Here is a 144,179-nt window from a genome sequence, read left to right as displayed (position 1 = left end):
TGTTGTTTAATTGTTGATATATTTATGGTCCACGTCACGTATTCAGTTTTGGCGGCATCTCTTCCAGTTTGTCAAAAGGTCTTCTGATCAGGGCTCTATAAATACATATCTAGGGCAGATATGTAATATTTAATGCAGCCGAACCGTGTATTGCAATGCCGTTATGTGATGACTTTCAAAGAGAAAAGCAAGAACACTTTTTTTAATGTTTTCCGATTTCATATCACATAAACACCATATCCCAACGTGCATTGCGGCGTGATTTTAGCCTATCAAAACCTCTGAAAAAAGAAATGTGTCTCTCAGAATCGAAAGAGAAAAACCTATGGGAAAAACACAAAAGCATTGTACACAATTTAAACCAATTAATGTCGTATAATTAACTAGGATAAACTGATGTTTTTTTAGTGGATGAGTAGTGCAGATATCATTGTTAAATCATTTGATCATTGGTTTTATTATGAAAACGGCGAGACCGGAAATACTGTTTTCAACCCGTAACTGTACATGGAAGCTTGCCGCATATACACGTTCTCCTGACGAAATCTCAAATCATCTTCGTAATATCTATCAAACTATAGATCCTACATATCGACTGGACGTGGATTCTAAAAGTACAATATATACTTCTCGCTAGAAATCTAATCATAAAGCATTTTAATGGCCAAACTATCCTACAATTTAGGATTTTACAGAGAGGGTTATTTGTGAATAAACAACCCTCTGTAACGTTTGCATTCAACGGGAGCACTCGAGGCCGACAATTTTCAAACGTAATTATAGGTCGTATTAAGCGCTTGAACAAACGACATATTTGGTCGTAATAAGGGCTTAAACAATCGACCCATTTGGTCGTATGAGTTGGAGGACTTGTTGCAGAATACATATGTGCATGTTTTCCTCAGTTTCTGCAAGGTTTAGCTGTTCTAAACAATGTACAGGGGCAGAGGCAGGCAGGCAGAGGAGCCTGTGTGGTTTTTACATTTTCCCTTTCTGCTGCTCTATTCTCAGAAAATTATGGACACATGATGACAGCAGCCAAGGGTGTAACTTTGGTTTGAGAAGTGGGGGGGACACAAAACAGGGGTTCCTCCGCAATGAAACATTTTCTCAATTGAATTCCATTTCCTGCCTTTCTACAAATATATTAGGGACTATGTTAACAAATCCAAGAAAAATGTGTAGTGTATATAATGAGTGTGCACACTTATCTAGTATTCTATCCATGTGAACATGTTTTATTTGTGACAACCTCACATCCTCTAGGGGGGTCCCGGGGCATGCACCTCCGGGAACATTTTTTTCTTTAAACTGAAGTTGAACTTTGAGGGCAACATTAAGAGATTTATGGATACAGTTCTCAGAATATGAAACAGAACTGTATATATTTCAATAATCAAAAAAACATTAGAATATGCTCACAACCAATAACAAATCATTGATAAACTCCTCTATATCTTTATCTTACCTAGTCTGCATTCTTTCTTTTTATTTATGCATATTTGACTAATCACTCCCCTTTCAAACTGTATTTTTTATGTTTGTACTGACCTATAGTACACATTGGAAGGGTTTATTAACTTATTTTATATACAACTAATATTACATAGATGGAAATATGTGTTTACATGACCAAACCGTTTGAGACCAACTGAGATAACTTAGACTAAAGTTTACAATCTAATCACTCAGAGTCCTTTGAGCTGACGTTATCTCTCTCAGCCCGACAGGAGAGGACTCTCCCTCTCCTTATTGCCAAAAGTTGTATTTACAAGTATTAAAAGTAAGCCGAGGACACCAAACCAACTGAGACCCGTCTGTCCGCCGTACACACTGTACCACACACACAACTACACACTGTACCACACACACACTGTACCACACACACCTACTACAGCTCGTAAAGCATAATCAGGCTACAGCCGTTGTGTATTTTATTATGTGAAGCACTAAATGGTCTTAGAAAAATATTTACTCTTTGTTTGTAGATATCTACTAAACTAAAGCAAACAAAGAGAGTAGGCCTGTTATACTGAGTGATATATATTATACACACTGCTCTGCTTTCTGCATGGACCTGACAGCTGTTCTATCTGGAAAGCAGTTTCTAAAATAATATCCAGGGGATGCATGCAGAGCTGTCATTGGCTGAGATAAGTCCGGCCGTGCGTCACGCCTCCACCGTTCCCGGAAATGCATCCGCGGAGGAGCCGTGGAGAAACCATCAGTGTATCCTCGGTTAGAGCTCCTCCAGAGAGCCTCCTCGACGCTCGATCCTTGGTCCTCGATGTGCATTTAGAGAAATTAGATCAGTCAGTCACTACCCGATCCGTCCCCCTGCCCGATCGGTACTGCGCATGTGTGAGATTGTACGCCATATTGGACAACTCCGGACGGCAACCCAAGATGGACATTTGACACAGTGCTTTTAGCAAAGCTCAAAAAGAAAACTCGAGAGAGATGAGTTATTTTTATTACAACGTGACTTCACTATTATTTAACAACTCTTTTTATCGGGTTATTTTATTTGGGGTTAAGTACATTGTCAGAATAAGTGAGGAATGAATTTAACTTCTGTTAGACAGCCATACGCCATACACTTTTGCATACATTCACAGTAAATATTTATTCAGTATGATAGCTGTCTAACAGAAGTTAAATCCATTTCTCACTTATTCTGACATTGTACTTAACCTCAAATAAAAGAACCCAATAAAAATAGTTGTTAAATAATAGTGAAGTCACGTTGTAATAAAAATAACTCATCTCTCTCGAGTTTTCTTTTTGAGCTGTACCGATCGGGCAGGGGGACGGATCGGGTAGTGACATGTCCTTCAAAATGGCGCGCTGAAATTCATTTCAGGGTCACTACCGGAGGACCGAGGAGTCGAGGAGGGGAAATTTGAGTATTGAGAAACCTCTACAGACGCTCCTCCGTGACGATGACCGCTTAGGTAAAAAAATAATAATAAACATATTTAAAAAGTGGGGGGGGCACAAATGGGATTTTGAAAAGTGGGGGGGACATGTTCCCAGGGTTGCCAACTCTCACGCATCTGGCGTGTGACACACGCTTTCACTCTCAATCTCACGCTCTCACGCTGCCCAAACTATTCTCACGCGAAAAACAAGAATACCGAAGACTAGAAACGGTTTTGAAAACTTTTGTCACGTAGTGATCGTCTTCTCAATAGAACATCTTTGATAATGTATTCTGGCCAATCAGAATCAAGATAACGGCGTGGTGTTGTTGCAGGAAGTCCCGACGGAGAATACTTTTGCTGTAGTACATCTCTATATACATCGATACAACACGTAATGAAATAAGACTTCTTTTTTTTCACGGTTTGATGATTGATAGGTGTGTGGGCTGTCTTTCATTTTGGCACACAGAACAATGTGGGCTATCCACCCTTATCCACAATGGAAAGTAATTCACCGCCTCTTCCCTCTTCTCTCTGTGAGGAGCAGCAGGTTCAACTTTCAGAACAAAGTAACACAAAATTAAAATGGCATTCATTTTTTTTTTTAAATATGTCGGGTAGTAATAGATTTATTTATTTTTCTTCTCAAGAGAGTACCAGAATGTGTATTTTATGTTAGTATTTCAAAAAATCTCCTGGGGGACAATCCCCCCAGACCCCCCTGCAGGGGTTGGGTTTTCAGCATCAACTCTTTCACTTGTGGGGAAATTGCAGGATTGGCTCCAGGTCGCCCTTTTTATTTACTACAAGACAAATGTGCCTTTTTATTTCATACAGTTCAATTTGGATTGAGACAGGGAAATAATTTAACCTTCACGTGTAGCGTTTCACTGTCAAGGGGAGTGTGTAATTACATTGCAAATACTGATTCTTATTGTTCTAGGCCAAAATAGAGTCAGAGTGTGTTAATTAATATATTTGGCAGTTTGGAGTAAGTCTGTAAATGTGTTTGTGTGTGTGTTTCATAGGCCTTACGATAATTTATTTTGTTGGATACATTTTCCCGAAAATTATTGTCGGCACCGTTGTATGACCATTTTAGACCACTGACATAATAATATATAATAATAATTCAAGTAGGCTACATCCTTTCAAACTGCTAGTCACATCCTCATGTAAATGGCAATTTATCGAGTTCATTTTTATTTATCGTACGATAAGTCAATTAATTGCTTATCGCGACAGGCATATAATAAAACGGTGGAAACAAACATGTGTTTGACTTTCATTAGTGAATGAAACTGTGTGTCCTTTATAGTCTGTGTCCAATATTGTGTATTTGTATATATTGTATATATATGCTAAGGTCCCGCTACTGACACGATAGCAGTCATGTTGTGCGTATGTGTAATTAAACCCATGATATCAAAATCTCACTCCAGCCAGGTACCCAAAGTTGGCAACCCTGATGTTCCCCCTGTCCCCAGTGGAAATTACGCCCACAGCAGCACAACATCATTCAGAAAATAGAAAAGTAGCTTAGCGCTAGTTATAGGCTTGACAGGGACACTGTGTGGCCTACTGTGCTCGACAATACAACGAACATATACTACTGCATTAGTTTCAAACACAATAACACAGTAATCTGTGTGTCATAGTGTGCTATTTTTCACTTTTATAAAGGTAAATATATCTGCAGGGTTCTCTAAAATAGTCGAAATGTGGTTGTGAAAATGAGCTGCCATTGACAGATTGACAGGATGTGGGTGCCTTATCTCGAGGTATACATGCAAAAACAAGAAATGCTACAGTTCCTAGGTGTTGCTCGAGGGAGTACATCACCACAAATGTAACAGTAGCTGATTTGACTCGAAGATAAGTTGATTTATCTGAGCGTTGTATGCCGTTATGTTGACAGTGCCAGAAGAATAATTTACCTAGTAGCAATATGCACACATTTTATAAATACATCCGCAGCACTCAACAAATGTTCCACATGAAAGTTAGCTTACTCGTCATAAGAGGCAAAAATCTGCCTGAGAAAACAGATAGATACATGAGTCAATGGTTAAAAAAAGCAGCTTCATATGGTACATTTAAAAATTTAAATTAAAAACATAACCCTGATAATGTCATCAAAGGGCTAGTGAGTTGAGTTATGGGAATCTAGTGACATTTAGGAACAAAAATCAGGATATTTGGTGATTCATTCTTTATTATAATTTATTATTATTTGTTTCGTCCACTTAATGTGTTGTTTAAAATAATAGTTCTGCATACAGTATGTGTGACAATGTAGCCTAAGTGTTGCACGGCCAGATACGGCTCGAGAAGCTGACTCAGACGGAAATATTGTTTTTATAATATATAACGGAAATATATGATATATTATGATATTATATGATCGATGATCTGATTGATGATGTGATATGAATGATGAGTGCGACACGTTGGCGTCTTCTCTGCAGGCTACTGCAGTTTAAACTGTAAAAAAAAGTTATTTAGCCTTCCCAAACCTGAGCCTCACGCGCCGCCTATGCGTGGACTGTACTGTTACTTTGATCCGGTTACTTATGTTCATCCATCCATCCATCTTCTCCCGCTTATCCGTGGTCGGGTCGCGGGGGTAAAAGTTCCATCAGAGAGCCCCAAACTTTCTTTTCCCTGGTGACATCAACCAGCTCTGACTGGGGGATCCCAAGGCGCTCCCAGGCCAGCGAAGAGATATAATCCCTCCAACCTGGTCCTAGGTCTACCCCTTGGTCTCTTCCCAGCTGGACGTGCCTGGAGGCGCCCAGGTGGCATCCTAACTAGGTGCCCGAACCACCTCAACTGGCTCCTTTCGACGCGAAGGAGGAGCGGCTCAACTTCGAGTCCCTCCTGGATGACCGAACTTCTCAACTTATCCCTAAGGGAGACACCAGCCACCCTGCGGAGAAAACCCATCTCGGCCGCTTTTGTATCCGCAATCTCGTTCTTTCGGTCATGACCCATCCTTCATGACCATAGGTGAGGGTAGGAACGAAAATGGCCCGGTAGACAGAGAGCTTTGCCTTCTGGCTCAGCTCCCTTTTCGTCACAACGGTGCGGTAAAGCGACTGCAGTACCGCTCCCGCTGCTCTGATTCTCCGGCCCATCTCACGCTCCATAGTTCCATCACTCGAGAACAAGACCCCGAAATACTTGAACTCCTTCACTTGGGGTAAGGACTCATTCCCTACTTGGAGTGGACAGTCCATCGGTTTCCTGCTGAGAACCATGGCCTCAGATTTGGAGGTACTGATCCTCATCCCAGCCGCGTCACACTCGGTTGCAAACCGATCCAGTGAGTGCTGAAGGTCGCAGACCGATGAAGCCATTAGAACCACATCATCTGCAAAAAGCAGTGGTGCAATCCTTAGTCCGCCGAACTGCAGACCCCTTCCCCCATGACTACGCCTCGAAATCCGATCCATGTGCCCTGGCGGAGGCCAACCCTCACCGGAAATGGGTCCGACTTACTGCCGAGGACCCGGACACAGCTCTCTCTTTGGGAGTACAGAGATTGGATGGCCCTGAGTAGAGACCCCCTCACCCCATACTCCCGCAGCACCTCCCACAGTAACTCCCTGTGAACTCGGTCATACGCCTTCTCCAAGTCTACAAAACACATGTAGACCGGATAAGCGTACTCCCAAGCCCCCTCCAGGATCCTTGCGAGAGTAAAAAGCTGATCCGTCGTTCCACGACCAGGACGGAATCCGCATTGTTCCTCCTCAATCTGAGGTTCGACAATCTGCCTGACCCTCCTTTCGAGTACCTTAGAGTAAACTTTCCCGGGGAGGCTGAGTAGTGTGATGCCTCTGTAATTGGCACACACCCTCTGATCCCCCTTTTTAAAAAGGGGAACCATCACCCCGGTCTGCCACTCCTTCGGTACTGTTTCCGACTTCCACGCAATGTTGATGAGACGTGTCAACCATGACAGTCCCTCAACACCCAGAGCCTTCAGCATTTCTGGGCGGATCTCATCCACCCCCGGGGCTTTGCCACTGTGGAGTTGTTTGACGACCTCAGTGACCTCCCCCCGGGAGATTGGTGTTGATCCCCCGTCATACTCCAGCTCTGCCTCTAACATAGAGGGCGGAGTTGTCGGGTTCAGGAGTTCCTCAAAGTGTTCTTTCCAACGCCCTAACACTCCATCAGTTGAGGTCAACAACGTCCCATCCTTACTGTACACAGCTTGGATGGTTCCCTGCTTCCCCCTCCTGAGGTGTCGGACAGTTTTCCAGAACAAATTTGGTGCCGCCTGAATGTCCTTCTCCATGTCTTCTCCGAACTTCTCCCACACCCGCTGCTTTGCCTCGGCCACGGATGAGGCTGCTGCCCTTCGGGCCTGTCGGTACCTTGCAACTGCCTCGGGAGTCTCCCGGGATAACAAATCCCTGAAGGCCTCCTTCTTCAGTCGAACGGCTTCCCTAACCACCGGTGTCCACCAGGAGGTTTGAGGGTTACCGCCCCTTGAGGCACCTAGGACCTTGAGACCACAGCTCCCCGCCGCGGCTTCGGCAATAGAGGCTTTGAACACCAACCACTCTGGTTCAATGTCCCCAACCTCCACAGGAATGCCTGAAAAGCTCCGCCGGAGGTGTGAGTTGAAGGCCTCCTGAACTCGGGCCTCCTCCAGACGTTCCCAGTTCACCCGAACTACACATTTGGGCTTACCAGGTCTATCCAGAGGCTTCCCCCGCCACTCGACCCAACTCACCACCAGATGGTGACCAGTTGACAACTCCGCCCCTCTCTTTACCCGAGTGTCCAAAACATACGGCCTCAGGTCCGATGATACGATAACGAAATCGATCATGGACCTTCGGCCTAGGGTGCTCTGGTACCACATACACTTATGAGCATCCTTATGTTCGAATATGGTGTTTGTTATGGCCAATCCATGACTAGCACAGAAGTCCAGTAACAAACCACCACTCCGGTTCAGATCAGGGGGGCCGTTCCTCCCAATCACGCCCCTCCAAGTGTCTCCATCATTGCCCACATGTGCGTTGAAGTCTCCCAGCAAGATTAAAGAGTCCCCTTCAGGAGCCCCATACAGGACTCTTTCCAGGGTCTCCAAGAAGGCTGTATACTCTGAACTGCTGTTGAGTTACTTATGTTGTGACAGATATTTAATTAAGCTTTCTTAACTCTAATGTTATAATAGTCAGATTGCTCTGAAGATGGGAGGTGATATTCTATTAATGTTCACGTTAACACAGTTGGTGATTTTTGCCGGCCGTCTTTCCTGCAACGGCAGTTTTTCTGTATTTCTTTTCTCCTGTAATATGACTTGATTGCTTTAAACTCCGCACACTGAGCTCTGATTGGTCAGCAGGCAGTGCTTTCACTGAGTTGATCTCTTAGTCTGCAACCTAACCAGGGGAGTATACTACAAATCCAGTTCAACATATCCTGGATATGTTTTGAGTTATCCGGTTGACTTAATCCAAAACAAAGCCGCTCTCGCTAAACTGTCCTACACTACAACGCTGGCTATCAACTCGTTCGCTCAAGCCAGCCGTGTCCTATAGGTGCGCGTTCACATAAAGGGGACGTGGTATCTGGAGCATTCGACCAATCACAAACATGGAGAAGCGTACAGTACTGACAGCGCAGCGTCACACTTCCTGAATGAAAACTATAATATTAGTCAGATATGAAGAAGTTAAACTTTAAACATCCATGACTTAAACACTTTATCCAGGATAAAAGCCACATAGCTGCACCTGCAAGGTGAATACAGCTGGTAAAAGAAAAAGTATTTGAATGCGTACATTAACAGGTTTATGATATCACTGCCCCGTCTAAGACACGAGTGGATCTGACTTTAATTACATTTGACTCGAGCGTTTCGTCAACTTAATGTGTTGCTTAAAATAATACTTCTGCATGCAGTATGTGACACTGTAAGCTTTGCACGGCCAGATACGGCTCAGCTGACTCAGATAAGGAAATATATGATAGCCTACATTATGATGTGATATGAATGATAATGGAACACATCGACGTCTGCACTCACAGTGCCGCGGACTATAGGCTACGTAATGTTACTTTGATCCGGTTACTTATGTTGTGGCAGATATTTAAGTAAGCTTTCTTAACACTAATGTTATAATAGTCAGATTGCTCTGAAGATGGGAGATGATATTCTATTAATTTTCACGTTCACACAGTCGGTGATTTGAACTGCAACGGCAGTTTAAACTGTATCCTGTAATATGACTTGATCGCTTTAAACTCTGCACACTGTTGTTATCAGCTGCTCCACCATGGTTTCTACCTCAACCTGTAATAGATTTATCCTTATTGAAACGGTTACATTCAATGAAAAATAAAATCAATGTGCAGGCTTACGTGAACACTGTTCTACATGAACAATAGGAGTTTATACATGAAATCAATCAACAGTAGGCTATAGTGGCGATATGCTCTAAGTGGAAGCGATTCGCCATTAAAGCAAAGAAGAAGAAGAACTCCGCACAGTTGATCTCTTATCCTAGAACCTAGGCTAGCCGTTCAGAATAAGTTAGCCTATCTAACCCGCTAAAAAGTGAACCAGCTTCGTAGGACCGGAAATCCCAGAAGTTAGCTTGCTAAACGAAAATCTTGATTCGTAGTATAGGCCCCTGCTCCGGGGCAGGTTAGCCGCACAGCATAAGTTACCATGGAGATCTAGCCCGCTAAAAAGAGAACCAGCGTCGTAGGACCGGAAAGCCGGAGTTTTCCCTGAAGTTAGCCGGCTAAGCGAAAATCCTGCTTCGTAGTATAGGCCCCTGAGTGCAGGGTTGCCAACTCTCACGCATCTGGCGTGTAACACACGCTTTCACTCTCAATCTCACGCTCTCACGCTGCCCAAACTATTCTCACGCCAAAACAAGAATACCGAAGATTAGAAACGGTTTTGAAAACTGTTGTCACGTAGTGATCGTCTTCTCAATATAACATCTTTGATAATGTCTTCTGGCCAATCAGAATCAAGATAACGGCGTGGTGTTGTTGCAGGAAGTCCCGACGGAGAATACTTTTGCTGTAGTACATCTCTACAGGGACGTGCACAGGTACGGGCTAATGTTGCCCGGGCAACGGCCCTTTTGCCATTTTTGCCTGACCTGCCCCTCTGGAGAGAGCAAGAGTTTTTTTTGTTTTCTATTGTGGCCGAATCAACATGATAAGCCCACAATTAGTATTGTAGCGTCTCGCTGCGGGAAACACACCTTGTCCGCGCTGTCATCTGCCCTCAGCCACGTGACTTTGTTTACAATCTGACGGCTGGAAGCAAAGGAAAGCCCTCAGAGTCCAACCTCATATGGCTATGGTGATCACACCAAATGCCTGCCCTGGCTCCTGCCCGTTAGAGTATAGGGGACAAACCAGGGGACTTTACTTCCTCTTGACACCGTTGGTTACTTACAAAAAAAAAAACCTAAATATACTTGTTATTGTGCTTCTGTCTTTCTGTGTCTTTTACTCCGCTCCGTAAACTCCCTCACCCTCGCTCTCTTTTCTTGATCGCCCTCTCACGGAGAACACTTCACTGTCCCACTTTATTGTAGGATTTCTGCCATGTCTCCACTTTAGCTTGACCATCTCTGTTATTAAGTTATGGAATTCTAAATAAATCAGTAATTAGATACCTTACCGTTACTACGCTCATAAAGAATGATAAGAATAATGCGTATATTGAACTGGTTTAATTAATTAGTGAGTTTATTTAAGGTAATTATAGAAGCCCTATGTTATCAGTAGCCTATGTCTGCACAGCAGTAACAACGGTAAAACTACATTAAAATAGAATTGTCCCCATTGTTTCTTTAATAGTTACTAACATTAGATATTTTAATGAGATATGGACCGCAACAAAAAATGTGCCTGAATAACGAATTTAGCAGTTGGACATAAAAGTCAACTGAGTGTCACTTGCAATGACGGAGTTGTGTTTTTATTTTATGAGTTTATGTTAGAATTTTCAAAAGGTCTTGTGTTATTTTTCGGGGGGGGGCTTTTTCCAGTTTAGAGCAATAGCCCCTCCAAATGTCTGTGCACGTCCCTGCATCTCTATATAGGCCTACATCGATACAACATTACGTGTTGATAGAAATCAACACGTAATGAAATAAGACCCCACGCCGGCCACGGTTTGATGATTGATAGGTGTGTGGGCTGTCTTTCATTTTAACACACAGAACAATGGGGGCTATCCACCCTTCTCCACAATGTAAAGTAATTCACACAGCCTCTTCCCTCTTCTCTCTGTGAGGAGCAGCAGGTTCAGCTTTCAGAACAAAGTAACACAAAACTAAAATGGCATTCATTTTTTTAAATATGTCGTGTAGTAATAGATTTATTTATTTTTCTTCTCAAGAGAGTACCAGAATGTGTGCAGGGGTTGGGTTTTCAGCATGTCAACTCTTTCACCTGTGGGGAAGTTGCAGGATTGGCTCCAGGTCGCCCTTTTTATTTACGACAAGACAAATGTGCCTTTTTGTTTCATACAGTTCAATTTGGATTGAGACAGGGAAATAATCTACAGTAAACCTCACGCGTGGCGTTTCACTGTCAAGGGGGCGATATAGCGTGTATGTAATTACATTGCAAATACTGACTTGAGCCCTACCACTGTATGGGTTAGCCCTACCATAGATTACCCAACAAAAATACTCCGGAGCCGATAAATCAATGAATTGCTTATCGCGACAGGCACACAATAAAACAGTGGAAACAAACATGTGTTTGACTTTCATTAGTGAAGGAAACTGTGTGCCCTTTATAGTCTGTGTCCAATATTGTGTATTTGTATATATTGTATATCCTATATATATGCTAAGGTCCCGCTACTGACACGATAGCAGCCATTTCGTGCGCATATGTGTAATTAAACCCATGATATCAAAATCTCACTCCAGCCAGGTACCCAAAGTTGGCAACCCTGCCTGAGTGTCACTATAATCTTGGCTTGGTTGGTGTTCTTCCTTTCACAATTTTCTCCTTCATGCTATGCTTGTTACGTTAATCTACCATGAGAGGATTGACAATAGCTTCAAAACACTTTCGTTTACCTGACACTTCTATCACATGTGAGTGAGATGGTGCGTTCAAACACCTGCCGACCTCCCTGCTGCTGTGGGAGGAGCTTGTTGTTTGCAAACCTCAAGTAACACCTGCATGAAAGAATACCTGATGCAGTGTGGACTCTTCTTATTTCTGAGCTACATTCAGCTTACAGGAGATGTTTTCTGTTCCCTGCATGGCTTGATCATCGAGTGATGGGCTGTGGGAACACTAAGGTGCTGCCTGAGGCATCCAAGAAGGGCTATGTAAGTGTGGTGCAGTCTCTCGTGGCCTTTAGTAAAGCTCACGGTGATGATGAATCGAACAAGCATGCAAAGAAGAGAAGAGCTCCATGGTTTTACACCGGTGCTAAAAATCTCCAACCTGCATCAAGCGGACAGCAGCAGATACTCAGAGAGGGACGACAGCAGGCAAGAGTCGCAAAGTATAAGGACAAGTTTGATCCACGTGTGACAGCAAGGTGAGCGGATCTACTTTTTGACAACCCTATTATTGAAGTAATCCTTCATTTCATTTAATTTCAAACCTTTATTTATACAGATAAAATCCCATTGAGATCATTGATCTCTTTTCCAAGGGAGACCTGAACATTGCAATATGACACATTTTGTTTTTGTAGTGCAACTGGCATTAAATTATATTATTTGCCAACATCAATAATGTTAAACTATTCTGCCAAAAAACAAATAAATAATACTAATATTTTGAAGATCTTTTTAATCATACTCGACAATTGACCTGCTTCTTAGTCTCTTATTTCTCATTTGAAAGATATAAATGCTGCACTGTAAACAAGTACTACTATCTCAGCCCTGTGAGAAGACAATTTTTCATTAAAAAAATGATCTTTCACAGCACGACACAAGGTGAAGTGACTTATTAAAGGCATTCACAGTGCTCATGAAAGACTGCTAATGTCACTGGCTTCTTTCATTAACTCAGCCTGCCAACGCCAACCTTCATGCAACACAATTTATTAGCAGTAACAGTTTTCATTTGAGAGGCCTTATTATACCTGAAGACTGGCTTCCTGTTGTCAGATGAGAGAGCGGAGACAATTAAAGCTCGGAAACTGATGTCAGTGCACATATCCCTCTACATCTGATTAGTGGAGGCTTATATATTGCCTTGTTGGGGATCTAAATCATAGTGTATTCTTATATGAATTTGTCTCATCGACTTCACTGTACAACATGCAGATATATCCCCATACATCACAGCTGCATCTTCAGTGAGGGACATTCAGCGCTGAGTAACATGTATCATGAGATACTAATGCTGTAATGACTCATCTTTCCCCTCTTGTCCTGTCAGATACGATATCAAGGCTCTGATCGGTCGGGGGAGCTTCAGCCGCGTTGTGCGCGTGGAGCACAGGGCGACTCGCCAGCCCTTCGCCATTAAAATGATGGAGGTGGAGGGCCCCGAGGGCCGCGAAGTGTGCGCCTCGGAGCTGGCGGTGCTGCAGCGGGTGAGCCACTCTCACGTGATCCAGCTGATGGAGGTGTTTCAGTTCCCGCAGAGGGTCTACATGGTGCTGGAGCTGGCCACAGGGGGCGAGCTACTGGACCGCGTGGTCAGCAGGGGTCACTTCACGGAGAGGGACGCCACCCAGGCCCTCAGGATGGTGCTGGCTGGGGTGGCGTACCTCCACAATCTGGGCATCACCCACAGAGACCTGAAGCCTGAGAACCTGCTGTACTACCATCCAGGGGCTGACTCCAGGCTGCTCGTCACAGACTTTGGACTGGCCACTTTTGGCGGCGCAGGGTCCGAGGTCTCATCCGGAGATCACTCAGGAGCAGAAACTTGGTCCCTCAGAACCACCTGTGGGACCCCTGAGTACATGGCCCCTGAGGTGTTGCTAAGTAGACCCTACTCCTGTGCTGTGGACATGTGGGCCCTGGGGGTGATCGCCTACATCGTGCTGAGTGGGTCCATGCCGTTTGAAGATGACAGCCGGACGCGCCTCTACAGGTCCATCGTGAGAGGGAAATACAGCTTCTATGGAGATGTAAGTTTACTTTACCTGTTATTGAGTATTTTAGTTTATATATATATATATATGACATTTTCCAATAATTTTGATGGTATTAAAGATTATTTAGTTAACTAGAAGAAATTGTATTTCTTTGGCTGGTTGTAATTATTTGTGCTTATGGATAAGACTATTTCGTTTTTTATTTCCAGTTCTGCACCGGGTGTATCTCAGCCTTTTAAGTAAATCATCCATCTGGCATTTCCATTTTGACCTTAGACCAGAGGTCACCAACTACATTTGTCCAAGAGCCAAAATTAATCCAAGAGACACTTTCATGGGCCAGAGATTTTTATATATATATATTTATATATAAATCATAATAAATTATATATATATATATATATAATTGATTAATATATATATATTTTTTTATAAGCCTGCATCCGGGCTAATAAAACAGCAGTCCTGATTGGCAGGGAAAGGAGACAACTTTTTTATTAATACCGTGTCCTGATTGGTGGGAAACGGTTGCAGGATATAAGAAAATTGTTTGCCAGGCACGCAAAAATGTCACTGTCAAAGAGCCTCAAGCGTAAAGTTGACGTGGAAAACCGCAGTTTTAATGAGGAATGGGCAGATAAATACGCATTCATCATGCCATCGTTCAATAAGGCTACACCTGTTTGCCTTATCTGCAATGAAACGGTCGCTGTTGCAAAAGAGTACAATCTCAGGCGTCATCACAAAGCATGTAACTTTTTTACGCCACAGTCACCCCCGCCGTGCGGGCCGGATGAGAATGTCTGGCAGGCCTGATGTGGCCGGCTAGGGTTTGCTTTCGGAAATGGGAGAACTGCGGCCTGGCATGTTTTTTTTTATTATTCCCTTTCCTTCATCATACAACTGAAGTGGGTATTTTTAACTCGCCGGCGACTCAGAGCTTGTTCTTTCACACTGATTACACCCAAGGCTGGATTATTCACTGGGCTTTAAGCCGGGCCCGATTCTCAGGGATGCAGCCTGACATTTTAGTCTGGCATACAAGAGGCTCCCTTACATATAGGTCCTGGACTATTATCCATGTGTTTACCGCTGCACTGACCAACAACCCAACAATAGTGGAAAATCCTTGAGTTTATTCAAGGGATTATTTCACGTTTCTCATGGTGGCTTTCGACACGGCTCATATGTGTCCATGGGAGCAGAGCTTAAAAAACATATTTCGTAGGACCTCACATATAGCATCTTACAGTACACTGAGATGCAGTAAAGAAGTCAATGTGTGAATTCACATCATGACATTATGAAGACATCACATGGCTGAGTAGCAGTGCAGGGCTTGATGGGAAGAGCCATCAATCACATTTCCATGTTGACAAGAGACACTTATTCTCCGTCATGTGCAAGTGTCCATCCTCTCTGATAGACTGACAACCCAGACACACACACACACACACACACACACACACACACACACACACACACACACACACACACACACACACACACACACACACACACCACACACACACACACACACACACACACACACACACACACACACACACACACACACACACACACACACACACACACACACACACACACACAGCGTTAATAATGCTGTAATGTGTGATGAAGGTTCACAAGTATGCACAAAATGTGGGCCTCCGTCTTCAGAAGGGTTCTTCATGTCACTCAGAAGGGTGCTTCTCTTCGGGATGAGAACAGTTTCAACGAGCTGAGCAATTCCCATCTCATATTAAACTTGACTTGAAGAGTTTAATCTGAAACGAGCTGTCCACCAGCTCAACAAAGAGAAACAGGGACCTCCTTTCATAGATGTGATGGCTTTTTGGCTCAAGATGACGCTTGTCAACTTAATTGGATGTCAATACAATGGACCTTTTTCACAGCAGACATTTTGAACTGTCATAGTAAGAAAGGCACAGAGCAGTGGGCACTAATATTATTACCAATGGCTCTGTTCTTGTTCTCTTTAAGTCGTGCCAATGAGCACCGTACCAGGACCCTGAAACAAAGGCAGCTAAATGAAGAAAAAAAAAAGCGAAATTCATCCATCATTAATTTGATTACCGATACCCGTGCTTTTCCAACTGTGACATATCGAAATGGAGTCCGTGAAACAGGTCTACGGACCAGAATAGAGCTCACATGAGCAATGACAGTCAAAGTGTCAAGGGAGCTTTTGAAATGATGAAACATACAATAAAACAGGTCATGATCATGAGCCGCTGGAGCCAAACACGCAATGCATAAGAAGCAGGGTACATCTATCCATCTGTTTTTAAATGTATGCTTTGTCAGTTTGCTGCTAATGTGAGCTAAGGGTTAGGCTTTCCTGTGACATGTCTCCATGCTTTAATGTTCAAAAAGCACTTTATTTATTTGTTCATACTGCCTGTGCTGCAGCACCTCTTTTCACCCTCTGTCCGAACCCAGAGCCCAGTCTGCTCTGATTGGTTAGCTGGCCGGCTCTGTTGAGATTGGTCAAACGCTTAGAGATGGAAATGTCAAACCCCTTTTTATATTGTGTACAATGTGTTGGAGCTAGTGCTGCGTACCTGGACTCACATTCAGGTTCAGGTCCGGACTCAAGTCCAGAGGTTCAGGTTCAGGTCCGGACTTATAAGTCCGGACCTGAACCCATGGCTTGTGTCAAGTTGTGTGAGTAACTAAAGTGAACTTATTGTGAGCTAATTATCAATTGAAAATTAACTCATAATCAACTCAAATTCAAACTCATCAGGTTTATTGTGCTCCCTTGCAACTTGTGTCTACATTTCTCTACAAAGTACAAATGTGCCACTTAGTCTACAAATGACTTATGACAGCAACTACAGTGAACTACTACAAAGTTCAAACATTTATTTCATTTACCAAACTAAAGTAACCAAACAGTCCCTGAGCTGACTGAGCCTAAATCCCTAAAACGTTGCTGAAAGGTAGAGTGTAGAGTAGACTATACGCATCACACTGTTACACACCTAATATACAGTATAGGCTACACTCTAGTGACTGTACAGTCAGAGTGTACTGTACTGTCTGTGCACCATGTATTTTCTACAACTCTACAATACATACTGTTAGAAATTAAAATCAATGTTGATATGGCGTAATTTTGAATTAAAAACACTAATTTAAATCACTTTTATTCTGAAAAAACCGAAAGTTCACACTATTAACTTAAAACTTTTATTCTGAAAATTCTTCACTTCCGGTTAGCATTAGCATGTGGCGAAATTCTACGTTTTCAAACCGTAAATCGAAGGTGAAATGACATGTGATGTTGTACACTGAGCACACTGGGATTAGCACTCATTTATTGACGCTGAATAACGTTTATCAGGGAATGTTTAAATAACCACAGACACCAGAATATACGTAAGTGCTAGTTTTTTTGCGAGTCCAAGTACCGGTTCCTGACGTTCCGGTTTTAACCGGACTTGAACCGAAACTTTTTACAAGTCCAGTACCGGTTCGGCGTACCGGTACGCAGCACTAGTTGGAGCACTAGCCAATATAAGCTTCAAATTGCATAGTGATGTCATTATGATACAGAAGTCGTCAAGGGATACAATCGAAGCGTTTCAGGCAGGAGGGGGGAGTGTGTGGGAGATGTTTTTAGGGTTAACCCATACTTGAGGCATTCAGGGTGTTCTTGCAAAAATGGAAAACGCAGTATTGTTTTCATCTTAGTTCAAAGTCTGTGTCATGAACATAAAACTTTTTTTTTTTTAAATATCTTTTCTCTATTCGGACACGCATCAAGCACTATGCATAGGTGATTTGAAGCTTGCAGTGCAGGTGTGTAGAGGCTTATATATATCTATAGCTGGCACAGTTATTTTGAGCATGTGTTTGTGGTCCATCAATAGCAGATTGTAGAATACTGTCATCCATAAACATGCAGCGAGCAACAGAAGTGTAAAAAAGGAATAACTGCAGGTATCATTTTTCCAGATGGACATAAAAAGAAAGTAACTATTGTTCTTTATTATACAAATTAATACTCAGGGGCTGCAATTACAAGCAAACAATCTTACAAAAGTATCAGTAACCTTGGTGTGTTTATCAAAACAAAATAGCGCTGTGTGTGTGTGTGTGTGTGTGTGTGTGTGTGTGTGTGTGTGTGCGTGTGTGTGTGTGTGTGTGTGTGTGTGTGTGTGTGTGTGTGTGTGTGTGTGTGTGTGTGTGTGTGTGTGTGTGTGTGTGTGTGTGTGTGTGTGTGTGTGTGGGTGGGGGGGGGGTTCAGCATTAAAAAGGGGGTAAGACTCACTAAGAAATGCAAATGGGCCCTGGCACCTGCCCATGAAACAGGTCCCTCTGTATCCCCGGCAGCCCCTACACACACACACACACACACACACACACACACACACACACACACACACACACACACACACACACACACACACACACACACACACACACACACACACACACACACACACACACACACACACACACACACACACACACACACACACACACGCCCTGGGTACATTTCCCCCACTGGTGCAACAGCCCCTGAAGACTTGTAGAGCAGACTCACACTGATGTGTTTACTCAACAGTGGGAGGGTGGGGGAGTCAGGGATGGATAGCAGGGTGTGGAAAAGAGAAAGGAGAGGACAGAGGAAGAGCGCCTGTAGCCTCGGGGGCTTTTCACACCTTATCACTCAATCCGCTCCCCGCACGTAGCACGAAGCATTTCCCTCGCTCAGAATAAGGGCATCTCATCTGAGGTGTGTGAGAGTGGGAGGGGGGGGGGGGGGGGGGGGGGTTATGTGCATGTGTGCTCATGTCGTGGCAGTAAAGCACAAATCTGTGCATCAGCTCAGGCCAGAAAAGCAGCCAGCAGGTAACCTCCTCTGCATTCTGCCGTGTGTTATTAAAGACTCCAGGTCGAAGCCAAGCATAACTCAGCAGCAGTGCAGTCTGGGTAATTGTAAGCCCAGCCTGCCCCCTTCTGGGCACCATTTGAACACATCCAGCCTCTGCATGGCCACAGTGTGTTAAACAGGGGAGGGGGAGGGTTACTACTAAAAGAGGAATATTCTGATTATTTACTGTTACCTCTGTATTACCTCACTATCAAATACAATGCAAATAGAGACAAGAGAAAATACATACCTTATTATCTAGTATTCACAGTGTTTTGTTAAACAAATCATACATTAAAAAAAAAGGGAAAAAAATGCTTCTTCAAATTAGATTTTGACTCAGCTGGAAGTCACATGTTGTAACAAAGTGTAATGTTTTTTCCCTTTTTCTCCTAGAAAAGCGATGTAATGAAAACATTATTTTAGCCATGAAAATGAACTGTAAATGAAGCTATAAGCTATTGTCTCAAAGCGTTTCTTCGTTATATCGTTCAGTATATCCAAATGGATTGTAATTCTCATAGTAGTCCATTTTCTTTTTTTACTAAATGCAATACAGTTACCTTTGTTTGTATCCTGATTACCAAATTCCGTTATAAAAGGCTTTCACCTGAAGTAGCAGTGTTTCCCATTTGGACCCATTGTGACGAGGCATATTTAAACTTGGCTTTGTTTCTCAGGAAATGCTGCCAAGTGAATCAGATCTGAGTAAATTGTGAGGCGGGTGAAGTAGTTCATTTCTCAAACTCGTGATCACATTAGCTTAATCCAACCTTCTAGCGTTTTCTTCATTTGTTGCAATTACTGCTCTGTCGGGGAAAGATGTAGCACGCCGCAAACAAATTCAGCTTCTCATTCACTCTAACAAGATGTTGCTAAGCCCAGTAGTTTTCCCCTTGCTTATGCCATATCTGCACTCCCCCCCCTCTCCCTTCTCTTGGTCTAGCTCAACAGTGATGTATAACACCGGCTCTCACCCTCTGCTGCAAAAACAAGCCTTTGTGTATTTTGACGTGAGAAATGTTTGAAATAAGGCAGAGAGATAAACTTCCTGCAGGTGGCTACGTTCCAGGAAACACAGTTATGTCTCTTCTCCTTTAGGTGCACCATGTTGAAAGCAGGAGGAGAGTAAACTTGTTTTTTCCTGCATTATTCCCACTGAGTAAATGCTTCACCATCTTCCAGCAGAGGGGGAATAAGTACTCAGTAGAAATAATATTGGTTAAAAGTAATAATACAAAATATTAGTATCAAGATTAAAGTATAAAAAGGGATTTCATATTACTTCCATTTCTAATTTAAGAGGCCCTTTTATGCTTTATTTTCTCTTTCCTGTAGTGTGTTATGGTTTATTTATGTACATGGTCTGCAAATGCTAGAATCCCAACATAACATAAAGTTTTTTCTACTACTTTTAGTACTTAAAGGTGGGGTAGGTAAGTTTGAGAAACCAGCTCGAGATACACTTTTTGTTATATTCCATGGAATGCTCGATATGACGGATGCGACGGAAATACACCCGAGCAGATATGGTACCCCGAGCAGATATGGTACCTACACCCATAGATATATATAAACACTAGATGGCTCATGGGAGATTTTCCAGCGTAGCTGACCGGCCGCCATCTTGCTACAGTCAACAGTTACTCCGATTCGCGTTATGGTAGCTGTTGTAAGGTGAGTGATCTGCACAAAAATACTCTTAACTCGCTGAAATCTTGACTGATTTACAAACAGTTTGGTTTATTATAAACATTATTAGCATGGCTATGATACAGGATGCTTGGACGTGTTGAAATTGCAGCTTTTCTTTGTGTATGTGGTTGTATTTATTAGCTGGCTAATAACAAGAGGCTGTGAGTGAGACCAGGGCCGAAGTCGAATAGTCCATTTAGCTTAGGAACCTTCCTAAAGGAGTGAAATGACCCGGAAGTCCCTCAGTGGCAGCCATGATAAGTGCCGTTCGAATTCTCTAGAATGATAGGAAAGGAGGTTTCAAACTTCCTTTATAACCTCCTTTAGCTTAGGAACCACTGGACCTCCCTATCCGAAAGGAGAGGAGAAAATGCTGCCCCACAATGCCTTGCAGCCGTGCCATTTAAGGCGAGGGAATATTCGGTCGTTCACGGAAACAACCGATCATGGCAGACAAACGAAGATCATGTAAGTTACCGCTGCTCTCTTAAGCTTTTACATTCTTAAGCCATAACTTGGCAACATGCTTATATGAAATGACTGTTGTGAAATTATCCAGGTAAAGTTAACATCGTACTAAAACCTTTATGCTCAGTTTGCATTAGGCTATTTAATTCTTCGTTTCCTGCGTTGTACCATGCAAGCCTAATATGATGTATTTATTTCAGTCACAGATGCTGAAACCCTTGCCTTAATTAGTGCAAGGGTTAAGCTGGAGCACAAGTTCAGTGGCAAAAGAAATGCTGCCAAATCAGGCTGGGAGTAAGTACATATATTTGTCTGATAAAATGTTTTAATAAATGTGCATGGTGAATTAAGATAATTTGTAACTAAAGGCAGGTTGTTAAAGAGATGGGTCTGGAGGGCCAGGTGACTGGTCCACAGACGTCAAAGAAAAGGGACAACTTGAAAACAAAATACAAGGTACAGCAAATCACATGGCTGGGCACTGTGGTGGGTTATTGTTTGTAGATATTATGCTACAGACTTAAACTGGCGACCCCAGCCTCCTATATTAAAATGTGAATTCGCTTAGTTGTTTACACTTGTTAACATTTAAGGCATAAGCAATTACACATTTAGAATTAGTACAATTTTTCATTTGGTGTGCACTTATATACAAACTAAGCACTTATATACTAATAAAGGACTGGCTTATCTAAAGCCAGTTGAGTAGCACTTGAAATGTTTTGGCTCTATGAAACATGATGTACTTATATGATTCTGTTTTCTTCAAGTTTCTATCTTCTTGGTCGAATGCACTTATTGTAAGTCGCTTTGGATAAAAGCGTCAGCTAAATGCAATGTGATGTAATGTGATGTTGCGCCTCACTGCCCTTTAACTAACAGTCTGTTATCTGTGTTGTCAATAGGAGTTAAAGAATCCCCCAACTGGGACAGGAACAGACGGGGGAGAAGCCTCAGCAGCTACCTGGCCATGGTTTGAGGCTATGCATGAGGCAATTGGGGGAAGGCCATCAGTCCAGCCTCCCACCCTAGTTGCCTCATGCCCGTTGTCAAGCCATGGCCGGACTGCTGCTGAGGCCTCCATCTCTGCTGCTGAGGCCTCCACCTCTGCTGCTGAGGCATCCACCTCTGCTGCTGAGGCATCCACCTCTGCTGGAGAAGGGCCTGCCCAAGTTTCCCGTGCCCTCCACCAGCTCCCAACCACCAACAAAAAGGCCAAGGCGGAGAAGCAGCGTGTTGGCCTTCCTAAAAAAGCAGGCAGAGAAGGACGAGGCCAGTGATGCAACAGAATGAGAGACTTCTGAAAGCGCTCAATGAGCAGAATGAGCGTATTCTTCTTATCATGTCAGAGCTTGTGAAAAATACAAATAAATAAATGTTTAAGTTGATGATTTGGATAACACTCAAACAGTGCTTCAATAAACAAGCACTTTACATAAAAGGGAAAATTACACAAAAGCACCACATGTCATAGCAGCTGTTTCAAATACAATACAACAGTTACTTTCAACAATATTTGTGCTATAAATGCCAAATAATGACTGTTTTGTAATGATAACACTACATGCAAGATGACAGACCCAATCCAGTGAAATATATCAGCCAAATGTTTATTTAACAACCAAAAACTTGCCTCAGGGAGCTTTCTAATGTGTACCTTTTAACAGGGAGAAAACATGGAAGAAACCTCAGGGAGAGCAACAGAGCAGGGATCCCTCTCCCAGGACGGACAGACGTGCAATAGATGTCGTATGTACAAATAAACATGACAAAAATTCAATATAACGGGGTGAACATCAATGAAAAAGATGGAGCTTAGTTGCTTCCAACTGGAACATGCTGCAGCAGGAGTAGCAACAATCCAAGCATGGCAACCTGCACCACAAGAGACACATAACGTGCATTAGTAACATGTATTCATGGGGAATGATTGCATATTAAAAAAAATGAATGATGTAAGAAAGCCATTAATATACTTACTATATAAGGAAATAATCATGTTCATTTAGGTGTGGAGAACGCTCATGTGGGGCTGAGACGTGTGCTGCCAGTCTGTCCCTATAGTGCTGACCAGCATGTTCATCCCTCTGCACAGGTCCCTGTGGAGGTAGCAGCACTGGATCCTCTCCCTCAGTTGGCTCCAGGATGTCTCCAGCAGTGAGGCAGATGTTGTGGAGCAATGCTATCATCTATAGCTCACACACAGTGTCTGAAGGCTGGGCTGTTGGCAAGGCGATGAAAGCCATTGCCAACTTCAGCACACTGTGCCTGTGTGGGGAAATGGATGACCTTCTCCAACAGACATAATATTGCCTCACAAATCCTGTGGACAATATCGAAAACTGTGGTCTTGGGCACATCAAAAACCCTGGAGACAACCGAATAGGACAACCCATGTGCCAGCCAGTAGACCACCAGGAGGACCTCCACATGCAGAACCCAGCCATGGGTCTTCTCCCTCCTGAAAAGGGTCATCAGGGCCTCGATGGATTCCCTCGACAGGCGGTAGTCAAATCTAAGATCTTTGGACTGATCCATATAGATCTGTACCACAGGGACATGGTGGTTGAGGTTGGCGTAGGTGTTGATCCTCTCCTGTAGGAGGAGGAGAGGTGTAAATAGTAAAAGGTTAAAATACATCAATATTGTCTTTTCAATGTACACACGGCATCTATTGCACGTCTGTCCGTCCTGGGAGAGGGATCCCTCCTCTGTGGCTCTCCCTGAGGTTTCTCCCATTTTCCCCTTTAAACTGGGTTTTCTTCGGAAGTTTTTCCTTGTACGATGTGAGGGTCTAAGGACAGAGGGTGTCGTATTGTCATACTGATATTCTGTACACACTGTGAAGACCACTGAGACAAATGTAACATTTGTGATATTGGGCTATATAAATAAACATTGATTGATTGATTGATTGATTGATTGATTGATTGATTGATTGATTGATTGATTGATTGATTGATTGATTGATTGATATTGTGGCTTTCCTTTATTTTTTTAAACAATGATGCATATTTGTTGTGTAAGGCAAGCACATGGGAGGAGATAGCCTTCAAGTTTGCTATAAATAACCAATACTGGAAATATGTTTGTTGGCTAAACCATAAGACAATTTTCTGTCAAGAAGTCCTCAAAGCTAACTTCACACAGGTACACAGAAACACATGAAATATACAGGAACAGTTTCAGCTATACTCTTGATTGTATGTGCAGTTGTAGTTCAGCAGACGCACATTAATGGCGTCCGCTGGCGCATCATAAACACGTCGGATAGTGAAAGTGCATTCGGATTCTCTAAAGCACCACAGTCTCTTCTCCTAAGTCCTTTTGAATTCTCCTATCCACTATCCCTTAACCCCGTGACGTTTCACTCCGAGGTCAAGGAATAGACGATAGGGTTAGAACTTGGGAGCTGATTTTTAAACTATCCGACTGCAGTCCTAGTATTACAAAGTTCACCCAGCAACTTTACACCAGTGGGAGAGGCAGAACTGCTCTTTCTTTTCAATATAACTTAAGCTACACATGATTTCTTCCAAGTGGAAGTGAAGTTGTTCTTCTTAATAATAATAGTACATTTATGTTGGGGGGCCGCCTTTCATAACACCCAAGGACACCTTACAGGGGCATAGGGGCAATATAGGGAACAATTTAAACAGTGGATTTTGTGATATATCAGCCGGGGTGAGACAAACCACAAATGGACTACAGAAGGACACAAAAGGACACATGGTACAGTTTATATTATTCTTGGTCTTTTTTCAATAACATATTTCAAAGGTTCTGGATTTGTTTACAAATCTAGAAACTAAATACAAAACTAGGATGATATGAAGATCTCATGTCAAAAGTAATTGTGATAAATTAGACAGAACTGGCCTGTCTGTGAGCACATTTTATGTTGGTTTGGTTCTTCTGATAAAGGTGTGAATATCTAAATAATATACCAACATGTGCTATTGTCATTAGTTGTGTCCCTGTTCTTCAAGCTAAGGCATTGCTAAATTAACAACTCTTGGCTTACAGAGTGGTAACATGAGACCGATTTTTATATATAAAATATAAATGTATTTTAATTTTATAATTTATTTATAATTTAAAAAAATATTAACAATATAATAAAATAAATGGAAATATATACACCGGCAAATATGTAATAATAAATACCTTGCTATCCATCCCTGACTCCCCCACCCTCCCACTGTTGAGTAAACACATCAGTGTGAGTCTGCTCTACAAGTCTTCAGGGGCTGTTGCACCAGTGGGGGAAATGTACCCAGGGTGTGTGTGTGTGTGTGTGTGTGTGTGTGTGTGTGTGTGTGTGTGTGTGTGTGTGTGTGTGTGTGTGTGTGTGTGTGTGTGTGTGTGTGTGTGTGTGTGTGTGTGTGTGTGTGTGTGTGTGTGTGTGTGTGTGTGTGTGTGTGTGTGTGTGTGTGTGTGTGTGTGTGTGCGTGTGCGTGTGTGTGTAGCTATTGCTTTATCTGATTAATGTTATTTTCATATGAAAGTCCATGATTATAAGTATGCAGTATCATAACTACATCTTTGATGTTTATAAAAAACCAAACCGTTTGAAAATTGGTTGAAAATTGAGCAAGCTATGGTTATTTAAATAGTAAACCATAATGTTATGAATGAGAGCACTGCCTGTAGCAAGATGGCGGCCAAGTGGCAACGTCGGTCTCCATTGGCCAGCAGCGCGGGTGACTCATCTAATGTTTATAAACTTTATACATCTATGCCTACACCGGCCCAGCTAAAATAACTGGATGGCCTACCTGCCTGTCAGCCTTCCATCTGTGCACAAATGTATCTCTTGCCTTCATTGGTCATGTGCACGTTCGTGTGTGTTGGAGGAGGGGCTCTGTAAGGAAGTAGCAGATTTCTTATTGTGTATTTTCAAATTAGAGCGCACTCAAGCTGGTTTCTCCAAAATTACCTACCCCACCTTTAAAGTATCAAAAGTATAGTCATAACGCAGAATTTAGAGTAATATATTACTATAGTTATTGTATCTTCCTGTTTTTTTCTCACCTGCAAATGTTGCAGTTTCTCAACAGGGAGCCAATTTATGAGACTTACAGAGTGGACTAACATATAATTTAAGCATATCATTTCTTTTCATGTATAAAAAGTGACTAGTATCTGATATAACATGTAGTGGAGTAAAGAGAACCATGTTTACCTCTCAAACATAGTGGAGTAAAAGTATGAAGTAGCATAAGAATAACTCAAATAAAGCACAACAATGGCAAAATAACTACTTGGTTACATTCCACCCCGTCTCGAACAGAAGGCAGTTACCCCCGGCTGCCATCACATGTGTTTTCAACACACTCTCACTCCCTAAGCGTCCAGGAGTGACGTTTGGTCAGTGTCCGTGGCGTCCAATTGTGACGCTCCTAGGCTCCTTCAGCGTCATAAAGGGACGCAAATAGCTATCAACTGATTGCAATGTATTCCCATCTGCGTCGGGATTTGATGCTCATGAAAGCACGGCATTCGTTTGTGTCGGCTGCCCTTAAAGGCAATGTGAGCGTCCATTTCCATTGGATAACGGAGAATTGTACACCCGGAAGTAAGTATTCCTCTTACTGTCGATTGATTTTACAGTGATATCTGCACTACTCATCGACTAAAAAACACCAGATTATCCTTGTTAATTACACAACATTGATTGGTTTAAATTGTGTGCAATGCTTTTGTATTTTTCCCCTTCGATTCGGAGAAACAAATATTTTTTCTGAGTAAAGGATGGCAGAAGACACTACACTACCCAGAATCCCCAGCTATCGTTTGGACTACACCATGTGCTCTGTTTGACAAACCCCGTTTTTTTCACCATTCATTCTAATGGCTGGCGTCTATGTCACGTGATCTTCAAATTTCTCCCTGCAGAAAAAGAAAAGATGGCCGAACTTCGTTTTATTCTCGGTGGAAAATGCCTATTTTAAAGTTAGTTTGGCCATTAAAATGCGTTTTGATGTCATTTGATGCGAGAAATATGAGTTGTTATTTCAGATTATGTGTGCAGTGGATGTACATGATCTTTAGTTTGCTAGTTATTACGAAGATTACTTCAGGAAATCGCGACGTTTTCATTGTTACCAAGGTGGTTGCTAGGGACGCTGCTATCGATATTATTTCTGTTATGTTGTGTAACTGTTTAATGGTGTTATCTTTATTGCTACCCCCTTCCCCGTCAAAGTATGGTGTTGGTCCACAGCGCAAACATATTAGTTTAACAAAATCTGCATCTAAAGATAGCCTACGTTATTTTCCCCTGTGCAATTCCAGTCTCACATCTCACAGCACATTGTCATTAACAAATACCGGAAACAGACCGAAAACATTTAAAAAAATAAAATAATACTTTATTCCGAGTGTGCTTGCTTTTCTCTTTGAAAGTCACCACATAACGGCATTGTAATACACGGATCGGCTGCATTAAATATTACATATCTGCCGTAGTTCTAGTTGATTGATTGACAAACATGAGGAACTGAAAATGTGACGTGGATCATAAATATATCAGCCATTAAACAACATCTTACATTTCTTTTCACACAATACGTCTCCTTGCAGTATCAACACTAATTCGGCTCACTTTTATATTTGATCCAATTGGTAGATAGGCTGTATTTACACCATAAAGGTGCACAGCTGAGCTGATATAAAGGGACACCTAGTGGTTAAAGCATGTTATTGAATTTCATTATTTTTATTATTAGATATTAATAGGATCCCTATAAAGTATATTAATTACTCGTTATTCTCTACTAATAGTTAATTAAAGACTGTATATAATGACTATTTTGCACATCCCTTTCAAGATTTCAAGATTTTCTAAGGTTTATTGACATATCATATAGGCCTACACAACTGTGGTGTAGTTCTGCATTGAATGAAAAACTTGGGTCGCAGGCTCCTCAATAGTGCATTACAAGACATCTATCAATATGTGTGCATACCTCCAGCAATGTTAACTATGTTGAAGCACTTATTTTAACTGATATTATACATAATGTATTATACTCTTATAAGATCTATGTAGATATTTCATCTCCGGCCTTGTCAGGTATTGAACAATCAATAAATAAAGAACACAGAATTGTTAAATATAAAACACAGAATTTGTGTGATTATACTAAATGATTTACAAATAAACACCACTGCATATTTAACTGTTACACATGCTGATGCAAATGTTCCAACTTGGGATCAATAAAGTATATCTTATCTTAAGCTGATCGATGGCTATGCCATATTTGCAAAATGTGCCTCTGAACCTTGACAAGTGCATGTTTCAGGCTTATCAATTAATGTAATGTAATGTAATGTTATCAATTAACAACAGGGGTCACAAACATAAGACCAGCTGTTGAATAAAGCTCTTCTGACCTTAGCTGGCATGTGGGTATATATATTAATGCTGCCCATTATGGGCACAAGCAATTTTCACCCATTTATTAATTATATGTTTTAAATGTGAGTGTTTCCTGTCCCCTAAACCTCCAGGGATGTACACAGTTTAATACTGGCAACTTCTTATTATGGGAAATACGAAAACGTCTTTTAAAACTACAACTCCCAATAGAGACGTGCCATATAGAGAACATGTTGCGAAACACAATAGCCAGCATGTGTAGTTCTGGGTGGGGGAGGGGGGACGCGGTGGACCCGTTCAAATCCAGTTTTGGACAGTCTGCCGTGGTTCCATCCCATTTCAAGTGCTGTTCGAGAATCGGCGTAACCCTCAGAGCACACTCTCCAATCACAGAGCTTGAGGACTATCACGGGGTTTGTCAAACAGAGCACATGGTGTAGTCCAAACAATAGCTGGGGATTCTGGGTAGTGTAGTGTCTTCTGCCATCCTTTACTCAGAACAAATATTTGTTTCTCCGAATCGAAGGAGAAAAATACAAAAGCACTGCACACAATTTAAACCAATCAATGTTGTGTAATTAACAAGGATAATCTGGTGTTTTTTAGTCGATGAGTAGTGCAGATATCACTGTAAAATCAATTGACAGTAAGGGGAATACTTACATCCGGGTGTACAATTCTCCGTTATCCAATGGGAATGGACGCTCACATTGCCTTTCAATCAATCAATCAATCAATCAATCAATCAATCAATCAATCAATCAATCAATCAATGTTTATTTATATAGCCCAATATCACAAATGTTACATTTGTCTCAGTGGTCTTCACAGTGTGTACAGAATATCAGTATGACAATACCTTTAAGGGCAGCCAACACAAACGAATGCCGTGCTTCCAGATGGGAATACATTGCAATCAGTTGAAAGCTTTGCGTCCCTTTATGACGCTGAAGGAGCCTAGGAGCGTCACAATTGGACGCCACGGACACACTGACCAAACGTCGCTCCTGGACGCTTAGGGAGTGAGAGTGTGTTGGTTTTTCACAGCAGATAAGGAGCGACATGAAATCACCAACAGCACCGGAGAAGGAGGGAAGTCAGACTTGTTGGTCGTGGGAGCTCAATCGACACTTTCTCTCCTTCCCAGGCTGCCGAGTGTCACTCTGCCTGCCTCTCAGGTGTGAAATAACAACACAATGAGAAGACAGTTTGAGTGAGAAGCATTTCGGCTCCGCACTCTGCGCTGTGCTCGCACACACAGTCCTCTCCAGTCAGTGCACCGTGAGAATAAGCGAGTTCCTGCTTCTTTGAATTCCTATCAGTCCTGCGATTGTCAATTTCATGCTTGATTAATTGTCATTACTCGGCGAGAGACAAAAAAGGGGGAGAGAAATGCATTTCAGGATTAAAATGGAGAGCGAGACCTCCCTAAAGAGAGCGATTTAGTCTGTGCCAGGTTGAGCGAAGAATGAGAGAATTCTGCACACGCAGGTTTTACTGTATTTAGCTTTTATCCTCCTCAGACAGACACAGTGGAGCATAACACGGCTGATTGGTGGAAATATTTGTTCATGATAAAGACAACTGATACAAGCGATAAGTCTCTGATAATTACCTGACATTTACACAAACATCATGTAGAGGAAGTCATCCATGCTTTTTGATAAAGGTTATTGTGTAAAACAATCGGAAAGACACATGAGCAAGACACACATACTTTATAGAAGTTTGGCCTCTTTGTTGTTGTGTTTTCTTCTCTTGGTTGTATCTTTCTGGGGTTTTGAGTCTCATTGTTGTTATTTTACATTACTTTCTAAATATTCTGTTAGTATTTGTAGTTATTTTGTGATCTATTTCCATCTCTTACTTAACATATTTTCCTCTTTGTGGTAATTTTTGTTGCTTTGTGGCTGTCTGTGTCTGTTTTGCCTGTTTTTATTGTCATCACAAGTCTTTTTGTAGTTAATCTGGGCGATGTTGTAATTCAATTATTTTTGTCTTTTGTATTAACTGTTTGCACATAGTTGTATTTTGCCAACTTGTTTTGTATGGTTTTTTTTAATTGATTTGTGTCTCTTGTGTTAATTTTGTGTCTCTTTTGGGTTGTTTTTCACTTTTACCAATTCATTCTCTGTGTCTTTATAATTGTTGTTGGTCTTTCTCAGTTTCTTTGAAATCTTTGAGGTTACTTTTAGTCTTTTACTGTTTGGAATGTGTCTCTTTGAGTGACATCCTGTTTTTTGGTGAAGGCCAGCGGGCATCTGACCCTTTTAGCCCCTGAGCCTTCGAGGCATGTGTAGTAATCAACCCATGGTGTTGTGACCAAATATCCATCTGTTCTTCCTTAATTTAAAATAGGACAGAAGCTCAAAGGTCATCACTTCCTGTGGCAGGCCTCCACAATTGAGTTTTCATGACAGAGAACCAAAATCATGATGAATAATGAAAGAAATTGTGATTTATGATAATAATCCTGATGCCTTCTGTCTCGCTGGAAAGATGGCATGGCAGATTTCAAAGCATTCTTGAATGTCAGCTTCCCTCATGACAAGGGGAATGATTTGCTATTTGAGTAAACAAACAGCAAAAGAACCCAGCGAGGCTCATCTGTGGTGCCTTTATTAAGAAGCTAATGCAGGCTTAGAATAAACATGTGCCCAAATCCCACACATATGTCAGGGCTGTCCTTATTTCCCAGGCTTCAAATGATTTCAGCCAACACTGCTGCTTCCCTTTGACCAGTGACATTCAGCTTTCCTTTGAGGTTAGTTCTGCTTGTTGGGTCTGCACGGCACAGGCATCATAGTTTTACTTTTTGTGTTAGAATTAAATCCTGTCTTTGAATGTGTGCAGGTGCCTCGTCTGGATACAGCAGGCGCTTTGACAGGACAGCAGGTTCCTGAGTGTCTGTGCGTAGGTTGAAATGTGGTGCGAGTGCACATATTCACACTGACGGAAATCACTCTCTTTCCTTTTTCCACAGCCTTGGCCCTCAGTGTCCAACCTAGCCAAGGACTTTATCCATCGCCTTCTGCCGTTGGACCCCGCTTCTCGACTGAGCGCAGACCAAGCTCTCCGTCACCCCTGGGTGTCCACAATGGCAGCCAGTTCCTCCATGAAGAACCTCCATCGCTCTATTTCTCAGAACCTCCGGCAGCGGGCATCCCGAAGCTCCTCCCGGTGCCCGAGTAGCAACGAAAGCTCTGCGGACTCCACCAAGGTTGGCTTGGGAAAACTCATATCACTGGAGGGAAACCAAGAGCAGCAGCAGGGCCGAGCATCTGGACCACATCCAGCCAGAGGAGCTTCAACGCCATCCAACTGAAGCACCAGATTTATAAGAAGGCTAATGGAGGGAACCAGCTGCCCCATGCTCAGTGTGTGTACCAAACCTCAGAGCTGCAAAAGTGCCTGGGACAGGTGTTGTGGCAAAAGAAACTTCAGTCAAGCTTCTCTAATAACCCCCTGAAGGTTTCTTCCTCCAGTAGCTCCTCGTGCTCGGGTTAAGCTGTAAGTGACCATCTTTCAGTTTGGAGGGTCCAGGTTTATATTGAGACAGAGCTGTCCACCTCCACAAGGCCTCCAGCCTCCTTTTATTCACACAGCTCAGACTAATGGCGCTCATCTACTTCATTATGAGTCACCACATCACCTGCCTGAGAGGAGGCTCATACCAGATATGAGAAATAGGAGCTAATCTTAGAAAGGATGACGTAAAAGAAGAAGAAACTTGCTTTTTCTTAGATGTTTTCCCACCAGACAGCAGGATGATTTATCTTTTATAAAGAAAGAAGCAAATAAGGCACGCTGTAGTATTTTCTTTTGTTGTCACTCCTCCTACATAGCATCCCCCACATCACTGTGAAACAACTGCAAGCACAATCCAGATATTTGGTGACAGGCCGCTGAGCCCTTTCTCTCCCCCATGCATTATGCAAGCTGTTAACAGCAGCATTCTCAAAATAACCACTTTTCCAGTGAGAAATTTTAAATTAAAATGCTAATGTTAGTATGAGAAAGGAGTGCTTTAAACAGCGAGTATAATATGCAAAACACAATTACAAGTGAAGTTTAATCATGTTTAGCAACATCACACATCATGTATTATGGATTTCTTTCTCTTTTTATGTTTTAATCTGATGAATGCTTTTGGTTGCAGATGATAAGTCATGTATTAGACTGAACCTACAAGGATTATTGGATACAGATTTGAAAAAGGCATGGAAAGGGTAATTAAAACATCTAAGTAAAAAAGCATTTTTTCATTATGACTACCTTTTATTGTATTGATGTTTTGTGTATTAACACAATTGTTTTCCTTTTTCTGAAGAAAAACTTCACCAACAGTCACTCAATGTTAAATCGATGTTCTTGATTATCTAAAAAGGCAATCAATCAACCCGGTGTTTTGTTGTGCAGCTAAAATAAATATAATAAAACAATTCTAAACTTGGAAAGTGACAAAGTAAAACCAGAAGTCTCTTTCTCTTTTCTTTGGCTTCAAACCAATTTGCTTGGTCTTCGTCATTGCAAGACTGTCAAAAAAGGACAGATAGCTTTGGAAAAATACATGATTTTTTTCTTTAAGTTAGTATATTTAATCTACTGTAACTAAAAAGCAAAATGCTCCTTTTTTTCCACAGTCTCATAACATATATATCTCACTGATTTGCTTTTGTTTTGCTTCAGCTTCAGAAAACTGGAAAATGCCATCAAAATAAAAATAGTCATGCTTGACTTCTGAAATAAAACACTTTGCAACAAAGTTTGCTCAACTGCAATGAGATGTTGAGGAAAAGCAGAAAAAAACTAATCATGGGTTTGGTCATGATGAAGGAAAAACACTTTACTCTCTCTCATTCTCCCCGATTCAACAGGTCTCTGGTTAGTGCCTAACTAAATAGCTAACACTCATGATGTCATTTGGAGGAAGTTCATGCATAATTTCTCTAGAAAAGGTCATTGGAGAGTTGTTAAAGTCTTTCAATGGCTGCCCAAACTCACTGACCTGAGATCAATGTCCCTCTGGGTAGCAGATGAGCACTGACGGTGTATTTTGGAAGTCACGTGTCAGCAAGTAGAAACACAGAAAGGGCACCGAGCTGAGAGTGGGACGTTAGTGGGCAAAGAGGAAATCTCCTTAAAGTGCCGCAGTAAACAGTGCGTGGTGTGCTTCCTTTGATGAGCGCTCCACATTGTGCTTCAGAAACAGAGTCACAGTAACTTCAGAATTCCTTTATTCGTCTCACAGAGGGGAAATGACATTGTTACAGCAAAGAGACGAAAACAATAGAACATTATAAAACAAAAAGGCATGCACATAAATACAAATAATTACAATTTGCAGAACTTTCTAGCATGTTTCATGGCAATTCCTCATATAGCTGTGAAAAAAACATGGAATTGTTTGAAATGCTTTGTGCAATTTTGCTCCATATCTATCTAAATATTCGAGGAAGAGGTGATTCGTTATGCATGTTTATTTTCTGCAAGCAAAATTCCACTCACGGACTGATAAAGACAATTCAATTGGATTAAACCGAAAGAAGTCAGCAATGATTGAAATTGGTCTTTTCTCTGTTATCGTTCCATTCTCAGTGCCATTATCTTTCAAAGGGGAATAACAAACCAACCGTCTGCAAACTGACGAGCTCCATTGTCTCGTGCAGTTGCAGTGGTTTATGGAGTGGGCAGTGAAAGCTGCTCGATCTCAAAGAAATTCCCCACATATTTACTTAAAAGCTCTCACAAAGAATTGTGCATAATCCTTCTATTATTTTAGTCTGATGCTGTGTAATCAATGGGGAGTTTTTATTTCCCCATAGCCCTAAGTGACTCCTCTGAGGGATACAATGCAATCCTAAAATGGATGCAAATATCCCTGCCATTAACTGTGGATCAGCTTCCACATTTACGAATGCATACCTTTGACGCAGAGGTTTAAAAGCCCACGCTCGGCTCGGGTACAGTACGGTGGATTTTGAGTAGCATCCTCAAAACTAATTCAGCGTGTGTGCAGTTGGGTAAATAGCTCTTCGTATAGGCTTTAGTCTCCTGCAGTGGTCAGCAGCGGCAGACAATCGAGGAACCAGAGTGTAGCCAAGATTATAGCCGATATCTCTCACGAGGAAAAGTATGACAGAAGGTCTTTTCTTCAGCTCCTCTCAGCAGAAAACTGAAGGACTTATTTGCTTTATCTTTGGCCTTACTTGGAGAGATCATTTGCTGCTCAAACATAAGCTGCAGATCCACTTGTGGCTAAAATAAAAAGAATAGGAGAGGGATCGGCGGACGGGAGCATCTGTCCCTCCCCCACACGGTTGAATCGTTGCAAGTAATAAGTGCCCTTTTTATTTCTTTTGTATAAACCAAACAGCCAGTAGATCAAATATTGGGCTCTTTTGTGAGCTGCTGGGTGTACAGATTATTTTCCTTAAACAGCAATTACAACTGCACTTCACCTTAATGATTTGAGAGGAAAGAACGGTTCACATTTTCAGTCAGTAAATTGCTTTCCTTTTTTCCCCCCTCCAGATGAGCGTGCTATTTGCCGCCATCCTGTTATTGTGCTGCAGATACAACGCCACAGGAATACAAGGTGGGTCAATACTTTTCTCATTGAGGATGCAATAAAAGTAAACTGTCTCATTATTCTTCCCACTCTGAAATTCTCATTTAGATTGTAGCCTGGATCCCACCAGTTGTTTGCCACTTAAAATGTGCACTTGTCATCTCCTCGGGCTGAGGCTCTGCTTTAAATGCAGTTTAAATCCACACAAGGGGGAGGGGGGGATGTTGATCAAATGAAACCAGTTGGATAAAGTGAGAAAGAGGAGGAATGGCTCTAAAATAGGTAGTTTAGGAGGTATTATGCTTTTAAGTTTACTTGCCGACAGTTGGATAATAAGTTTACACTCTTATTATTTAAAAATATTATATCTCCTGGGATTAATCTACCTTTTGGGGTTGTCTTTTCCTGCTTTGAAGGCTGTAATAAAATCATATAATGTTCTGAACTTCACAGACTGTCCTATTATATACCATTACCCAAATATTGATAATATCCATATTACTGATGATTATTTATGAAAGTCACATTCAGTAATTCTTTTTTGAAAGCGCCAATGATCAACTTTACAATATTGCAGCCATATCGAAGTTATTATTGGTCACAAATATTGGGATGATTGAATTTCTCCATATTGCCTAGCCCTAGCTGGAAAACAAGTGGAAACATCTGTGTCTGTTCCAAGGAAACTATAACTGACCCATACATACACAATTTTTTTAACTAAAACATTTCTTTTTTACAAGATGTCTGCCAGACTTTTTCTTGGCTGGCGAACATTTACTTCCTGAAGTCTCAACTGACTTTCTGGCAACTTGAGGATGAAGGCGAGATGAGGTACTGTGCAGCCAATAAATGGTTTGGCACATAATGTGTTAGATAGCCCACACCTTTTTACTTGTAAAAAGTCTGAGTAAAAACCTTCTATACACATAAATACATACTGAAAATGAAGAAGAATAACCTCTAGTTGTTGTATTTACTTCAAATGTGAGTCCATCATGTGAATAAGGTGGTATATACAGTATGTGTAGATGTGTGTAGATGTGCAGGTAGCCAGCAGCACTCTTCAGATCACAGGCTGCCTTCAAATGGAATATTTAAGGTTCTATTTCTTTGGAAATTCAAGTACAAGACACATATGATTTTTAAAATGGTAAACAGTGAGAACACTGTCGCTAGGCAACTGACACCCAAATTGATAATGATAGGGGATTTTTGGGGCAAATTCAATCACAAGCATAAAGGGACGGTTCACCCCAATATCAAAAATACATATATTTCCCCTTATTTGTAGTGCTATTTATTAGAGTTGATTATTATGGAGGAGTGGGTGTTGGAGATATCAGTGTTGTCTGCATCTCATTAATATATTAATAGAAATCATGACCTGATTAGTAAAGATAATCTGTCAGACTGTGCCATTTCATGTAGGAACTATTTTCTTTCTACACCCGCCAACAGTATCACTGCACAGTTACATTGCATCAGAAAATACTTTGCTGTTGAATATTCCAATAGTATGTTTGAGTGATGGCAGACATCATTAAAGCCCATATTTCCAACAATTGGCCACTTACATCAGAGTTGTTCGAGGAACAATAAGTACATTTCCTTTGCTCCCAAAATACCAACCAAATATGTTAAATGAAAACGTGTACAAGTGTGCATTCATGCAGTGGAAAAGTCCAACTTGCTGCTGCTTTCTGTTCCACTGACAGACCATTCAGATCACGGATATAGTCAGGGGTCAGAGGTCACTGAGGGTCTTCTGCAGGGCCACACTGACTTTGGGGGGGGTGAGTGGCCTTGAAATACACTCTGCACAGGGATCACTGAAAACACAAGCCCTTGGCACTGTTTGAGACCAAGAAGAAACTCCTCCGTGCACAAATTCCTTTTTCAAAAACGATTGTTTTTGTGAAATGATATGAGTTTTTTGTGATTTCATTCTTGGTTTAAAAGCAAAATCAGTATTTGTTTATTTTCTACTGTCGTAGAATTTGACCTGCAGATTCAAATATTTTAAGAGGTTGTCAATGTTTGTTTCCCATTATTGACTAATACTATTTCATAGACTTTTTCTACTATGAGAGGAATAAATGGAGAATTGTTTGTAACTCTTTAAAACTGTTTGAAAATGCATAATCATAATTAATAATATATATTATAACCAATCACACAGTTATAAAGTGATGTTATAGTTATAGAACATGCAACCCCACACCCCCAGTGTGCAAGTATATGCTCGGAATGATTTACATTTGAAACAATATTGTCAACATTTATGTATTTGTTTGTTCACTGCAGTTATAGACTTTCATCTTTAGATTTAAGAATTTTAAGAGTTCAGTGAATTTGCTGTTTTTGTCCAAATCAAAAAAATATGTTTTTTTCACATGTGCTACAATGTAAACGAATGCCTCAGTTTCCATTTACTTCTCACCTAAAATGTAGGCTAACATAATTTTCACTCCTTTTTATGGTTCACCCTTGTGTCACATTCCCTCTCACCCACCTGGGAGCCGCCCTGTACAATGATAATCTCTCCACCAGACTCTGAGCTGCAGCGCAAGTAGCGATTTGGGATTAAGTGCTTTGCTCAAGGACAAATGGTAGCTTTTGAGGCAATTGAGAGCATAAATTATTCACTTTCCACCCTTCAGTCCCCAAAATCACTTCCCAAAACTTCTTACTCAACCTCCATTCATTCCCTCTCCGAGAGCATTTGGTGGATTCTTGGATTAAACGTTGACATGGCACTGCGAGGGAAATGCTCAAAAATCCCCATCTTCATTTACTCAAGAACTGAATTTAAGTAACATTTTGAGGAAGATGTACTTACTGTATGTATCTGACTGCTTCACTTATTTACAAATCGAGATTATTAGCTAATACAAAACGTAAATCAACTAAAAAATAAACATTGAACTTGATTATAGGTCAAGATATCCAACAGCTGTCTATAACGTCATTAAAATAAGCTCCACTTTTACCAGCTGTGATGAACGCTTTAATGCATCGATAATCATAATCCAGCAGTCCAATATATATCAGAATCAGAATAATTTATTCCAGGGGGAATAGGGTTTTGTGAAGAGTTGTTCCATCTAAGAATGAAAAGGAGATACAAAATATGTATATAGAATAAAATAAATATATAAACATAAGGAGTTAAAATGATATGGGCAGTTAAATGGGTACTGATTAGTACTTTTACTTAGATATATTTAGCTGCAAATGCTTTTGTACTTTTACTTAATTGAGATTTTGAGTGCAGGACTTTTACTGGTAACCACACATTTTTGCAATTTAGTATTGATACTTTTAATTCATAAAGAGATCTAAGTACTTCTTTCACCTCCTCTGTGAGACAGGTCATGTGAGGAAGCCCAGCGGGGGGGGCAGTATGCAATACGGAGTCTGTTCTGTTTGGTGGGCGATGTGTGGAGGAAGTGTGAAGACTGCAAACAATAAACAAGAGGGGTTTTTCAGAATACTAAGCCTTCTTTGAGAAAATGCACCAGTCAATGTGGGAGGATTCTAACCTCGTTATGATTTTTTAAAACATGAATATTTCACTTCAATAATTTCACAATGAGAGGTGGTAGATTTCAGCTCTGCAGAGCATGAATGCATAACATATTACTCATCTGCACTCATTTGATAACATGCGAAAGCAGAAAGGTAATTATTTTTTCCCAAAGCCTGTCAGAATCGCTTCTAACAGACACGGTTCTCCATTTGCTGCCAATTGGACGTTCATTGACTTTGATGTCTTTCAGTTGCAGGAACACCATCGTACTTCCGAATGAAGTGTCACCTGTATAACATGTGGCCACCAGAGGAAATTCACAGGTTTGGTATGAAGCTTAAATATTCGTGTTTTTTATTGCAAAGCCCAATTTAGCCCCATTTTAAGGGTAACAAAGCAATGTGAATGGGGCTGTTCTGTAGGAAAAACTTCAGGTACTTCAGAATATTTTACCTTTTTACACTCAGGTTTGTTATTCTTAATGCTTAATATTCCCTTGTTCACTTCTCCCTCCATACAACAAATTGAGGAATATAAAACATTTTGTTCACACTTGAAATAATGTTATGTTCTTGAAAGTAAATAAAAGGATAGACATAATGAAACTTAAACCTAAATAATATATAGTTTGAAATTTGAACCAAAAAAACCTGAAAATGATGATATGTGAAGGACTATCTTAGTGTCACAGTTTGCTTTCTCACTCACCTATTTTCTGCATTAACTTTCCTTAGTCACCTGGTAGTCACACCCTGTGTCTCTCTCACTCTGTTACACCCATCAGCTCCATTAGTATTTAGGCCCACTTCACTTTCACCTCAGTGCCAGATCGTACTTTGCAGCATGCCAGTCTTTCCCGCATTACCCTTCAGATTGCTCTCCCGGTTTCGACCCTGCCTGTCCCTGACCAGCCTGCCTCGCCTGCTCCCTGACCCGTTCTGTACCTGCGACTCCCGTCCTGCTTTCTCCTGGAACCCTCGCCTGTCCCCGACCAGCCCTTTGCCTACTATCTGCCGTTTTGTCTCCTACCAGCCTATTGCCATCAATAAAGCTGGTTACCGACTATCCCTGGTTTCCCGTGTTCTGCATTTTGGTCCTCAGCTCGTTTGTGACAGAACGATCTGGCCAGAAATGGACCAAGCAAACACCGGGTCTCCTAGAGACCGCTTTGAAAGGGTTGAGGATGACATCCAAAGACAGGAGGTCACGATAGCTACCTTAGCTACCGAGACCCACCAGGCAACCTCAACCCAGGGACAAACGCTGGTTTACCTTACCTCCCAGATGCAACAGATGGCCGCCACGGTACAACAGCTAGCTGCTACCATGGCTGCTACCGTCCCTCCGCCCGCAGCTCCGATGCTCGCTCCAGCCCCTGGCCCGACGGGATACGCTCCGGAGCCTCGTGTGGGAATGCCGGAACGCTACGCTGGTGAGCCGGAGGGATGCAGTCCTTTTCTCACAAACTGTTCCATATTGTTTTCACTGCAGCCACACACCTTCGCCTCCGAGGCGGCCCGTGTAGCTTTCACCGTTAATCATCTGACGGGAAGAGCCCGGTTATGGGGAACTGCAGAGTGGGAGCAGCAGACGTCAGCCTGCGCCTCTTTTGTTGCATTTTCCGCGGAGATGCGGAAGGTGTTCGGTTCCGTTCGTCTGGGTCCCGACGCTGCCGGGGGTCTGCTGAGTTTGAGCCAGGGTTCCGGCACGGTGGTGGATTACGCTATTGACTTCCGCACCAGCAGCCGCCGCAGCAGCTGGAACGAGCCGGCGCAGTGTGACGCATATCTGAGAGGATTAGCGGATTATATGAGAGATGAGCTGGTTTCCTATGATCTCCCTGCTTCCTTGGATGGGTTGATTGAGCTCACCTCTCGGATTGACAGACGAATCCAGACCCGGAGAGGAGAGCAACAGACGCGAGCGGTTTCTGGGAGATTTCAACTTCCGGTTTCGGCGGAGAATTCCCATTCCTACTCTGACTCACGGTACGGGGAGGTCGAGCCCATGCAAGTGGGTCGTACCAGTCTTACCTCTGAGCTGAGGGAGTTACGTCGAAGAGGTAATCTTTGCCTTTACTGTGGTCAGGCTGGACATATGGTTTCCCGTTGTCCGGTAAAAGGCAGAGCTCATCAGTAATGGGGAGTATACTGGTGGGCCAAACCTCTGAGCTGATCCCCAATCTAAGACCCTTGTGCCATGCTCAACTCCTCCTGACAGGCAAATCTCAGGCTCTGGCTGTTTTTATCGACTCCGGATCAGATGTTAGCATCATTGACGAGGAGCTCGCACTACAGCTGGGCATCCAACAGGTTCGGTTGCTCCAGCCGGTACCGGCTAATGCTTTGGATGGTCACCTACTGGGAACGGTGACACACCAGACGACGCCGGTACATATGCTCATGTCGGGGAACCACCATGAGACAATCCAGTTTCATGTGCTACGGTCTCCCCAAATCCCTCTGATTTTGGGTTATCCGTGGCTCCGCCGCCACAACCCAAACATTGACTGAGCAACTGGGTCTATCCTAGGTTGGAGTTCCTCCTGTCATCAGGTTTGCCTCAAGCAGGCTTCCACACCTCAAATATCGGTGGATATGAACCTGGTTCCAGATGTCACAGGGGTTCCGGCAGAATATTTGGACTTTAAGGAGGTTTTTAGCAAGGCTAAGGCGACATCTCTCCCACCTCATCGGCCCTATGACTGCGCCATTGAGCTACATCCAGGAGCAGTTCCACCCAAGGCCCGGTTGTACTCGCTTTCGGCACCAGAGAGGAAGTCCATGGAGACTTACATCAATGACTCTCTGGCTGCAGGAATTATTCGTCCTTCCACATCACCTGCAGGAGCAGTGGTTTTTTTTGTGGCGAAGAAGGACAAGACCCTGAGACCCTGCATTGACTATCGGGGCCTGAACGACGTCACGGTGAAGAATCGTTATCCCTTGCCACTCATCTCGTCAGCATTCGAGTTACTACAGGGGGCTACAATCTTCACTAAGCTGGATCTACGAAACGCTTATCACCTGGTACGAATCCGTGAGGGGGACGAATGGAAGACCGCCTTCAACACCTCTTCGGGACATTACGAGTACCTGGTGATGCCATTTGGACTTAACAATGCCCCTGCAGTTTTCCAAGCATTGGTGAACGACGTACTCCGGGACATGTTGGATCGTTATGTTTTTGTTTATCTGGATGACATTTTGATCTTTTCAAAGAACCTCAAGGAACACGTCCATCATGTTCAGACAGTCCTCCAGAGACTTCTTGAGAACTCGCTGTTCGTCAAGACGGAGAAGTGCGAGTTTCACACTTCTTCGGTCGCCTTTCTTGGCTACATCGTGGGTCAAGGAAGTGTGGAGATGGATCCTTCTAAGGTTTCAGCGGTTACTTCGTGGCGGGTCCCTGATTCCCGGAAGGAGCTGCAGCGTTTCCTGGGATTCGCCAACTTTTACAGACGGTTCATCCGTGGCTACAGCACCGTGGCCGCCCCGCTCACCGCCCTGACCTCGTCCAAGGTGACGTTCCGATGGTCCCCTGCAGCCGAGGAGGCTTTTCAGGACCTCAAGGGCCGGTTTACATCGGCTCCTATCCTGCAGGTACCAGATCCCGCTGGTCAGTTGGTGGTGGAGGTGGATGCTTCTGACGTTGGGGTGGGGGCCATCCTGTCGCAACGTTCTGGTGAGAACCAGAAGCTCCACCCCTGTGCTTTCTTTTCGAGGAGATTGAGTCCGGCGGAGAGGAACTATGACGTGGGGAATCGGGAGCTTCTAGCAGTCAAGTTGGCGTTGGAGGAGTGGCGACACTGGCTTGAGGGGACAGAACAACCATTTCAGGTTTGGACCGACCATAAGAACCTGGAATACATCAGGTCGGCCCAAAGACTGAATTCCCGGCAAGCCAGGTGGTCGTTATTTTTTACCCGGTTTAATTTTTTCCTCTCCTACCACCCGGGCTCCCGCAACGTTAAGGCCGACGCTTTGTCCCGGCAGTTCGAGAGGGGGGGAGACAACTGGGGTATTCCGGACACTATTCGTCCTGCTCCTCGGGTGATCGGCGTCCTCACTTGGGAGATTGAGGAGAGGGTTAAGACCGCTTTGGTGGACCAACCCGGTCCTAGTTCTTGTCCTCTCAACCGTTTGTTTGTGCCTCAGGTTTTGAGGGCTGAGGTGCTTCAGTGGGCTCACAGCTCCAGACTTTCCTGCCACCCTGGAATTCAACGTACCAAAGGGAAGGTTCTACAACGGTTCTGGTGGGTCACGCTGGAGGCTGACACCCGGGAGTTTGTGAACACCTGTCCTGTGTGCAATCGGCACAAACCATCTCACCAAGCGCCAGCGGGACTCCTTCATCCATTACCGGTCCCACGTCGCCCTTGGTCACATATTTCATTGGACTTTGTGACTGGTCTACCACCGTCCCACGGACATACTGCCATCTTGACGGTGGTAGATCGGTTTAGTAAGATGGCTCATTTCGTACCCCTGCCTAAGATCCCGTCAGCTAAGGAGACGGCAGAACTGATTCTTATCCACGTTTTTCGCATTCACGGACTGGCGACTGATGTGGCTTCCGACCGGGGGCCCCAGTTCACCTCTGTGTTTTGGAGGGAGTTTTGTGAACTGATCGGGGCGACGGTCAGTCTCACCTCCGGTTTCCACCCACAGGCCAATGGCCAGACCGAACGGAAGAATCAGGAGATGGAGACCACTCTCCGCTGCATGGCTTCCGATCATCCCACAACCTGGTCAAAACAACTCCTGTGGGTGGAGTATGCCCACAACACCCTCATCAGTTCCGCTACTGGTCTTTCCCCTTATCAGTGTGCATACGGTTTTCAACCCCCATTGTTCTCTGCATTGGAGAAGGAGGTTACCTGCCCGTCTGTCCAGGCTTTCATCAGACGTTGTCGGAGGACTTGGAGGCAGGCTCGAACAACTCTGCTTCAGTCTGCTAACCGGTACGCCACATCAGCGAACCGCCGACGCACCAAGGCACCTGTGTACCAGGTAGGCCAGAGGGTGTGGCTTTCCACTCAGAACATTCCCCTTCGGGTGGAGTCTAAGAAGTTAGCGCCCAGGTTTATTGGACCCTTCAAGATTGTCAAGGTCATTAACCCTGCAGCAGTTCGACTGAGTTTGCCCCGGAACATGAAGATCCATCCCACCTTCCACGTTTCTAGGATTAAACCTGTCCGGGAGAGTCCTATGATTCCCGCCGCCCCTCCACCACCACCCCCTAGGATGATCGATGGGGGTCCTACCTACACCCTTCGTCGTCTACTCCGTTCCCGTCGCAGAGGAAGAGGGGTTCAATATTTGGTGGACTGGGAGGGCTATGGTCCCGAGGAAAGGCAGTGGATTCCTGCTCGTCATATCCTCAACCCTCAACTCATCCGAGACTTCCACCTGCGTTACCCGGAGCAGCCTTCTAGGACCCACGCTCAACCAGGCGTTAAGCCAGGGGGCACTCGTCCACTACAGACCAGAGGCTTCGTCGAGGGGGAGGGGGAAGTGTCATCAGTCGAGGGGGACGAGGATTTCCAGGAGGGAGAAACCGAGAGAGCATTCTCAGATGAATATTAGCCTTTCCCCATACCTCCACCTTCCACCCTTTGTCTGTAGGGTTTTTGTTGATTCTTCTTATATATATATATTTTTTTTTTTTCTCTCCTAGAATTTTCTTAGACGTCAGGAGCCATCCATTAAGGGGGGGGTTCTGTCACAGTTTGCTTTCTCACTCACCTATTTTCTGCATTAACTTTCCTTAGTCACCTGGTAGTCACACCCTGTCTCTCTCTCACTCTGTTACACCCATCAGCTCCATTAGTATTTAGGCCCACTTCACTTTCACCTCAGTGCCAGATCGTACTTTGCAGCATGCCAGTCTTTCCCGCATTACCCTTCAGATTGCTCTCCCGGTTTCGACCCTGCCTGTCCCTGACCAGCCTGCCTCGCCTGCTCCCTGACCCGTTCTGTACCTGCGACTCCCGTCCTGCTTTCTCCTGGAGCCCTCGCCTGTCCCCGACCATCCCTTTGCCTACTATCTGCCGTTTTGTCTCCTACCAGCCTATTGCCATCAATAAAGCTGGTTACCGACTATCCCTGGTTTCCCGTGTTCTGCATTTTGGTCCTCAGCTCGTTTGTGACACTTGTCCATGTACAATATGTGTGGAAACGATTTCATGGTAAGTATCTAGTACAATATTGTCAACATTTTTTTTTTATTTAAAGAAAGGAATGTGTGAAGAATAAGTATCAAATATAATACTAGTAATTAGGTGTTATTTACGTTGGGGACATGTCGTCATCACTTTCTGAAATGGCCAATTTTATCCCCACCACTTTTTAAAAGTATAACTTGAAATACATTTTCTGCAAAATAACTTGCGCAAAGAAATGTATTAAAACACAACAACGGTTTATTTTTGCATAACATAAAATGTGCATCTTGGTGGGTGTATTTCTGGAGACCCAAGATGTGCAATTTGGACATGTTGTAGTAAACCTTAAATAGAAAATGTAAAAACAAACATTGGTCCTGCTTTGCAGCAGCAGAGCGCAGGCACTAAGCAAGTAATGTAATGTGTTTTTGCTAAAGTAGTACCTGAATAGGTACATACTGTAGTTCCCCCCAGACCCCCCTACAGGGTTTTGGTTTACAATCATTTATGCAGGTATGTGTCTCACCGTGGAGAACAGGCGTGTGCAAGTCTAAAAAAAGATGGAGATTATTGGCTTCCTCAATAATTTTCCCCACGCCACACATATAATGGTTCCTACCAAAATAGTCACCCGAACCAGTTTGTACAAAAAAAAGAGCGCAATCCAGATTTATTTTTGTCTGAAAAAAGTGTCCCCACCACTTTTCAAAACAAAGTGTTCTAGTTAATATATAATACAACATTTTCAAATCTGTTCATGTCATGTTATCCTCTCATGAACCTGCCTGGGTTACTAATGACATTGTAAGTTCATCGTGATATCGTTTTTCTGTTTTTCAACTGACTTTTCAAAAATGTTACCCTCCCAGAACTCCACTGCAATCAAATGTTTTGGCAGAGATTCAGAGAACAAGTCATCTGAAGAGAGACTCTGAGAGAGGACAAGAGGAACAACTTCAGATTAAAAATAATTGAAGTGTGAAATCACCCGAGGTGAGGCATTAATATTGTAAGACTTAACACTCACAGTTTAATTTGCAAGACATGCTGTGATTCCACTTTAAATATTTCATCTATAAGTATAGTTTCATTAATATTCCAAGACACATTTGATCATTTTCTTAGGAAACGTTATGAACATTTAATTTGGGGAATTATGTAAATTAGCTAATTCAATTATGTTTTGTTTTTTCAATGAAAAGTTTTCTTTAACACATTTAGAACAAATCTATGTGGTAAATATGTGTCAATAAAGAAGAAGCATACAGTACTGTGGTTTCTTTTTGTAATTAATTAGTGAAGTTAATCAACATTATTTCAATCAAGAAAAATCTATCAAAAATTAAATCCCAGGCATCCTCTTAGATAACGACTGATGAATTGATTCAATTTGGTTTTATGTCAGGCATCAGTATTGATTCAATTTAACTCATCAAATATTGCTATTAAGGCTGTCAGGGGCCAAAAACAGACAAACTAAATCAGCAACTACTGTAGGTTAAAAAAAACTTTAAGCATTAAGCTTTTTATTATTAAGATCATTTTCCGAGGACTTGAATGTTGTACTTCTTTCCAAACTTGAACACAAAAAATGTAATGACTTTAATAACAATGGACTCAGGACTGCTTGTTTTCCAATTCTTCTCCTTTTGTGGAAGAAAAAAAAGATTGATGCAGCTTTATGATATATCATTCTTATGAAAACCAAAGCTTTAGCTCAGCAGAAAGCCACCACAGCAGTGTGTGTGTGTGTGTGTGTGTGTGTGTGTGTGTGTGTGTGTGTGTGTGTGTGTGTGTGTGTGTGTGTGTGTGTGTGTGTGTGTGTGTGTGTGTGTGTGTGTGTGTGTGTGTGTGTGTGTGTGTGTGTGTGTGTGTGTGTGTGTGTGTGTGTGTGTGTGTGTGTGTGTGTGTGTGTGTGTGTGTGTGAAAATGCAACGGTTGGAAGTTAACGTGGAAGTGAATGGACTATGTTGTGGGAATGACACCACTTTACCAGTGTTGCAAAATAATGGAAAAGGGTATGCTAACTCACAGCTAGTTAGCAGCTACAAGGATTCCAAGGAACAGGAGGGCTGTGTACCGGGTAATAAATCTACAAGTGGTAGTCCTCCCTGGAACTCTCTGGGTGCAAGGCCGAAGAGTAAATCATTTCCATGGGATTTGGGAGGACGGATAACAGGCAGAGCCCAACACTCTGAAATATGTGATGCGACCGGCTGGCCTGCATTGTTATCACCCAGGAAGAGCGCCTCTTCAACCCCTAAACAGCAGTGGACAGTTGCTAAAGGAAGAATTACAAAAAATCCTCCTAAACCACCAAGTGTGCCAATCCAGAACAGATACGCTCCGCTGACCGAGAGCCGGAGATCTCTTTCTGATTACCTGGATAGCCCGTCCTCTTCACACAGCAGGGTAAGGACCAATAGCTACTCCAAAAGTAAAAGGCTAGAGGGAAAGCTAACGACTGGGCCTGAAACTCTGATTGTGGGTGACTCTGCTGTAAGAGATGTAAAAGGTCTATGTAGTAAGAACAACACCAAAGTACTCTGTTTTCCCAAGGATACGGTCTCTGACTTGGCTGAGAAGATCCTGCATATTGGGGCTGAACATCCGACTGTGAAGAATGTGGTACTGCACATTGGAACAAATGATGTTGTGAAACAACAGTCAGAAGTGCTGAAAGAAGACTTTAAATGTTTGTTGGAAACTGTCAGCTCTCTAAATGTAGAGGTGTTCATCAGTGGCCCTCTACCGCCAGTCAGAAGAGGAGTGGAGAGATTCAGCAGATTGTTTGCACTGAACACGTGGCTTTCAACTGTCTGTACTGACCATTCTGTGCATTTTATTGACAATTTTAACTTTTTCTGGGACCGCAGACATCTTTTAAAGGCAAATGGAGTTTGCCTGAACAAGTCAGGAGTGAAATTGTTTATCTAACATATTCAACTGCCTGCATCATCAATCTGTTCCCTCTGCCAAGGACAAGCGGCAAGAGGAATCAAAACAGGAGATAGACACAACACATCGCGCAGAAAACCCTGAAGAAGTATCACTGCACCCGCCTGAGGAATGTTCTCATTATGGGAGACCTATGAAACACACGGAGGAGTCCCCACCGCCCGTCACCCCCCCCCCCCCCCCTGTCAACGCCTTTGAGGATACTCCGTTCACCCTTTCACCCTCGCCCACCATCCTGGAGATCGTTGAACACATGAAGGAGATACAGAGGGCTGGCACCGATTCCTTCCTGGATTTCAAAGACCAAACTAAGGCGATACGCAGGGCTGGCAGCATGTCCTTTACCCCCGCCCCTCAACGACGCCCACCAAAATCACCGAAGCAGAGATGCGCACCATCTCCCCCGGCTTCATCACCATGCCTACCACAATCATCCAAACCAAAACAATACAAGGAAGATGGAAGCAGATTTCCAAACCCCCCTTCCTACAGTGTAACCCTCACCCTGCCCTCCTATGATGAGAGGAGCAGGGTGGTGGGTCCTCCCTCCCCTTCAAAGCCTGATAGGGATGTGTGTGTACAAAATGCTGCAAACTGATATCTGCTGGGTCCAGGCTCAAGGGCGTATGGCACTCTCAACTCTTTCCAGGACATGCCGGGGCCCTGCCTGCCAGTAGCTTTGCCGATATCTGTGTTGATAGGTAATAGATTAAGAGCGTGAATCATCTTAGATACAGGAAGTGCTCAAACGTTTGTGTGAGTTTATCTAATTTAGCAGTGATTCCATGTCAGCCACAGCTTGTTACAAAAAACATGACTGATAGTGTGTTTAACGAACTTAAACTAGCTTTATTAAATGTCAGGTCTTTGGCAGGAAAAACATTTTTAATCAATGATTTTATCACTGAGCACAATCTTGATTTTATGTTTTTAACAGAAACTTGGATTGAACAAAATAACAGTGCAGCTGTTCTTATCAAATCAACCCCTCCCAACTTTAGTTTTATGAGTCAGGAAAGAATGCATAGGAAAAGGGGTGGAGTTGCTATTCTGTTCAATGATTCCCTTCAATGCAGGAAGACATCGTATGGAAACTTTGATTCTTTTGAATATGTGGCCCTTCAGCTGAAATGCTCCTCTCGAGCTCTGTTCCTGAATATCTACAGGCCACCCAAATACTGTGCAAGCTTTTTTGATGACTTTACTGAACTGCTGTCTATAGTGTCTATTGACTTTGACCGTCTAGTCATTGTTGGTGATTTTAACATCCATGTTGACAACCCCCAGGACAGAGGGGCTAAAGAACTGTTTTGTGTTCTTGATAGCTATGGACTGACTCAGCATGTGACGGAACCCACGCACAATAAGGGGCACACTCTGGACTTAATTATCTCAAAGGGTCTGAATATCTCTAAGGTTGTGGTGACTGATGTTGCACTGTCTGACCATTCCTGTGTTTTCTTTGAGAGCTCTATTTCTGTTCACACAAGTGTTCAAAAATAGGTAACCACAAAGCGATATTTAACTGAAAATACTAGGGAAATGTTTACTCAGAATGTTTCTTCCACACTTGCCCCTGCTAACACCTCAGTAAATGAGCTAGTAGATCATTTTAATTCAAAAATTAAAAATGTTATAGATGCCATTGCTCCAATTAAGGTAAAGGAAGTGACTGGGAATAAAATATCTCCATGGAGAAAGGCCATGACCGTTAAAACAGAAAAAAGAGAATGTCGAAAAGCTGAACGCAGGTGGCGAAAAACAAATCTCCAGGTTCACTTTGACATTTATAAAGAGAGACTTGGCCTTTATAATTTGGAATTGAAAAACGCACGACAATCATTCTTCTCTGACATCATTACCAAAAACAAAAACAACGCACGTGCCTTGTTTGCTACCGTCGACAGACTAACTAACCCCCCAGTGTCAGTAGCCTCTGAATTTCTAACCACCAGGGCGTGCAATGATTTTGCCTCCTTTTTCACTGACAAAATTCAGAAAATCAGACAAGCAGTCAGTGCCTCTGCATCAGGTACAGCAAATGTGTTGTCTCTGTGCCCACTTAATATCAATTCAGACATCATGACACAATTCCATCAGATTAATGATAAAAACCTAGAGGACATTATACAACTTCTGAAATCCTCCTCCTGCTGCCTTGATATTATTCCAACAGGATTTTTCAAAGATGTTTTGCCCTGCATGGCCTCAGAACTACTTCATATAGTAAACAAATCTCTTCACTCAGGTATTTTTACACAGGCCCTGAAAACTGCAGTCATTAAACCGCTCTTAAAAAAGAATAATCTAGATGCTTCAGTAATGAACAATTACAGGCCCATATCAAACCATTTCTAGGTAAAATCATTGAAAAAGTTGTTTTTCAACAGTTGAGTAATTTCTTGCATTTAAATAGTTGTTTTGATGTGTTCCAGTCGGGCTTTCGTCCAAACCACAGCACTGAGACTGCTCTTGTAAAGGTCTTTAACGACATCCACTTAAACACAGACAGTGGCAGAACTTCAGTGTTAGTATTATTAGATCTCAGTGCTGCGTTTGACACTGTTGACCACAGCATATTACTAGACCGACTGGAAAACTGGGTGGGACTTTCGGAAACAGTTCTAAATTGGTTTAAATCCTACTTAAAGGATAGAAACAACTTTGTTTCTATAGGTAAATACACATCTGAGTTGACAAATATGACATGTGGGTAGGGTTGGGTATCGTTTGAATTTCCACGATTCCGATTCCGATTCCGATTCTACTTTTCGATTCCGGTTCTTAACGGTTCTCGATTCCGATTCTTTGAGGGGCAGGGTAAAAAAATGATACATGCTTCTTCCACCAAAAAAATTACATTTATTCGAGAAACTTTTACACAGGTTAGTTTAAAGTAATATTCACATGAATCAGTCTGTTTATATTCACTGCTATGTAACTTTAACCTGAGAACCACTGAAGCTACAACAGTGCAACAGTCCAACTTTTAAAAACAGTTCTTGTTGAGAAAAACAAGCATATCTGCCTTCTCAGGCATACCGGGAAGAAATGTTTGAACATTTTGAAGTAAAATGCTTCAATCTGGTGAACACACGCAGAATTACTAGAGACTAGATCTAGGGGGTACAACTCTAAACATCCATATGAAAAAGATCGGTTTACATTTTAATAATTAAATAACAAATAGCCTACATGTAACGCATTTTATTTTTGTTGTTCATTCATATCTTATTTTACTATTTTATTTATGCATATTTTTTTATCTCTCCAGTTTAAAACGATATGTCTGATTTCAAACCTGTTTTATCCCAATAATTATAAAAGAGTGCCTTGGAAATATGTGTTTACATAAATTGTGATCAAAACGTTTGAGACCCACTGAGATAACTTAGACTAAAGTGAACTATCTAAACACTCAGAGTCCTTTACCTCACTGAGCTGAAGTTATCAGCCTCAGTCTGACTGGAGAGGACTCTCCCTCCACATCATTGTAGAAACATCTTCTTCTTCCGTTAGAGCAGCTAGCACCAGATGCTAATAACAACAGCGCCCTCCCTTTCTCCCTAGCTCACTCACTTTGGCTGTGAGCTGCGGTTGCCAGATAAGCCAACATCCCCCATGTTCATCACTTGCAGCGCCCATCATACAGGGCAAATGAGAAGTGTAACCGGGATGAAAAGGATGTTACATTTACTTAATTATGAATATTGTTACATCAAGGCCGAAAATTGGGATGAGCACCAACGGTCAAAACATTTGTTTTCCCTCCCAGAGCTGTCAGCGCAGCGCCTCCACAGATCTGGCGCCCTAGGCGAACATTTATAATGCCAGTGCGACGGGCCGGCCCTGGTCTCAGGTTACACTGTAGGAAATGTAGATACAACGCTACATTTCCCGCCCCGCTGCAGTCATGCAGTAGGCTACGGAGAGCGGCGAGAAACATTTCCTCAGGAATCGAAAAGCGGAACCGAAATTCACATTTCTAAATGATGCTGTTGGAATCGAAATGTTGGAACCGGTTCCGAACCGGAACCGGTTCTCGGTACCCAACCCTACATGTGGGGTTCCTCAAGGCTCCATCTTGGGGCCTCTTCTCTTTAACATCTACATGCTACCACTGGCTCAGATAATGAAGAACAACAAAATAAGTTACCATAGCTATGCAGATGACACACAAATTTACGTAACAATTTCACCAGGAGACTATGCTCCAATTCAAACACTGAGTAAGTGCATTGAACAAATCAATGACTGGATGTGTCAGAACTTTCTCCAATTAAACAAAGATAAAACTGAGGTAATGGTTTTTGGAGCCAAGGCAGAACGTTTAAAAGTTGGCGCTGAGCTTCAGTCTGCAATGTTCAAACCAACAGATAAAGCCAGAAATCTAGGTGTAGTCATGGACTCTGACCTGAGTTTCAACAGTCACATTAAAACAGTTACTAAATCAGCCTACTATCACCTAAAGAATATATCTAGGATTAAAATACTAATGTCACAGCAGGATTTGGAAAAACTTGTCCATGCCTTTATCTTCAGTAGACTCGACTACTGCAATGGTGTCTTCACAGGTCTCACTAAAAATTCTATTAGAAAGCTGCAGCTGATTCAGAACGCCGCTGCTCGAGTCCTCACTAACACTAAGAAAGTGGATCACATCACTCCTGTTCTGAAGTCTTTACACTGGCTTCCTGTGTGTCAAAGAGTAGATTTCAAAATATTGCTGCTGGTTTATAAAGCACTGAATGGTTTAGGCCCAAAATATATTACTGACCTCCTGCTAAACTATGAACCATCCAGATCTGTCAGGTCTTCAGGGACTGGTCAGCTTTCTGTCCCCAGAGTCAGAACTAAACATGGTAAAGCAGCGTTCAGTTATTATGCTCCAAATATCTGGAAAAAACTCCCAGAAACCTGCAGGTCCGTTGCAACTCTTACTACTTTTAAATCCAGGCTGAAGACTTTTCTTTTTGTCGCTGCTTTTAATTGAACTATTCATATCTTAAACTGCACTGTAACTTTTATCCATGTACTTGTCCTTAATGTTTATTTTATTAGCTTTTCTTTTTTTAATGCTTAATGTCTTTCATTTTTTTTTTTTGTAAAGCACTTTGAATTGCCTTGCGTTGAAAAGTGCTATATAAATAAACTTGCCTTGCCTTGCCTTATGGGGACAAATTGGAGGTCCCCATAAGGGGAATCATTAATTTTAGGATGAAGACTTGGTTAGGTTAAGGGTTATGGTTAGGGTAAGGGTTAGGGTTAGGCATGTGTTGGTTATGGTTAAGGTTAGGATAAGTCTCCAGGAAATACATGTAAGTCAATGTAATGTCCCCCTCCCCGTCGCTATATTACGTACAGGGTACCCCTTTCCCGTAATTTTTCTTCGGGCAGGGCGTCCCATAGACCTTCATTGCGGACACAGCGGACCCCTTGCCCGTCAGCGTCTATCGTTATTCCAACCCAGTTTAGATTTAACCACGCCCACTTCCGCATTACGCAAGAACGTAGCTCTACGCGATAGCGTCATAGAACGAAACCACGCCAGACTATCCAAAACTGGAATCGAACGCCCCCCCAAAACTACACACTACACTATTGTGTTTCGCAAAATGTTCTATGGGACGTCTCTACTGAACGTGAAAGTTGCCAGTATTAAACACATTGGTGTTATCAAATGTAAAACATATAATTAATAAATGGGTAAAAATCGCTGTCCATAATGCGCAGCATCAATATAGCATTAATATACCCACATGACAGCTCATTGATACTTTGTAATTCTACTCCACTACAATTCAGAGGTTAACCTGGTATTTTTACTCCACTACACTTATTTGAGTTACTTTGCAGATTCTGATTAATGATGTGAAATATAAACAACCCTTAAATCAGACTTTAGTTACACCTGAGTAAAATGCAGGTAAGGTGATTGTCAAGTGCCAACAATCAGGAGATATTTTATAGTTGGTGCTTGAGAAGACTAAACATGTATCTGCAATTGACATTAATGGAAACGAGTAATAAAGTATATTAATTACTCGTTATTCTCTACTAATAGTTAATTAAAGACTATATATTATGGCTATTTTGCACATCCCTTTCAAGATTTTAAAGGTGTATTGACATATAATTTACACAACTATGGTGTAGTTATGCAATGAATGAAAAACTTGGGTCACAGGTCCCTCAACAGTGCATTACAAGACATCTATCAATATGTGTGTACCTCCACCATTAAACTGTCATATTCTGCATATTTCTTATTCTATCTACATACATAAGAGTATAATCCATATGTATAATATCAGTTAAAATAAGTGCTTCAACATAGTTAACATTGCAGGAAAGCAATATATTAGACGTTAAGTACTTTGTATTTATCTGTAGATAGATACCCCCAACGTTTTTTTCTTATTTAAAAGAAGACCTTAATCTGTTATTTAATGTTTAAATAAAGGTTAATTCGTTTTTCTGTTTTGCACCTCCTCCTATTAATATCTTTGTACATCCTGCACTAAACTGTTTTATTGAAGAGATCACTTATAGTATCTTCTTGATTTTTTATATTCTATATTTCTATCACAGACCTTCTACTTTCCCCCTATGAAAGTATATGGACTCTTAATATTTTTTTAATCAAATATAACACATAAAAACAATAATTCAATAACGTGCTTTAACCACTAGGCACACAAGGTACACACAGACACTTGTATGTACAACATCTGAAGATGTGTAGTTTTATTCATGCTTTCACATAATTTTACAGCATATTGCTATACTATTTCAGACTCAGTATTTACATTCTTACATTCAAAATTCAATCCAATTCAAATCAATAATATCTTAAAAAACTACAAGTCCTTTTATATCAGCTGTGCACCGTTATAGTGTAAATATAACCTATCTATGAACTAGATCAAATGTAAAAGTCAGCCGAATTAGTGTTGATACTGCAAGGAGACGTATTGTGTGAAGAGAAATTGAGAAGTTTTTTAATTGTTGATATATTTATGATCCACGTCAAGTATTCAGTTTCGGCGGCATTTCTTCAGTTTTTCCAAAGGTCTTCTCATCAGGGCGCTATAAATAAAGAACTACGGCAGATCTGTAATATTTAATGCAGCCGAACCGTGTATTACAACGCCGTTATGTGATGACTTTCAAAGAGAAAAGCAAGAGCACTCGGAATTAAGTATTATTTTATTCTTTTCAAATGTTTTCCGGATTTCATATAATATAAACACCAAATTCCAGCATGCATTGCGGCTAAAACATCCAATCAGCGTAGCTGAGAATCTTGGGTAATCGCTCGAAATGCCCACGTCTGTTTCCGGTTATTTTTGTTTTGAAATTCAGTTCCTGACGAACGCCAAAAAAGACCGAGATTATGGAATTAAACCAATAAATAAAAGCAAGGATAATTGTGTGTTATTGGTGAGTAAATAACAGTGTGTTATTTTGAAAAGAATAACAAATTAGAAGGAAAAAAAGATTTTAAAAATACGAGGCTCTGAGCCCCATGTATTTTCCTCACAGACGTAAGGTAATCTTCGTCATAACTAGCAAACTAAACATCATGTACATGTACTGCACAAATAATCAGAAATAAAAACTCATTACTCGCATACAATGACATCAAAACGCATTTTAATGGCCAAATGAACCTTAAAATAGGCATTTTCCACCGAGAATAACACGAAGGGTCGGCCATTGTTGTTGATCACGTGGTCTGGGAGCTGTTGCAGCGTCCATAGCAACCACCTTAGCAACCATGAATGTGTACACATTCATGAAGTAATCTTCGTCATAACTAGCAAACTAAACATCATGTACATGTACTGCACAAATAATCAGAAATAAAAACTCATTACTCGCATAAAATGAGATCAAAACGCATTTTAATGGCCAAATGAACCTTAAAATAGGCATTATGAAGGTCCATGGGACGCCCTGCCCGTAGAAGCCTGACGGGCAGCGTCTATCGTTATTCCAACCCAGTTTAGATTTAACCACGCCCACTTCCGCATTACGCAAGAACGTAGCTCTACGCGATAGCGTCATAGACTTCTTCTTCGGCAGTTATAGCGGTCGCGGTAAAGCAGGATATTGAATAGTTGTTTTTTTTGTCTTTCCAAAGGATTTGTTGACTGAAAGTAAATGATCCTGTAATCAAAGCCATATCGAAGAGTCCTGAGATTGTATTACTGGTGTTTTATCATCTATAAATAGCCTGTGTGTATTCTCAAATGTCGTTTTCAGGACAAACAAAAGACGTTTTAAATATTTTATCAGCTAGTGTAAGTGCAGAAATATTGAATATAACCTTGACTATTACTGTGTACTTCATTTATCTGACAGCATTATTTAATGATACTATTTTATATACATATATATATATATATATATATAGTGTATATATGTGAGTGTGTGTATAAATGAATACATTTTGTGTGAGTACATATAAGTGTGTGTTTATATGTTTATAAATGAATAAATGTGTATATATATATATATATAACAGTATCATTAAATAATGCTGTTTGTGTATAACTGAATAAATACATGTGTGAGTACATATAAGTGTGTGTTTATATGTTTATAAATGAATAAATGTGTGTATATATATATATAAAATAGTATCATTCATTTCATTTCAAACCTTTATTTATCCAGATTGGTCCCATTGAGATCATAGATCGGCATTAAATAATGCTGTCAGATAAATGAAGTACACAGTAATAGTCAAAGTTATATTCAATATTTCTGCACTTACACTAGCTGATAAGATATTTAAAACGTCTTTTGTTTGTCCTGAAAACGACATTTGAGAATACACACAGGCTATTTATAGATGATAAAACACCAGTAATACAATCTCAGGACTCTTCGATATGGCTTTGATTACAGGATCGTTTACTTTCAGTCAACAAATCCTTTGGAAAGACAAAAAACAACTATTCAATATCCTGCTTTACCGCGACCGCTATAACTGCCGAAGAAGAAGTCTATGACGCTATCGCGTAGAGCTACGTTCTTGCGTAATGCGGAAGTGGGCGTGGTTAAATCTAAACTGGGTTGGAATAACGATAGACGCTGACGGGCAAGGGGTCCGCTGTGTCCGCAATGAAGGTCTATGGGACGCCCTGCCCGTAAAAAATGACGGGAAAGGGGTACCCTGTACGTAATATAGCGACGGGGAGGGGCCCTGACCGTCCGTCTGTGTGACGGGATGGGAGTGAGAACGTGTTGGTGTGTGTGTGTGTGTGTGTGTGTGTGTGTGTGTGTGTGTGTGTGTGTGTGTGTGTGTGTGTGTGTGTGTGTGTGTGTGTGTGTGTGTGTGTGTGTGTGTGTGTGTGTGTGTGTGTGTGTGTGTGTGTGTGTGTGTGTGTGTGTGTGTGTGTGTGTGTCATGGCGGCCACGCATGAGTGGTGAGAGGAACTCGCTCACCTTTTTTAACATCTAAACTCACATACACCCGTTGTAACTGCCATCGTTATTGCAGTGGGGATATAAGATGCACTGGACGCTTTTGGTACACAATGTGTCTCGTTACCACGCTGAGATTGGCCTTTAAACAAGCCCTGAACAGCGGGCGGGTCTACAAACAACACCTGAACGTCTGCGACCCAAGCCCAACACCGGCCGGAGATGTTCGTGTAGACTTCGAGCAATATGTGCGATTATTGTCAGATTGTGAGTGGACTACTTTCCAGAGAGATTAAAGAGCGTACAGGGGGACACTGGACACAAAACTGCTCCAGGTAAGATCTAACTTTTCTGTTACTCTCGGAGGCGCAGAGAAGTGGGGCAGACTGGTGACAATCCTGACCAGCGCTTTTTTCATTAATGGAATATTCTCCGCGACGCAATGAAACTCGCGTCCCTACGGATTCCAGCTTCTGAAATATGTCGCCAGAATCCTGAAGAAATTCCCTCTTTCTGCCTACTTCCCGGTGGACCTTACAGCTGACTCGCTGACACCTTGGATAGAAATGCAGCTTCGCTTCATCCGTGAGAGAATACAACCAGCGCTGCGGGCCGCCGGGACAGAGACATAACGGCAGCAAAGGAAAGTTTCCAGAAACAAGCTGGCATATCTCTGGCAACACCGTAAATCAAAGGCAATCGATATCATTTTAAATAACAGCTGTTTTCCGCAAACCCCGCCCACTGTTAGTGATACAGCCAATGTGTATGACTACTATAAAGCCAAATGTCAAACTGTGCCGAGGGCTACTCCCCTGGCCACGCCCCCTTGGCTATTTCCCAGATACCCAGGATTTTACAACAGAGGAGGTGGATGCAGTTCTGGCTTCTCTTCCTAATAACAAGGCTAGTGGATCTGATGGGGTCATCTATGAGACGCTGAGAGCTACCAGGCCCACGTCAACACAGACACTCACACACATCTTCAATGCCTGCCTGATCAATGAGAAGGTGCCTGCTTCATGGAAAGGGGCCCTCATTCACAGGATACCAAAAAAGGAAAATGTCCCAGATGATCCCTCCACTTGGCGTGACATTTCACTATTGCCCACTATATACAAAGTCTTTATGAAGTGCCTACTCACCCGCATCTTACCCTGGCTGGTGGACACAGGGATTCTCTCCCACCATCAGAAAGCATATATCAACAGACAGGGAATGAACGAACATGTGTTTTGCTTAAAAACCGGAATAGATGATTTCAAACATGGATCATCTAAATTCTACACAGTGTTTTTGGACTTTAGAGACGCGTTTGGTACACTCTCCCATGAGGTGATGCTACAAGTAGGGCTGTACAATTAATCGTATTTTAATCGCGATTACGATTATGGTTTGCGACGATTATGAAAACAGCATAATTGAGAAAATATGATTATTTTGCTAGGTGCGCTTTCGCCCCTCCCTAAAAGCCCATGTGTTGTGAGTGTTCAGCGCGAGCGAAGATGTCAGAACAAGAGCAGCAAGCAGCAACTCGTTAAAAAGAAGGGTAGGCCTACAACTATTTCCACTATTTGCAAGTACTTTGCCATTACATTTCACATCGCTAAAGATATGTGCCCAGTTAGCACTGTTAGCAACCAGGGCTTTAAGCAACTTGTCAACACGTTGGACAAGCGTTACGCGATGCCGTCTCGGTATTATTTCAGCAGGTCTGCGCTGCCTGCACTATATGACAAATGCCGTGGGGAAGTTGAGGCAGATGTGGCTTCAGCTGACTACTTTTGCTACCACAACAGACCTATGGTCTAGCCCAGGGGTGCCCAACCAGTCGATCGCGAGATGTGTCTAAAAATAGAACAACAATATTCTGTTTTATCGTTAATGTCCTGTAACATAATCTTCCTGTGCCAGAATAATGCACTTGAACGCATCAAAGCTTTGTGATTGGCCGGCGTCACCCCATGTGTCGGGGCGTGGCTGAGGGTCTTCAGTACAGGTGGCTTGTCACCTGCCTGCGCTCATCTCTGAAACCAGACCATGGCTGAAGTCGAATAGTCCATTTAGCTTAGGAACCTTCCTAAAGGAGTGAAATGACCCGGAAGTCCCTCAGTGGCAGCCATGATAAGTTCCGTTCGAATTCTCTAGAATGATGAGAATGATAGGAAAGGAGGTTTCAAACTTCCTTTATAACCTCCTTTAGCTTAGGAACCACTGGACCTCCCTAACCGACAGGAGAAGCGAAAATGCTGCCCCACAATGCCTTGCAGCCGCAGCATTTGCCGTCACTCAACAGTCGGCCGTTCACGGAAACAACCGATTATGACCGAGAAATTATATCATGAAAGTTACGGTGCTTATTAAACATTTTAAAACATAGGTGGTAAGTTACAAAGTGCTTTGTTTTGAACGTTCATCAGTATTATAATCAAAAAGAGAAATATGAACGTTAGTTTTGACTGAAATGATCAAATAAAGTCAACATTTCAGTCTTTACTGAGCTGTGTGGGGTTTGTTCAACTTTTAAAAGATGTTTGAATGGTGATATACACAGTGATAGATGTTAAGGACTAACGTTTATAATAAATACATTTGTATTGATTTTAAGATCTTTAGTTCATACGTATTGGGATCATTGGTATTAATGTGGACCGGAGGGAGAGGGTGACGAGCATAAGTTTCACTTTCCTTTTTTATTTCAATTCCAACTTTTGGTCATGAAGAATATGTTTCTCTGTTGTCCACGTTCATAAAGCATAAAGCAGCAGCATCAGAGCACGGTGCAGAGTCTCTAGATGAATCCCTCGTTCTTATTAAACATCCATGTTGTAGTCCGTTGTATAGAAAACTGTAGTTTCCATGGTTCCCCCACAGCAGCAGACGCACACAATGAAGTCCGCTGGCGCATCATAAACACGTCAGATAGTGAAAGTGCATTCGGATTCTCTAAAGTACCGCAGTCTCTTCTCCTAAGTCCTTTTGAATTCTCCTATCCACTATCCCTTAACCCCGTGACGTTTCACTCAGAGGTCAAGGAATAGACGATAGGGTTAGAACTTAGGAGCTGATTTTTAAACTATCCGACTGCAGCCCATGTAAACAGGCTGGTGTTTCTTGCAAAAAATCTTTAAGAGATGACATGAGCAGCCCTACCAGCATTTGCCATGGTGGCCTAAACATTTTTATTTGATCTTAAATTGTAGTTCAACATTTATTTCCTGTTACTTCTGGACCATGACGGTTGGCCAGCCTTCAACGTTTAACTGAGTGGAATATGTTGAATATGTTTTACCAAAATGTTGGCTATATGTTAAGGAGTTTTCAGTAGGTTGTGACAGTGCACTGCATCATATTTGATTTAATTTATTTTGGTCTAATTTATTTGTATTTATCATATTAATAATATATGTTTAGCATGGTTTTGGAAGTGCGCTCCAACATATTTGTTGATCTTGTTTATTGGTAAAATATTATTTGTTTTAAAGCTCAATAAATGGTCAATGAATAATCGTCAAAATAATCGTGATATCTATTATTGACCCAAATAATCGTGATTATGATTTTTGCCATAATCGCACAGCCCTAGCTACAAGCATTAGAGGAAATACACCTGCCTCAGCCTTTTGTGAATATTGTATCCAATGTGTACCAAGGTTCATTCCTCCAGGTTATCTGTGGGCAGCAGCTCACAGAGCCGATTGCACTGAAGGTGGGAATAAAAACTGGCTGTCCCTGGAGTGCCGTCAACTTCATCCTAGCACTCAACCAATGGATGAAGTGGATTTACCAGTGCGCTCTGCTGCATGTCAAATCCCCAAATCCTGTTCAGGGATACGCTGACGACGTGCAGGTGTCATCACGACAAGAGGATGTCATCATTGACATGCTGGCGCGCACTGATGAGTTCCTCCAATGGTTGGGGCTGGAGGTGAAGCAAGCTAAGTGTGCCGTACTCCATGAGCGCCGCAGTGGAGGCAACCGCTGGTATAAGGCCAAGAACGACAAGCCCCCCTCCTTTCTTGTAATGGGCCAACCCATTAAGGTGTATTCCCGTAATGAGACCTACCCATACCTTGGCCACAGGTTTAACATTGCTGGCGAGTGGGGGGAGCAGGTCGAGGAGCTCACTACAGAGTTTCTCCATCGTCTCCACCTGATTGACTTGTCCCCCCTCCCCGTCCTCATGAAGTTCCAGGCTGTGAGAGAGGTGGCTTTGGCTAAAATTCAACATATCTTTGCCAATGTACACATCCCTCTCAAGGCACTGAGAGAAATGACAAACAAAACTGTCCAGCTGGTCAGAAAGTGGGTGGGCCTCAACACACACTCCACACAGGGCATCATCTTTCTCCCATGTGGAGAGGGGGGGCTGGGAGTCCCCAATGTCGAGTGGACCTACATAGCCACCAGGCTAGCCCACCTGATCCACATGCTTAACAATGATGATGTCACCGTAAGAGAAATGGCCAGGGCCTCTCTCCTGCTGGATCTACAAAGAAGGAAGATCCCCCTGGCCAGCGCAGACCAGAACAACTTCCTCGGCTTCAGGAGGAACGACTCTGGGAAAATGGACTCTAATGCCAGGGGCTTCGGGGTCTGGTCTGACTGGCCAGATCTCAATGACCTCTGCAATCGGACTGGAGTCCAGCTGAAATGGACACGACTCAACACACAGACTGAAGTCCCCGTCTCTGATGAACTGATCACTGACCCCAGTGTGGTTGTGAAGGCCGACATCACAACACCTCAGGAAGAGACTGTGGAACTGCACAGAGACTCTGCAAGGAGGGTTCTGCTCAGCATGAAGCAGTCTGAGATCAGGCAGCTCTGGTGTGGACTCCAACTACAGGGAAAGCCTGTTTGGGGTTTGCTGACCACTCAGTCTCACACTCAGTGTTTAAGAACGCCGCTGTTGGTGAGGATGTTCTGACATTTACCATCAAAGCAAGACTGCAGCTATTACCCACTAAGTACAATCTGTCCACCTGGTACCCTCACATTCACACTCCATTCTGTTTAAACCATCAGGATTCACAACAACACCTAGAATCCATTGCACACATAACAAATGGTTGTAATGCATACAAACGCCTGTACATAGCCCGTCATGACCGTATTGTGGACATTGTGTCTGATGCAGTACGAAACATCTTACCATCTAGCGCAGCAATGTACAAGCACGCTAGAGTGCTACCAGAATGGTTTGGTTTTACAAATGATGTCTTTGCTAACATCCCAAATACACCTGATGTTGTTTTTGTTGACATCAACCACAGGGAGGTGCTAATATTAGAAGTAGGCTGTTCCTTTGACCTGTACATGGACCAGGCTTTCCAGGACAAGTATATCAAATACCAACCACTGCTCGATGTGATAACCAGCTTTGGGTACAAGTGTAGATATAGCATACTTATATTCGGAAGTCTTGGCCATGTATATAAATGCACCATGATTGGTCTGAGAATTGCTGGAATGTCAAATAGAAAAGCCAAACAAATTGCCAAATATTGCTCTGTTTCAGCTATTATTGGCAGCTTAGCCGTGTGGAGAAGGAGGTGCTATGTGTTCCCCTAAGTGTTCTGTGCTGCTTAGCCCTGATATATTTGATTCCCTGTCTTATGTAACATAATTTGTGGAACCAAATAAAGTATTCAAATGTGTATGTGTGTGTGTGTGTGTGTGTGTGTGTGTGTGTGTGTGTGTGTGTGTGTGTGTGTGTGTGTGTGTGTGTGTGTGTGTGTGTGTGTGTGTGTGTGTGTGTGTGTGTGTGTGTGTGTGTGTGTGTGTGTGTGTGTGTGTGTGTGTGTGTGTGTGTGTGTGTGTGTGTGTGTGTGTGTGTGTGTGTGTGTGTGTGTGTGTGTGTGTGTGTGTGTGTGTGTGTGTGTGTGTGCACTCTGTTTGTAGCATCCATCGGGTAGCTGTGGTCCCAAAGAGCATACAATGTTTATCCTATGGAGCAGGTTCTGCAGCGTGTGCTAAATTGATTCCCGTCGGCAATCCTAGCGGCAAAATAGAGGTCCAGGATTGTGCCGACAGAAGCCAAAGACAGTGATTTAAAGGTCAGCATCAGCAGCACAGTTCTCTGGGTGAAGGAGACACTGACAGGCACACCCATAATGGGAAACAGCTGGAGTGTTTGCGGAGTAATCCAAACCCAGGCTCTCTTCTCGTCATCGCACTGCGTTTCTGTATTGATGTCGGTTGGGGTATTTGAACGTGCCTGTCTTCTGAGTGCACTGTATGCCATTGTTAAACATCCATTTAGCTCTCTCATAGCGCTGATGTATTTTCATTAGCTGCCCTGGGAGTTAGCATCGCAAAGGCTCCCTCGACCAAAAGCTATAGTGGGGTATTGGATTTGGAACATTTCAGAAAATAGAAAATGTGGCAAACACGTTTATAATACCATGTCTGGTTCAAAGGGATAATCTAAACATTTTAACACCACTTTTGTGATTGTTGAAGCGCACATAAAATCTGAACTAATAATCTAATAGGCTATAAGGGATCAACATATCAGTCACATGACTTCACGTCACCACCGCTAAGCTAAAAGCAGCTAACGTGATCCCCATTAGTTGTCTTATTTAAACACTTCTTGCTTGTAATCAACCATTTATCTATGATACATGAGGCTTCAGACATTCACCAGTGAATTATTTACTTCATGTCGTAGATCAAATTGTGAAAGTCTCTTAACATTGACTCCAAAACGAGGTACCCGAAGCGGTAAAATGCTGACTCATTCCTGGGTTTTGGGACTCATTACCTCTCTATTAAGTAGTGTTTTGTTTCTTGACTTCATTGCAGTCCAGGCTGTTGACAGGTGGAGTAAATATAGATACATTATTAATATCTTTCTGTCTGGATAAATGACCACCCATGGCTGAAAATGGATGCGTGCGATGCAGGCGCCGCTTCTCTCTTGAATGGAACTTATTTATCTATTTGCAGGAAATGGAAAGTCTGTCAGGGAGAGTGAATGAAATGAGCGATAGAAAGAGTTGTTAGATGGGTGGGAATGGGGAGGACAAGGAGAGAGGGAAGAAGGAGAGCAGGCCTAACTCCTGATTACAGTATATATTCTTGTCTGAGTGTTATGCATCATGTTTTGCATCTTTCATGGCTCCTATTCTATCAGGATTATCATTTGGGGGCTCACATCGCTCAATCATTGAGACAGAGGAACATCCAGATCGTCTTCACTGTCAGGAAAGAACTGTCACAAATGCATGAGGTACAGCAGGGACTTTCTGTAGTCATTCATTATTCATCCATTTTTTCCATATAGGCTACTGTAGGCTATCCATACCTTGAAACTGAGAAGTATCTTTGAATAAGATGATAACATGTAATTTACTAGTCCAGTGAAGATGAAAAAACAGTAACAGTGGGTGTAGTGTAACAGTGTTAAAAAAACACTAGAAAACTAGAAAATGTATTTCCTGCTGAAAATACGTGTGAATGCTGTAAACTGTGCAAATGTGTTGCTGAACTTGGCTGAAATAGCGTAATATGCCTTGAAGCATACACTGCTTCATTGTCTATTTCACTCTAAATGGGAACATAATTTACACAATGATCATCATGCTGTATTGAAGAAAACATGAAACTAGCGATTGAGGAGATTATAAATAAAGTAGTAGGCACATTTTTTCGTAGACTTCTACACGATCTGACTTATTTTTGCAACCATTATAGTCGCCCCCTGCTGGATTTTTAGAGAGAATGCAGGGGCTTTGCATTGGCCTAATATCTTATTGGGATTTTTGCTTTGGTATTCATATATCCTGCGAAGGTCAATCAACAGTGGAAACATTTGCGTTGTTCAGCCACTTTTCCCTTGACTACCTCCCGGTGTGGGGGAATTCTGACTGTCTCCAATTGAAGCATGCATGCTTTGACACTGCGTTTAGTCGTGGATGCTAGAAAGAGTAGCATAGTAAATCAGCTGGCAGATTGTCAATGAGCTCACATTCATTCACCTGTGTTGTTGCTTTGCTGCAGGGCATGGGAAACATCTCCCACAACATCCTGCAGATAGGAGGCATATCATGTAACTGAAGTAATTGGCATCATGTGTAGCATGCTGGTTCCTCCTCAAGAACACGCCTCGACGTAAGATGCCCCTTTCACACCAGCGCCTTTTCAGCTCCGGCTCGGAGCTAGAGCCTGAAAAGCGCCGGGTTTTCCAGTTCACACCGGAGCTGCGCCGGCTCTTAGCTCCGGAATCCGCTTCATTTCCAGCTCCAAAAAATTGTCGGTCCAGAGGCAAGAGCTTTGGAGCTAAGAGGTGACGTCGCTTACCTCTCTCTTACGTCGAGGCGTGCAGGAAACTAAACCCACCTCCCATGGGTCGACTGTTATGCCTGCCTACAAGCAGTAGTGCCTATAAACACACTTTATAAAGTCAGGCAACACTAACCAGGCTTCGTGTGATTCTGTTTATTTGTGCCTTACTTTGACCATCCGTTCGCTGTTATCGATCATTGTGGAGAGAGGCAGACGTGTTGTTTTGTATTATTGCAGCTATCGGATGCAAGTAGTCAGTTTAGCTTCGGTTGCTATGCTAACATCACCCGTTTTATACCAGAGAAACTTTCATAACAGCGTTGTGATACCAAACAGTGTCAATTCAGACTGACACACATTCACTTAGGCTAAGGGGAACTGGGGTGAGTCGGACAGTGAATACTTTAGAGCGGCCGCTGCAGTGTGAGCTAACCGGGAGCTAACGGGAGAAGAAACTCTGTGGAAGAGCAGCCAGCACTGCAGCGGTCGGTAAATGCTGCAGAAACACATTAATAAACAATGAACCACGGCACTCTGGAGAAAAGTATAAGGTTGGAGAAGTCGTTATTCAATTTATTCTGGCTTCGTGTGATTAAAAGCAACACGATCATCGACCCGACGCAGTTGTTGTTGTTGTTGTGAGCTGCCGTTGGGGGGCAAATCAGCGATGTAAACGGTGACGTCATGACGCAGCAAGGGCAGCTCTGGGGCGCCAGTGGGCGGTGTGCACAGAGCGGGAGCTGAAAAGGGAAACCGGAGCTGAACCAGAAAAGCTCCCGCTCGGAGCTAGAAACTGAAAAGCGCTGGTGTGAAAGCCGCAAGAGAGACGTAAGCGACGTCGCCTCTTAGCTCCAAAGCTCTTGCCTCTGGACCGACAATTTTTTGGAGCTGGAAATGAAGCGGATTCCGGAGCTAAGAGCCGGCGCAGCTCCGGTGTGAACTGGAAAACCCGGCGCTTTTCAGGCTCTAGCTCCGAGCCGGAGCTGAAAAGGCACTGGTGTGAAATGGGCATGTGTGGTTAAATGCTGCTATTAGCATGTGGCCATTCAAAGCCGGAGCGACGGTAATGCTAATCATGATTACCTCATTAGTAGAGCATTGTAATTGTGCACAAAGCAGTCTCCCCCCAAGGTGAGCAGTAATGTAAGCAATACGTTCACTCTGTGGTATTTTTAGGCCCCAAGGCTGCAAAGGAGCCGAGGTCCTGCTGAGCCCCATATGCAGGGCCGGCCCTGACCAATTTGCTGCCCTAGGCAAGATTTTAGCTGGCGCCCCCCCCCCCCAAATGCAGACACTTACACTTACTATGACTCGCGCACGCATGGTTGTGGCATTACCACCAACACAGAAAGATATGGACACAAGATGTGTGCAACTGTATTTAGTTTCCTATCCATTTGAACATGATTTAAGTGGGGGGGACCTCACCTCCTCTAGGGGGGTCCGGGGGCATGCACCCCCGGGAAGACTTTTTTTTTTTAATATTGAAGTTAAAAGCATCAATCTGGTGCACTTTGAGAGCAACATTAGGAGCTCTATGGATACATCTCTCAACAACACCCATATGAAACAGAACTGTAAGTAGATTTTCTTTTTCTTTATAGATACTTTAAAAATCACTCCCCTTTCAAACTGTATTTTTGTTTATTAATAACAACTTTTTTGTACTGTCATATATTATTTTATACCTGTTTTTCACCTATTCTCTTATTTTTTTATAACTATAATGATCATATAAAGGTGTGCCTTTACCTCACTGAGCTGAGGTTATCAGAGCCTCTCAGTCTTTCAGGAGAGAGCTCTCTAAAGCTCTCCCCCCGCGGCCGCTTACACAGTAAATTCCAATGTTAATAAAAGCACACAGAAGCTGTGTACGTTTTTTGGGAGTTTGATTTATTTTAAATGAACATAAATATAAAACCTATAATTGCACACTACCATTATTTAAAAAAATAAATAACAATTTCACATAAACCTCTGGTTTTTACTGGGGCTGGGGCAGTTCAACTTGATTTTGGGGGGGGGGGGGTGTGCCATAGTTTATGGGCGCTATACGCAATATAGGCGTAGTTCTGTTAGTATAAGATAATAAGATGTACTTTGTTGATCCAAAATCGGGATATTGTGTTGTTATGAAATAAAAAATATATATTTTTTTTTATTTCCCTTTTTTTTCTCCTCAATTTTTGGCGCCCCCTATAGGTTGATGTGCCCTTAGCATTCGCCTATACTGCCTATGCCGAGGGCCGGCCCTGCCCATATGAGTGTACTCACGTCAAAAGGACATAATTCCTTATTGTCCTTCATGTAGCTATGGCAACGAGGCTTTGGAGTGCAACACATGAAAGGAGGTGAAGTGACTTTATGGCACCAATTTTGCTAACAAGCTTGATTTCATGTTTCCAGGAAGAGTTATTTGTTTCTGAGTTACAAAAGCAGGGAATTGCGAACAAGGTGAGTCCGGGGCCGAGCAGTGGTGGACAGTAATTAAGTGCATTTACCCATGCTAAGTACAACTTTATGAAAATAAGATTATATTTTCTTTAGCGGACAATCAGCAGAGGGGACACAAATTCAGAAAGTCAACCTACTTATTTGTTAGTACAGTAGCTTAAAACACACCAAACCTTTTGAAGTGCTACATACTTTATTTCTTTAATTAATTTGTATTTTCCAAATGTTTTATATTTGTTTTTTGTTTCTTTTTACTTCCTGTTATTATTATTATTATTTTTTATGACAACTTTTCTTTTGGTTTATTGCCAAGGTGCAGCTGGAAATAATCTAAACCTTTTCTAATACTACATACTTTTGAATTTCATCCATCCATCCATCTTCTCCCGCTTATCCGTGGTCGGGTCGCGGGGGTAGCAGTTCCAGCAGAGAGCCCCAAACTTTCTTTTCCCTGGCGACATCAACCAGCTCTGACTGGGGGATCCCAAGGCGCTCCCAGGCCAGCGAAGAGATATAATCCCTCCACCTGGTCCTAGGTCTACCCCTTGGTCTCTTCCCAGCTGGACGTGCCTGGAACACCTCCCTAGGGAGGCGCCCAGGTGGCATCCTAACTAGGTGCCCGAACCACCTCAACTGGCTTCTTTCGACGCGAAGGAGGAGCGGCTCAACTCTGAGTCCCTCCCTGATGACCGAACTTCTCACCTTATCTCTAAGGGAGACACCAGCCACCCGGCGGAGGAAACCCATCTCGGCCGCTTGTATCCGCGATCTCGTTCTTTCGGTCATGACCCATCCTTCATGACCATAGGTGAGGGTAGGAACGAAAATGGCCCGGTAGACAGAGAGCTTTGCCTTCTGGCTCAGCTCCCTTTTCGTCACAACGGTGCGGTAAAGCGACTGCAATACCGCTCCCGCTGCTCCGATTCTCCGGCCCATCTCACGCTCCATTGTTCCCTCACTCGAGAACAAGACCCCGAGATACTTGAACTCCTTCACTTGGGGTAAGGACTCATTCCCTACTTGGAGTGGACAGTCCATCGGTTTCCTGCTGAGAACCATGGCCTCAGATTTGGAGGTGCTGATCCTCATCCCAGCCGCTTCACACTCGGTTGCGAACCGATCCAGTGAGTGCTGAAGGTCGCAGACCGATGAAGCCATCAGAACCACATCATCTGCAAAAAGCAGTGGTGCAATCCTTAGTCCACCGAACTGCAGACCCCCCCCCCCCACGACTACGCCTCGAAATCCGATCCATGTATATTACAAACAGGATTGGTGACAAAGCGCAGCCCTGGCGGAGGCCAACCCTCACCGGAAATGGGTCCGACTTACTGCCGAGGACCCGGACACAGCTCTCGCTTTGGGAGTACAGAGATTGGATGGCCCTGAGTAGAGACCCCCTCACCCCATACTCCCGCAGCACCTCCCACAGTAACTCCCTGGGAACCCGGTCATACGCCTTCTCCAAGTCTACAAAACACATGTAGACCGGATAAGCGTACTCCCAGGCCCCCTCCAGGATCCTTGCGAGAGTAAAAAGCTGATCCGTCGTTCCACGACCAGGACGGAATCCGCATTGTTCCTCCTCAATCTGAGGTTCGACAATCGGCCTGACCCTCCTTTCGAGTACCTTGGAGTAAACTTTCCCGGGGAGGCTGAGTAGTGTGATGCCTCTGTAATTGGCACACACCCTCTGATCCCCCTTTTTGAAAAGGGGGACCACCACCCCGGTCTGCCACTCCTTCGGTACTGTTTCCGACTTCCACGCAACGTTGATGAGACGTGTCAACCATGACAGTCCCTCAACACCCAGAGCCTTCAGCATTTCCGGGCGGATCTCATCCACCCCCGGGGCTTTGCCACTGTGGAGTTGTTTGACGACCTCAGTGACCTCCCCCCGGGAGATTGGTGTCGATCCCCCGTCATACTCCAGCTCTGCCTCTAACATAGAGGGCGGAGTTGTCGGGTTCAGGAGTTCCTCAAAGTGTTCCTTCCAACGTCCCAACACTCCATCCGTTGAGGTCAACAACGTCCCATCCTTACTGTACACAGCTTGGATGGTTCCCTGCTTCCCCCTCCTGAGGTGTCGGACAGTTTTCCAGAACAACTTTGGTGCCGCCCGAAAGTCCTTCTCCATGTCTTCGCCGAACTTCTCCCACACCCGCTGCTTTGCCTCGGCCACGGATGAGGCTGCTGCCCTTCGGGCCTGTCGGTACCTTGCAACTGCCTCGGGAGTCCCCCGGGATAACAAATCCCTGAAGGCCTCCTTCTTCAGTCGGACGGCTTCCCTGACCACCGGTGTCCACCACGAGGTTCGAGGGTTACCGCCCCTTGAGGCACCTAGGACCTTGAGACCACAGCTCCCCACCGCGGCTTCGGCAATAGAGGCTTTGAACACCGACCACTCTGGTTCAATGTCCCCAACCTCCACAGGAATGCCCGAAAAGCTCCGCCGGAGGTGTGAGTTGAAGGCCTCCTGAACTTGGGCCTCCTCCAGACGTTCCCAGTTCACCCGAACTACACGTTTGGGCTTACCAGGTCTATCCAGAGGCTTCCCCCGCCACTCGACCCAACTCACCACCAGATGGTGATCAGTTGACAACTCCGCCCCTCTCTTTACCCGAGTGTCCAAAACATACGGCCTCAGGTCCGATGATACGATAACGAAATCGATCATGGACCTTCTGCCTAGGGTGCTCTGGTACCACGTACACTTATGAGCATCCTTATGTTCGAACATGGTGTTTGTTATGGCCAATCCATGACTAGCACAGAAGTCCAGTAACAAACCACCACTCCGGTTCAGATCAGGGGGGCCGTTCCTCCCAATCACGCCCCTCCAAGTGTCTCCATCATTGCCCACATGTGCGTTGAAGTCTCCCAGCAAGACTAAGGAGTCCCCTTCAGGAGCCCCATACAGGACTCTTTCCAGGGTCTCCAAGAAGGCCGAATACTCTGAACTGCTGTTGGGTGCATAAGCACACACAACAGTCAGAGTTTTCCCCCCCATAACCCGCAGGCGTAGGGAGGCGACCCTCTCGTCCACTGGGGTAAACTCCAACAACGAAGCACCTAACCGGGGACTTGTGAGTATCCCCACACCCGCCCGGTGCCTCACACCTTGAGCAACTCCGGAGAAGAATAGAGTCCAACCCCTATCCAGAAGTAAGGTTCCAGAGCCGACGCTGTGCGTAGAGGTGAGCCCAACCAGATCCAACTGGTACCGCTCCACCTCCCGCACAAGCTCCGGCTCCTTCCCCCCCAGAGAGGTGACGTTCCACGTCCCCAAAGCCAGCTTCTGTCGCCCGGGTCTGGTCCGTCGAGACCCTCCGCTTTCACTGCCACCCTTCTGGCAGCGCACCCGACCCCATCGATGTTTCCCGTAGGTGGTGGGCCCGCGGGACGGAGAAGCGGAGGTGTTGCCCACGTTGCCTTTTCGGGCTGGGCCCGGCCGGGCTCCGTGGCAAGCCCGGCCACCAGACGCTCGCCGACGAGTCCTCCTTCTGGGCCTGGCTCCAGAAGGGGACCCCGGGCTTCCTCCGGGCCGGGTATCCTCACTTCTTGTTCTTGTTTCTTTCATGAGGTCTTTTGAACCAATCTTAGTCTGGCCCCTTGCCTGAGACCAATTTGCCATGGGAGACCCTACCAGGAACACAAGGTTCCAGACAACACAGCCCCCAGGTTCATCAGGGCACACAAACCTCTCTACCACGGTAAGGTGCTGGTTCTTCAGAGAGGTACTTTTGAATTTCACTTTTTTAACTGAATCTTTTAATTTTCCATGGTGAATTGAAACAGATGGGTTTTAAGTCTACAAAGGAAAAGTTCTGCTGTCCTCATTTGAATCTCTTTTCACCACTTTTCTTTCCATTAACTGCTACCTTATACTTCTCCACTATCTCATAGAGAAATACATTACATTTATTTAATAACTTTAGTTACTATAAGATTCAGATTTAATAATACAAAATATAATCAACAAATCTGAATCTTTCTCGAGCCCCGGCCCACGCTGTGTGTTCTTCGTCGCTTTTAGCTAAATGCCTCATAATATATAATTGGAAATGATGCATAGCCGCTGGGTAGAGAAGGTAATGGTTCATACGAAGTTAGAAAAGCTCAGTGTCCTACCACTCAGGGCTCGGTGAATAAATTCCAATAAGTATGGAAATCATTTCTGGACTACTATAATAATGTCAACACTGCAAGATATATAACTTAGTGCCTCTAACTAATAACCATAACTTTGTGGAATTGCTGTAGAATCTTTCACTTTATTCATAAATTATATATTAGTATGTTTTCTCTTTTTGTTATCACTTCATTGTTTTAAATCATTTACTTAACATTTATTTCCAGTAATATTTTTTATTATTATTTTTGAAAAATAGAAATCTAGGTGTGTTGGTCAGTTTCCCAGGGGGTGGGGTGGGTGGATTGCAGATATTTATATAAATGTGTAAATGTTTTTCTTGGTTGTATTGGCCAGTGTCCCAGTGGTTGGGCAAAGTGGGATGTTATTATGCATATGTATGTTAGCATATGTATAATGTGTAATAATTAAATGACAAACAAATACATATTTGGATATACTGATATCATCACACAGTAATATTTCTGGACTTGGCAGATGTGTGTCACCCAGTTAAGGCCCAGACACACCGGGCCAATTTCGGCCGTCGATAGATGTCTGGCCGCCGATGAGCGTCGTGTCGCCCTACTCAGATTGGTGTGTCCCGCAACGTCTTGTCTTTTCGGCCGTGCCGACACCTTTTTGGCCGAAAACCATCGGCTAAAGGCTGTCGGTCAAATAAATCACTCTGATTGGCTGTTCAGCTAGCGAATCAGTGCATGAGAAGCGAAACGGAAGTGAGGGACCCAAACAAACGATTAAGAAGGCACACACAGACGGCTATTCTTTTTTATTTTCATCTCAGCTGGACGCAAGAGTTTATTTTTCATCATAGCGATCTGGAATGAAGAAACCGAAGACCAACGCACACACTATTTGTTGTTTGTTTATATCACGCAGTCTGTTCTTCTTCTCTCGATGTATCAGCCGGGCTGCAGTCGAATACTCCATTTAGCTTAGGAACCTTCCTAACCGAGTGAAATTACCCGGAAGTCCCTCAGTGGCAGCCATGATAAGTGCCATTCGAATTCTCTAAATGAAAGGAAAGGAGGTTTCAAACTTCCTTTATAACCTCCTTTAGCTTAGGAACCACTAGACCTCCTTCACCGAAAGGAGAGGAGAAAGTGCTATCCCACAATGCCTTGCAGCCGCAGAATTTGCCGTCACACAACCGTAACTTTCATGATATAATTTCTCGGTCATAATCGGTTGTTTCCGTGAACGGGCGACTATTAAGCATTTTAAAATGTATGTGGCAAGTTGCCAAAGTGCTTTGTTCTGAACGTTCATCAGTATTATAATCAGAAAGAGAAATATGAACGTTAGTTTTTACTGAAATTGTCAAATAAAGTTAACATTTCACTGAGCTGTGTGGAGTTTGTTCAACTTTTAAAAGACGTTTGAATGTTGATATACACAGTGATAGATGTTAAGGACTGACGTTTATAATAAATACATTTGACGTCCGCTGGCGCATCATAAACACGTTGGATAGTGAAAGTGCAGTCGGATTCTCTAAAGTACAGCAAATCCAAAATGTAAAAAATACACACAAAAAAAAGGAAATGTAATTAAAAGAATCTACCCTATGCATAAACGAAACCTCAATCTTAGCGAACTCTATCTACTTACTACAACTCTATATCTATCCAACACCCCTCCTCCGCCCACAATGAATATCTACCAATCACGTTCTTTCAACAGTTTAAAAGGGGAGTGATTAGTAAAATATGCATAAATAAAAAGAAAGAATGCTAACTATAGGTAACATAAGATAAGAATAAACAAGTTTAAATGATTTGTTATTGGTTGTGATCATATTCTAAAGATGTTTGGATTATTGAAAAGAATACAGCTCCCTTTCATATGAGTGTTGAGAGCTGTAACCATAAATTGATGTTGTGCTCAAAGTGCACCAGATTGATGCATTTAACTTCAACATTTAAAACAAATATTTCCCGGGGTTGCATGCCCCCGGACCCCCCTAGAGGATGTGAGGTCCACCCCCAAATAAAGCAGATTAAAATAATTAAATTGCATACATATTCTTTTAGTAAACACTGAAAACGGGTCCCACATGACCCAAACAGCACACAAAGTATAATGTTAAAATGTGCTAAATATATACACTGCAAAAAACAAAAACAAAGAGAAGTAAAAGTAGCTCACTACTTGTTTTATTTTTTGAAAGTAGTACTCATCCTAAAAAAGGTTGGAGACCCCTGCATTAGAGCGTAGAAACTGTAACTATAAGTATCTGAAATAAATATGTGTACTGAAACAAATACCAATAACTGTATTGCATTGTTTTCTTATGCGCAATTATCATACTGTCTTTGTCTTTTTCGTCCCGCATTTATTGTGCCCCCCTCAGAAAATAACTGGCCCCAGCCTGGCCCCCCAGTCAAATTGGTCTAGAACCGCCACTGACTGTTGGCCAAGATGTAGGCGACGTGAGGCGACACAACAGTTGTGTTCCGTTGTGACGTGTTCTTTGGTGTCAGTTTGGTGTGTCTGGGCCGTTGTGGTGGAGCATGTGAGTGCACTCAGATTGAAGTCTTGTCTGTTTTGGTATTAAACGATGGGGATTATTACTGTAGCTCCTGCCATGGCAACTACTCCAAAAGGCCCAACATCTGCACTGTGCACAGGTACCACATCCTTTTTATTTCTGGCAAATTAAGCAGAAATTCCAAAAAAGTATGGAAGTTTTTGGATATATAATGATGAAAATATACCAAAATACTCTCTTTGCTTGTATGCCATCTGGTTCTTTCTTTGATTACACTGTTTGTTTTCACAGAAATGCATCTTTTGTCCTATAATCTAAAGGAGCGCGAGACGGGGTGTCCCCACCTGAACCTCACGCTGGTCTTTCAGGCTGGTGTCTTAGCAACAGTGCATCCAACTCCAGCCTCCTCAGGTGTATGGACGTGGACACTGAGGGCTAAAGAGAACAAATCCTGCTGACGACTGGACAAACAGAAGACTCTCTCAATGTCCATAGACCTCTTGTAAGGGGTAGTTATTTTATTACTGCACCAATACATCCATAACAATGGAACACTTCAATAGATTTTGTCAGTGAAGGCAGCTTTAAGTGATGTTTTTCCTTGAAGTGGCAAATGGCAGCTTTTTCCCCACCATGCTTCTCTAAGTGTTATTATTGTTGGCTTCCATTTTCCTCAGAGCCCAGCAACTACCAACCACAAAGGACCGGTGTTCCCAACGAGGAGATTTCCTCCCGAGAGGTTGCCCTTTATTCGGATGTTTGAATAAGTTTGACCCTCTAATATTCCCTGGAAAATCCCTCTACACAAGTCGAGAAATGTAATAGAGGTACAAACTGATAAAAGAGCAACCTTTATTTGTTATTAGTGTATCATGTGCAGTGCAAAGTTTTCAGTATATCATTTTGTCCACTATTAATAAGCAAATCTTCCTAACTAATATACCATTGTATATTGTAATGTAGAACAATCTGCACATGTATTCATTTTATCATCTATTTTGACTTGTTATGGCACATTTTTCATGTTCCATAACTATTTGCATTCATTAAAACATTTCACCCGGGAAAGTTTAATCACTTAATGTTTCTTTCGCTCACCCCCCTTAAGATTTAAAAAGCATATTCATTTCACGCAAAATACGTTTTTGGAATGAATATCGACAATCTGTTTCCGATAAAGAGCTCCGGCTTCCCCTGTCTCTCAGGTATGCCCATGAGGTCCAAATGTAATCCTGATCGCTGCAGTGCTATGAGCTGCTGATGCTGGGTTTGGCTCTGTGGCTGCTATGGAAACTACTCACCAGCATCCACAAGAGTTTGCCTGTTATCAGAAAAAGCTTGAGCAGAGACGCGGGAAGAAGGTGAGCCATGCCCAAACAAAGCCTTCCGTCAGTGCCTGAAAAGAAATCTAAATGTATTGGTGAAATTAACACAGGAAGATAATAAGAGCTGAGGAAAAAGCATGAGACTTCCTAAAAATGGTTGCAAACATATTTTGTATATAGAATGCAGAATTATATGCTTATGTCATAAAACTCTAAAAATTACAATAACAAAAACACTTTAATCTGTTTTCAATATCTAAGAGTAATGTTTCTACTGTGTTGCACAGCTCGTCTTTAAAAGGGCCATCATGACAACTGTCAACCCCAAATCAGTAATAGCAGCCAGGGAAACAGATCTACTTCTCAATCAGGATCCCTGCTGTGAAGCACAATGAAGCAACAGCCTTCCTCTGAACTCTTGTCAGCAGTTGGTCCAATTTGTTAAGCGGAGAGGGGTTTGAAACGGATGTTGGGGTCTGACGTGTTCTCCTTTAATTTCAATATGCAACCCCGACTGCCACACTTCCCTGCATGCACTGCACGCACACATTCACACGGCATCCCCACATGAACGGCTTGCAACACAAGGTTAGTTGTCTGTGGAATGCATGCAAAGTTTTATTATTCACATATTTTCCAAGAAAAATCCCACATATGCTGACGTGTGGCTCAGCTGTGTAACTTTGCTCTCAGAAGGCTAAAGACTAAAAGTTTAGCATTTTGCAGTGTAATCCCAGTGGAGACACATTACTTTACAAAGGTCTCCACTGCCCTCTAGATGACATGAGAAGAAATTGCCTCGCTGCTGCAAATGATGAAGCATCTTCACATTCATTTACAGTTCAGCAGTCAGAGAAGACGCTATTCTGGACACCGACATGCAACCTTGACTCTCGGTGCTTCAGTATTCCGGCAAACACCTTTGAATCAATCAAACAGAACACTGCAGGCTTCACATGGTGATGTACAACTCTTAAAAGACTCTGAGCAGCCAGTGTATGTGCAGCCACTTTGCCAAGGCACTGGGCTGCATCGTGTAAGCGCAGAGGAACAATGGGATGTTCAAACGTAAATGGATATTAGGGTTTCTCCACTGCCTACAGATGGCTGCTGATGACCTTGCTTGGAGTGTTGAACAAAGCGATATTAATCATAGCCATGCTTCCTCCAATCCAAGAGTCACAGCTTTGGCACCTAGTAGGAGGTGGTGCTGCTGTTGGTGGTGGTGGAGCATCAGCTGTGTCATCATAAAATGTGGCGTCGTGCAAATATCACAGAGGAGGCGGCATTGCCCTGCATGTGAAGGGGCAGAGATGGGGGGGGGGGGGTTGAAGGGAGGTGACCAGCCCCGGAGACAGTTACATAACAAATACTGCAACCATGCTGAAAAATCACTGTTGCATCATCTGTTAATGGCCTAAATAAAGGAGTAATACTTAGTCAGAGGTTGCACTTTTTAATTTATTTAAGGCTACATTGTTATTTGTTGCTTTTGTACTTACTACAATGCATTTCTTAAACCAAAACATTTAATGAAATACATTATTATTGTTATTATTAGTGGGTGGGCGGGGGGAACAGTGAGCTCTCCACAGGTGATTGGTGGCGTGCACCCTCCAATCACACTCCGCCTGCAAAGTGGCTTGGTGGTCAGTTTGGATGTTTTTTCTTTTTTTTTTTGTTGTCGAAGTAACCTTAGGAAACTATCAAAGTTTACCGTCAGCGACAGGATAACACTTCCTCTGTTTTGGCTTGTTATTCCCAGCGACCTCTCACGGTGTGTTAACGCGACTTTTTTTAAAGGATTTATCATTTTTATTTCCTCTGAGGCGTCCTGAAGGGAGCTAACCAGCGTTAGCATTGGGCTAGCATGACAACCAGAAGAAGAACTGCCATCATCATCATCCTCCCCTGTGGCGTTGCTAGCAGCAGGTAAGTTAAAACTCTGGCTCAAGGTAGTTTTACCCCTCTTTTCCCCGAGGAAAATGAAAGTGACTGATTTTAATCGCGGACAAGTACGTTACGAGTTGAAATAAAACTGTTGGCAGCCTGTTAGCTGGCTGGTAAATGGCGCAGGGTCAGGGGAACTGTGCTAGAATATCGTTAGCATCAGCTAGCCTCGGTTGTGCAAACACAGCTGTGTCTGATCTTTGGGCTCGAAGCGATTACAAACCCGTTAAAAGCTGCCTTGTAATCGGCTTCGTCTCGGTGCATGGTTGTCGTCTACATTTGTTAAGACGATTTCTCTTTTTTCTGTCGTGTGCTGTTATATTTACCCCTCTACTCTTCCATTAAAGGGTTGCACTAATGTTATGTGGCAATACTTGTTCTGCATTTATTAAAAAGCGAATGCATCCCAGCAAAAAATCATGCATTGAAAAAATTGAAAGTGTGAACTAGTGTTGCTGTGTATTGTAGATCAAATCTTGCTCCATATATTTTTTTCCAGTGATCCCACATATTTCAGTTTAATTGTAATGCCCAACAGAGATGAAAACAAAAAAAATTGCTGAGGCACTGTGCCTAATAAATCATATTAACCATGCATTTTGATAGACACTGTTTATGATGTGTTCTATATTAATTCTGTCCTTCTTGCAAATGTCTGTTTCACAGGTCTCCATCATGGTCTGCAGCTGTGAGCCTATTGCTCCCAAATGGATGATGATTATCATGTCAGCCTCCCACATCTGTATCAGTCACTCACTCCCCCTGGCATTCTCGGCCATCCCTGCAGGTTATTTGCATTTTATTGTTTCTCTCTCTGTTGTGATATGACTATAACATGTAAAGGTCAGGTAGCTAAGATCAGGCCCATGTTAAAAATGTCTGCAGAATCTTTTTTTATTTCTCAGTGTTGCATATGCAGATAATTTGTATTTTGACGGCCCACCTGGTGTTAAACATGTGTTTTAGTGTCAGACTGTACCCACAGAGGTGTAGTAGTGATGCATATGAGTTTATTTCCCTCTAGACATAAGTGGTTGAGCTGTCTTGCATCATATGCAGCAAACATTGTATGTTTATAAATGATCGGAGAATTCAGAGATTTTACTTTGAGACATCTTTATTGAGGCATATTCTTGAAGGGCAAGGAGGAAGTTGATTTAGTAACTTTAATACGTTTTATGATTTCCCTATTGATTCTTGCACTATAAACAGGGGTGCACATAACTGGTACGCATGCGCGGCACAAATCTGAATTGCGTAACGTCACTTGTGTCACTACGCGTACCTCAAAACATCAAAAACAAAACACATATTTCGTCTACACGTGTTTCTTGTAAACACTCAATGGAGTAAACTACTAGACATGTCAAAAAAAACAAAGACATTAAGCAGCTACGTTGCCGTTTTGCTCCTTGCAAAACATCTTCGGAATTTCTATGACTGATTGAACTGGAGCTGGGCGAGCCGCGCAGGACATAACCGACGGACCTGTGAAGCTTACAGGAGGCAGAGGCTTAGATCACCGGACAACAGAGTTGGTCGCCGTGTGCACATACAGGGTTAATGTCGGTATGAACAACAGAATTGTGCCAAAACTCCGCCAACTGGCTGCAGTGGGAGACTCCCCTGTGCACATTCTGTGCCCCGCGCACACACTGGAGAACTACGCAAAATCAGCTGATCACAACACACAGTTGCAAACTTACTCTTAATGGGAGAGTTTGAAATCAGACAGAGGTGGAAGAAGTACTCAGATCTTGTGTAGGAATACTCTGTTACAGTAAAAGTCCTGCATTCAAAATGTTACGTTAGTAAAATTAGAAAAGTATTATCAAAATATAGTTAAAGTACCAAAAGTAAAAGTAGATTGGTCCATTTCAGAATAATACATATGATATGTTTTATAATGATTGATCATTAAAGTGTTATTACAGCTGGTAGAGATGCAGCTAGTTGTAATGATAATAATACATTTTATTTCTATAGCGCTTTTCTTGAACCTAAAGATGCTTTACATTTGGGAGGGAGGGTAGACAAACAAAAACAAAGCCACAAAGAAACAAAACAGAAAAGCAGTAATGTAATGACTAAACAAATGTCATTACAAAGTAATGACTTTGTATACTGCAAGGTAGCTTGTGAATTTACTCCAGGTGGAACTAAAGTCTGATTTAAGACTTGATTATATTTCACATCATTAATCCACATCTGTAAAGTAACTAAAGGTATTAAATACATGTAATGGATTAAAGTACACCATTTACCTCTGAACTGTAGTGGAGTAGAAGTACAACGTAGCATCAAAGTCAAGTACAAATATCTCAAAATGTTACTTAAGTAGAGTACTTGAATAACTGTACTTCGTAACTTCCCACATCTGAAATCAGATATGACTTCAAGTCATGTGATAATATCTTAGTATTTGATCCTTCAACTTGGTCTCAGGAAATGCAAGGACTTCACAGTTTTGGCAACAAGTTTTGGAGAAAGCAAATCGGAGGCTTAAAAAGAGACAGGGAGGTGCATCATCTTCATCATCTAGCATGCAAGAAGTGTAAATAGAGGACAGTGAAGGAGACACTGAGGAGGACGACCACGCTTCGTGTGGGGTGACACTGTCTCCTGGTACTCACAAAAAAAGTTATGTGCACCCCTGACTATAAACTTTATAATTAGGGTGATTACTTAGGCTTCATACTGAAACATATAAAGCAAATGTATATCTGTTTCGCAAGTGTTGAGTATCATACGATGGGTAACCTTTCTTATGTACATGTAAGTCACTCTTTTGGGCCACATTTAGATCAAACAAACACTACACCACCAGTTTAACTTTACATAAAATTCAGGGCTAAGCGTGTACCTCGGTTTTGATGTTATGGATTGGTATGTTTTTAGTACAGAAGGGAAAACAGAAAGATGCTGAAAATAAAAAAATGTCATCCTTTACCAAAAAGTTCCTTCCAAAACATAACTGCCTTTACCCTTGTGCTTGGATGTTTCAAAGCCCTTGATTTGATAACAGTCGGATTATTTGTGCCGAACACATTCAGCATTACAGAAATGATCAGCCTTGAATGTTGTTGAGCCCTGTGATTGGTGAGGTAACAGAGACATTGATTTGCAGTTTTGATAGTTGCATTAACATTGTGAAAATGCCACTTTGTCAAAAGTAATTGGCGGATAAAGAAAAAGGCATGTCTTATCTTACGGGATGAAATGTAAACAACATCACAGTACATCAGTAATGTGCAGAAGGACCTATCGAGATGCACAGATTCTCCATCCTGGAAGTGTTCGGGCTCCAGCAGCAGAAGACCGTGCATGTTTCCACGCCTGACAGCTACAGTACGAACAAAAAGAGGAAGCAACACTTGTTGATTTTTGACAGATTAAACAATGTTGCCTGTGTTTGGATTTATATAGCTTGACAAGGCGTAAAGCTATCATGCCCTTGTTTTTTTGGGAAACATTACAACACCACAGCATATATTTTGTGTGCATTGTCAAAAAGTCATGAATAACAGATTAGCTGTTCTTGTTCTGTTAAAAGAACAAGTCAATTTCCATATTGCTATATTATAGCAACATGGAAAACACTCTAGCTTTTGCCATATTTAAAATTAAACATTAAACAATTTCTTGCCATATATGCCATATTTCAGTTTGCAACGAGCACTGCTCTCCAGTACTACAAAAAATAATTAAAATAATAGCCAAAATAAATAATGTATCCTCCTCAACTAAAATTACATAAGCTAAATTGGTATACACCGCCCTTTCGGCATAGTATGTGATTAAACACAATCCTTAATGAGTGAAAAATATTGAAAACAACAATGACTGCAAAGTTGTGAGGAAGGCAATAATTCGCCACTTCTAGACCCTGTGTTTATGTCCTGTGCATTTCCAAAAAAAATCAAGCAGATGCTGTTCACATGAGTGCAGGATAGTAGTATGGTTTGTTTGTACCACAGGGTGGCACTGTTTGCAAAACAATTGTATCGGACATGCAGAACGTGTCCTATTAATGTTTGAAAATTAATGTTAACACACGACATACATTATATGATATGTCTTTGCAAGGTTTAAAAACACTCATAACCTGTGATGGTTGACCCATAAATATATTTATTTTATTGCCATGGCGCTACACACTGCTGTGTTTTATATTTATTTTTATTATTGCCACGTTTTTTCATCATAGAGAATAAATATGATCTGGTACGTCAGCACAGGATGAACCTGGGAAGTTCACATCCTTCATCAGCATCCATCCAGCCCCCACCCTCACTACACCCCCCCTCCACCGTACCCCAAGGGTCTCACGAACGCGCACGCGTGTAAAACTGCGTGGGAATGGCTGTTTGCGTGATCGAGGGGGTTGGGCCGCTTGCAGCGAGCGGAGAGCTGCATGAGTTTGTAATGTCCGCCATGTTGGCCATGGCGTATTGAACCGGGGAGGATCAGCGGAGCCTGCGAGAAAAGAGACCGACAGAGAGCGACCGAGACCCGGGCCTTCCCGGCTCTGTTCGCGCAGCTACGGACCCTAACCACGCTCAATTGACTGGCTGACTCCCACAGATTCATCCATGAGAACTCGAGGCATACCTGCTGTTATTCCGAGCAGATCCAATAGATTTATGCTGCATCTTTTAATATAAAAATGAGTAAATTGTCGTTTCGGGCTCGGGCTCTGGATGCTAGTAAGCCTCTGCCCGTTTTCCGCTGCGAGGATTTGCCGGACCTGCATGAATATGCCTCCATCAACCGGGCAGTGCCGCAGATGCCGACAGGGATGGAGAAAGAGGAGGAATCGGTATGTTTTTCTATTACTGTCCGACTGGCGGTGGATCGGTTTGGCGGTATTTTCACATCGAGAGGCGCCACTATGCTGCCTGCGCAAGGCTGTGCAAAATGGCCGCCATGTCTGCTCTTTCGTGCACACGACGGATCTCGATGAATCTTCAATATTATCCGCCCGTTCCACCACATGTGTTATTATAATGCTGCACAGATTTGGTTTTGTATTCGTGAGTCGTGTTGTGTGCGGTTGTTTCACTTGAAATTGCACCCGAAAGCACAAAGAAGTCACGTGATTTGTCTCTGCTCCACCATTTTGTTGACTTTCTCCTCCGTAAAGGCAGGCGGGGATAGGCCTTGGTTATGGTGTGATTTCCGTGCACCAATGCCAGGGGGAGACACTGAGCCCCGGCCCGGTTTGACAGCTAAGTGTTGCGTGTTGACAGCTCCTGCTCCGCCATGTGTGCTGCACACTGCTCGCGCATGCAGTCGCCAGTTTGGCGGAGACATTTTGCAGAGCCTGCCCTCTATTTAACCATAACACACACCTGCAGGATTGCACAGTGTCGTGGGAGCATAATGTGTTAAGACATGCATGGTATGGCTATGATAGTGTTAGACTACAGGCGGATTTATGTTCTCGTTGTACACAATGACAGCAGTCCGAGTGCTTTAGCTATATTTCAAGTCTCATGATGCAGTGTAGGAATGAGAGAAGAGAAACTAACAAAGTGTCTCTTACATTAGCGTGTTGTTTCAGTAATAGTTGCTGATTATGACATTTAGAAAAGGATGCCTTTTTTAAAACTCAGATGTGAAAGAAATAATTTTGCAATGAGTGTACAAATATGTGTGGCTTAAATTATAAAAATTGCTCGCGTAGTTAAAATATAAACTTGATATGGCCTTTTTTTAAGGAAGAAACCCTCAATTCAGTTGCTTAGCTCCTGTGCACCAAGAACATTGTGTTGCATGTTTTTCTACTTGGATAATGTGTTTTTTTAACTAATGAGAAGTGAGAATGGCCACCAAATTGGCCAAAACCAGGCTGGTTTCCTTCAGTTTTGTTCGAAGACTGTTTTGAGTATAGGGTATTAATTTGTGACATATTTCTGTAAAAAGTTTAAGAGTTTCATGCAGAATATTCAACAACTCTGGAAGCTTTGATAAGCCCTGTAGTTGTATAGTATTTCTTTTTTTTAGGTTATGTTTGTTTTAGCTTGTGTACTATATCATCCTAGATAGTGCAGGTAATTCTCAGGCTGTATGTAACGTTCTGGATCCTTTATTTAAACTCAGGTCTTTTTATGATCATATATAGCGCTCGTCTTAAATATTTTTCTTAGTTTGTGGAGTCTGGTGTGTACTACCTAACACTACATTGGTTCCCTCTTTTGTGTAATAGGTTGGTAGTACATATTATTCACATTCAACTCGCGTTTTAAATATAGAAATGATTTACATTGTGGCTATAGACAGATTATGCAAAGCCATAAAGATATGACCCATTGAAGCACAGCTTGTCAGATTGGAGTATAGCCCAGATTTAGCAATTCAAAATGCATTGAAAGTCAAATGGGGTCACTCCATTCAATTCATCTACTGCAGAAATGCTAGCCCTCCACGTCTACATGTTTCACTTTAACTGCTTCAATTTGATAAATTATTGATGAGTGTATGTTGTTGTCAGTTAATAGGTAGTTAATATTGCTGGTGCTGGAGAAAGTATACATTGGCAGTGTAATAGCAGGTGTTTATTACTACTCCTGGTGCCGATATGCCAGATTTTTCTGTCACCTTATAATCAAGAGAGCCGCTGAGACAAACACTAGGAAAGCACATACAGGGTCTTACAAAGTCAGCAGTTCAATCCTCCTCCCCCCCACTACTGTACACATACACACAGTGGCATTACATAACAGTGTGACGGCAGAGATAAAGAGGACAGTTTTACTACAAGGCTCCGCATGGCTCAGCTCCCTGACCCACATCTTGTCCAGCAACAATGTCTCACTCTGCTGAGTGACCACACACTAACCTCAGCTGTATGTCTATTTAAGAAGCATGCAGAGGGAATTTTCAAGTACATGCATTGACAAGTACATGGAAGAAATATATTTTTGGAATCTACTAGTTCTATTTGGGGAATATACAGTTTGTTCATGGACATTAGAGCTGCAAAAAAATCACATTATGATCATTTTTGACTGATAGTACAATTATTACATGATTCACGATATTAAAAATGCATATGTGACTTTTTAAGAGAATTTGTACCAAAGAAGTTGTTTTTTTAAAGCCAATAGTAAACGTAGTCTTGATTATCTCTGCGTCTTTACAATACTAAATCCCAAATTATATTTGAACACATATACATGAACAAATATTGTGCTTTCTGTCATGTGAATATTGCACAAGTCCATATTTTTGATTACATTACGAATCATTGTGCAGCCTCAATATAAATAATAGATCAGAAGCCAGTGTATCTTTTCTTTTCTGATTGAGTTCTTTTATGTATGCCTGCCTCATCAGCATTCATGATGGCAAACCTGACAGAAATAATTAACCTCTTAAGAACAATTTGTGTGCCGTCAGTGGTTGCAAATGAATTAGAAATATGGCACTTCATTCACTGTTAATCTGTGCATGCACAATGTCCTGCACAGCATACAATAATTCACCTGCTGTGCTCCACTGTGGCTTTCAACATGCATCAGAAGGCTTTGCATGTCAGTGCGAGTTTGCCGTTTGTAGAAGCACAGCTAGTACATTTATTCACCAAGACTGTGGCAAACAGGAACATTTTGTGCCAATGCCTAATCAGGGAGCTGATTGTTACATTTGCACTGATGGTTGGATAATATGTAGTGATTCGTTGAGTGCTGATCAGAGGAGGAGATGTATCTCGTCAGGAATCATGAGGGTCAGTAGGACAATGGCTGTTGCAGTAAAGTCTGATGTTGAAGAAGCAAGCAGAAAAAGATGAACTCTACTTCAGATATGCACAGGCCATCTTTAGCGATGAGGTATACGTTTCATTATATGTGTGGCTTAATCTATACATTCATTCTATAGTACTTAAATTAAGAAGTTGCGATGACAACATGAGTTGAATTGAAACGTTTGAATTGTAGTTTATTAAGTGAAACGCTGATTCTACTTTGAGCTTCAGAAGTCAATAATATCTTTTAGTTTGTCTCAATGTTTAGGATTGTTGCGATAGTCTGGTTTTCTCGCTCCCCGCTTGTCTCATTGCATGCATCGCTCTGCTCTGTGGATTTTAGATATGCCTTGACTGACTGAGCAAATTGCCTTCCTTGAGACTTCCTCTGGTCAGCGTGAGCTGAAAACACCTGCTGGAGGCCACATTTTTGTTTCCATGGCAACTTTTGTTGGAGTCATCTATTTTTCTGGAAAACATTTAATGGAAGTAGCGTGTGGTATTTTGAAAAATAGATTTTCATTTGTGTTTCTCAGCTATCTGCATCTGTGGCCCTGACAGAAAGCAGCACCGCCGCTGTGAAGGCTCCACAGTGCGAGCTCATTTTGTGAAGAAAGAACAAGACAATCAGAGGTTCGATATTAGGTTATTTTCTGGAGTAAAAGGCAGAGCGGTTTGCGACTTTCCTATATGGGGTTTTAGCATTTGTGCACAATGCGTCCGTTGGCAGCGAGCATTATCATTCTGTTGTGTTTTTTTCTTTAGGTGTTCTTGTACTCTTGTAGGGTTCCAGTGGCTCTTTGAAAAAGTCCCAAAATGCATTGAATTAATTCAAAATATAGCCTCAATTTGCAATAAAATGTCTCTCAAAAGTCTTTAAAATGTTAAGTAGGATTCTATGACTGGTTGTTTTCCCCAGAGATATCATCTTTTAAAATAATTATCCAAATTACCCTCTCATTAATGTCACTCAGTTAAGGATAGAAAACCCATCAACTGTCTGCTCGCTAACAACGTTATGGCGAAAAGACTGATCATCAAACAATTTAGTGAAATGGTAACTGGGGTCGTTTCTCTTTTTTATATTCATTGAGTGGCATTAATTCTTTAAAAAGTCTTAAATGTATCTTGCCTTAAACTGTAGGAACCCGTTCTTACCTATTCTTTTTTATTTGTGTGAATAATGAACATAATTGTTTCAGTGTGAACATACTTCTAGAAATTGGTTCAGAAACAAGCATTCACGAGTGACATGTTCACTATAAATGGATTGAAACAGACAGTTGCACAAGGTCTTAGGATATCGTAGTATACTCGTCCCCATGTGCCATTCTCCAAAGCCCTTTATCCTTTCTCACACAATTCCTCAACAGAGGAAATCCCAGGCTGTGAACCGCGGTCGCGAGGATCACGCTCTGCCAAAGATCAGGATATCTTTTTATCTGAGGCAGCGCCGTGTAGCTTGCTGAAATGTGCCGAGCATATATCCTCTGCAGACGCTTGCAAAGGCCAGTCTGGGCCAGGCTCAGGTTTAATTGGTTCCTTGCGCTCACTCTTGTATGCATGTTCCTTTACCTCGCCATGCTCAGAGTTCATCGTCGTGTCAGACGGTGGGATGCACAGAGGGCGACTTTTAGAAGATGTCTTTGACAAGCAACAAGAGAGCAAACCCTGCGCCGTGTTGGTTAAGCATCAGTTCAAAAAAGTTTACATAAGGTCATGTCATATCTGCCGACAACTCTTTGATTCACCTGTTGTGTGTGCCAGATGGTGCATACAATATTTATGGGTGTTTAGAAGCAACATAATTCACATTTAGACTTTAAAAATATGGTGAGTTCATGCTGGATATTCTGGTTTCCTCTGTAGTCTTGAGTAAGTGTGAATTGAAGTGTGAATGGTTCTATCTCTACATGTATTCCACCCTTGCCCTATTACACAATGTGATTAAGCTTCACCAGAGTTAATATTATGCTTTCCATCTTTTCGTAAATAATCAGTGTTTCCATGTCAACACATAATAATAATAATAATAACTGAGATGTCTATAGCGCCTTTCAAGGGACCCAAGGTCGCTTTACAGGAATTGGGGCGAGCACACACAAAACAAAACAAAACAAAGGTCAGACAGACAAAACAACAGATCGATTTAAGGGCCGAAAGCCTTGATGAAAAGATGGGACTTGAGGGCCCTTTTGAAGGCGTCCAGTGTGGGGATGTTGCGAATCTCCGCAGGGAGAGCATTCCAGAGGGTGGGGGCTGCCACGCTGAAGGCTCTGTCCCCGAAGGTTCTCAGTTTGGTGCGGGGGGTGGTGAGCAGGCCAGAGTCTGAAGACCGCAGGTTCCGGGGTGGGGCATGGGGGTGGAGGATGTCCGATAGGTACTGGGGGGCAAGGGCATGGAGGGACTTGTAGGTCAGGAGGAGGACTTTATAGTTTATGCGGAACTTGACCGGCAACCAGTGGAGGTGGATGAGGGTGGGAGTGATGTGCTGCCACGGCTTTGTGTGTGTGAGGACCCGAGCTGCACAGTTCTGGACATACTGGAGCCTGTCCGGGGTTTTGTTGGGAACCCCGAACAGGACACCATTGCAATAGTCCAAGCGGGTGGTGACAAATGCATGCACCAGGGTCTCAGCAACCGACTCCGAGAGTGACGGTCGGAGTCTGGCAATGTTCCGCAGGTGGTAGAACGCCGATTTGGTCACTGATTTGACATGGGAATGGTAGGAAAGGGTGGAGTCGAGGATCACACCCAGGTTGCGGGCTTCAGGAGATTGGGAGATGGAGCAGCCGTCGACCTCAAGGACGAATTCACCAACCTTCACATACATGTCATTAAAAAGTGTAATTTAAGTGTGTGTCCAATTCAAAACACTTTCACGGTATATTTTACTATGGCTTTAGCTTTGTATTAATAGGTTAGGGCTTGCAGTATTCTCCAAATAAAATTGAATTTCCTGAGTTCACAGCTTTCAAACCGATATTGAAGAAAGAGCTGAGGGAATTGTGTGAATGCTGTAACATTCCAACCTTTTGTTAAGAGATTTTTCCAATTAAATGTGTTTATTTTATTGTTAAACGTTGCCGAGATCTGAAGATGAAGAATTCCAGCATTTGTAGGCTAAGACTTTTTAAATGTAGGATCACATAAAACTGTTGACTACTTGCATGTGGTTGTGTTTTTGTGTGCAGTGAACAAGAATGTGCAAAAGTGCACACTGCAACAAAGCCAAACACAGCGTTTCTTTTGATCCGAAACCAGATTCAGTCGTAGCATGCCAGCTAACCATTGTGACAGAAATACCCAATGATTTGTGAATAGATTGTAATTTGTGGGTTGTATCCTAAACTCATTTAGAGCCACTTACAAGAAGACAGTGGGTGATGGTTTACTTGGTGCCATACCCTTTAGTCCCGAGGTTACGCTAACAATAGTGTGGCTGACGCATTAAGCTGTTTTCTTTGTGTATTGGTTGTAGAGAAAGTGTTGTTAATCTTACCAGGGGCAGGTGGTTGAGTTTGGACGCATGCTGTGTCCTTTCATGGCAGCTCTCGGCTCTGATATGGTTCTCCTGTTACTCCACGCAGAGCTCCTCATGGCTTCGGATTACACTTAAGGCCTCGAACACTCAAACTCCCACGCAAGTGTCTAAAATTCAATGGCTAATGGAAATTAGCCATGCACAGACGTGGCTTCGTTGATGGTAGTATTTGCCAGCCACACTTGGTATGTCATTGACCCATATCTCCAACCAAGAAACTCTGGCTGTGAAAGTAAATTGGTAATGTGTAAAATGAGTAGGAGCCCTGTTAAAATACTTGTTGGAGCAAGAAACATTGGTTTGTTTGACTGGATCTGCCATCTGTTGCATTAGCTGATAAGAGAAGGCCTGTAAAGACAGTAAGAATAAAAGCTGACATTTATTAGACGCAGATGTTATAAATAAAGTAGTTCTCCACTTATATTCTAGTCATTCAATATTATAAAGAATGCCTTGATTTCTCCAAAAGCAAACAATATGATGTGTTTAAACTCACTCAAAACAAATGTTAGAGAAGTTCAATAATGTAGTCTCGTGAAATGTTGTATTTGGCAAGAATTTTAAATAGTAATTGATGTTTCAACAGCAATATTAAATGGATATAAGAGAGGAAACTAAGGCTGCGGCCACACGAGGACGAAAACGGCTAAACGCATAGGATTAACGCAAACGCAATCGCAAACAAGCTTCCGTCCACACGCAATAGTTATCCGGATAGTGTCTGTCCACACGAGACCGCTCCGTTTAGCTCCAACCGCTGGAGAAGCTGCAGTACATATGCAGGAGCCTGTACGTGGCGCTGTAACTTCCTCCACAAAAGCAGCGAAGAAGAAGGTTGTCATGGTTGCCCTTCTGTTTATTCTCCGCGGTGGGGGCCGAGGGAACCGGGCAGAGTTTTTCGCCAGTCAACGTGTATTAAAGTTTAAATCTTCCGGACAAAATTATAAAAGTGCCGGTCAAAGGTCTTCTTTGTTATTTATTGAGCTTTAAAACAAATGAATAACGACTCTATATTATATAATAATAAAATACATGGAGCCTCTCTTTTTCCTCCCTCTCTTCGGACAGCGCCAGTGTCTGTCTCATGCAGCAGCTGATCCAGTAATGAGTGATCCGGCCGACAGTAAAAATAAACGTGTGTGTGTGTGTGTGTGTGTGTGTGTGTGTCTAAGCATAACGTACTATGACAAATAATATGCTCTGCCTGGTTACACGTGCCTTGACAAATAAGAGATACGGTTGTAAAATAGGAGCTAAGAAATACCAGGGAAATAAATTGGAAGGTATTCAGTGAAAGGAATTGAAAAGGATTTGGGGAGATCTGTGACACTGGCAGCCTGTTTTAAAATGCTTTGTTATTGGATAATTGCCAGAACATTTTGCACTCTTTATATGTGCAGGCCTTAATTCCCGTGACATTCAGGACTAATACAGAGATGTAGAACAAATTCGTAAGGGTGCACCAATTTATATATTCTGCAATGTAAAAGAACTGATTCTGAGAGAGAGTTAATTGGCAGTGATTATTTACAGAGTGATCTTTTGGTTTTTCTCTCTGCATTAGGTAGTGCATAGGCTGTGAATACTTTTCCAATTGCTGTGTATTAATGAAATACAGTTTCTTCTGTCTACTTATTGATGAATATATTTTTCACTTTGCGCTGCCAGTGTCAGTATGTAAAGGGACAGGATGTCATCTTCAATATCTGATAGTTTTATGGTTTAGTCCTCTCTGAAATATTCTCGTGTTCCTCATCTGGAAATTAATTTAAAAAATGTGCATTTGGCTGCTTTTTTTTCAGTTTAGTTTCAGATAATTTGTATTCCAATTACACGACAGTATTCTTATTTATAGATGCAGTTCCATACAAAGAAGTGATTATTATGAAACATAGTTATTGTCTACTAGTTGACACATCAGATGTTCACGTTGCCGTGCTTGTGTGAACATGTCTCTGCGAGGAAAAACGAAATCAAGAAAACTATTTGGGAGAAGGAGTGTGCAGACAGTAACACCTGTTTCCTCCCCCTCCTCCAGGAGCACCATCTCCAGCGGGCCATCTCGGCGCAGCAGGTATACGGCGAGAAGCGGGACAACATGGTTATCCCCGTCCCCGAGGCGGAGCGCAACATCACGCACTACGATTCCCTTTACCCCGGGGAGTTCAAGATGCCAAAGCAGCTTATTCACATACAGCGTGAGTAGAGGAGGATTATCCCTTCAACTGTGTTTGTGGCCTGTGAGCACGTAGTGGTGTAGTCGCTGGATATGTCTGTTCACAGGCTATAAGCTGCTGATTGTGTATTTAACTTCAGCCCCAGTTGTGTAAGATCGCATGCTAAAAGACTAATAGAGTTGTCATGTATAGGGATGCATCGATTTCTTGGTCCATACTGACACTATATACTATATAACTATTTGGCTGATGCTGCTATGTCTTCAAAATGTTCATTTGTGCCAGGGAAAATGATACATTTTCATAATAACTTTAATTAAGAGCTTTTCATCCCTTTTTTAAAAGTTTTTCTCATCATCACACCCGCAAATTGGGTGACGTGCAGAAAATTATTTTAAAGAAATGGGCAAAAATCTGCCAATTCATTGGTGCATCACTCGTCATATAGACTAGATACAACAATTCCCCACCATATGGGGATAATCAAACTCAGCAGTGTTGCAGATTTCATATGGCATGTAAATATGGGGACAGGACATCTTATATCTGCAGTGTTTCCCCTACTACTGTAACAATATTAACATTAACCTTTCTGTTGGTCGCTTGCTAGCAGACCCTTCAGGGCCCATAGTGATCGCCCTATAGTTTACATCTACTACCCACAAATAAACATATGAACATGGGTTGCTATTATTATAAAAAAAATGGTAAATGTATTTAGAAACCTATCCATGTGATTTTTTATTTTGGGGGTGGACCTCAAATCCTCTAGGGCAGTCCGGGGGCATGCTATCCCGGAAAGATTTGTTTTTAAATGTTGTAGTTAAATGCATCAATCTGGTGCATTTTGAGGGGGAAATAAAGAGACTAGATCTATGGAAACACCTATATCAGGGGTCTTCAACAAAAATTCAACGAGGTCCAGTTAGAGAAAATGTCCCCATGCAAAGGTCCGGAACATCCAAATGTCTAACTTGCTTCATGAATTAGTGTGATATATATTGAAGTGACCTGTAGCTTTATCAACGTCTGCATGTAAGCAACAACTGACTGCCAATCAAATAAAGAAAGTACGATTCAAAAACAACTATTTATTGTCAATTAACATTAAATACTGTGGATATGTGTAATGTTCCTCTCGGGCTGCATTTACAAATAAAATAGAGAAAATAAATAAAATAGCTTTTTTTTCTTAAAAGTGCTTAATTTTAGATAAATAAAATAAAGTGTAGAGGCAGCTTGAGTTTCCCTTTTTCTTTGTTAACCGTTTCACATCATGACTTGACAGTTTCAGCCGATTATAGAACAATATCAGTCTTTACACATCATAACAATTGAACAGTTTTAAAGTTTCTGTTTCTTTCCCTCTTATATTGCAGTCCCTCACTCACTTTTTTTAAATTCAGTGTGAGAATTGAGCTTGAGCTTGTCCTGCCAGGAGTTTGTAAATCTGGGCTGACATGGAGTCAAGTTGTACTTTTTACAGTATTACGGCTTCTACAGATGACATTTTTTTTATGGATTTTTTGTCAAAGCACTTAAGCTATTCATCATTGCTATCGGGATGTTAAGAGCATTCCATGGAATATAACAAAAAGTGTATCTCGAGCCGGTTTCTTAAACTTACCTACCCCACCTTTAAGTTAAAAATCAAGGGTTTTTATTATTATTTACGGCAGGGGTGGGGAACCTTTTTCCTTTACATTTTTACAACATCCTCCGAGGGTCGTACAAATTATTGAACTCAACCTTTGCTTAAAATATTGAAGTTAAAAGCATCAATCTGGTGCACTTTGAGAGCAACATTAAGAGATCTATGGATACATCTATCAACATCCATATGAAACAGAACTGTAAGCATATTTTTCTTTTTGGATATTTTACAAATCACTCCCCTTTTAAACTCTATTCTTGTTATTTTTAACAACTTTTTTGTTACTGTCATATAATATTTTATACCAGTTTTTCATTTAGTCTCATTAATAACTATAATGACCATATCAAGGTGTGCCATAACCTCACTGAGCTGAGGATATTTGAGCCTCAGGAGATAGCTCTCTTCCACCTGGTTGTAGAAAAGCTCTTTAAATTCGTTAGCATAGCTAGCTAACCAGATGCTAATAACAACAGATCGCCACTGTGTTTACAACTAAAGACACAGCCACGCAAACACTGCGGCATGTGTACGGCTCCTTATGGATTATTATCCTTATATGCAATATTTTAAGGGCTGGAGTGGCGTTCCGGTGCTCAGCACTCCTTTCAGACGAGACATATACCACGTGAAGACACGAAAGACAGGTTACGCTCGTGTTGTGTTCAAGGAACCTGTCCTTGGCCAGGAAAAACAGGTACTCGCTTGTTTAATTATTTTTGCGGTCTAGATTTCTTCTTCTTTTGTGAAGTGAGAAGTTGTCCGTCAGTCGAAAACTCTTCGGTTCTCCACGAATTACACAAGTCACCCAAATCAGCGTTAAAAAAGCGGGAGGCGCCGAAAAATCCCCTATTAATGTATTGATTATAGCTCGGGTCCGTATAGGTCTGGGTCCGGATCCGGACCGCGGTCCGCCTGTTGCCGACCCCTGACCTATATGAAACAGAACTGTATACATTTCAATAATCATAAAATCATGGCCATAACCAATAACATACCATTTCCAATATGAAAAAAACACTGAAACTTGTTTATTTCTTTTTGGTTCATTTATCAGGCATGAGAATCACTCACCTTTCGGCGAAATTCGCCGTTTTGAATCCAAAATAGGTCGTTTATGTGATTCATGTAGATCTGCAATACAAATATGTTTGGGGTATGGGGGGGGTCTGGGACCTGGAGTAATCTGAAGCCGCGAGCTGTTATGTGCCATCATGACACGCATGATGTTCTTTTTTAATATATTATAATGCAGCGCGAGCTGTGTGCTCGAGTCTTCCTGCCTGTCGGCTTTGCTGCTCCGCGATGAGGGTCTAGCTTCAGCAGCCACATTAGCTACGGGTGCGTTCGTTAATATTAACTGTGCGGTCCGGAGTCACTGTGGCACAGACTGGACCGCTGGTGAACAGCTGTTAGAACGGGCCGTTCAGGTGTTCAGAGCAGAGCTCCCTGTCGGAGCGCAGAGCGTGATGTGCACTGAAAAGTTTTTCTGTCGCAATATTATCGTTGAGCTAGCTAGCTAGCATACATTGTCACTATCTGCTAACGTTAGCTTTAGCCTTCGTTTTCTAATAGTTTTTTTTTCATAGGTGATAAACGGAGGTGGTATAAGTATAGATCTTGTACTTAGTAAAAGTAGAAGCACTCAGATATTGTACTAGAGTAAAAGTAGAAGTACTCAGATCTTGTACTTGATTAAAAGCAGAAATACTCAGATCTTGTACTTGAGTAAAAGTAGAAGTACTCAGATATTGTACTTGAGTAAAAGTAGAAGTACTCGGATCTTGTACTTGATTAAAAGCAGAAATACTCAGATCTTGTACTTGAGTAAAAGTAGAAGTACTCAGGTCTTGTACTTGAGTAAAAGTAGAAGTACCAGAGTGTAGGAATAGGACTACTCTGTTAGTAAAAGTACTGCATTCAAAATGTTCCTCAAGTAAAAGTAGAAAAGTATTCTCATCAAAATATAGTGAAAGTAGCGACAGTAAAAGTAGTCGTTGTGCAGATTGGTCCATTTCAGAATAATATATATGATATGTTTTATAATGATTGATCATGAAAGTGCTCTCAAAGCTGGTAAAGGTGCAGCTAGTTTGAATGAATTTGTATACTGCAGGGTAGCTTGTGGATTTACTCCAGGTGGAACTAAAAATCTGATTCAACACTTGATTAGATTTCACATCATTCATCCAGATCTGTGAAGTAACTAAAGGTATTAAATACATGTAGTGGAGTAAAAGTACACAATTTACCTATGAACTGTAGAGGAGAAGAAGAACAAAGTAGCAAAACATTGAAATACTTAAATAAAGTACAAGTATCTCAAAATTGTACCCAAGTATAGTACTTGAGTTTATGAATTTAGTTACTTTACACCAGATGCCATAAAGATAGAAAGACTCAGCCTTGCACAGAGGCATGACAATACATTTTCAAAATGCTCAACCGTGCTGCCAAAATTATAAACTGACTGCTACACAATTAAAATAAATGCTTTTATATATTTCTATTAGATGTGACTCTTTACCATTTCTGTTATTATTAACACTGCTGCTTTAGTTGTTTTGACTGCTAAAATCCTCTGTTATTCCTCATTTTAAAGCCGATATTCCGTGGGGTCGGGGGGCTCGGGTCCTTGTCACCTTTTCCATACCTGATGAGTTTGCATCCCTGATAATACTTAGTAAGGAGGTCATAATATTTTTGACTCATGGCTGAAGTTAAGTTTCTCCAGCTCTCCCCAGGTTGGCAAAAAAATGCATCTCAAAATGTATCCGATTGATGCTTTAAAATATGGAATATTCAAAATGTTCTTCCGGGGGAGCATGCCCCCGGACCTCCCTAGAGGGATAATATCCTTCTCACCTTTTTCACCCCTGACCCGTTTTCATGCCTGATTTATAGTTGTGAGTGTGTCTGTGCTCCTGAATCAGCCTCTCCCTCCTCTCCCCCTGCTCCTCTTTGAGGCAGCAGCAAAGACAAGTTTTAGCCCCCAACAAGTTTTAAAAGTGGATCTTACCTTTTTTTCCCTAGTTAACTTTTTATTTATTTATTCATGCATATTTTACTAATCACTACCCTCTCAAATGGAAATATGTGTTTACATAAATGGTGACCAAACCGTTTGAGACCCACTGAGAACTTAGACTAAGTTAACTATCTAAACACTTTACCTTTACCTCACCTGAGCTGAGGTTATCCCGAGCTTGAATGACACACAGAGACCAATCAAGGGCTTTGATTTATGATCTGTATGACAGTGGCCATGTCGGCAGGCCACATCATGTGGACAGCCTGTGTGAGGCAGGCCACTTAACAGGCCAGGCCATTGGGAAATGCCCCCGGTCCTCCCGATGGCCAGTCCGGGACTGGGTACAGGAGGCGTAGAGCGAGGGATCATTGTCCACAAGTTAATCGATCGCAGATGGCGTCGTGGTCACACACAAAAAACCGAAATGGGTCGCGAAATATACTTGGGCGGCCGTTAATACACCTGGGCGGCCCGCCCAAGTATAGTCTGTGTGGGAAACCCTGGATTACTTTGGATATTTTACTAATCACTCCCCTTTTAAACTGTATTCTTATTTTACTATCATATAGTATTTCATACCTTTTTTTCATTTATGCTCTTATTGCTTTATAGCCTAACTATAATGATCATATGAAGGTGTGCCTCGGAAATAGGCTTCTTGTTTACATAAATGGTGATCAAACTGTTTTGAGACCCACTGAGATAACTTAGACTAAAGTTAATATATCTAAACACAGAGTCCTTTACCTCACTGAGCTGACGTTATCTGACAGGAGAGGACTTTCCATTCACTTAGTTGTAGAAACAGCTTCTAATATCCGTTAGTGCAGCAACAACAATCTTGCTCTCTCTCTCTCTCTCTCTCTCTCTCTCTCTCTCTCTCTCTCTCTCTCTCTCTCTCTCTCTCTCTCTCTCTCTCTCTCTCTCGCTCTCTCTCGCTCTCTCTCTCGTGCGCTCTTGCCACACACACGGAGCCGAGCTTGAATGAAAACACCCCAAAGTTGTACTGTACTGTAGCATATAATTTTCGAATCAATAATTTTTCAAATGATACATTTCACATATATAAAAAAATATATATATATATATATATATATATATTATTGGGGTTGCTTAGCAGTTTCTAGGCCAATTGTTGGTGTTGCTGTAGCAACTGCAAGCTACCGCCTGGCGCCGCCCCTGGTTGCAGCAGGTATGTTATATGCTGTCGTCAGGTGATTTAAATGTATCGATGAAAGGAAGAAGTGTAGGCTACATGATAAGAAGGGAATACAGTTTGAATAAAAGTAATACAGTACAGTGTAACACTGTACTGTATTATTTTTTAATGTACAAATACCTTGTAACTGTACGATATCAATAACAATAATCCACAGCTCCTCTCTCTGCTCCAGAGGATAACAAAAATTCCAAATAAAAAAATGTTGGGGGTACCCGAGCAGCACACTGCCAAGTCAGTACACCTAGGGGAAACACTGATCTGTCTTGTGTGGTACTACAGCGGGTTTGTAGTTATCCCTAGAGGTTCAGAGAGCAGATGTGATTTCAGAAAATGTTCTGAAGTGTTGGAGCGGTTGGAAGAGGGAAGAGTTGCACCCACAGCATGCTCTATTCTAAATTGGGATTTGGCATGTTTGCAGAAGGTGAAATGATAGCTCTGCAACCAAAAGGAAGTGCAGCCTGTATCAGCCGTCTATCATTTGTGAAACCGCCATGGATTCCAAACTTCCCTCTGCTGTAATATATTGTGCGAGCATAGTTTGTTTTTCTGGTTGCAACAGTGATTTGTTGAAGTTCCCTCTCCTGGAGAGAATGGAATCACACAACAGACTGGAAGTCACATGAAGAAGTATATCTCAACATACAATTACAACACATTTCTTGTTTGCTATCGACGCCAGCCATGACAGGTGTTTGAACAGCAACATGTAGACCTGAGGAGTTTAGTGTTGTCACGATACCAACATTTTGGTTTCGATACCGATACCAAGTCAAGAATTGCGATTCCGATTCTTTTTCGATACTTTTCTTAAAAAAAGGGAAACACGGAATATCGGCTTTAAAGTTAGGAATAACAGATGATTTTAGCAGTCAGAACAACTAAAGCAGCAGTGTTACTAAGAACAGAAACGCCAAAGAGTCACATCTAATATAAATATATATAAAAGCATTTATTTTAATTGTGTAGCAGTGAGTTTATAATTTTGGCAGCACTGTTGAGCATTTTGAAAATGTATTTTCATGCCTCTGTGCAAGGCTTAGTCTTTCTATCTGTATAGCCCGTGGTGTAAAGTAACTAAGTTCATAAACTCAAGTACTACTTGGGTACAATTTTGAGATACTTGTACTTTATTTAAGTATTTCAATGTTTCTTTTGCTACTTTGTACTTCTAATCCACTACGGTTCAGAGGTACATGGTGTACTTTTCCTCCACTACATATATTTAATACCTTTAGTTACTTCACAGATGTGGAGGAATGATGTGAAATATAACCAAGTGTTAAATCAGACTTTAGTTCCACCTGGAGTAAATCCACCAGCTGCCCTGCAGTCTACAAAGTACTTCAGACTAGCTGCACCTTCACCAGCTTTGAGAACACTTTCATGATCAATCATTATAAAACACATCATATATATTATTCTGAAATGGACCAATCTGCACAATGACTACTTTTACTGTCGCTACTTTAATACTTTTACTTGAGGAACATTTTGAATGCAGTACTTTTACTGTAACAGAGTATTCCTACACTCTGGTGCTTCTAGTACAAGACCTGAGCATTTCTACTTTTACTGTCGCTACTTTAACTATATGTTGATGATAATAATTTTGTACTTTTATTTGAGGAACATTTTGATTGCAGGATTGTTCCTACATTCTGGTACTTCTACTTTAACTCAAGTACAAGACCTGGGTACTTCTACTTTTACTCAAGTACAAGATATATACTTATACCACCTCCGTTTATAGCCTATGAAAAAAACTAATAGAAAACGAAGGCTAAAGCTAACGTTAGCAGATAGTGATGCTAGTTTGCTAGTTAAGTTTGCTCAACGATAATATTGCGACAGAAACACTTTTTAGTGCACATCACGCTCTGCTGCTCCGACAGGGGGCTCTGCTCTGAACACCTGAACGGCCCGTTCACAGACTTCTGGCGTCTTTTTTGTCAACAAGCCGAGGCGCAGCGGCAGTTGCACTCCCACTTGCAGCCATGCTTCTCGTTTTCTCACATGCTCTGGCAGCTAGCGCGTGGCCGCGTGCACGAGAGAGGGGAGAGACTTAGAACGTGCTTGAGAGGAGCGGGACTGCAGGCACGGCTGCAGTGCAGGGAGTGGAAGCAGAGCGCTGAACACACACACACGGAGTACTTTTCCCCGTCATTCTTAAAGTACCGATACTAATGAAACGGAGGAATCGTACCGTTTTTAACGGCAGGGTATCGCGGTACCTTTCAAGTATCGGTACACCGTGCAACACTAGAGGAGTTATCTAACAGTGGAAATACAGGGTGGTGAAGAGGATCACTGCATACCGTTTACAAAGCCTCACGTCTTGGCAAGTTCATGCCACGATTAGAGCATAGTGACGGTGATGTTTCTTTTGCTGTTCACAGTATTTCATGGATATCAACAGACACTGTTCATATTCGACCAGACTTCCATGTTATTGTCTGGAGGATCTCCAGGCCATGGCTGCAGATTCTGGCCAGACGAACTGTAGCCACGGGTAATATTTATGAGCAAATATCTGGTAAAGTTCCCAGGCTGGATTCTGGGGTTCGCCCCGCAGCTTAATTGAGTTGGGGAAGGCACATAAACAAACACAAGCTCAGTGCTTTGCCATAAAAAAGTGTGTTTGTTTATTTAACAAACACAGTGACTTGTGTGTATTGCCTGAAATGCACTGCTGCCTAATTGTATGACTATGCATAATAACCATGATGTGGAAATGTATCACTAATACCTTTTGAAAGGGCTGCGCAACGTGGGAAAATAACTTAATTGCAATTATCATAATGACTTGATTACTGGGTAATAAAGTCAGTTTTAACAGAAGCAATGCTGTGTCTACTTGAGGTTGCTGTGTTCCTGGGGATGCCTTTTTGAAACGAGTGTCTGTCTCTTCAGTAACCAGCCCTTCTCCGTCCCACAGCTTTCAGTTTGGATGCGGAGCAGCCAGACTACGACCTGGATTCAGAGGACGAGACGTTTGTGAATAAGCTGAAGAAGAAAATGGAAATCACAGCCCTACAGTTTGAGGAAATGATAGACCGCCTGGAGAAAGGCAGCGGACAGCAGGTATTTATCAGTCTGTGTGGGAAGAAAACACTTGTTTGCATGTTGTTTGCATCTCTGGCTTTACTTACACAGACTGAAATACTGGTTCTCACCCTGTCATTTAGTAAATCCAAAGGTGGGTCGTAGCCTTGATCTTTGGTTTCATAAATAGTTTCTAATCCTTTTTACACAACAAGGTATTGCATTCTCTGAATACTCAAAATCATACATCTGTCAAACTTAGAAGTATAAGTTTACTAGACTTGCTAAAAATCTGTGTTTTCGCTTGTTCATTGCTGTTAAATGGACTTAAACGTGCTTAAAACACCTGGTTTCTCTCTGGTTTGGTCTCACTGTATTCTTCTCCATGCATCCCAAGAGGACGACGTGTTACATTTGAATCGCACTGACTCTGTCTCTCTTCTGTTGCCCCGCAGCTCGTCAGTCTCCAGGAGGCCAAGCTGCTGCTGAAGGAGGACGATGAGCTGATCAAGGAGGTGTTCGACTACTGGAGCCGCAAGAGGAAAACCTGCACGGGGGGGTCCCTCATCCCCACCTGCAAGGGGGAGAAGAGGGACGGCTCCAGCACCAGCGACCCCTACGTGGCCTTCCGCCGACGGACGGAGAAGATGCAGACCAGGAAGGTAGGAATCCCTACATTAGAGCTTGTGTGGGTTCTCGCACCACTACATTGGATAGTCATTATTATACTGAAATCACAGTTCTAAGAAGCACTCTATAACTTCCTTTCTGTTTCCAGAATCGAAAGAACGACGAGGCATCGTATGAGAAGATGCTGAAGCTGCGCAGGGACCTGAGCCGAGCGGTCACCATCCTGGAGATGATCAAGAGGAGGGAGAAGAGCAAGAGGGAACTGCTGCACCTCACACTGGAGATCGTGGAGAAGAGGTAAGAAAGACCAGCAAGAGTTGTCTGCGAGAAGCTGATATTTGGGGGTCTTTTCTCTTAGATCAAGAGTATGATAAAGGTATGCTTCACTTACTTGATGAGACAGATGCTTCATATAAGATACATTATTATATCATATCCTGTCATTCTTTGGCAATGTTTTCTGGTGAGGTTTAAAGTGAATTGTGTTTCTCCTGATGAGTGTCAGACCTGTGGTGTTTTGACTCGTGTGGTCAACCTTCATGTTTAATCAAGGTTTTGTTTAATCGTTAATAAGTTGGAATCCCAAGTAGAGGTCATTAGGAAACGTGTCTGCCAAGATTGATGCTGTAAAGAAGTCAACAGCCCTTTTTCTGTATGGTCCGGCTTCGCTGCATGTGTTAATTGGGGGTGCAGTTATGTACAACGCCTTATCAATTTAAAGCTCGCGTTATTTATTCAGCAGTGTCAGGAGCAAATTAGCTTATTGACTTCTGTGTGTGGATCTTTTCACGAAGTACGCTAGACTGTATGTTAGTATTATTTTGTGTTTCCATTCATTATTTTCTTACCCAAGCTCCGCTTTGAGTTGTTCTTTGTTTCCCCTGTGGAGCTTTGTTATCCATCTTACCATGACATGCGAATGGAATGAATTTGCTCTGAAAGTAGCTGTCACTGTGAGCTTAAATTGGACCCTTCTCCTCGAAGTGCGTTTGATTTGTAGTGACATTTCAATTTCCTCTTGTTATCCCGGCCTGGTTTCTGCCCGTGCATCACTGCCAGCGTTCACTCCCAGATTGGACCTCTCCACTCTCAATAGAGTTCTTCCCCGGCCCACTTCATGCTGTTATGCCGGCATAGGGAATGTGTAGTCTGACAGGAAGTAGTGGTTTTAGGCTGCTCCTGTGTACTGATGTTAAGGCTGTTTTTTGTGCTGGTCATGGCTGTATGCAGTGGAAAGTTATGCTTAAACCTACAATCATGTTGCTAAGTCCTGCAGTTGATTTGTAAACATCAGCTACCAACGCCACTACCTTTTCTTTCTTTCTTCAGGAATGTAATGCCAGACTATGGCAGTGAGGTGATGGCGGAAGCTCTTGCACAGCGAGCTCTGGTGAAGCCTGTCTACACCATCCCCATCATTCCCCCGTCCAACAGCAACCAGTACAGACACCAGGACCACTTGGACATGAAGGACTACAAGAAGGTAAAACAATCCACATGTGCTTCCTCCTAATAATGTCCAAAATCTATCCTTTCCTCCTCGATTAGCGAGAAAATGTTGACCAATTAAAGTGGCAACTAGGTATGAATTATTTAAAAAGATAACCATGAATGTGTATTTTTCACTGAAAGAAATGATGCACATTTATTTTTCAAAGGACAATACGTTATAGTGTCAAATGAAAGGCTCTTGAGGGTAGCTAAAAAGACTCGCACTATAACACTTCGGCCTCTTTCACACATGCAGTGCAACAGTGCAACACATCATTCGAAGAGCTTTACGTGTGAATGCAAATGTCCGACATTAAACAGACTTTAGCTTCCCAGCTAACTAGTCCAAAGTCAGCATAATGTCAGATTTTTGCTCCCAGGGGAAAATAGTGAATTTCTGTTCCATGAATTAGTCCATGATGTTTCTGTCATGCAGCTTGAGAAACCTTAAGAAAACAAACCGGGTGGAGGAGAAGGGTCCACCAATAATTGTTTATTATTGTCAGACAAATGACCCTCTCCTCTGGACATTGTTCAGAGGTCATGCGAGAACACCACTGAGTGCGATTAAGGCTGCTTGGTACATATTTAAATATGCTGACTCCAAGCCACGCTGCCATATGTTTCTGCAGTGTAGGACTTCATTACACAGCAGTATGGGGAACTCTGAGGCACCTCTTTCATTAAGACTTCATTCGCTCCAGTGTCCCCCCTTCTTTTCTGCCTTTTCCTCTACCAGCTGGTTGACTTCTCCCTATTGTTTACCGATGCTTATTTAGCTATACCCCCCCCCCCCACACTCCCTTCCTTGTGTTGATTTAATGCAGCAGTCCTCCACTGTAGAGTCCCTGCCTCTCTGTTTGCTTTGTCTGAGGCCTGAATGGGATCTGACTAATCCTAGTAGAGTTGGAGTCTGTTCAGTCGGGGAGGGGCCGTACCGATGGGGAAGTCCGGGTGAACGGTGGCACGGGTGGCTTGAGAAGGGGGGGTCAGCCATCTGGCTAGGCAGCAGCATCTGGCACATGCTGCCATCTGCATGTCAATGCCTCTTTTACTCGTGGTTGTTTCTACACACACTAGACGGCCACCAACAGTATTGCATTGCATCTTTAAATGCCTTTCTGATTACGCACACTGCCGCTATAACATTATCACGGTCCCCCCCCCCCCTTCTCCTTCTCACAGCCGGAGAAGACGGAGGCAATAAGAACCAAGAGGAAATACGAAAAGAAACCCAAGATCCCGCCTCTGTCAGCGCCTCAACATTCAGGACCCTCCGTGTTCAATCCCAAGGACCTCAACCAGTACGATTTCCCCAGCTCAGACGAAGAACCCTTCTCACAGGTAAATTCCTTTCAAGCGCGAGTGTTGTGATGTCATGTTGTTTCAATTCAGTAATATGAATATTTATATTAAAAAACAGAGGGGTAGGGCTGTAATGCCCCTCTGGCTGGCCGATATATCGATATGATATCCTTAGCGTAATATGAGACTAGATATCGTCTTAGATTTCACAATGAGAATACCTCATGGGGACATTGGGTTTCATGACCATTTTAGAATAAAATAAAAATATTTGAGAAGAAGAAGTTATAGGAAAACTGTGCAATAAAAGACTTAATAAATAAAATATGATAAAAGTATTCCTAAAACATAAGTTAAATTTAAGAATGTGCAGTAAATAAGTAATGCCATTTCCCTGGATTTCTGATGATTTCTCAACGTCTCCAATCCCTAAATTACCCAGCATTTTATTTATTTCATTACATTATTTGCATCAATAATATGATTTTTTTTTTTCAGCAAATCTTAAAATACAGCTTTCCAGTGATATGCTCACCTGTGTACAAATGTGTGGTTTCAAGTCCTTTAATCTTTATTAACTGAAGTTGTTTTCATTGTGTAGATCCATTCAGGTTCTTCGGAGGCAGAGGAGGAGAACGACCCAGATGGCTGCTATGCGTTCAGGAGGAAGGCCGGCTGTCAGTACTACGCTGTGAGTGCCCTCCTGTGACTCCTGGTTCTATTTTTAGTGCCAACAACAACAGCAGCAGGCTGGCCAGACTGGCTGTTAGTCTTCCACTCTGCTGGACCAAACAATGCAATACAAACACGTTCCGTTTGCCAGTGTCTTATTTGTTGCCCTATATTTTAATATGTGACGTCTCGCTGTGTTTTCATATATAACATAACATTTAGCTGAAAATGTTACACATAGTGACTTACAAAAAGTAAATGTTTTATTATAGTTTTCAATCAAACATTTTTCTCATTTTGCTCTCCTCCCTCCAGTCTCGTCCGGAGCAGAGTGGCAGCTGGCCCTGGGTCAGCCCGTCTGACGGGGGTCTCGGAGACTCTCGCTTCCGTTACTGTCTGACTTCGCTGAACGTGCCGCGGCGATGCATCGGTTTGGCCCGGCGCCGGATGGGCAGAGGAGGAAGGTGAGTTCAGTCCCACTGAGTGCTCCACATAATGCAGAGGTTTGATCAGGGAGGCTTGGATTGTTCCAAAGGTACACAAGCTAAATGGAAGTGGATCGCTTCCAATACATTTAAATAAATCAGAAAAATATGCATAACCTCATATTTTGAGAAAATTGTAATCCTGTTGCCTAGGGCTGCACGATTAATTGGAATTTGATCAAATGTCCATTATTGAATAGTGCAATATTCAAATTGAAGTAGGGTTAGGGTTATATAACCTTGTCCATCTACTTTGCATTTATTCTAAGTGATTGTAACTGGGAAATTCTGGTATAAAACGAAGTCTGATAAAATGTTGAAAATTGTAATTGAAGAGTGCAGGAATGCTGCCAGTGCCAATATTGAGCGGGGGGGAAATGGAGCCAAGTGTTGGCAGTAGCTGCTGGGGCTGTTTACCATACCGGCTCTTTGGCAGGTGACCAGCGTTCATTCGGCGGGCTCATTTTATTATGAATATCAAGCTGGCTGCTAAAACGATAAACATGACAGTCCCTTTTGGGGGATTCGCCCGCCACTGTGGCCTGTCGACGAATCAGGAAACTAAGAGACAGGTTCAAACAGCAGCATGTCCTTCAGCTCTGTCTCCTATCTCCTGAGTAATTACACACACGAGTGAATTAAGCACTGACTGGAGGAGTGGTCCAGGGGATGTTAGGGGGGATCTGTTTCACTGACTCTCATGAGATTAGCAATAGCATGTTGTGCGTGTGGAAAATATGTGATTTTGTATCTTTGTTTATGCACAAAAGCAGTGTAACCTGTTGGCATGAAATTCAAAATTGTCACTATTACAATTTCTTCAACAATATGACTTTTGCTCTCATAACAACCCGCAAGCGGAATTTCTGGAATTTAATTATGATATCCGCGTGTCTGTAAACCTTCCGTTTTTATGCAATACCCAGCTGTATTCAGTACTAGCCAAAGGCACATTGTAATTACATGAATGGTATGCAAGGAATATCCACCCTTGTGCAATGCCTCAAAAATAAGTAAAGGATGTTGGCGCTGTAATGACCAGCTAATGACTGCAGGATGTTCCCCCTTCCACCTGACCTCAGATCCCTGTTGAACAGCTCTCTGATGTGCACGTTTGTTTCTGTTTTAGGGTCTTGTTGGACCGAGCGCACACAGAACTAGACGCCGTCTGTCAGAGTTTGGACTCCGACCCGGAGCCTGAGCCGCTCTCCCCTCCACTTCCACGCTCTCCACTCCGCAACTCCAACGGCAGTACCTCAGAAACCAATACCTCGCACCCCACCAGCTCCTCCCACCCCCCCGCCTCTTCATCACCAGCCCCTATGGACCTCAGCCAGATTATTTTGAACATTAAATCCAGCCGCTGGAGGCACTTCAGACCACGGACGCTATCCCATCACCCCTCGGGTGGAGGAGACTTGTCTCGCAGAGGATTTAGGGATTTTAGCCGCACGGTGTCAGCACTAACCCGGACTCTGTCGGGAGGAACCAACTCCCGGACCCGCCCCGGACCCCCACCCCCCCCCCATCAACGGTGAGTCACATGTTTTCTCTGCCATGCTGTGCGCTGTTCTGGCATTTTACATCTTAAAAGTTGTTTAACATTTAATGTACTAGTAGTAGTTCCATTTTAGAACATACAATTATCAGGGTTCGTACTGGTGCTTGAAATCCTTGAAAATGCTTGAAATTTGACGTGGTGTTTTCAAGGTTGGGAAAGTGCTTGAATTTTGGGAATGGTGTTTGAAATTGAGATAAAGTGCTTGAAAATGTAAATGATTTACTTTTACAATAAATTGCTGTCTGACTGAATAGTTCGCTTTTTAGATTAAAAGAAAAGAATTGCTTCGCTTCTACATAAAACAGCTCCGCTGCGGCCTTCCCGCGCTATGCGCGCGACCTGCAAGTGTTTTTGTTACGTGTGACCTGGGCATTGTGATGAGTGATAGATGACTGTGTGCCAGTATGGGGGTTATTCCCTATCTTTATTCAAGAGCGTGGTATTTAAATTTGAGAGCATACTTTATTGACTTCTTTCCCTCAAACCCTGCCCTCGCACTCAAATAGTGCCTGCTTGCGCTTAGATTTGCTCTGCTTCTGCTCAAACTGTACGCTTGCACTCAGATATATTGCTGCTTACAGATTTCCTGTGTTCCAGCTTAAAACCTTCTCCTCGCACTCAGGCTGTTTCTGTGCGCTCGTGACATTTCTGCTCTCAGATTTATTCTGTGCGCGCTCAAAACTTTTGTGCAACAATCCTGTCAAAATCCCTCAACCAATAGGAGGCCAGGTGTCCTTGCGGTAGTGCTGCACGATTCTTGCTCAAATGTGAATCACGATTTTCCTCTATAAGAATTGAGATCACGATTCTCACACGATTCTCATCGTTTCAATGAAAATATTTATTGCACTCTTACTCTTAGACGTCACGTGAGTACAATGCATTTAAACAGACAACATTTGTCTCTCTTGTAACAAAAACATAACTTTGTCTTTAGTCTGTAGTTGCTGAATACTGAACAAACATTACTACATTCAAAATGTGGAACCTGGAGCCAACTATTGTGGCTTAACAGACACCATCAACATCAAAGTGCTGGACTTAAATCCAAGACTCAGTTTCTTGTAGCAAAAACAGAGAGTAACTAAAATGAATTTGACAGCCAACTACTGTGGCTTTAAACAAAGTGCTTGACTTAAACTCAAGTCTCTCTGGTAACAAAACATACAGTAACTAAAATAAAGATATTGCTGCTGCCTGAGTGCTGAACATAAAAAATAGAATTGTTGCAGCTTTATAATAACAAAATGTAAACTTTGCAGTAGCACCTGTCCACAGTGACAGGACACCCAACTACTGTACAACAACACCAGCCTGTTTGTTACAGGGAGGAATGCACTTCAGTTACTCAAAATACCTCACCACAGTGCTGAATATAAAAACAAAACAGTCACAGCTTTAGAATAATAATGTAAAAAAATAGAGATGTCGGATCCGATCACGTGATCGGGGATCGAATCCGATCACGTGATCGAATCCGATCACGTGATCGGGGATCGGAGCCGATCACGTGATTTTCAAAAAATCGGGGATCGGGATTTTCAAAAAAAAAATTTTTATAAAAATGACCATGTTCACGTCTTAAAGTCATCCTGAGGACTTAGTTTTGGTTTAAAATTACACATCATGTATGTGTTGCTTTCTTTGGGCTTGTTTTCATAGACCTGGTTGCTTATTTCTCTGAAATCTGGCAACAGAGTGGGCGCCGTGTCTAATAGTAGCAGTAAGCTAACGAGAGGCTACGTTCAGCTGGTGACTCGGGAGTCGGGACAGAGAAAATGTCAGGAGTTTGGAAGTATTATAAAATTGAAAGCCAAGGCAGTGTAACAGCCAGATGCAATGTTTGCAAGGCAGAGGTTCCGCGTGGTGGAAAGAACAGAGCTACGTTCAACACGACCAATCTAATACGCCACCTGAGAAACAAACACCAACAACAACTAGGGCTGCACGATTTTTGGAAAAAATCTAATTGCGATTTTTCTGACAAATATTGCGATTGCGATTCGAATTGCGATATTTATTTTTAAGCGACCCAATAGAAGTTTATTGTAAAATACGGCCATAACTGTGTCTAGGAAGGTCGTATCAACATACTATTGTCTCTAGCGCCCCGCAGCCCGAGCTACGAGTGAAAGAACTAAACTTACATGAAACTTCCGTTGGGTTGCTTTAAAGTCAAGCTTCAGTTAAAGATTCACCCTGTAATAGAAACATGTGATGGAGCATTACTAACCTGACTCAGATGGTTTGTTTCACCAAACTATCTAGGAAGCCATTTGGAAAGGGCAGGCACTTTCAAAAGCACTTGGCAGGTGATTGGATCAATCTGTCTATCACCTTCTATCATGGGCCACTTCTGATTGATTAACAATGGCTGGTACATGTGGAGCACAGCACTTCTGATTGGTGTGGATGACTGACACACAAGAAGAAAAAAAAAAAATGTAAAAAAAAGTTTAAAAAAATCGCAGGCTTTGCGATTTGATAATCGCCTCATCTCGAATCGCGATTTCGATTTAAAATCGATTAATCGTTCAGCAATGGAGCGTGAGATGGGCCGGAGAATCGGAGCAGCGGGAGCGGTATTGCAGTCGCTTTACCGCACCGTTGTGACGAAAAGGGAGCTGAGCCGGAAGGCAAAGCTCTCTGTCTACCGGGCCATTTTCGTTCCTACCCTCACCTATGGTCATGAAGGATGGGTCATGACCGAAAGAACGAGATCGCGGATACAAGCGGCCGAGATGGGTTTCCTCCGCCGGGTGGCTGGTGTCTCCCTTAGAGATAAGGTGAGAAGTTCGGTCATCAGGGAGGGACTCGGAGTTGAGCCGCTCCTCCTTCGCGTCGAAAGAAGCCAGTTGAGGTGGTTCGGGCACCTAGTTAGGATGCCACCTGGGCGCCTCCCTAGGGAGGTGTTCCAGGCACATCCAGCTGGGAAGAGACCAAGGGGTAGACCTAGGACCAGGTGGAGGGATTATATCTCTTCGCTGGCCTGGGAGCGCCTTGGGATCCCCCAGTCAGAGCTGGTTGATGTCGCCAGGGAAAAGAAAGTTTGGGGCTCTCTGCTGGAACTGCTACCCCCGCGACCCGACCACGGATAAGCGGGAGAAGATGGATGGATGGATGGATAATCGTTCAGCCCTAACAACAACACGGCGAGTACACAGCGGCCACTCAGGTAACGGCACTGAAACAACCGACACTTTCAGAGACTTTTAAAAGGAAAGAGAAACTGCCCCAGAACAGTGAAAAGGCCAACACAATAACAGCCAAGATAGCTGAATTCATCGCGTTGGATGACCAGCCATTATCTGTTACCTTTTTTTTCTCTTAATGCATTGCATAAAGATCGGATCAGGAAAAATCGGTATCGGCAGATTGTCAAAATCAAATGATCGGAATCGGATCGGGAGCAAAAAAATGTGATCGGGACATCCCTATAAAAAAAGCCTAGCCGGCTAGCACCCAGTTCAACTACTGCACTTAAAGGTTCTTGTACTGAAAAAAACATAAACAAAGTGCTAGACTCCACTGAGTAGTAATGTCACTGAATCAAAAGGATTAACTTAAATACTGCAGTCAGTACTAAATATAAAAACTAGGGATGCACGATATTAGTTTTTTGAAACCGATACCGATAACTTCCTGCTTCTCAAGACCGATACTGATACCGATAACCAATAATACAAAAAAAAATTACGCCACTAATTATTTTAACGCGATTAACGCATGTGTATTTTTTTTTACCTTGGCCGCCCCGTAGTTTCAGAGCGCATCGAGTTTAAAATACCATCTACAAGCTGATGCTGACAGCCCCGCTCCTGCCGCCCGCTTGTGGCAGACCACACTTCCACGCTCACCGGCAGGCACCGACTGGCCATCTGGAGGACGGGAGGGTGTGTGTATGTGTGGTCCGAGCGAGCGAGAGAGAGACTTTACGTGCATTGTTGTTGTTAGCATCTGGTGCTAGCTAGCTGCGCTAACGGATATAAGGAGCTGTTTAAATGAAAACAGAGGAGCGACATTTCGCCACAACTGCGCCGAGCACTTGACTTTATGCAGGAAGCCAGACAGTGGGACATTGTACGAAAAGTCAGCACACTCAGCAACATGATTGCAGGGTCCAGGCAGCTCCGGTTCGAGCATATGCCTTGAGTTGCACATAGCTCCAACGCGCGTGCGCAGACACACACACACTTTGTATTGTATTATTGTCTTCGTACGCTTTTAACACACCATCGTAGCGATGGCGATGTTTCAGGTGACTGATCAGGTTCGAAGTATTAGGGAGCGCTGGATTTGTGAAGAACTCCCCTCTTCCTAAACCACTAATACCACAGTACTGGCAAAACGGGAGGAGCCGAGTGAAAAACAAGCGCCCCTCACCCCAATCCACCCACACCGCAGTATTTTTTTCTTTTTTGTACCCAAAAAATATATTTTATATTATCGGGGCTATTAATACTGGTATCGGGTTTATCGGGATGACGTCATAATTCCTAATATCGGACCGATAATTATCGTGCATCCCTAATAAAAACGGAACGGAACATAAAGTTACAGCTTCAGAATGAATGTAAATAAAGCCTAGCTGCCTAGCTACTAGCACAGTCCATCTACTGCACTTTAAGATTCTTGGCTAAGAACACCAACATGTCGACATTCTGAGGTTTCAGGGAGGAACGCTGGCAAGTTACAATGTTCCCCCTTTTTTTTCATCGGTGTTGTTGTCATTGTCCTCGACCTTCTCATCAATCATTTCTGTGTCACTCATTTCTGTTTTTCTTGTACTACTAGTCGCTCTCGTCACTCTTTGCTAATCAGTGCTAATGCTAACGCTTCTGTAAACATACTGCCGGCTCTTGCCCTCACGTGTTGCAGTCAGTGAGTGTTGCCAGGTATACTTATTATAAGCCACATTGGGCTTATCTTTCTGTAAAGTTGCTTGGTAGTAAGTAATAATGGTTGTTGCAGTTGTGTGCTTGTAGATAGGTTATTTTCAAATAGCCGACCCGACATATATAGGTTTAAAGTGTTCATGTTCTTTTGCGCTTGTTTTCATAGACCTGGTTGCTTATTCCTTCCGCAAAAACTGGCAACACGAGTGGCTGCAGCGTTAACACTGCATGAGAGGAGGAGAGACAGACAGAACACTACCATTTGGATGCGATCATGGTACTTTAATGTTAAATGTATCAGTATATTTGCTTTACACCGTTTAAGTATGATTGACATTGCAAGTTGGTATTATTCAGAAGCAAAATAATTTAAAAAATCAGCTTGACGTCATAGGATCGCCGTAATTTAGAAATGAGATCGCATAGGTGTCTGAATCGAGATCACGATCTTTTTTCGATTAATCGTGCAGCACTACCTTGCGGGTGCGTTCGCTTTACTTATTACAGCGTCCCGTAAGGGCGGTTACTCTTTGGTTTATAAACTACCGCCCTCCACGGCTTTATAACATAGCATGTACTTCACTTGTTTGATTTACAACTTTTTTGGGGGGGGGTGGGAAGCACAGTTAGTATATATATACCAGCACTTTACATAATAGCTACGTTCAGTGGCGGACTGGGACTAAAAATCAGCCCGGGAATAAAATAAAATCGTCCCTCCGTTGCCTTCTGCAGAAAACATAATAACAGCTAGCGAACATATTAGACAGACAGCTGAGCATTGTCGTCGTTTAGGTGCTTTTTTTTCTGGAGATAGGCACTTCTCAATCCACTCCTCCATAGTAAGGCCACCCCGGAGGTCGAAGTTAACCTTAAATGTTTCCATCTTAAGCTTGGTTAGTTTGAATGACTTTGTATACTGCAGGGTAGCTTGTGGATTTACTCCAGGTGGAACTAAAGTCTGATTTAACACTTGGTTATATTTCACATCATTCATCCACATCTGTAAAGTAACTAAAGGTATTAAATACATGTAGTGGAGCAAAAGTACACCATTTACCTCTGACTTGTGTTTACTGCCAACCTAAAAGTACCACAAAAATAGTAATCAATAATGTATTGAGAAGTTATTTGGCTGATTGTTTTATATTGGCTCAGCCAGGTTATATGGGATGCCTAGTCTACGTACAGATGGGTCACTAATGGCGCATTTCCACTGCAGCGGGTAGCTCGCTTTAAGCGTGCTGAGCCGTGCGGGGCCTGTTTTTGGTTGCGTTTCCACTTGGCCTAGTTTTGGCCTGGGGCTACTTTTTCACCTTTTTTCTGGCCCGACTAAATCGTGGTTCTAGGGCCAGGAACAACCAGGCTGAGTATGCTAAACTAGAGAGAGAATCGCTGGCAAGGGGGCTACAACTACAACAAGATGAACATATTTGACCGTGATTTAATTGTAATACACGTTTCAAAATGATGCCGAAGTAACAACATACTGATACCGGTTAATAAAAACCATGAATTAATGCTTTGACAAGTCTGCAGACAGACGGCAGGCGAAAAACCCTTTTAAAATGTGTGCTTTCTAAATGTAGCTTGGCTAAGCTAACGTTATATATGCTCCGACCGTCCACACTCACAACAACGGCCTATACAGACATAAATAAGCCAGCGACTGTATTCGCCATGACACAGGCAGTCTGTGGTTTGTACTTGTTTAACTTTTGTCTAGTTTCTGAACAGATATGAAGAGCTGTGAGCTCTGAGTGCTAAGAGCTAACGGCTGTGTTGTTTTTTGGGGCGCTCATTGAAGATGACGTCACGCTCCGCCTACACTGCGTTGCTATAGTAACTACCCCAGTTCCTAAACTGTAATGGAAGCGCAGCATTAAAGTGAGCCGGGCCTAATAAGGCCTAACCAAACCGAGCGAGGCCTGCAGTGGAAACGCGCCATTATAGTGGTGCACTTATCGGGCCGATAATTATCGGTCCGATATTAGGAATTATGACGTCATCCCGATAAACCCGATAAAAGTATTAATAGCCCCGATAATATACAATATTATCGCGCAAACTCATCTCTTCCGACTCCACTTTGAGCGATAGAACTATTAACAAAGCACTTATATACTAAAGGACTGGCTTATCTAAAGCCAGTTGAGTAGCACTTGAAATGTTTTTGCTCTATGAAACCTGATGTACTTTATGATTCTGTTCTCTTCAAGTTTGTATTTTCTTGGTCGAACGCACTTATTGTAAGTCGCTTTGGATAAAAGCGTCAGCTAAATGCAATGTAATGTAATATATTTTTTGGGTAAAAAAAAGAAAAATGTACTGCGGTGTGGGTGGATTGGGATGAGGGGCGCTTGTTTTTCACTCGACTCCTCCCGTTTTGCCAGTACTGTGGTATTAGTGGTTTAGGAAGAAGGGAGTTTTTCACAAATCCAGCGCTGCCTAACTCACGCCTGGCTGTGACGTAAATGGCGTGCGGCCGTGAAGCCAGGACAGTAAACAAACATGTCGTCGGTAGTATGGGACTATTTCAAAGTTTCAGAGTTAGATAGTTCGCTTGCTATTTGTATTAACAGATGCAATGCAGAAGTTCCACGAGGAGGGAAAAAGGCAACGAGCTATAATACTTCCAACCTGATTAGTCACCTGAAACATCGCCATCGCTACGATGGTGTGTTCAAAGCGTACGAAGACGCCTGCGCTGCCAAACTTGCGGCGAATCCAAAGCCAGCTGCAAAGGCACCGGGGCTTTTACCTATCGACGAGGCTTTTGAAAAAGGCACTTTATTTGGGAAAATAAATATGGTCACTTTGAAGAGTCAGAACTGTTCTTGGCTTTGTTTTGTTCACAGTAGTAATGCTCATGTCATTTGCTCACTACTAGTCTAGTCAGCACAATCAGCACGGATAGTGGGCAACATGATTGCAGCGTCCAGGCAGCTCCCGTTCGAGCATATGCCTTGAGTTTCACATAGCTCCAACGATCCATCACACACACACACACACACACACACTTTGTATTGTATTATTGAATGAGAGAAGTTCCAGGTTGAATTGAGGCGAATATTTGTAATGTTCAGAGGTTGTTGTGTTTAATATTCATGAGAATATTTCTCATTGTTCAAATGATAATAAACATTTGCATAAAGCATATTTGTCCAGTCATATGTTGATAAGAGTATTACAAACTTGAAAAATATTCCTCTGAGGTACATTTAGAACAGATGAAAAATGTGCGATTAATCGCGATTAACTATGGACAATCATGCGATTAATCGCGATTAAATATTTTAATCGACGGAAAAACCTAATTATATTATTATCGGTTATCGGTATCGGTCTTGAGAAGCAGGAAGTTATCAGTATCGGTTTCAAAAAACCAATATCGTGCATCCCTAGTCACTAATTTTGAAATATTAAACTTAGTTTTCTTTTCTTTAATTTTTCATCCTCGTGTAGAATGCTATCACGAAACACACATTTGGTTGTTTATAGCATAAAGAACATCTGATTTAATGTGAGGTAGGGAAATAATCATTTGAGTGTGTGTATATAAATATGTAATTTACAACAGCTGTAAGCTGCTTGAAAATGCTTGAAAAGTGCTTAAATTTGACTTTGGAAAAGGTGTAAGAACCCTGAATTATTCATTTTAACATCAGAAACTAAAGTCAAATACAGCCTTAGTATTGTAAGTATTTAGGTCTTTCATAACGTTGAAAGTAAAGGTGTCTTGGCATCACAATGAGCCCATTTAATGTTGTTTTGATAAGCTTACACATTTTACAAAGTTCTTTGTGCGCTGTTATTAAAGTAGTTGATATTCAGCCTGAGCATCTTTCAGTGCATCTACTCTCTAGTTATTTTAACAACTGCTGTTATCAAAGGTCATCCATCTGTTTGAACCTCTTTCTTCTAGTGTGCGTGGTACGACACACTTAAGGCAATTTAGTAGGGGTGTAACGGTACACGTGTCGTACCTTTTGGTTTCGGTACCGAAGTGTACCGAACGAATATAACGTTAAATGTAAAAAATTGAGAACGTGAACAACTTTTTGGAAGTAATCTCAGGTGCTGCGTCGCAGCATTCAGAGTAATTTGCTCACATTGGGTTCAACGCGTCATAGAGCGAGCAAGTCTTTTCATTGGACGAGAGGCATACTATGAAAGCTGGTCACAGGGATGCGTTCAAATTTAGTCAGTAATTTGAGGAAATGGCGATCGCAGATAAAGTTGAGCTCGAAAATCCTCCAGCATCATTGACGTCTCCGGTTTGGGAACATTTTGGTTTTTCAGTTACGTACAAGGATGATGGACAAAGACAGGTGGACCAAACCAAAGCTGTTTGTCGGCATTGTTCAACTAAAATCGGTTACGCGGCTGGCAATACATCAAACTTGCACACTCATTTGAAAAGGCATCACCCGAACGTGAATATCACCGGTACCAAAATAAAAAAGGCTGAAGTGCAAACCCAACTCCCGCTAGCATTTAAGCCTCCACCACTCGCAAAAAGTTCAGACCGAGCCAAAGCTATTACAAACGGCAAATATCCTTATGTTGCCATGTTAGCAAAGCGCTACCTGGCTGTATCTGCTACCTCTGCCCCTAGCGAGAGGGTGTTCTCCACAGCAGGAGACATTGTTAGTGCCAGCAGATCTGCCCTTTCGGCAAGCAATGTGGACAAGTTCATTTTCCTTTAAAAAAACATGAAGATACAATGACAAGCAAGTCCTAATGTCAAACTGGCTGCTTAGGTACTAGTACAGTTCAAATACAGATTATTTCAGTTCATCGAAATGCTGCACCTTAATGTTTATTTTATTATATTTTGTATTTATTTGAGTGAATACATTATTCACAGTTTAATAATAAAAAATATATATATTTTATGTTTTGTGATAATTTTTTCTGTACCGAAAACGTACCGAAATGTTTGAGCCGTTACACCCCTACAATTTAGTGTTACTTATTTTTCATTTATTTATGCTTGAAGTTTTTCTAGTTTAAACCTGCTGCCAGGTTATCTTTCAGCTTGTTCTTCAATGTGATCTTACTTTTTGCAATGACATGTAATCTTGTGCTGTGTGCTGTGTCATCATTCTGTTATCACCATTTATATAAGCTAATAGCATAACTCTGAATGCTTGCCGCTTTTCACTTTGTCTAAGGTAGATTGCTCTGCTGTTGAATCACACAAGGTTTCTCTTTCACCCCCCGCTCCATATCACAATACATTAGTTCCTGCTCCCATGTCATGGTGGAGTCGATTAGAAAAGTTATTTAATGAATAGATCCATGAGGTGTTGGCCTGAGTCTGGGCTGGTGGCTGCAGAAAAGGGCACTGGGTGAATATGTGAAACACCATCTATAAGCCTTGATTTCAGCGTAGTTGGTAAAGTTGGATCGATCCAGATTTGCCAGTCCGGTGTACACGCTTAAACAGGTTTAACCATAAGACACAGTGAGTAAAAATGAACAGTGTCTTGGCACTCAAGCCAACTTTAATCGCAATTGTGTCTTTAAATATTCCATTTTGATGAAGTGGTCACTGCTTGATGAGTATTGTGTATCTGATACATGTTTGTATTTATTGACAAAACATCTTCAAACTAGTTATACGTGGCGGTCTGCAAAAGGTCTCCAGGGAAAAGAAGAGACCTTATTTGAGTTTTTCATGTTAGTGATTAGGGCTGCAACAAACGACTAATTTGATAATCGATTAATCTATCGATTAATGAAACGATTAATCGACTATTCGGACTATTACTGTATGCCTTGCACAATTTCTCAAACGCTCTTATTTAGCCATCAACTTTTAGATTTAGCTTGAGGTTGTTTTAGGCATGTGGAAACTAACAATGAAGACAATAAAGATGAATACTTGATTCCAAAATACATATATTATTGAAATAACTTAAATTGTGAACAAAACTAACATTGCTTTTTATTCAAATTTTAAATAAATAATATTTCACATCAAAAGAAACAACAGTGTTTTAACAAATCGTATTAAATAATCTGATGACAGAACTGTAAACAGAATAGCTGAAACTTTAACAAACTAAATAATAATAATATATAATATTTTTATAGCGCCTTTCAGGAAACCCAAGGTCGCTTTACAAGTCGGGTAGGGGGGGGGGGGAGTAGGGGAAAAAAGGCAGACAGGTTAAGGGGGTGGGGGGGGAAGTAGCGGACAAATAAACCTATTAAACTAACTATACAGTAGGGAAAGCCTTGGTAAAAAGGTGCGTTTTGAGGGCTTTTTTGAAAATGTCCAGGGTTTGGGGCGCTGCGGATTTCGGGGGGGAGAGAGTTCCAGAGGGTGGGGGATGCCACACTGAAGGCTCTGTCACCAAAAGTCCGCAAATAACTCTGTTACCTCTAATCATTATGTTTGTATAATGTAGTTAGCTCCGTGTGTTGCTGCTAGCATACATAACACCTGACGTGAAAACGTTACTCGTGGACGGGGCTACAGAGCTACTAGAAAGACAGTCGAACCCGGTGCATTCCTCCGTCTGGATGTGGAGCACTTTTGCTAAATGTTTAGACAAATAGCTCGTGTTACCGCCCTTACATGCTAAACTCTTATTCCACTTTTGGTAACGAGCATTCTCCACATCGAGACGGTTAAAGTTTAACCACCTCGGAGCGCGTTCTCTCCGCCATCTCCCACGTGTGTGTGTTGCTGCATGTTGCAGCTGCCCGTGTGTAAACTGCCCCGCCCCCTCGCAAGCAGGCGGGGGAGAGAAAGATCGAAAATACATCATAGACGCATTTGTTTGTCTTTTTGCATATTAGAAACAAGTTGGCGACACTAAGACTGCGATATAATGTCTTTGTAGCAATAATACATGACATATATTTTTTAAATGTCTCCAGTACCGATACAAAGACCAATAAAGTTAGAGCTTAACGGGGCGTAAAACACACGTGATGACGTCACCAACGAATCGACGACTGAATTAGTTGGCAACTAATTTGGTAATCGATTTTAATCGATTAAGTCGATTAGTTGTTGCACCCCTATTAGTGATCGATGCCTGTATTTGTAGAAGAAGTACATATTGCTGCATGGAGGGCTATTCCAGTCGTTAAAGTGGAATGAGGTTGAAGACATTGATTATTTGTTGAGGATTAAGCCCACAGCATGGAGGTATGAGTGGGTGTTGCTTTTTTCTTCATTCATCTCTGGATTAAACTCACTGATTTGGGAATGTATCCTTCCTTTCCCCCCTCAGTTGGAGTAGGTGTTATTCTCTGTGAAGGCCTCTCTGATGCATTGTCAGGGTGTCCGCGGGGTCTTAAAAAGTATTAAAAGTTGATGAATCAATTTAGCGAAAATTAAGGCTATTAAAAAGTATTAAACGGCATTTTCCAAGGTATTACATTTTGTAGCTTGTTTTCAATAAGTATATAAATTGTCCAAAGAGGTTGTATTCTACAGTGTGCCTGAATGTAATCATTGCGTAGGTGTGTAGTGTGATTCTGTGTAGTTTATTTATAGCATCCCGTTGGAATTGACGTCATCTAAACAGGACATCGCACGCTCACTGCTTGATAGCGCGCGAAGGTCCGTTTATACCGTTTGTTAAACAACATCGTTATGGGGAAATGCAAGCTTCCAGATGGTTGGAAGATAAGGAGGAAGGACAATCAATACTGTATATAGTTAATGTGAGGTAAAGTGGGTCGCCAATAGGGATGGGTATCGTTTTAAATGTATCGATTCCGATTCTGCTTATCGATTCCGGTTCTTATCGATTCCCCGTTTCGATTCCAAAATGGTAAAAGAAAGAGGTCAAACGTTTAGATAACAAAAATATCTTTATTCTTTTAAGCTTTAACTGACATTTTTACAAATAAAAAATATACATGCAATACAAATGTATTGCACAATAGCTGTGCTTTACTTTAACTGAGCTATGCCTGTGGCAAGCTATTAACAGGCATTACACTGTGCCTTGTCTTTTTCTTTCTTAGTGTAGTGGAGCCTCACTTTAGAGCGTTTACCATGATCCATCTTTGGTGTTATGAAGTGACTGAGCTCGTGAACTGTCTACGGGAGGGCGGGGGAGCCTCACTGCGGGGCAACTGTGGACCTCTGTCGCCTGTCAGCGCAACTTACATCATGCCGTTTAAAAAAAATGAAGGGCTGTGCCGGCCGCCGACGGCCCGCTGACGGCCGGCCGTTCTGTGATTCTCCAGAACACACAGGTGGCCAGTCTGCCCTTACCTTGTATTCCACCGGGTCACCACGGCGCAGACGGACCCGGTGGAATACAGGGTCTACCGCGTTTAGGAACCGTTAAGCAGAACCTAAATGGTGTATTTTGTATGGGTACCCGGCATTTTCTTAACGGTTCTCACCTGGAACCGAGTTTCGGTTCCCAGCCCTAGTAATATATGATCATGCCATTGTAGGAACATTGCTGTAAATGATAAGATGAATGCTATGCTACCAAACCAGCACTTTTTACAAGATACGTTTTTTTTATCAATAAGACCGGTGACAGTTGTTTTAAGTTAAAATATTTGCACAATGTCTGTACAGATGTGCACTTTTAGCTTTATTTAAAGTGTTTTGTCTTTACAGATTTATGATTAAGTAAAATACTCTCTTTGTCAAAAGATGGTATTATTTAATTGGTTATGTTTTTTGTGACGCAACCAGTTTTGTAATGCAACACACGGTTTTAACCCACAGGTAGAAGAACCTGTAGCTTGAACCACTATGCAAATTCAGAAAAAAGCGTTCCAATGTGGCCTCAGGAGGATAAGCTGTGTGTGTGTTTGAAAAGCCTCAAACTGGACTTTCAAGCTTGTGATCATTTAGTTTACCTTGAACCCTGGAGCATCACGCCCACATCTCCAGACACTTGTGTAGTTGTGTTCTCTCTGTGAAAGCATTCCTTCACATACATTCATTTCTGTCAGTTTCTCAGAACATTGAGTCATACATATTGCATGCATACAAATCTTTGTTTGCCGTTCACAATTCATACAAATCCAAACCCTTTCTGTTATATCTGCTCTCTGTGCACACTGCTCTGGATGAATCTCTGCTAAATGCAAAGTAAACTGAATGAACCCCTCGCTAAGAGATGTCAGAGTTGTGGTTGTGACCGGTGTGTTTGTCTCTCCTGTGCTCAGTGTTCACAGCGGAGCAGTACCAGCAGCACCAGGAGCAGCTGGCCCTCATGCAGAAACAGCAGCTGGAGCAGAGCCAACAGCAGCAAGCCAACAACCCTGCAGTCCCAACACACAACACACAGGTCAGTGAGGACACACACACACACACACACACACACACACACACACACACACCTGGGAGCACCGGAACACACCTCTGCATCCCCTGAGTTGAACTTTTAAACAGATCAATATCAAATGTTATGGATGTAAAACTACTGAGAGGAAGAAGGTGTTATTTTAGTCAGCTGTTTGTCATTTTGTGCACTTCTTACATGCTTTTATTGCCAAAAATAAGGTAATAGGAGCTTGCATAGAGTGGTGCAGGAATCAGTCCTAAAACCAGGAAATGAGTCGGCATATTAGCACTGCCATGGTGCTTTATGGGCTTTTTGATTGGATCTTTCTCCCGAAAAAAAAAAAGGTCTGCCGTTAACACAAGCTGAAGAAATGTTGTTTTACAAAATAAAATATGTCAGTTAACACCTCACTGGTGCATTTAACATTTGTTATCAAGTGACTCAATAGCCGCGTTCACACCGGAGTACTTTTCCCACAATAGTTCACCAGAATTACGATATATTTGCGTTCACACCAAAAAGCCCCAGGAACTAAATTAATTCATGAGAACCTTTTCACCCTCTTTTCCGTCCCTGCCTGTAGGCCGCAAGGTGAACCTCGAAAAGTCCTCTAGAAAAGAAATCCCGCTCCACAGAAGTGGAACTACATAATCTTTAGTTCATAAAAAAGAACGAGTCATGCTTATCCACCAAAAAAAAGTGTCGCTAAAATTCCTGTCAATTCTTCTAGGCACGTAATTATTGGCTGAACTAGTCCCTTCAAAGCGTAATAATATCTTGGTCCAAAGTAGTGCCACGGTTCGTCACGTGATCGTGCCAATTGGGTAGCTGCATATTGTTAACAGAAGTGAAAGATGGCCGCCTACATGGTTGCGCTAAACCAGACCAAATGGATTCTAAACAGTGCTGTATGCTTGTTTTATGTCATGTTTTGTCATATGTCTTAATACATCACTAAGTCCGAGGTATTTGCGTTATATACGCGGTATTTGTGAGAGGTTTTACTATCTGGGAACAGAGTTGACCATCGAATCAACATTGGCTAGCAGCGTTTATCAGCCAACTCCAGCTACAACAACATTCCTGGACTACCATGTTCGCATCGCTGGGTTCATTGGCTGAGCTCGTGGATTATTCCATTAGACTGAAGACTTTTTGTCTGTCTGTTGTTATTGTTACCCTGTACACGTTAAATGCACTCTTAAAATAAACATGACTTGATTTCATACATAGCTGCGTCCAAGAAGAAGGTTAACTTGTTACGTTAAGTAATTTAGATCAATAAAATGCAGTACTTATACCAATGACCATTGATTCATTAATTTACTCATTCATCATATAATAATTTGATGAATTACATTATTATTATTATTATTATTATTATATATATATATAATATATATATATATTATTATTATAGATTATTATTATAGATATATATAGATTATTATTATAGATATATAATATATATATTATATTATTATTATTGTAATATGATAATATTGTATTTGTAACTTCAAAATCAATGCCACTGTCATGGAGGGTGTACAGTCTGTTGATGTTGTTGAAGACCTGCAGTGTGATATTTGTAAAATAATCAACCTTTTCGTGCTTCACAGACGTAATATGCATGTAACAATGTTTGTGTGTTGATAATTTTGACTTTTTGAGACTTTCTGGTGCGGTCGCCATTTTTTCCAAATCTGTTTGTTGATACCGGTATATGCAGCCCAATTGGTGTAGCACGATCACGTGACGGACCGTGGCACTACTTTTGACCAAGATATTATTACGCTTTGAAGGGACTAGTTCAGCCAATAATTACGTGCCTAGAAGAATTGACAGGAATTTTAGCGACGAACTTTTTTTTGGTGGATAAGCATGACTCGTTCTTTTTTATGAACTAAAGATTGTGTAGTTCCACTTCTGTGGAGCGGGATTAAACGATAACAGGGTTCACCTTATGGCCTATAGAGAGCAGGTACTTTCGTGGGAGAAAAAGGTTCCTATGTCTGATTGGCTGGGCGGATTGCAAACCACAAAAAGGTTTGTGAAGCCGCCATTTTATTATCCTTGCATTAGCATTATTAGAATTAACCCAGCGCAGAAACGCAGAGAGACTAACTTATGGCAACACAAAATAAAACATGGGAGCGGTGGAGATGAGGTGTCGGCGTTCTGGCGATTTACTTGGAAGTCCCTAACTCCGGGGACTTCCGGCCGGAGATTTTGGGCGTCAGTATACGCCGTGAAGTGGTTTGCGGCCTGCCAGTAAACCCAAAGCAGAAGAAGTGACGTCAGCGGCTTCATTTGCCTAATCCACCCCCAGGGACTTATTCCGGTGTGAACGCGATCTGTACTTATTAGTTCATGAGAACTAAAGAGTTCTGATTAATTAAAGTGGGAAAAGTACTGCGGTGTGAACGCGCCTCATGACACTACTCAACCAAGGCTCGAGCTTAAGGACGTCCTGTCGTCCCGGGGCCGAAAAAAATAGTGTTGGGGAGGATAACAAATAATTTTGCGACGAAATTGGGACGAGAGTTAAAATAAAAATACCCTGCTAACTCTACTACAAACGGCGATGAAAATGAAACCGACTGCACGTTTTGTGCAGCACACAGTTATTAAACCTCCTTGTCAACATAAACACACGCACAAAACATTTAGAAACCCGCGAAATACACACACAGTACGTAGCTACAGCTGTGCCGCTGGCTGTCAGGGTCTAGCTATGTACTCAGTGTGTATTTCGCGGGTTGAGTGATGTACAATGGCATCCCGTGGAGGAATTCTGAAATGTTTTACCGTTACATCACAAAAACGCACAGCAGAACCAGACCCTGGAGCGCCGGCCTCTTTATTTACTTACTCCTCTTCATCCCCTATGGGTAATAAGGCTGAGATGAGAACTCTCCATCGTATTTAGTCCTTAGCAATATGCTGCGCCTCTCCCCATGTAGGGATGGGTACCGAGCCCCGGGCCGGAATTATTAAAGACAGTGGTAACGTTAAGCTCCGACGTTATCTGATACTCGGTACTGGAGACATTTAAAAAATATATGTCATAAAAAATACATGTATTATGTATTATTGCTACATAAAAATTATATCGCAGTTTTAGTTTCACAACTCCGTTTCTAATATGCAATAAGACTACAACATGCGTCTATGATGTATTTTCGAGCTTTCCAATCCAGACGAGATCTCTCTCTCCCGTCTGTGTGCGAGGGGGCGGGGCCGTTCGTAAAGGTCTCCTGACTGTGTTACAGACTGTCATCCTGGTTAGTGGTTACTCTGGGTTCTGTCTTCAGGACACAGTGTTGGATTTTTTTGTTAATTGGATGGGACTTGATTGGATTCAATATTAGAGTACTTTTCTCGTTTGTGTGTTTGTTTAAATATATTTGTCCTTCGTTTATGTGATTGAATGATTTACTCAAATAAAAAGGTTGATGAATTATCATCTAATGATTTGTATGATGTTTTATTTATGTTAAAGGTCACTTTGAATGATTTTAACTAATGATAATGTAGAAAAACTAACATTTTAAATTCGGGACGGTCCACATTAATTTCGGGACGGCTTAGATTGTATTTCGGGACGGTTCCGGGAGGATGGGGGAAAAAGTTAGTCGAGAGCCCTGTACTCAACGTCATCATGCCGATCATTAGCCACCTTTAGCTTAGCGGTGGTGACATAAAGTAATGCGACTAATGTAGTTATAGCCAAATATTAGCTGGTTCCTTCTGGTGATTTCATTTAAGATTCAACTATCATTAAAGTATTCTTAATTTGTTGCGATTATCCTGATATGCAGAGGTTAATTTCTGCGATATTCCAAAATCCAATCAAAAAAACAAATCCCACTCCTTTGGCATCCTACAAACATACGTCATCACTGCAGTGCTCTATATGGAAATATTTCCCAGGTGAAGGTCAGCCTCATTCCCACGAGCATTGTTAATACCATTGGCTTACTTCCTGTCTGGCAGCAGAGTTGCTGACTCTGCAGTTTTTATACATTGTAACAGAGCGTTAAACGTTGGCCCACTCTCACATGTTGTCTCTCCGGTCTCCAGGCTCTCGTGTCCAAGACGTTGGACCAGGCCAGCGCTCAGTTTGCTGCGTCGGCGCTCATCACCACCAACCAGCTGCTCACCTTCAAGTCCAAAGAGGAGCTGGTTCTGGGGGGCGGGGTCAACGGGGTCATGGCGGGGGCAGGTAGGAGACCCTAAATGTTACCTGGTCTATGTCCCGCAGGACAAAGATGTGATAGAAGCATGCTCTGTGGATTCATCTTGAATTTTTGTATTTACATTTCCATCATTTTCTCTCTCTGCAGGTGTTTTCAAGGGCTTGCATCTCTCCGGCCCCCCCGCCGCCCTCCACCAGACCACCCAGTCTCCCCGCACCCTCCCCTCCATGGCCCCCGCCTTCCTGCAGCCCTCCTCCAACTCGGCGTCCCCGGCCGTCCCCACCTCCCTCACCTCCACCTCCACCCCTGGCGCCCACGCAGCAGCCGCGCTGGGGATTCTGGGATGCAGCGCCGCCAACGCCACCCCCGCCACCACTCAGGTCCTCATCGGGAACAACATTTGTCTGAGCGGGCGCCACATCCCCCGGACCCTCGGCCCCGTGCCATCCTCTGCCTTAAAGCTGTCAGCCTCCACCAACCTGACCATGCCCAAAGTCTCCGGGGCGGCGGCCATGGAGCTGGGCTCGAGGTGAGGGGAACACAGGTAGCATTTTCTCACAATCATTGGTATAAAATATCATTCATAGTCTTTCAAATACTTGGGAGACTACGGGAAAATATATTAATTTGTTGAACTGCATTTTTTTTATTATTTGACAAACCCTTTACGCATTACCACCATGCAGATCCGGATAGCTCTGACATTTAAAAAAAGTCTTAAGGTCTTGAATCTATGTGAACAAACACCAGTGTGACATTACTCTCGAATAAATGACAAAAGAAGATATACATTTGTTATTACTTCGTACTGATGCAGAATAAACGGATGTGTGGCCACACGCGGTAATACTCAGCAGAACCAAAGCTGCCGCACTAAGTGGCCGATCAGACGAGAGTTCCAGACACCACAGAAAAACACTCATTAATATATAAATACATAAAAAGCACGAATGTGTTTAAATATGCAACAGAAGATAACTTTATTGTAAGTGTGTCCCTCTTGTTGTAGCAGTGTTGGATTACTTATTGTTTGTTTGTGGATAAGTGAGTTAAGCCTCTGCATCAGCAGGCGATCCCTGGGTTCAGTCTAAATAAGCCGACGCAGAGTCTGCCAAAGAGAAATGTGAATCCACATAAATCCGTCTGAAAGAAGAAATGAATGTTCCTTTAGAGATCACTGACTGATGTACAGGACAGTTACAGATACCTCGTTAGTCAAGTGAAAACAGAAGGACATCAGCGTTAAACTCTGCCTACCTACCTTCTCCTAATATCTTATTAATACTATTTTACTGTTGTTTATACTGCAATGTACATATTAAATAGTGCAGTACAATAAATATATATAATTGTTTTACATAATTATTTTCATCTTTTATTGGACAACTGACTTTAACTTGTGTTAATGTACATATCTTAATTTTATTTTAACTTTATGAACTTTTATACTTTAACTTATATTTAAATAAATATATATTTATTTTATATTTGTAATGCACATTGTATACTATTTTTAAAATATATATTTATTGGGCATTTTACTCAATTAACTTTTGTTTCTATAAACTATATAATGACTAAATAAATATATTATGTTTTCTTATTTTGCACATTCTGGCTCCCACTTATGAATATATGTGTATTCTGAATGAACCGTGACTGAGATGCCCCTCTTCCTCTGTCCTCAGGGATAATCACGACGAGGAGAAGCCAGCACTGAACAGTATAGCAGACAACACAGTGGCCATGGAGGTGACGTAGTAGCGGGGGGGGTCCCCTCTTTAGGTGCTGTGCATCGTAGCATCGGGAATGCAAAGGGACAGCAGGACTCTGATGCAGACTGACAGAATGATCCTCATCTCGCATACTTTTTCAACCTTTTATTTTTTTTTGTTAAAAGTAAAAAGATCAACTTGTAAATTATGAATATGGCAAAATGAGTATCTGTACAGTAACTACATATTTGTAATATCCCCCTTGTATATATTACTTGAATACAGAACTGTCCATTTGTGATGTTTTGCACTTGGGGAAAAAAAGAAAGCCAAGTAACCTGTGGCAGTGAGAGGCGTGTACAGACGAGAGTTTTATCATCATGTGCATGGTGCGGAGCCTGCTGTTTTTATCTATTTATTGTGCTGTGTTTACAGTTTCTTTATTTTGCTTTGTTCTGTTTTTTATTTGTACACTGTACCTTTGTTGGTTCCTGTGCTGTAGTAAATGTTAGGTAGCTACGGACTCCTGGGTATTTTTGTATATTGTGAACACAAAGCAGGTTCCCCCCCCCCCCCCACGTTTGTTTCGGGTCCCTGTGCTTCTCTCTGTGGATCATGTGAAAATAAATGGTGACATACGGACCGGAGTCCAGGAGAAGAAGGAGGAGGAAGACGAGGCGCCCCTCTTCCTGGAGCTTCCATTAACATCGTCCCAAACACAAGTAACAAAACAGGGATGAAGTCTCTTCCCAGAAGCCTTTGCTGCTTCTGATTAAAGCACTATTTTTTGTGATGTTTTCGTTCATGGTTTTGATAAATATTAATGCTGCTTTTGTATTTTTGTTTTTTTAAAAGGGGTTGTTCTTCATTTTCATGCAACCTTTTATATTTGTTTTATCACAGACATTTTTTTTGTAAAACAAAAATTCAGTTATTTTTGTATTTTTATTTTGTTCTTGTGGTAAACTTGATTGTAAGCTTTCCGTTAATTGAAAGACTTCATTCTTTTGTTAATTTGTTACTTGTTCATGCATAGGTGATAAGGGAGGTGAATGGGCAGTTATTGCTGTACGTGTTTCATCATTCCATTTTTTTAATAACAAAAAATGCTAATGAGGGGGCGGGGTGGGAAGAACGGCAGTTCTCTCCACTCGCTCTTCCCCTTTTTCTTTATTTTCTTTGAAAAAATAATCTCCAGACGGCTGCAAGGCCAAAAACCACAAGTATTGGGTGCCTTCCTTTGGGGAATTTAATGTACTCTCTTCTGTGAAGAGTTAGGCACAAAGGCAGCATTACTTAGTAGTGCTTCTCGTCTTTGTCACAATCTGAATGCCCAGTCCAATGGCAGGATTTATCCTTGAGGTTTACTTGTCCCACCTGGAGGCTGAAAAACAAAAAAAAATGTGACAGAACTCTCACTAAAATAAGACAATAAAGCCCAGGGCATTAAATGTGAACTGTTTGGACTCTGTGTCATTTATGTACGTTTGAGTGTGTATACGTTTGTTTGTCTGAAAGGATCTGAAAATATAGGTACAAAGTTACCATTCCTGAGATTTCTCCTATTACCCCAATGCAATTGGTTTAGAGAGCTCACAGCATTTGAGAAAATATGATAAGAATAGGCTGAAGTTTTTATGAAATACTGTATACTGAATTATATATTATTTCTGTGATTTTTATGAGAAAACACTCTTGCGTCCTTCCTACAAATATTAAGCTATTGCCCGCTGTTGCTTAGCTTAGCATAAAGACTAAGTAGGGGGAAATTGCTAGCTGGTTAGGCTAGCTAGCCCAACTTGCAATGTGTTAATGATACACTTTACAAAATAAGCTCATATGCAGGTTTTAAACATGATCAAAACCAGTTAAAGATATGCAACGGACTCCTATTGCTTTGCCAGTAAACAAGTATGTTTTCAGTGGGGCTTTTCTGGGGTACCTCAAAAAGGCGAAGGGTTGAAAGTGGTTCCTTCTCTTTAATATCAGTGACTTATTCAGTCTTTCTTCTAAACTCCAAAACCAGCAGAGGTGATTTTCTAATAGGAACCACAAAGACAGGTTTTGGCTGTGAAATTTGTATCAAGTGTGTTCCAGAAATCAGCTACTTTTTCCATATAATAAATAATTGTCTATACCCCTGTTGATATAAATGATTATATATTCATTTCAACGCGTTGCATAAGGCATCGTGGCGGAAAAGGGATGAAAATTAGATCTATATTTCCATCACAGGCGATAAATAGCGTGACTAACAGGTTTTTGGCCCTGGGAATAAATGTTTATTGTAACATCACCCATTAAAGACAAGAAGGGGGGCTTCACTGACCTTTTGTGACTGTCCTGGTCCTGCAGTACATCTCCCTCCTTTTAAACTTTTTTTGGCATCAGTTTCTCAGGAAAAAATAAAAACAGTCACTAATTCCCTGCAGCAGATATCACTTTCCCATCGGGAGCCAAATTACTCCAAAGTTTTCCAATATATCCGAGCTGGAGCGCTGCCAGCTGCATATCATTTATGTGAGAGAGGAGAAATCAGTCAGCAGTCAGACAACTGGCCCTTCAAACTATCTGGGTGGGGGGGGGGGTAACTCTGCCTTCTCTACAGAGAGGGGAAAACATTGTTTTTCTTCTCAGCTTTTCTGGGTGTTAACAGAAGCTTTGTGGAGGAAATAAATCACTGATATCCTCTAGGGAAGATAGCTGCAGCTATAACTTATATCTCGGTGTTTTTCCATTAAATTCACTGCACATTTTTATCCTGGAATGACTGCCTGAAATGGTCTCAACTTATTTGTGTTTCTCTCAGCTGTTATTTAGTCTGTAAAGGAAACTTAAGCAAGTGTGTACGGCTCCAGGAACAAAACTTAAGTTGCACAAATCACAATATGTCTCGTACTTTAGGAATATTTCTTAGTGCATTAATACCAGAATTCCTATTGCAAGTTTTTTCACTGGGGACTGACTCTTGTCAATTCCTTATTTGGAGTCACATAGTATTTATATATCTGCTTGTACAATCCAAAAATGTCTTCTATTTTTAGACGGACAGTTTATAAAAGCATATTCAATCAAAAGAAGGGTCGTCTGTGAAATATAGCTCTCACTTTTCCATGCTTCCTCAAATTCATTCTCCTGAAGCCTCACTGAGAAAGAAAAATGTGTCTTATTAAAACTTCATGTTTACTTTTGGCTTTTACAAACAGTTTGCTCTGCATCCATGACGCATTTCAGGACAAATGCAGACATCTGAAGGAGCTGCAGTGCCAGAAACACGCTGCAGCTGTTGGGCCACCTCTGGATCAGATGTCCAGATCAGGGCTGTGATTGGTCGAGCTCTGTGTCTCCTGCGGTGTCAGACAGCAGGTGTGAGGCCGGAGGCGTTGCTGGCGACAAACCCCACGATTCTGTGAAAGAGGAATCCACTTTCCAAGTAATCACAAAATGACGTGCACTGAATAAAGTTAGATCAGGGGTTTGATTGCATGTTGAATTAGATTTTCGAGGCCATGGAAACACTGGAGTCAGTTGGTCGACTCGTGGCCATGCTTCTCTCTGCGGAGGAAATGACACGCAGACTGTGGACAGTGAGGTGAAGCAGCAACTAGGTAAAGTCTCTGAAAGCAGTTCTGAGAAACTCAAAGGTGTAGAGGTGCTGCTGGTGGGGGGTATGCATCTCCTCCTTCAGCCTTAGTAATATTTATAATACAATGTATTTGTATGGCACTTTTTGCTTTACATACAATTAAAGGCAAAACAAGTATAACAAATAAATCGGACATAAGAACAACATGTGCTTATTGGCTTTCTTGACAACAATCAGATTTTCAAAATCTGCTGGCAATCTGCAGGTCTGAAATGTTTTAATTTTATGGGTGGCTATATATTGATTTTAAAAAAGTGTGATTCTATAGAAGTCTATGAAAAAAAGATGGTACTCCTCACTCCTCATGCCTGAAAAGCGCCGGGTTTTCCTGTTCACACCGCAGCGGCGCCGGCTCTTAGCTCCAGAATCCGCTTCATTTCCAGCTCCAAAAAATTGTCGGTCCAGAGGCAAGAGCTTTGGAGCTAAGAGGCGACGTCGCTTACGTCTCTCTTACGTCGAGGCGTGCAGGAAACTAAACCCACCTCCCATGAACATGGGTCGACTGTTATGCCTGCCTACAAGCAGTAGTGCTTATAAACACACTTTATAAAGTAAGGCAACACTAACCAGGCTTCGTGTGATTCTGTTTATTTGTGCCTTACTTTGACCATCCGTTCGCTGTTATCGATCATTGTGGAGAGAGGCAGACGTGTTGTTTTGTATTATTGCAGCTATCGGATGCAAGTAGTCAGTTTAGCTTCGGTTGCTATGCCAACATCACCCGTTTTATACCAGAGAAACTTTCATAACAGCGTTGTGATACCAAACAGTGTTAATTCAGACTGACACACATTCACTTAGGCTAAGGGGAACTGGGGATATGCATCAGCTGCTTGTGTGAGTCGGACAGTGAATACTTTAGAGCGGCCGCTGCAGTGTGAGCTAACCGGGAGCTAACGGGAGAATAAACTCCCGTGGAAGAGCAGCCAATACTGCAGCGGTCGGTAAATGCTGCAGAAACACATTAATAAACAATGAACCACGGCACTCTGGAGAAAAGTATAAGGTTGGAGAGGTCGTTATTCAATTTATTCTGGCTTCGTGTGATTAAAAGCAACACGATCATCGACCCGACGCAGTTGTTGTTGTTGTTGTGAGCGCCGTAATGGCTTCCGTTGGGGAGCAAATCAGCGATGTAAACGGTGACGCCATGACTCAGCAGGGGCAGCTCTGGGAGCGGGAGCTGAAAAGGGAAACCAGAGCTGAACCAGAAAAGCTCCCGCTCGGAGCTAGAAACTGAAAAGCGCTGGTGTGAAAGCCACAATAGTAACACCACCGTAATTATTTTGCTAATAAGTGTAATCATTTTCTAATTTTAAAGCAAATTACAATTGTTACCCTTTCATAGAGTGTTTTCAGTTCATGAAAGGTCATTTGAAAATGTTCGGTTGCCTCAAAATGTTCAGTTCTTAGCTCCACCCTCGAGTGTCACTTCTTGTTCCAAAAAATGCAAGATGGCGACTGTCCAAAACCAAGATGGCCTCAGCAGAAAGCCTTTGTGTACCAAACTTTTCTCTCTCACTGTTTTACAGTTATTATTTAATATCACACGGCTAGAAAAACTGTTAACATTGCTCTCTACTTTATTTCCCTATTGTGACAACTTCCTTATCACATTGACACTGAATTTACTCAGCAATCACAGCCTATAGGCACTTCACAAAGACCAACATGAAACGCTTGATTGGACTACAGAGGCAAACAATGGAAGAAAAGTACACGGGGTGAGAACTAGCAGAGGTAAAGGTAAGATGTTTCAGTTTTTTACTTTAAATCAGTGATTCTGTTGGTCGTGCTGCACTGCTGTGATTGTGAAACATCTAATGATAATATTGGTTGGCTAACCTCTGGCACACTCTTCTAAAGCAACACATGAAACCAGAGCATGCTCAGGCTCGCTTATAGTATCTCCTCTTCTGAAGTGTGTATAGCAGCTGCTTGCTTCAGTGTCTGGTGCATGCAGAGGCTTTGTCTGAGCACTTTTTGCTACAATCAGCTGCAGTGTCAGATGATGGTTTTATCGTCATGTTGTCGCCCTCTGGCTCTCTAACAGGTATGGCTGCGTTTGTCTCTGCAGCTCCTGCAGGCAAACATACCTCATTTTAGAAACAGTGAACATTTTTGAATGTCTGTAAATGTTCTCTTTACTTATGTTAAGGATGTGCAGCCTACAGCGAAGAATGTGTACTGTACAAATGCCTTACCTGCTAACTTTGTGCAAAAATGAGTGCACAGGCCAATATGTTGGGACTTTGTGTTCCTTATTTATCTGGATTTGACTCAAAGAAATAATTCCATATTAAGGGAAATAAGCTTGTTCTTCTTCCGCTAATATTTGCAATGGATGTGTTTTGCAAAAACTTGGTTCCTCAGGGTGCCACGGTACCATCTCAGATGAGGGCATTTTCTTGAATGACTTTTGACTTAAAAACATTGCAAAGAACACGGTGCCTTGTTTAAATTGGCCCTAGTGTGTTTTGGGGGTTTGTTTATTTCCTTTAGTGTGTGATATAGGTTTGTGTGCATGTAAAAAGTCTGCAAAGGCTAAAATCCCAAAGTTCCCTCCCACAGACTCAAGTGGCGTCACTTTGTAACACTCTCCCTTCTATTGGCTAGTGTTCTACCACATTGTACATGATAGGCTAAACATCTCTAAGCGGTTGACCAAACAGAGCAGACTGGGCTCTGGTTTCAGACAGAGGGTGAAAAGAGGTGCTGCAGTATGAGAACAATAAAGAGCTTTTTGAACATTAAAGCATGGAGACATGTCCCAGTAGAGACACAAAATACAATTGTAAAACCTTGACATGAGAATAAAAGGGCCCCTTTAAAAGTGTTCTATTCATTTGTTATGGAATTGATAAGATTTGAATGATACCAATGCTACGAGAATGTGAAGAATGCAAAACACTCCCAGTACTGTTGTCATCTTTCTTTGTGATATGAATGCATGCTTTGGACCAATTCTACATCTCTGCCATGACCTCCTTCTTTTTGAAAGTGTTCCATCTCCAGCAGTCACTCTTTGTTTCCCCTCTGTCCTATTTATTTATATACCTGTGCTTTGTATACATGCTGAATGATGTATATTCATATATCTTCTTTATTTCTGTCATTCAATTCCATTGTTAATACTGCAGTGTCTGTAGGTTTTGGGCTTCTGTTCCTGATTTGCAAGTGCATTTGTTAAATTTAAAAATCAATCTTTCCTAAAAGAATATTGTTTTCCAAGATGTCGAGTTTGCTGCTTCTAATTGACTTTTCCATCACTGTGCTGGCTGCAGAAAAAGTGTTTCTCGGTTGCTCTGAGGAACACATGCTTGATTAACTGGGGTGTGTTCAAACAGAGCGAGGATTTAGGAAACTTGGATTCAATCAGAGGGAGAAACGAAGGTCCACAATGCCTTCACGATACAATCCGATTGTTTCTGGTATCAAACTTGGAGACAGAATGTAAATATTACCTCTCAGACTCTGGCTTAATTTTTCTCTGTGCCAGGAACGAGCAGTCACTTTGATGACGCATTTAATATTCTGACACGGTAACGGAGACATCATCATCATCATCATCATCATCATCATCATCTTTATTTAAAGAGACTCTTGGTCCATTATTACAAAACATACAACACTCAAATACAAACTAAAAAAAGGCAGCCATACCAATGTTTCCACAGAGGTGACTGGTATCGTACAGCACTGAGACACGGATTTGAAAGCAGCATAATGACAGAGTTATGAGAAACATTCAATCGACAGATGAATTTGTACATCAGACCTCTCAAAAGAGCATGGAACGTGTTGACTCGTGCATTACAGAACATTTCACTTGCACTGCACCACCTTGGTTTTCTAAGCAGTATATGCAAACAGTCATTATATGCAACCTGGAGCTTCCGGAGGCTCGCCTTCTTATACTTGACCCACAAGGGGGCAGTATAGAGAGGAGTGCAATACGCTCTAAAGAGGTTCACCTTAACCTCATCTGAACACCAAGAGAATTTTCTAGCCAACATGTTGGCTTGTATATATAAGACACGCCGCTGTCTATACATGTCATCATCATCAGCCATTTCATCTGTGATGATGTGTCCCAGATACTTAGTGTTACAGCAAACAGACAGCACCTGTCCTGACAGATAGAATGTTGGAAAACAAAGGTTCTTATCCCCTTTTGCTCTACAGATCATTACAGCGCTCTTCTTAGCATTGTATTTAACGTCAAATTTGACTCCGTAATCAGAACAAACATTTAGCAACTGTTGAAAACCAGCACTGCTAGGAGAAACAATTGCCAGATCATCGGCATACATAAGATGGTTTACAATCACATTACCAATCACACACCCTGTTTTACAGACACTTAAATCATCTGATAGATCATTCATATAGATATTAAAAAGGCTCGGTGAGAGGAGCCCCCCCTGGCGGACTCCATTACCAACACCAAATGGCGCCGAGACTGCATTCCCCCATTTGATCCGCATGCTCTGGTTGGCATACCAATAAGCCAGGATCCTAATTATACTGTTAGGTAGGCACACCTCTTTGTCTCAATTTTAAAAACAGTTTATGATGGTTAACTCGGTCAAAAGCCTTAGAGGCATCAATGAAACCAATCAGAACAGTGGAATTCTGTCTTCTATATGTTTCTACCATTTCCTTCAAAGCATAGATGCATAGCTCAGTACCATGCTTAGCCTTGAAGCCAAACTGGTTATCTGAGGTACATAAATAAGAACATAGTCTATCCAACAAAATTCTTTCCAGGACTTTGGATAACACACTGGCCAGAGCAATTGGTCTATAGTTATCCAAGCTCCCTACCTTGCCCGCTTTGTCCTTAATGACAGGGACCAAGGTAACCGTCAACATGGAGTCTGGCAACATACCATGAGTCATGAGGCCGGTAAAACAAATGGCAAGAAGAACTGCAACCTTCGGGCTTGCCAGTTTAAGGTGCTCTGCAGTGATTCGGTCAGAGCCGCATGCTTTGTTATCAGCTAGCTGTTCAATTGCTCGATAAACCTCTTTAGCTGTGATTCCCACTGTGTCACTTTTCACAACACTACCAACTTTGTAGGGGTCACTTTTAACACAATTAAGTATAGTAGAGTAATGTTGCCTCCACAACTTGGCTATGTTATCGGCTCCAGATACTCCCTCTATGGTACACGGTAATGACGTACTGGCCCTGTTCAGAGCTCTCACCTCCTTCCAGAAGCCAGTCACATCATTATGAAGGAGCTTTTCAGCCATCGAGTCCGCTCTCAATGTTTCTGTGTGTTTGTTGACATAACGAACTGCATATTTATATCTAGCATGTGTACGCTTTTTGAGATCCAGGACAGGCCCCTCTCTGGGCCTTCCTGCCTGGACCCAGGCCCCAAAAGCATTCTTGGCTTCAGCGTATTGATCAGCCACATGTGTATTCCACCCTGGCTTGACGTTGTGTCTCTTCCTAGAGTAGGTACAGCACGGTATACTGGCCTCCCATACAGCTCCCACAATACAATCATACATGTTACAGAGGTCTTCACGGTGAGAGCTTTCATTACAACCCACATCAACACACAGAGTTGCCACTTTGGGTAGATATACATCACTTAATAGGACATCAGTTCTCCCATAGTACAATAGCCTATCCTCATTTGTGAGCTTGGACCAGTCCACTTTAGTGGTACAGGCATGTTTAGCCTCCTGAAACATCTCAGGGAGACTATCACAATCTAGTGACATTATAAAAGGAATGTGATCTGACATTGATGCCTCATACACAATCTCAATTGATCTTACAATGTCATGGGCATTAGCAGTGCTTATGCAATGGTCAAGCCATGAAGTTGTATGCCAGGCCTCGCTTATATATGAATAGCTATCTGTAGGCAGAACTATTTGGCTTGATAATATAAGATTGTTATCATTACAAAACTGTAGCATATGCTTAGCAAACAAGGACCTTTTGTCTGATATGTCAGCATTCATATCACCCACTACATAAACACTGGAGGAATGATTATCAACAATAAAAGAATGTATAAAAGCAAGTCTGTTCAGGTATTCATCTTCATTATGCTGTGACTCATATGGTGTATATACATTGAGAATGCTAAACTCCTTGTTATTCATTTTGATCTGTACAGCAATACACCAGTCAACTTCAAGCCTGATGACATTAATGACAGCGTCCAGCTTTTTGTGCCACAGGATAGCCACGCCCCCTGCTATCCTTCCTCTCACTATTCCCAGAGATAGGTCCGTAGTGGACTCACCAGCCCCGTGAAAATTGTCATTAAGAGAGTTCAACTTTCCCAAGTCCTGCTTAGGTAAGAAAGTTTCTTGCAAGCATAAAATGTCACATTTTTGTAGCAAGTTGTCCACCACTACACGTCGGATCCTATCAGCAGCGCTGTTGCCCAGGCGCAGCCCGCGACAGTTAAATGATCCAACCCGCATAACGTTTAGCTAAGCAGCTCAGCCGTAGCCCCATTCAGTACCCTCGCACCAGCAAAAGGTCTAGCTCTGCTAGCCCCTATCACCTCCGCTTTACGTGGTTCATAGTATCGCCTCACAACTGAGCCTTCAGGCCAGAGTTCTGGGTTAAACATCTCCGCAACTTCATTGCACTCCGCACACACTTTAAACGAGCTATATCTGCTGCTCGCAGTGTCAATACGGTGACAGTTAACATCACGGCCGAGTTGTTCAGTTAGATATTCGGACAGTGTCTCAGCGTCAAGGTCTGGCGAGAATTTGGTAGCAAAAACACTCACCAACTTCGTACGGATCACTTTTATATTCCCTTGTGCAGCAGTGCCAACAATAGACTTAGGCATCCTCCGTTCAGGTTTCCCAACAAGCTGTTTAGATAAGGCAGACTGGCCCTCGGCCCTATTCCTCCGACCTCGGCCCTGTTTCACAACTTGACTCCATACCTGCGAATTTACCGCAGTTCCTCCAGGGCTCACACAGGCACTCACGGTCCCTGACGCAGCGAGCGGGTCAACACAGTTGGGATGTACATCAGTAGAAGAGCCGGGGGGGCTCGCATCCTTCACCGACACCGCACCATCCTGGCCATCACCCTGAGCGCTCCTCCACCATGACTCGGCTCCAACTGGCGTTCTACGGCAGCAACTCTGCTGTCCATGGTCGCAGCCACAGCACGCAGGTTCTGACCGATATCTGCCTGAACTTCCACTACGTGTCTTAATGCGCAAACCTCGCTGTGCAGTCGCTCCATCTTGCTCAGCAGGTTGGACACATCCAGGTTGTTAAACGTAACCGGCGGCAGCTCATCCAGGTAGTGGGAGACAAAACGGGGGATGTTTTCACCGCATTCATTTAGTACTTTTAGACAGCTTTTGATATTGTTTGCATCCTTATGGTTGCCTTTAAAGGTCACACACCGCTGCTTGGTTTCAGGACAGAGTTCAAACAACGTCTTTTTAGAAGTCTCGATCCATTCGGATTCAAAGGTGTTAGAGGCTACAAGGACTATCTCGTCCTGGGTCATAGTTTTAATTTTAACCGCCAGGAAGTTGAGTAACTCATCCTCTACAATAACTAGGCCGTCAACAGTCTTGTATATTGTAGGTTTTAATCGAGGCCAGTGGTTTGAATCAGGAGCTACCGAGCCACGACACACACCATCAGCCATCTTGGTTCCCTCACACTTGGTGAAAGCAGATGTTTTGTTGAAAGTGACTGTGGGGAATGTTAATGAGACACGGCCTCTTATGTGTCGTCGTCGTCGTCGACGACACATAAGAGGCCGGGTCACCCCCGGTGACCCCCGCCCCCCCCCCCCCCCCGTCCCCCCATTGTACAACCAGTACTCTGCTGACTGTAGCTGTGTGTGTTCTTCCTTTTGATTATGATGTGGAACTTTATTGATCTGGTCATAGATGAAAGGGGGACGCTGAGTATTTTTTCATAATGCAGATCTTTCAACCTCCTTTTATACTAAAGCATTTTGAATGGCAATGCAGTACAAAACTTAAGTCCAACGTTTTGATGTTATACATTTCCTTTAAGTGACATATTGTACTGGTGCAATGGAATCCTGTGTGTGATGAAATAATAATGCAATTAAAGTACAATATGCATTTCTGCATCAAAAAGACAATTGGGCATGGGTTATATGTGGTATATCAAATATTACAATATTTTTGACCAAATAGCTCAATATGGATATTACAATAGTGTTGTCTGGTTGATTATTTGTGCTCTAAAAATATTTTCAAGGTGAGAATGTTGATGAATTATTATAATTTGTTGATTCAATGAGTAATAGGGTAAAGACAAATAATAACATTTTGAAAATGATGTCACTTGGCTGTAACGCAGCCTTTAAAACCAGTAAAAGACAACACTTTTCACATATTGAGATATCTAAAATCAAAGACAATATCTACTCTATCACAATATAATGATATTATATTGTCCTTGCCCTAGGCTCCACTGTTAAGCTGTTTTAATAGTAGTCAGTATTCAGTGTCCTTAAATACCACTCTACAGGGCCTCTGCCCTCTGAAGAGAACAAAAACAGAGGAAATGAGTCCTAAAACAAGGAAATGAGTTAGCATTTTGCCAATTCTGAACCCCTCGTCCGTAAAAAAAATCTTTTTTTAATTGGTTTGGATGCCTGAAATACGGTCTGTTAACACAAGCTAAAAATATTGTAACATTTCCATCCCTGCACCACTGTATGGACTCGGAGGCATCAGTGTGTGATGAGGATATCGTGGCATTATCGATCCCCTAGCAGACCCCGCCTCCACCCATCCCTCACTGAGAGTTTTCTACCCACTGTGAACCCCCCCTCCTCAACACAATCTCAGTGTTTTCAGAAAAGATAATGTGTGTGCTGTCAGACAGGAAGTGAGGTGACCTTTCAGTCATTCCTCGGGGACGGAGAGGGCAGAGCGTCACTCTGACAGGAGATTGGAAAAACGTCTGCATGGATTTTGTTGCTAGGCAGCGAGGCTTTGCAATGACAGCGTGTCAACAATGGGACGAGAATGAGGAATAGATTGCAGCTGCAGAGAGGGCGAGGGATTCAAGGCCGGATTCAGGTCTGATGAGAGGCGTTCAGGCACTCTGTATTTCATACCTTTAGTTATCCCCTCAATGGCACAAAAGCTTTAAATGACTGTCGTGGGAGTCATGTGGAATACAATCAGGACAACTGGATGTTGGCTGCAGAGTGGGAGCTAATGAAACATTAATAGAGAGGCGTGGATTACATTTAAAAGTTTGGACTTTAATGATTCTGTCTAGTCATAGATGATAAAATGATTTCCCAATTTCGGATCGATTAAGTAGACCTATCGTTCTATCAATGCAGATCTTTCCCTTTTTTTGCGAAAAACTGCCAAAATACAATAATCTTAAATAGACCTTAAAACCTACTTTCTCATTCATCATCTTAAGAGTGATGGCGCTTACATGAACATACATTATCTTACGAAGCTAGACCAGTTTGTTCTGTATTTCTGTTAAATAATATCTTCTTGTTAACATTGACTCATCTGTTTTAGCAACGCATTAAGTTACATTTAATGGGGAATTTTTAACATTAAAACAAAATAAAATAAGAACCCATACACTGCTACTTTGTTCCCAGTTCTTCTGAATTGGCGTGGATCTGGCACCAGCATGTGTCCTCTGTATAATATGTAAGTATTATGTATTTCTATGTTAGCAACTTTTCAATTGCTAGCAGTCTGTCTGGTAGCAACTTGTATTCCCAACTGTGGATGCTTAAAGCTAATAAAGCTTATATTAATACAAATTATTCAGTGACATTCAGTTGTTTTCATAATTGAACAGGTAGATGATATTTAGCAGTACCACAACACACTGCTAACATCTTTCCAAACACTGTGCAGTTCAGTAGAAGAGGCTATGCAACATAATGTACTTCTATTGTTTGACATTTGGAGAAAATGCCAAATAACTCCTTTAACATTGCATTATTTATGCATAAGCAATTATGTTCTAGGATAGGTCATTGTTACTGGGCCTTTTGTGTTTACAGTGACTTCATGAAGGTCAGCAATTCAATCTAAATGATATTCACAGACCTGCTACACGTACTGGATATTGATTTGACGCTAAAATGTCAAACAGCAGCTTTGAGGGTAAAGTAAGAGAGTAAAATGTGAGGTTTCCATGTTTTGTCAGAGCCATCAGTCTGTGGAGAGATAGAAATGAGCTGTAAATGAGAGTTTGATCACTTCTTGATAGTTCATCGCCTCTCAGAGAACATTACCCTTGATAGAAAAGTCACGCTGCTGAGAGAATCGTCTGCTGAGCAGGTGTTGTTCACGGTGACGGGGAGAGAACACAATGCAACAACACAGCTAAAATACAAGTTGAAAGACTGTAGTTCGGGGTCTGTGTAACGATTTCTTGTCCAATTAATCTCTGTGTTCTGACTTTGACTTTCAGCCATTTCATAAATAAATGTTTGGCTTTATTTTCCTTAATGTTCAGTTTCCAAGCTGCAAGCAGGCATGGAAATATGGCGTAAATATAATCTGTGCACAGGTTGAATCAGATTCCGAAAATTGTATTTATCCAACGGGTGAATAAGGTTTGGTGGTTTAGGGTAAATTAAAAAAAAAAGCTAAAGGAAAATAAATATTTAAATTATTTGATTTAGTTTGAAAGTTAATTAAATGTCATCACAATAAATGTCAAATATTGCTTTAAAAAAATTAAAATATTATATCCATTAGAAAATATTTACATTAAACATTACATAAAAAGTTAATTGAAATCTTTGCAATTAGAAAGTATAAAATAGAATACAAATATTACTTAAAAAAATTTTTTTAAATAAAAAGATGTGCAAAACAAATATTTAAAAAAATATTATTTAAAATGTTATCACCATAAAAGGTCAAGTAAATATGTATGCATTGTACTACAATAAACCTGTCAAAATATGTATATTACAACATGTACAGTGTATTCCCTTTCTGTGACTTTGATATGTACATATGTAGACGAACCAATCAGAATTCAGTCTATTTATGGGTTAACTGAATTCTGAATTAAAAGAAGAAGAAAATGATGAGGATGGGGAGGGGAGGCCTCACACCTGTTTGTGATGATGGTGGGGGTGAACAGTGTGAGGTGATGTGAATGTAGAGGGTGGGGGGGGGGGGGGGGAGATGCTGAGAGATGGACTGGTGTGGAGAGACACTCAAAAGAGCCACAAGTGGGCCACTGTTCCCCTGCAGCAGCACCTGCCTCCCCCCCCCCCCCCCCCCATCACCCTGGCCTCCTCACCCCCGGTGCATTTAAAGGGAGTTTTGGGGGGTGATACATGCATACAACAGAGTGCATGTGTTACATCACAAAGAAGGTCTCTTTCCAGGTACTTCCTGCCCCCCTTCATCCTTTAGGAGGAGAGGAACGATCTCTTTCACAAAATATCAGATTTAATGTTCTGGCGTATGTTCACTGAGGCAGTGTGAACAGAGAACGTGTTTGCCTTCCGTCAACCTTAGTATGGGAAATATGCAGGTCACAATAGGAACGTGGAAGATTTACTACATATCCTAAGTGTTGTTACCTGTGAAACTATATGAATTAAGAATGCTGGTGTATACAAGTCTGGCCTAAATCTTCTGTCGGAAAGATTGCAGCAAGCCAGAGGGGTGTAGTTATCCAACCAAGTAAATAATGTCAGATAACGGTTTTTTGTTTGTTTTGCTTCCATTTTTTATTTAGTTATAGCATGATACATAGGCAGTTATGTCAGGTTTACTAGAATACTTTTGTTGTCCTTAATATCAGATACAAGTTTACCAGAAAATGTGGGTAATATTCTGCGAAAAAATGCAAGACTTTAACATTTGAAGATACATTTATGGACAGAAAATGTAGGTAGTCTGAGGTTCAAGTCACGAATTTAACAAAGAAACCACATTTATGAATGTACAATCGTGAGGTTGATCTAACAAGGGTGGTATTCACATAAATGCATGCATCATTTTCTGAACAGTCTCCTGTTGTCACTCCATCATTTAACACTCCTTTTTCACTGCATGCAATTTGACATGTCACAACTTCAAACAACACCGGTGTATTATTAATAAATGCTGTTTCCTGTTCATTTTCTCTCTTCCAATTCTGCAGGCTCCTCTGTATGACACTTGAACACATAGAGGTTTTTAATGTTATTCCACCTGAGCTTTTCCTGCTCCGACAAGTCAAGAAGTGTGAAAGAGATATGCACGCCTGCTCATTATTCAGAATTCACAAGTTATGGATCTGTGCAGTGTGTGTGACTGCTAAAGCTACATTTCCAACAGAAAGAAATCACAAATTAATGGTCCAGGAATTAAGAAATAAGACTGTTTTGCAGTGTAGATATATTCCACTTTATATATATGTAATGGTTCAATCTAAGAGCTGTCTGTTTCTGCAAAGTGGATGAGGTGAAACGTTTGAAATCACAGGTGTCTTCTTGTATTGTCTTAGGCTTTTCCATTTCAACGTTTGACTCATCCAACCAAAACTGAGGAAATGTGTTGTTTCTGATGTGTGTCGTACAGCAGTGAATGCATGTGTTTGTGTGTCTACGTTTTCCCCCTGTTGCACTTAAATGCACCTCTGTTCATCATGTTGAGATACTGTACTGCCAATGTAGTCAGGCCTGCTCATCCACACATTTGAACATTAAAATCTGCAGAGAAAATGTTACTAGTGTATTTTGTTGCAGCAGTTGCTTTCACTGGAGCATCTGAATCAACAAGCCAATTATCTGCGCAATAATTATCTTCACAGGCCGCACGCAGACACTCGGCGCGGCATTGATTGACCATTGACATGCAGGATTCGCCCTTGTGGCAAATTGCTTTTCAAAAATCCGTCTCCTGGCTCCTTGCATTTATTTTCCAGCGTACAATGGGGAAGTAAGTAACAGATCCAAGGTTTTGCTACAGCTGATTAAAGGTGAGGCACATAAAGAAGTGTTTCACTGCCGTGCTGAAGGTCAGTCTTTGTTACAGAATATTAGACTGGAGAACATCTGCAGGGCATCGATCGAGGCTGGCAGCTGAATGCAGAACAATCAGCAGTGTGTTAAAACCAAGAAGATAAATGCTGAGTTAGCTTTATCAAAAGGGATTATTTTTCAAATGTGTTTTTGGATTTGACCCACGAGAACATTTCTAAAGGAGTTAGGCAGGTCAGAGATGTATTTTTCAATTCAGTGCATGCCAATTATTACAAACGTGTACAGACATAATGCTGAAAGCCCCTGATTGACCAATAGCAGCCCTAGCAACAGTCACCAGGCACAGCAGGCCTATCAATTTGTAAAAGAGCATGGGGCTGAATGAGAGACATACTCTGCAGCATCTAAATCACTTGGAAAGATATTTCCTATCCTTTCCAAAACCAAAAACATGTAACATATTTTGTTTATCTGCTTTAATGTAAGCTGCCATTGTTAGCGTGTCCAGCTAACTAGCTTACTGCCTTCAGTAGTAACTGTGTATTGATTCCAAAACCAAGCTGCACACATTACCTTACCTTAAAATGTTAACAAAATCATTACGTTCAGCTCTGTCCTGCCTTTTTAATATTTGGAGAAGTTATATTTAGTCCTCCTTTTTAAAAAGGGAAAACAAATGAAAAAGACTTCCATAATTTCTTCATGTATTAGCATTAGACTATATTGCATTTGTATATTTATTTTAAACATAACATTTCAGAAAACTTGTAATACAAAAAATGGCTTTATGTCTGTTATAAACTGGGGAAGTTTTTGTTTAACTATTCACCTTCAGTGTCGATGCTTAAGCAATCCTAAACATACAATCATATAAGCTATTAAAGTAAAGCAAATGTGTACTTTGAAAAACTACACTTTTTTTTAATATGCATATGGCTCATATTTCATTAACTATGGATTAAGTGCTGAAACATTTTAAGGGATTATCACAAGGGGAATTATGCGTGGTTACGACCTCACACACTCCTCAATTAATGGGAAGGAGGACTCAGCCAGCTGGTGTAGCACACACACCAACACACACACACACCTAATCCCCCTTCAATTTGTCAC

The 144,179-nt window shown here is 42.2% G+C and overlaps 1 protein-coding gene and 1 pseudogene across 3 annotated transcripts; both read left to right on the top strand.

Moving 5' to 3' along the window:
* The first annotated feature begins 12,220 nt into the window (after nucleotides 1-12,220).
* LOC117465578 (serine/threonine-protein kinase H1-like) lies at nucleotides 12,221-31,804 on the top strand (annotated as a pseudogene).
* Nucleotides 31,805-77,480: 45,676 nt separating this feature from the next.
* Nucleotides 77,481-126,507, top strand: LOC117465641 (enhancer of polycomb homolog 1-like). Of its 3 annotated transcripts, XM_034108580.2 has the most exons (15): nucleotides 77,481-77,772; nucleotides 78,457-78,577; nucleotides 91,120-91,279; nucleotides 100,101-100,246; nucleotides 100,663-100,869; nucleotides 100,986-101,134; nucleotides 102,167-102,320; nucleotides 103,514-103,672; nucleotides 104,235-104,324; nucleotides 104,621-104,769; nucleotides 105,920-106,324; nucleotides 120,412-120,533; nucleotides 124,614-124,755; nucleotides 124,877-125,273; nucleotides 126,418-126,502. In XM_034108580.2, exons 3-15 carry the CDS (start codon nucleotides 91,180-91,182, stop codon nucleotides 126,421-126,423), a joined length of 2,226 nt encoding a protein of 741 aa, XP_033964471.1. In that variant the 5' UTR covers nucleotides 77,481-77,772; nucleotides 78,457-78,577; nucleotides 91,120-91,179; the 3' UTR covers nucleotides 126,424-126,502. The 3 variants fall into 3 exon arrangements, with proteins under 3 accessions (XP_033964471.1, XP_033964469.1, XP_033964470.1); XM_034108578.2 differs by lacking the exons at nucleotides 77,481-77,772; nucleotides 78,457-78,577 and adding an exon at nucleotides 82,110-82,609; XM_034108579.2 differs by lacking the exons at nucleotides 77,481-77,772; nucleotides 78,457-78,577 and adding an exon at nucleotides 82,111-82,609 and having other exon boundaries at nucleotides 124,877-125,258; nucleotides 126,418-126,507.
* Nucleotides 126,508-144,179: the final 17,672 nt, after the last annotated feature.

This window comes from Pseudochaenichthys georgianus, chromosome 20 (genome assembly GCF_902827115.2).
Source record: "Pseudochaenichthys georgianus chromosome 20, fPseGeo1.2, whole genome shotgun sequence".
NCBI classification, from domain to species: Eukaryota; Metazoa; Chordata; class Actinopteri; order Perciformes; family Channichthyidae; genus Pseudochaenichthys; species Pseudochaenichthys georgianus.
Note: the sequence above shows the minus strand (reverse complement) of the source record. Positions and strands in the feature narration are given on the sequence as shown.

Excerpts from the sequence above, each read along its gene's own strand:
- LOC117465641 (XM_034108578.2), top strand. The coding sequence starts at position 82,457 with ATGAGTAAATTGTCGTTTCGGGCTCGGGCTCTGGATGCTAGTAAGCCT. Across the intron at positions 103,673-104,234 it reads ACGAAGAACCCTTCTCACAG|ATCCATTCAGGTTCTTCGGA; the intron begins GTAAATTCCTTT and ends TTCATTGTGTAG. Across the intron at positions 124,756-124,876 it reads CGGGGTCATGGCGGGGGCAG|GTGTTTTCAAGGGCTTGCAT; the intron begins GTAGGAGACCCT and ends CTCTCTCTGCAG.